Source organism: Stomoxys calcitrans, chromosome 3, assembly GCF_963082655.1.
Source record: "Stomoxys calcitrans chromosome 3, idStoCalc2.1, whole genome shotgun sequence".
Classification (NCBI taxonomy): Eukaryota; Metazoa; Arthropoda; class Insecta; order Diptera; family Muscidae; genus Stomoxys; species Stomoxys calcitrans.
In genome coordinates this window covers 17044941-17189119 of record NC_081554.1, presented here as the reverse complement: position 1 = coordinate 17189119, position 144179 = coordinate 17044941, and the positions used below count along the sequence as shown (strand labels likewise).

At 37.4% G+C, this 144179-nt stretch overlaps 4 protein-coding genes and 1 long non-coding RNA gene across 6 annotated transcripts; 3 read left to right on the top strand and 2 right to left on the bottom strand.

Moving 5' to 3' along the window:
• Positions 1 to 8277: 8277 nt before the first annotated feature.
• On the bottom strand, positions 8278 to 9238 carry LOC106087229 (cytochrome b5 domain-containing protein 1). The gene is made up of 3 exons (XM_013252203.2): positions 9029 to 9238; positions 8604 to 8969; positions 8278 to 8538 (listed from the first exon to the last, which is right to left on the bottom strand). The coding sequence occupies exons 1-3, from the start codon at positions 9152 to 9154 to the stop codon at positions 8407 to 8409; spliced, it is 624 nt and encodes a 207-aa protein (XP_013107657.2). The 5' UTR covers positions 9155 to 9238; the 3' UTR covers positions 8278 to 8406.
• Positions 9239 to 40750: 31512 nt separating this feature from the next.
• On the top strand, positions 40751 to 130080 carry LOC106087243 (TNF receptor-associated factor 4). 2 transcript variants are annotated; one of them, XM_013252212.2, is made up of 4 exons: positions 40751 to 41070; positions 44149 to 44218; positions 124731 to 124835; positions 127937 to 130080. In XM_013252212.2, exons 1-4 carry the CDS (start codon positions 40823 to 40825, stop codon positions 129026 to 129028), a joined length of 1515 nt encoding a protein of 504 aa, XP_013107666.2. In that variant the 5' UTR covers positions 40751 to 40822; the 3' UTR covers positions 129029 to 130080. The 2 variants fall into 2 exon arrangements, with proteins under 2 accessions (XP_013107666.2, XP_013107667.1); XM_013252213.2 differs by lacking the exons at positions 40751 to 41070; positions 44149 to 44218 and adding an exon at positions 105796 to 106671 and having other exon boundaries at positions 127937 to 130079.
• LOC131996253 (uncharacterized) lies at positions 111137 to 111773 on the top strand. Its single transcript, XR_009397736.1, has 2 exons — positions 111137 to 111221; positions 111300 to 111773. It is a non-coding gene; the product is annotated as an uncharacterized LOC131996253 (long non-coding RNA).
• Positions 130081 to 134840: 4760 nt separating the features above from the next.
• LOC106087240 (vacuolar protein sorting-associated protein 53 homolog) lies at positions 134841 to 140695 on the bottom strand. Its single transcript, XM_013252209.2, has 5 exons — positions 140517 to 140695; positions 139182 to 140449; positions 138948 to 139120; positions 136032 to 136287; positions 134841 to 135969 (listed from the first exon to the last, which is right to left on the bottom strand). Exons 1-5 carry the CDS (start codon positions 140616 to 140618, stop codon positions 135027 to 135029), a joined length of 2742 nt encoding a protein of 913 aa, XP_013107663.2. The 5' UTR covers positions 140619 to 140695; the 3' UTR covers positions 134841 to 135026.
• Positions 140696 to 141717: 1022 nt separating this feature from the next.
• On the top strand, positions 141718 to 142568 carry LOC106087220 (probable DNA replication complex GINS protein PSF2). The gene is made up of 2 exons (XM_013252193.2): positions 141718 to 142052; positions 142109 to 142568. The coding sequence occupies exons 1-2, from the start codon at positions 141808 to 141810 to the stop codon at positions 142455 to 142457; spliced, it is 594 nt and encodes a 197-aa protein (XP_013107647.1). The 5' UTR covers positions 141718 to 141807; the 3' UTR covers positions 142458 to 142568.
• Positions 142569 to 144179: the final 1611 nt, after the last annotated feature.

Below are 144179 nucleotides of genomic sequence, written 5' to 3'. Positions count from 1 at the left end.
CTGTATCTTTTTAATAATCGAATCTTTCCGCTTAACATTTTTCTCACATTACTACTAAAGTAATCGAAAGTTTATCAACAATCGTTCATCAAAACAGGAAATTTTTCAAAAATGTTGTGAGTTGAAAATTCTTAAAAAAATAAAATTTTCAAAAATAGAAAAATTTTCAATATTCAAGAAAGATGGCAAATTAAAAACCAAAAATTTTCCATTTATTGTAAATTTGAAATTTTATTTATTTTTCTATATTTAAACACTGTGCAATTGTTTGCTTTGTCCCATAGATAACTATTTAGCTCACAAATGCTAAATAAGCAAATTAAATTCAAGATTATTACACTTTTTTATTTATTGAGGATTCGTTTGTAGAAACAAAAAAAAAACAACAACAAAATAAAGCATTACCACTCACATTTATTTAAATTTCGTTGAATAGCAACCAAAGACCGAACTACTAACCGTGGACACATTTGTAACCATAAATGCCATTTGATGAAAGTACAAAACTTATGCAAATACATGGTTCTCTGATGGGGGGAAAACAAAAAATCCGAATCAAATCGCCCCATTAGACTGCCTGTTTTGAAATTTCCGAGAAATGTGAAATGCTTGTCGAGCATTTAAACTTCAGCACACAACCAAGCACTGGGGGTCAAATGGGAAATGGGAATTTTTGTAACAAATTTCTTAAACAAAAACAAAAGACAACTCAAAACACAGAAGCCAGATTTAATTATGAAGGTCATTCATGCCATACCCAAAACGCACTCAAAGTTCACCGAAAAGGAAGTGGGAAAACTTTTTATGGCCTTTTGCAGGCACTCAGCTAAGGTGCAGCTTGTATAACTCAAAAAGGCAACAAATGGCATACCTTAGGTTTCCGTTATGGTCATGGAATGGTGTGACGACTGGCAAACTACCTTTCTTCCAATTCCATTTCTTGGTAAGCAAAACAATGTTTATTGCCTGATTGCAGTACTGTGTGCTGCATATGATAATCAATGGCACTGAAACTAACACCCATTCTTAATTTTGATTTTTAATTTTTTTTCTCGTATTTTTTATTAAACTCAACATTTGTATTTAATATTTTTGACAGTTTTCTTGACCAGCCCTGGCCTTTTAAAGATCCGTTTGCCATATCCGGATTGCTGACCACACGAACGTGACCCATTGCCGCTAGCACTGGTTTTAATGTTTTTATGAACAAATTAAGCATTTCTTTGGCATTTATGGAGAATACAAATTACCCACAAGCTGCAGTGAAAAGAATACCAATATCTAAGGGGAAAAAATAAAAGCTTTGGGCCACCAAGCACCACCTCCAATATTATTATGTTGCAAAGTCCATGTAATCGATTGCTGGACAAACAGACGCCCAATTGTATGTGCTGGGTTTTTTAAACATTCTAGCGGAACCAAATTAGGAAGTTAATGCCAATCAACCATCTATGCTCGAAACACACCTTAAGCAAACAAAAGTGTTAAGAATGTTTTGTTGATTCATTGTTTATAGAGGAAGGCAAGAAAGGCTATCATGAAGTGCAAAAAATTTCCCAACACATAGATTATCTAGAAGGAAAAAATCAATAGTAAAAAATATATTAACCCATATTTGCAATTTGAGTGGATTTTTTTTATCCACTATTGTAGTTTCTACCATATTTTTGTTCGTGTTTATATTATTTTTTTTTTAATTTAATTTGTTTAATTATTCTCCATGTTCTTTCCAGAAGTTATACACAAAAGACTTAAGCAACGAACACATTAATAGTCTACTACCACTACTGCTATGTGATTAGGCGTTACATTTATTTAGCCATTATTTTTCTGCAGCAATATTTATTTTCGATCTCTTGAATTGTAAATATTCAATCGTTAAAAGCCACTGTAGCCATTCCAGGGCGTCAAAAAATAAGAAAATATGGTAATAACAACTTTCCAAAAATGTTGCTTTTGTCAAAAATCGGAAACTTTTAGCAAAAATCGAATTTTTGTCGAAATATATCAGAAAACGAAAGTCAAAAAACAAAAATGTGTCAATCATTGAAAATTTGGAAAAAAATTAAATATCAGTAATCGAAAATTTTTCACCAATCGAAAAATACAGAACTGCCCTACAGGCATTGTCAAAAATCTAAAATTAAAAAAAAATAATTTCGCAAAAAATCCAAATTTTATTAAAAATCTAAAATTTTTTAAAACAAAATTAATTTTTAAAAAATTAGTAACCATGGCTTCCATTGCCCATTCTTTGAGAAACGCATCAAAATTTGTCAAAATTTTAAAATTATATAAAAATTTAAATAAAATACTGACAAACTTTTTCAATAAAAAATCGATAATTTTTTTATGATTCGTTAATATGTCAAAAAATATAAAATATGCCTAATCATTAAAAAAAATTTGTCAAATGTTGATTTTTTTTCAAAAAGTGATGAAAGAATTTGTCACAAACTAAAAATTTGTTTGAAAGTCAAAAACTTTCCAATAATCAAAAGGTTTTCAATAATCGAAAATTGGTAAAATATCTAAACTACACCAATTTTTCAAAAAAAATCTAAATTTTATTACAAATTATAACATCAATAAATTGTCAATATTTGGATTTGTCTAAAATGGAATATTATCAAAATTTGCCCAATTTGCCATAAGACCAAATTTTTGCTTAAATCTAAAATTTACCAAAAATCTAAAGTCAGAATTTTTAGAAGATTCTAATGTATGTCCGATTATATGAAGATGCAATGGCAAACCTTTACATACCATTAAAAATGTTTCCAAGTTCTTTAAAAATCAAAAATTTACTAAAAATCGAAAATTTACAAAAAATCGAAAATTTACCAAAAATCGAAAATTTACCAAAAATGCAAAATTTACCAAAGATCAAAAACTTACCAAAAATCGAAGATTTACCAAAAATCGAAAATTCGAATTTTGCTAAGATTCCAAAGTATGTCCGAATATATGGAGATGCAATGGCAAACATTGACACTCCATTAAAAATGTTTCCAAGTTCTTTAAAAATCAAAAATTTACCAAAAAATCGAAAATTTACCAAAATATTGAAAATTTACCAAAAATCGAAAATTTATCAAAAATCGAAAATTTACAAAAAATCGAAAATTTACAAAAAATCAAAAATTTACCAAAAATCAAAAATTTACCAAAAATCGAAAATTTACCAAAAATCGAAAATTCAAATTTCGCGAAGATTCCAATGTATGTCCGATTATATGGGGATGCAATGGCAAACATTGACACTCCATTAAAAATGTTTCCAAGTTCTTTAAAAATCAAAAATTTACCAAAAAATCGAAAATTTACCAAAATATTGAAAATTTACCAAAAATCGAAAATTTACCAAAATATTGAAAATTTACAAAAAATCGAAAATTTACAAAAAATCGAAAATTTACCAAAAATCGAAAATTTACCAAAAATTTCGCGAAGATTCCAATGTATGTCCGATTATATGGGGATGCAATGGCAAACATTGACACTCCATTAAAAATGTTTCCAAGTTCTTTAAAAATCAAAAATTTACCAAAAAATCGAAAATTTACCAAAATATTGAAAATTTACCAAAAATCGAAAATTTATCAAAAATCGAAAATTTACAAAAAATCGAAAATTTACAAAAAATCGAAAATTTACCAAAAATCAAAAATGTACCAAAAATTGGAATTTTGAGAATATTCCAATGTATGTCCGATTATATGGGGATGCAATAGCAAACATTGACACTCCATTAAAAATGTTTCCAAGTTCATTAAAAATCAAAAATGTACCAAAAATCGAAAATTTACCAAAATATTGAAAATTTACCAAAAATCGAAAATTTACCAAAATATTGAAAATTTACCAATATATTGAAAATTTACCAAAAATCGAAAATTTACCAAAAATCGAAAATTTACCAAAAAATCGAAAATATACCAAAAATCGAAAATTTGCCGAAAATTTACCAAAAATCAAAAATTTACCAAAAATTAAAAATTTTTCCAAAAACGAAAATTTACCAAATATTACAAATTTACAAAAAAAGTGAGAAATTTACCAAAAATTATTTTTTTATAAAAAAAAAAGAATTCTAGCGAGAACACCAGAAGAAAATTTTCAGCGATGCTTATCCCCTCCCAAAGCTGGCGATATTTGTAAGGTATTGTACCGTTTGATATGGCAGTCATGTGAAAACTTCTCCATAATGAGGTGTACCACTGCGACACGCCATTCGGACTCACCTATAAAAGAAGGTCACTTTTCATTGAGCTTACACTAGAATCGGACGACATTCATTAATATACGAAAAGTTTCAACTGTTCCTTAATGGAATGATCATGAGCACATTTGCAATTTTTCAAAAATCCAAAAAATTTTCAAAAACCCAAAAAATGGCAAAAATCTAAATCTAAGTATAAATCTTAAGAACCTTAATTTTTAAGGAAATATTAAAAAAAATCGAAAATTTCCTAATTCTCGTTAATTTGTCAAAAATCTAGACTGTTGACAAATTATGAATAATATTTTACAAAAATCGAAGACGAATCAAAAATCTAAAGTATGTCTGAATTAGGGGCACAATGGCCAATCCACTCCATGAGTGCCTCAATATTCATCATATATCAATATTTTTTTTAAAAAACTTAAAATATGTAAAAAATCGAAAATTAGTTGGATATCTAATTTTTTTCAAAAACCAATAATTTGCAAAAAAAACGAAAATTTATCAATAATCGATAATATTCTCAACCTGCCATAAAAAACTCACGCAGCTGGATATCGTTCGGCTGACCTCTGGATACCCATCACATCGGGTATATATGTAAACCACCTTTCGCCATAATAATGCATAATTTATGCCCCCATAGCAACTATATCCAAATATAATCCGATTTGTACCAAATTTGACACGGACATTGAGTGGTCTAATAGGCTCAAGTCATTGTTTAATTTTGTAGAACAAAATATTGGTCTTTTTGGTAGCCATATCCAAATATAGAACGATCTGAACCATATACGACACGGATGTCGAAAAGCCCAACACAACTCAATCCCAAAATTTCGCCAAAATCGGACAATAGATGCGCATTTTATTGGCACAAAACCTTAAATTAAGAGATCGGTCTATATGGCAGCTGTATCCAAATCTGAACCGATCTGACCCAAATTGCAGAAAGTTGTCGAAGAGCCTAATACAACTCAATCCCAAATTTCGTCGAAATCGGACAATAAATGCGCCTTTTATGAGCCCAAAACTTTAAATCGAGAGATCGGTCTATATGGTAGCTATATCCAAATCTGAACCGATCTGGGCCAAATTAAAGAAAGATGTCGAAGGGCCTAACACAACACCCTCTCCCAAATTTTCAGCAAAACCGTATAATAAATGTGGCTTTTATGGGCCTAAGACACTAAATCGGCGGATCGTTCTATATGGGGGCTATATCAATATATAGTCCGATATAGGCCATCTTCGAACTTAGCCTGCTTATCTCTGCAAAGTTTCGGCTCAATATCTCTATTTTTAAAGACAGTAGCGTGATTTTAACAGACAGACGGACGGACAGACAGATGGACGGACAGACGGATAGACAAACGGACGGACAGATGGACGGACGGACCGACGTTAGCTATACCCAAATCTGAACCGATCTGGGCCAAATTGAAGAAGGATGTCGACTGACCTAACACAACTCCCTGTCCCAAATTTCAGCAAAATTTGATAATAAATGTGGTTGTTATGGGCCTAGGACACAAAATCGGCGGATCGGGCTATATGGGGGCTATATCAAGATATAGTCCGATACAGGCCATCTTCGAAATTAACCTGCTTATGGACAAAAAAAGAATCTGTGCAAAGTTTCGGCTCAATATCTCCATTATTAAAGACTGTAACGTGACTTTAACAGACAGATGGACGGACAGGAGGATGGACAGACGGATGGACAGACGGATGGACAGACGGATGGACAGACGGATGGACAGACGGACGGACAGACGTAGGTGTAGGTCGGTTGGGATTGTAAATGAGCTAAGTCGGTGTTTTGATATAGCTGCCATATAAACCTATCTGGGGTCGGCCGAAGTTCGGCCGGGCCGAATCTTATATACCCTCCACCATGGATCGCATTTGTCGAGTTCTTTTACCGGCATCTCTTCTTAAGCAAAAAAGGATATAAAAAAAGATTTGCTCTGCCATTATCTGCCATCAATATATGGTCCGGTTTGGACCACAATTAAATTATATGTTGGAGACCTGTGTAAAATGTTAGCCAATTCGAATAACAATTGCGCCCTTTGGGGGCTCAAGAAGTAAAATAGAGAGATCGATTTATATGGGAGCTGAATCGGGCTATAGACCGAATCAGACCATAATACACACGTATGTTGATGGTCATGAGAGAATCCGTCGTACAAAATTTCAGGCAAATCGGATAATAATTGCGACCTCTAGAGGCTCAAGAAGTCAAGATCCCAGATCGGTTTATATGACAGCTATATCAGGTTATGAACCGATTTGAACCATACTTAACACAGTTGTTAGAAGTGATACTAAAACACTTCGTGCAAAAATTCATTCAAATCGGATAAGAATTGCGCCCACTGGAGGCTCAAGAAGTCAAGACCCAAGATCGGTTTATATGACAGCTATATTAGGTTATAGACCAATTTGAACCATACTTAGCACAGTTGTTGGGTATCATAACAAAACACGTCGTGCAAAATTTCATTCCAATCGAATAAGAATTGCGCACTCTAGAGGCTCAAGAAGTCAAGACCCATGATCGGTTTATGTGGCAGCTATATTAGGTTATGAACCGATTTGAACCATACTTTGCATAGTTCTTGAGTATCATAACAAAACACGTCGTGCAAAATTTCATTCCAATCGGATAAGAATTGCGCACTCCAGAGGCTCAAGAAGTCAAGACCCAAGATCGGTTTATATTACTGCTATATCAGGTTATGAACCGATTTCAACCATACTCCACACAGTAGTTGGATATCATCGGAAAACACGTCGTGCAAAATTTCATTCCAATCGGATAAGAATTGCGCACTCTAGAGGCTCAAGAAGTCAAGACCCCAGATCGGTTTATATGGCAGCTACATCAAAACATGGACCGATATGGCCCATTTACAATACCAACCGACCTACACTTATAGGAAGTATTTGTGCAAAATTTCAAGCGGCTAGCTTTACTCCTTCGGAAGTTAGCGGGCTTTCGACAGACAGACGGACGGACGGACGGACATGGTTAGATCGACATAAAATGTCACGACGATCAAGAATGACGAAATTAGTATACCCCCCATCCTATGGTGGAGGGTATAAAAACAAAAATGTGCTAAAAACCTAAAATAGAACCGACAATATAGCAGCAAAAGGGCAAATCATTGTCCACTATTTCAAGGAGTGGACAATGATTTGCCCTTTTGCCCACTACTTGGGTACTAAACATCTTCTACAAGTTATCCATTTCATGAACAGGGATGTCGCAATGCTACCAAAGCCAAGAATGCGGCATACCGGGTAACCCAGCAGTCAGAACCGATGCGACAAACAAAGGAGAGGAGTTATGGAGGTTCTGCGATGTCAACTTCGCATGTTTAGTGCTTAACCAGATTCTCGGAGATATTCTCTATAACCCAGAGTTCAAAATTTCAGGGAAATCGTGTATCAAATACGACTTTCTCCCAAATCTAAACTAATTGCAATCTACCCGATACAAAAGAAAGTTCTGTTAACCACTCATGATCAAATTTAACCATTTTTACACTTATTAGCTGTAGACTACTCCAGGTTAAAAAAAAAAAACAAATTACACACATTTCTCAAAAAATTTCAAAACCCCTTCGAACCAGTTTTACAATATTTTTAATTCCTTCAATTCTTACCATCCTTGCGATACACCTGAAATAATAAAAAATGCTGCCTATTCAAGATGATCAAGAAATTCTTAACCACCACTCACTCCTTTATGCACTTCACACAATCGCTTAGTAGACAAAAGCGGGCATAATTTTCTGTGTCATCTTTATGGGCCATTCATTGCGAGCAACGCCCACTCGACTAACTCAGAAGAACAAAGGAAAATTCTAAGCTAAATATCCTGGGAACAAGAGCCATGAAAAACCAAAATTCCTTAGTTTTACCTTGACAAGGCGTTAATGAAGTAGAAAAACAAAAAAGGCTTAAGTAAATAAACTAAGCAAATAAACAGACAATTGTGAAGATTAGCATCTACAAGCAGGTAGTGATGGGAAGACATAAACATTTGAATAAAAATGTCTAATCCATTGCAGAAAAACCAACAAAACTTCAGACAATACCATCGAAATTGTGTGAAAATATTTCAAAGGTTGGAATTTTTCCATTTACAACACTAGATGTAATCCCACTCAAGCCACCGTCAAATCATCGGTATAATAAAGCCAAATTGAAGGTACAGGTAATTCAATATCAGATTCCTCGACAATTAAGCCATTGCCTGCAAGGGTTTCATGCAACACTAATTCGCCAGGGCAATGACCCTAAAGGGAGAAAATTTTTTCCAAATACAAAAATTTTCCCCAAGATAATGAATGGAAAAACTTACACCATAGGAAAATTTACGCCATAAATAACTACCCGCATGAAAATTGTAAAACTCCTTGTATTTCCTTTGAATATCGTAAATGCTGTCCTCATCACATACCTTCATGTTTACAACAGTTCCAGTCAAGGTATTTATAATCCGTATTTGGCGTTCTCTTTTGGTTACACATCCTATGTGATAACAAGGATCTTGACTCCATATTTTGTTATGGGTTTTGCAATGAGCACTATGAGCACTTTCCAAAATGGGTGGAAATAGCACACGTCTTATACCAGAAGACCCGGAAACTTCAGTTTTGGGTGTATGATTCAAATGGAAGAAGTGGGAGAGATCTTTACCACCAAAAGCCAACAAATAATCCAAATTCTAGTAAAGATACGATGAGAACAATTAAGAGATTGGTGGGAATTTTGATTGATGCCTACCTTATTCCAAGTCTCCTGACGATCCCTGAGCATGGGAGTCAAATCAAAAACATTGCCATGTATTACAACCCAAAAATCTTCCTTTTTGTTATGTAGGCAAACCTCATCGTATCGGTAATAACGCATACTCGTTTAATTTCACTTAAGCCGTATTCAGAATAAATAGTAGAAAATATATGGAAAAACAAAAAGTTATATGTGTTTTCAGCTTGGAATAATATTTTATTTGTCATTTTGTGACAGGAACTTGTTTTTGAACAAATTAAAACAAACCAGTAAGGAAAGGAAAAAGTCGGGCGGAATATATAGAGGAGCTATATATCAAAATCTAAACCGATGATGAAAACTTGCAGATATGTTAAGATCAGTAACAAAACAGTCCGTGCCAAATTTTGTGCAGATCGGTTGAAAATTGTGGCTACTACGGCCGTTTAAGTGCAAATCGGGTGATAGATATATATGGGAGCTATATCTAAATCTGAATCGATTTTGATGAAATCCTGCAAATATGTTAAGATCAGTAACAAAACAGCCCGTGCCAAATTTTGTGCCGATCGGTTGAAAATTGTAGCTACTACGGCCGTTTACGTGCAAATCGGGGATACATATATATGGGGAGCTATATCTAAATCTGAACCGATTTTGAAGAAAATTTGCAGATATGTTAAGATCAGTAACAAAACAAACTGTGCCAAATTTTGTGCCGATCCGCTGAAAATTTTAGCTACTACGGCAAGTGTATTTCGACGCTCGCTCGTCCATTACGCAACCTTTTCACTCTTGCCAACCGTGGGGGAGTCTTCCCGGCGCGTTGGAAGGTTGCGAACGTTCAGCCAATACCGAAGAAGGGTAAGGCAAACAACCCTGCGAATTATCGGCCAATTGCGATATGCTCCGCTCTCTCCAAGGTCCTGGGGAGCATGGTTAATCACCATCTTGTGAGGTATTTAGAGTCCTATGGCCTTTTTAGTGACATACAGTATGGGTTCCGCAGAAATCGCTCTACGGGCGACCTCATGGCACTTCTTTTAGAACGTTGGAGTCGCTCAATCCACCAGTTTGGTGAGAGTAAGGTTGTGGCTCTGGATATCTCCAAGGCATTTGAAAGGGTCTGGCACGGTGCACTACTATCAAAGCTGGTCGCATTTGGTGTCGATAATGGCTTCGTTCGATTTATTTCGAGCTTTCTCAGAGATCGCACTATTCGAGTCGTTATAGATGGGTTTTCATCCAATGAGCACAAATTGACCGCAGGTGTACCCCAGGGCTCTGCTCTTTCTCCTTCTTTTTTTCTAATTTTCATCAACGATCTGTTGGGTCAGACATCGAATCCGATCTACTCATTTGCGGATAATAGTAATCTCTGTCATTCGTACTCATTCGACCATAGGCCGAATCTTCGAGAGATTGAGGACAAGAGGCGGGTAATGGACGATACACTCTGCCAGGATTTGCTGGCCATTTCTGATTGGGGTCGAATGAATCGAGTAGATTTAATGCACGGAAGACTCAGTGCTGCTTGTTGTCACACAAACGATTCGCTGACCCATTACGATCATCTTTGTCTATCAACGGTGTAGAACATCAGAAGCTCTTGATGTTCTGGGCATGAAAATACAAAGTGATGTCCGTTGGTGAGGTGTCGAAAGAAGCATTCAAGTGTTTAGGCTTCCTTAAACGGTGTAAGAGTTCCTTCACTCCGTCTGATCTTCTTAACATCTACACCACTTTCATAAGGCCGAAAATGGAGTACAACTCACATGTATGGGCTGGAGCTTCAAAATCATCCCTGGAGCTACTGGACCGTATACAGAGGAGAGCGATGGCGTTGATTGCCTCCCTTCATCATCGTCGCAATGTGAGTTGTTTGGTCTCATTCCTGATGCAAGGATGTATGTCAGGGATACTAGACATTACAGGAACTCACACCTGTTTGCAATTTAATAGCCAGTGGACCGCACAATGCATTATAGAGAGAATTCTTATTTCGCCCGAACCGTTCGTATGTGGAATCGACTTCCGGCTAATGTTTTTCCCACCCACTTTGACATTCAAGGATTTAAGACAAAATTCAATAAGCACTACACCCTTTTCCCCCCTCCAATTCCTAATTTCCTCTCGCCAACGCAATTCACTGCATTAATTGGGGACATATTCTGCGTGTTGGCTGGCAGAAAAAAATCGTCTTGGAAATATTTTAGAATTTTAAGAATATTTTCGATTTTTTTTATATGTTAGAATTTTTGGGTTTCCGTTTTACCGTAAGTTGAGCATATTTTTGAATTATATAAAATGTTTGTTTTTGGACATAGTATCGATTTTTTGACATATGGTGGATTTTGAAAAATTTTAGACATGTTATGGTAAACTTTTTTGAAAAAAATGTTGAATACAGTTTTGATTTTTGCAAGCTTTTGACTGACACTTGATTTTTGATAAAATTGCGAATATTGAAAAATTTTCGCGAAGTATTGTCGATGAAAGTTTTCCGGATTCCTAATATCAGTAAAGTTGTCTTTAAAGACAAAACTTGAATAAAAATAATCACCAAAGATAACATTTCAATAAAATGTTCTCAACTTTAGCACCCCAATCCTAAACAATAACTCATCATAGTATCTATGCCATTTGTAACACTGTCCATTACTCAGTTCAATATTCTCCAAATGTCCCCAAATGAATTTATGCAAAATTTTGTAAAAAAAAACCCAAAGAACGCCCAAATGCAATTTCTGCCTAGAAATGTAATTACAATAACTTATTTTAAATGTTTGAATTTCACAATATGCCCCTAAGCCAAGTGAATGCTAAGCACTCACCATAAACACACACACCCACACACACATATACTCAGAAAAGGTGTGCAGAGCAGTGCACTGTAAGTGCAAACAAAAGACTTAGACAACAAACCTGTTTTTTGCATTAAGCAACAAAGTCACATTGCTGACAAATGCCGCACACACAACAAAAACACAACGATGATGCTTAACTACGAATTATTAAGGCTGCCTCAAATCCCTGGCTATCCAAATATACACTTGTTTTGTTTTGTTTTGTTTTTGCCAAGTTTGTCCACTTTGCCATTTGGGTGTGTCTAAAGTGATTTTCATTTTTCATTTGTCTTGTTGTTGGTTTCACAGTTCCTTGGGCAAAGCAACAACAGAAAGTAAAAAAACCAAAGCATCTTCCACATCTTGAAAGAGAAGGCCACAAATTTTCCCATAACTTAAAATGCATGCAAAGGCCATATAGCCCGGTTCTGCTAAGACCAAGATATGCGAACAGAACTGAGCATGCTTAGTTGTGTTCAAACGTGGTGACTCATGGATTGACTGGTTCCTAAAGAAAGAATAAGGAGGCTTGGGATATTTTAAACTGCCTAAACAGAATCAGTGTGTTTCTGTTTTTCTTACTCCAAAAACAGGTTGTACGTACCAAAGGGAGAAGGCCTAGATATCTTTTTTTACTGCATGGATTTTTGTTTTACTTTTGTGTTAGCCTGCTAAATAAACAATCAATTCTCAGCGGTCAACGGCTCTTTTTCATTGTGGGATCATTATTGTGGTGGCTTATTTAATGACCAGGATTTTGTTGCAAGACTCCACAAAGTAAATTCTCAGCACGTTTTGCCAAAGCATTTATTGATTTGCTTATTAAATGAGGATCAGTGGCCTTGTTTACCTGTGGCTTGTCCGTCTGCCTACTGATTTCCAGGTATTTCATCATGTCTCTTTTTATTGGGGGGATTTATTATGATTTTACTTTTTGTGAATGAAGAAATGGGGTTTGATGATATACCAACGGAATATTCAGCTCAAATCAGATGCATAGTTCCCAGGGTGTTGAAGTTGAGGGGATTGATGTTAAAACAACACTTCTCACTTAAGTTTTATAACTTTGCAGGATTTATAGTCATTGATGACATAATACTTCCAAATTTCAGAATATTCCACATAAATCATAATGATCATAAAATTGGTTTTAACGAAATTTTAAAATAAAGTGATCAGAGTTTTTGCAAACAATGTAGCTTTAAGGAGTTTAAAATATTTTTTTATAGCCTACATGCATTGTGAGCAAAGCCGAAAAAGGCAAAAGATAAATGAACCCTACAACTGATATAGGATAACTCTGTGATTTGATTTAGCCATGTTCGACTGTCTGTCAGGCTCTAGTCCAGCTACCATAATTTGTACTGGCTGTATAAAGATAGATCCATATCCGGAATAAACTTTTGATTTGGACGCAATTTGGATTATGGTTCATCTTTTGACGGGAGGATTAACTCCCAATAAAATATATAAAAAAAAAAATAGAATAAAATAAAAAGTTCGGCCGGGCCAAATATTGGGAACCCACCCCCAAGGATTCTGTTAAAAATTTATACAAAATAAATGAAGTTGTAGTGCATACCAAACATCTGTCAAACCAGCAAAAAATAAAGCTTCTAGGAGACGAACAAGTATGATCGAGAGACCGGTTTACATGGGACCTATATCAGGCTCTTGGCCGATTTGAACCGTACTTGGCACAATTGTTGGAAGTCATAACAAAACACTATATGCAAAATTTCAGCCAAATCGGACAAAAATTACGGCTTGTAAGGGCTCAAGAAGTTAAATCGGGAGATCGGTTTATATGGGAGCTATATCAGGTTATAGACCAATTTTGACCGTACTTAACACAGTCGCTGGAAGTCATAACAGAACACTACATGCAAAATTTCAGCCAAGTCGGAAGTTGCGGCTTCCAGGAGCTCAAGAAGTCAAATCGTGAGATCGGTTTATATGGAAGCCATAGACCGATTTGAACAGTATTTGGCACAGTGGTTGCAAATCATAACATGTGCAAAATGTCAGCCAAATCGGAGGAAAACTGAGGCTTCCAGGGGCTCAAGAAGTCAAATCGTGAGATCGGTTTATATGGGAGCTATATCGGTTCTTCACCGATTTGAACAGTACTTGGCACAGTGGTTGCAAGTCATAACAGAACACTACATGCAAAATTTAAGCCAAATCGGAGGAAAACTGAGGCTTCCAGGGGCTCAAGAAGTTAAATCGGGAGATCGGTTTATATGGGAGCTATATCAGGTTATAGACCAATTTAAACCGTACTTGGCGCAATGGTTGGAAGTCATGCCTGAACACTATGTGCAAAATTTCAACCAAATCGGACAAAAATTGCAGCTTCCCGGGGCTCAAGAAATCAAATCGGGTGATCGGTTTATATGGGAGCTATATCGGGTTATAGACCGATTTGAACCGTACTTGGCACAAATATTGAAAGTCATAACAAAGCACCGCATGCAAAATTTCAATCAATTTGGATGAAAATTGAGGCTTCCAGGGGCTCAAGAAGTCAAATCGAGAGATCGTTTTACATGGGAGCTATATCCAAATCTGAACCGATATGGCCCATTTGCAATTCCCAAAGACCTATATCCATATTAAGTATATGTGCTAAATTTAAAGCGGCTAGCTTTACCCGTTCGACCTCTATCGTGATTTCGACAGACGGACGGACGGTCGGATGGACAGATAGACATTGCTAGATCGACTCAGAACGTCGAGATGTTTAAAAATATATTGGGTTGCCCAAAAAGTAATTGCGGATTTTTCATGTAGTCGGCGTTGACAAATTTTTTCACAGCTTGTGACTCTGTAATTGCATTCTTTCTTCTGTCAGTTATCAGCTGTTACTTTTAGCTTGCTTTAGAAAAAAAGTGTAAAAAAAGTATATTTGATTAAAGTTCATTCTAAGTTTTATTAAAAATACATTTACTTTCTTTTAAAAAATCCGCAATTACTTTTTGGGCAACCCAATATATACTTTATGGGGTCTTAGACGAAGGCCACCATTAGAAAAAATTTTCAACGGTGGTTTTCCCCTCCTAATGCTGACAACATTTGTGAGGTACTATGCCATGTAAAACTTCTCTCGAAAGAGGTGTCGCACTACGGCACGCCGTTCAAAGGAGGCCCCTTATCATTTACCTTAAAACTTGAATCGGACTGCACTCATTGATATGCGAGAAGTTTGCCCCTGTTCCTTAGTGGAATGTCCATGGACTGGCTGATCATCGCATGACTGGCTGATCATCACCCTCCCCAAAACGCTAAAGCTAAAATCATGAAATATAGCATCAATGTTTGTCTTGGTTCATAGGCACGGGATAAGACTGGTATGGTGATGTTCGTACGTTAAGGTACTAAAAAGTACCAAATAGTACGAAATTAAGCATGTTGTTGTTGTTGTCGTTGCCACATTGTCAAGCGGAGGTGGCAATCGTCGTTAAGCTCCTGTAGGTGAGCAAGCTCGTTATAGTCCAATCGGAGCGATCGCCGCGAGAACAGGGTGGCCGTTGGTTACTTAAAGGCGCCAATAACTCGCCTTGTCATATCTCGGTAGCTCTCGCAGCTAAGCTTCTCGTGACAGCAATGAACACCACACAGATCGGACCTCAATGCTCCACATTGTGTGGTGTTCGCAGCTATCCCAAATAGGATAGCTGCATGTTTGGCCAGTACAAACAAAAGGGCTGGATTCAAATTAAAGATCGTCTCTATAAAATTAGATTTGGAACAAAAAATATCCAAAATAGTGCGTTTGGTGACGCAATTGGTATTATTTCGTACTTTTTTTGTAGATTGAATTTTGGCATTAGGGTACCCCATGGCAATCCTAATTAATGAAGCAAAAGAGATTTTCAACATTTGAACACTTTGGTACTAAATAGTTCCAAAAATGTACGAACTTTGCACAGGGCGAACGGAAATGAAATTTGGTTTAAATGATGCTGCTACGTTAAACATTGGCTGAAAAGAAACATTTTTGAAAAATAGTTCTCGCAACGGGAGAACTTAAGTTTAGTACCGAAATTGGTACAATTTGCTACATTCTTTACGGATTGAGCTTCAGCTCTTAAATTCGGCATGTATGTACAACTATGAAATACTATATGATGGGTGATACCTAAATGTTTTTTTTTTTTTTATTTCTTACATTTTGGTACCAAAAACAGTGCATCGTAGGTACCAAATCTTGGTACCAAAAACAGAGCAACATAGGTTAAAATAGCACATTACTAAATAGTACCAAAAATGTACAAAATAGGCGAACGTTACACTGCGCGAACGGAAAGAGCCAGAACTTCGAAATTTAGCTTAAATGATGCTGCTGCGTAAAAATTGGTGTGGAAAGAACAATTTTTTAAAATAGTCCCCGGAATGGGAGAAAATGTACGTTTAGTACCAAAATTGGTACCATTTGGTAATTTTTGCACCGATTGAGTTAGAGCTCTGAAATTTGGAATGTATGTAAAACTAGCTTATATATAATGGGTGTCTAAATGATTTTTTTTTTCGAAATTCATACACCTTGGTACCAAAAATAGTGCAACATAGTATAAAATAGCACATTTAGATTTACGTACGGCAACAGCTAGAAATTATGAAATTTGTGTAAAAACGATCATGATCTTGGCAACAAATTGGATGTGCAGTAACAAATCGTTCCAGAAGTGGCAAAACGTACTAAAGTACTGTTATTGGTACTATTTGGTACATTCTTTAAGAATCGAGCTAAAGCTCTAAAAATTGGGATACAGGTACACACTTAGAGAATGTATCGGGTGACTAGTAAATTTTTTTTAAATTCGTACATTTAGGTACTAAAACGTACAAAATGGTACTTTCCTTACGGATTGAGCTGCAACTTTTAAAATTGGGATATAATAATCAAAAGAAAAACCCAGATATACTGTCCTATCTGTGTGACTTGAAGATTTTTTTAATTCATACATTTAGGCCCTAAAACGTACAAATGGTACTTTCTGTGTGGATTTAGCTAGAGATATGAAATTTGGGATACAAGTACACATTCGGAGTATATACCGAGCGACTAGAAGATTTTTTTGAAATTCGTACATTTGGGCACTAAAACGTACAGAATGGTACTTTCTTCACAGATTGAGCTCCAGCTTTCAAAATTGGGATACAGGTACCTTATGAGAGTATATATCGGGAGAATAGTAATTATTTTTTGAAATTCGTACATTTAGATACTAAAACGTGCTAAATGGTACTTTCTTTACGGATTGAGCTGCAGCTTCCAAAATTGAGATGCAGTTACAAAATGGCAGTATATCAAGGGTGACTTGAATATTTTATCGAAATTCGTACATTTAGGTACTAAAACGTACAAAATTTTACTTTCTTTACAGGTTGAGCTACAGCTCCCGAAAACGGGATACAATAACACCTTGGCATTATGTCATGGGTGGCCAGAAGACAAAACGTACTAAAGTGCTGTTATTGGTACTATTTGGTACACTTTTTACAAATTGAGCTAAAGATCCTAAAATTAGAACACAGGTACACTTTTTTATCATATATCGGGCGCTGGTAGATTTTTTTTAAATTCATACATTTAGGTACTAAAATGTACAAAATGGTACTTTCTTCACAGATTGAGCTGCAGATTTCAAAATTGGGATACAGTATATCATGAGTGGCTAGAATATTTTTGAAATTCGTACATTTAGGTACTAAAATGAACAAAATTGTATTTTCTTTACAGATTGAGCAATTCCCGAAAACGGGATACAGTAACAACTTGGCATTATATCATGGTTGACTAAATGATTTTTTTTTTTTTTTGAAATTCGTAATTCTAGGTACTAAAACGTACAAAATGGTACTTTTTTTACGGATTGAGCTGCAGCTTTCAAAATTGGGATACAGTTCCACCTTGACAGCATATCATGGGTGACCTAAAGATTATTTTTGAAATTCGTACATTTAGGTACTAAAACGTACAAAATGGTACTTTCTTTACAGATTGAGCAACAGTTCCCGAAATTGGGATAGAGTATACCATGGGTAACTAGAAGACTTTTTTACAAGTCGTACATTTAAGTACTAAAACGTACAAAATGGGACTTTCTTTACAGCTCTCTAAATTGTGGTAACCTAAAGATTTTTTTTTTGAAATTCGTACATTTAGGTACTAAAACGTACAAAATGGTACTTTCTTTACAGATTGAGCAACAGTTGCCGAAATTGGGATACAGTATGCAATGGGTGACTAGAAGATTTTTTTTAAATTCGTACATTTAGGTACTAAAACGTACAAAATGGTACTTTCTTTACAGCTCTCAAAATTGTGATACAATTACATTTTGACAAATTGCGATACGGTTATACCTTGACATTGGATGTAGCATCGTAGGCAGCGAAGTGACCGAGACACTGAGGGGCCAAATCCAGGGATGTGACACAACAAATCACAGGAGCAAGTTAGACCTTCGAAATCCCGTACAGATGTTTATAATGGACCTACAACTAAATCTGCTAAAATTGGTTCATATCGGTTCAGATATAGATATAGTTCCCATATATATCATTCGTCCGATATGGACTTTTAAAGCTGTTGTAGCCTCAATTTTAGGCCGATCTTTACAAAAATTTGCGTGTTATGTTTTATTTGACGTCCCAATATGCAAAAGCTGTATATTATGTCAGTTTTCTGACGACTACAGTGGAGGATAAGTGAATAAAATTGAAAAAAAATGGAATTTCATTCTAGACTTTTATTATCCCAATAGTGTATATTTGTTACAATTTGTTCCCTTCTAGAATCCCCTCATGATCTTTAACGCTTAAGTTACTTTTGACAAGTGATCGCACCATCTAATTTGAAAATATACTCTTTATGCATTCCTCTGAAACAAAAACATTTTAGAAACATAAACCATCACTGAATTTTATAAAAAAAAACTGCAAGTCATGTGGTTTTGCTTTAGAGCGTAAATGATAACTACTAAGCAAGCCTAGGCTCCATAAGCGAATGGCAATACAGTGAACTGTGGATGTTCTGGTAGACAAGCACGAGTTTTCATTTTCCAGCAATTGCTACGGCCTCTACGAGAATCCCAACAATTTCTGAACTAAGGAAAATATGCTTATAATTGACCACAAAAGATTCATAAAAGCCATGCGGGCACAGGCCTAGATAACACGGCGACCATAACAATGATGATGATGATGATGACGATAGTCCTCATGCTCTTAATTTCATGATTTGCACACATAAATAAGCTAAAGAATAGATTTCAAATCTAAAACAGAAAAAAAACCATCTAACTAAACTATACCCCATCGCATTATGGCTTTAGAAGAATCTTTCGGAAATGCCTTAGTACCAAGTGCCAAGAAACATTTGTTCGATCGTTTGTTTTTTCCTACTCCCCATGTTGCAAATAGGGGGCTCATGGTTGGCTGGCAAAGTGTCATGGATCAGTTGGAGCAGACAATCCGGTGGGGATAAATACCATTTCTATTAAATGATAATTAACAACTTAATGATTAACTCAGTGCTGCTGTTTGCAGAAGCCTAGTCTGCTATACAAGTGGCATAATTCTGTAAAAAAAACAAAAAAACAGGCAAAATGCCTTTGGAATTATTTTTATGTGCAGCATGACATGCATAAAACCTCTGGAACAGCATATAGAGTGGAAGTAGAAAACCACAAAGATCTTGGTTATGGTGTGCCAAGACCAACGGACCCATGCCACACCATAAGATAAGCGAATGCGAATGCTAGTGCGTGTGGAAATCTTAAGCTTAAATGAATGTCATTAACATTAGCAAACAAAAGCATTTAATACTGGTCCTTTTAATTGCAAACGTTTGCCTCCATATGGCATTCATATGTGAATGGCATGGCTTACATTTCAGACAATAGGAAAAAGAATAAGAAAAAATGTCTTTAGGAAAGACTTCAAAAGAAAGATTTCCTACTTCAAGATACTTAACTTAGAGTTAGAATGCAAATAAAGGATGGCCCAGCTAAATAGATTTTGGTGGACCACCTTATACTACAAATTGACCCTTATACCTATTTAACTTCTTACTGGAATTGTTCTTGTTCCCTCCCATACATATGACTTTCCTTCCAAAGCCTAGTACTTCAACACTTTTTTTCCTATTTTTTTCTTCCACTCTAAAACTTTTACGCAAAAAATTCACACTCCATCATAAAAATGCATTCCTCCTTTAACCTTTAACAACAGAAATAAAGCATTCAACTAAAATCATATTTAGTTCCATACAAGAATGTGAGTGTGATCTATTTTTATCTGACCATCTGTCTCTTCCATGTGGATATGAACACCCAGTTAGCGCCACAACTATGCAATTTTATGCAAATTATTTTTATGCGATTTCCATATGCCCTATGCGGTTAGTTGATTTATTCACTTTGAGGTAACCACTAAGCAAAAAGATGGAGAGCAGAATAACACCTAACTTCAAGCCTTCAACATTTTGAGAGATGGAGATAACAAAAAACAGAATCACCATGCCAAAAGAATAACCATGGGGAAACAATTGTTCTAAAGTAGGGGTTTAGTGCCATAATAAGCACAGGTGTTAACATTAACAACTTCATTACACTGAGAAAAATAAGTGTAAACAAGTAAAAGCATACGAAATTCGGCCGGGCCCAATCTTGGGAACCCACCACCATGGAGTCTGCTAAAAAAATTTATACAAAAACCAGTAAGGAAGAGCAAAAGTCGGACGGTGCCGACTGTATAATACCCTACACCTACCCTATGTGGGAGCTATATCCAATTCTGAACCAATTTTAATGGACCTCGGCGGATGTTTTCAGATGGGCTATTAAGCAACCCGTATCAAATTTAGAGCAAATATGTTCAAACTGTAATAACTACGGTTAACAAATGAGCACTTTATGGCAATATTTCTCAAAATCGGATGAACATATATATGGGAGCTATATCTATATCTGAACCGATTTCGAGCAAACTTCTCAGATATTGTGGTAGTTGATAAGCAAAGCGTTGTACAAAGTTTTGGCAAGATTGGTGAATAAATGAGCTTGCAGTGGCTCTAGAAGTGAAAATCGGGCGATATACATATATGGCAGCTATATTTAAATCTGAACCGATTTCTATAAAATTCACCACTAATATTAAAAACCATAAGAAAATCCTACCTGTCAAATTTCGAGAGAATCGGTTAACAAATGACCATTTTATGGCATTATTACTGCAAATCGGACAAACATATATATGGGAGCTATATCTAAATCTGAAGCGATTTCTACCAAACTTCTTAGATACTGTGATGGTCATGAAAAATTTTAGCCAAATCGCACAAAAAATGCGGATTCCAGGTGCTCAAGAAGTCAAATCGGGAGATCGGTTTATATATATAGATTTCTACCAATCTTCTTAGATACTGTGATGGTCATCGGGGAAAGCGCTGTAGAAAATTTTGGAAGGATTGGATAATAAATGCGACTGCAGCGTCCGATTTTCACTGCTAGAGCAGCGTCCGATTTTCACTGCTAGAGCCACTGCAGTCGCATTTATTATCCAATCTTTCCAAAATTTCGTACAGCGCTTTCCCCGATGACCATCACAGTATCTAAGAAGATTGGTAGAAATCTATATATATAAACCGATCTCCCGATTTGACTTCTTGAGCACCTGGAATCCGCATTTTTTGTGCGATTTGGCTAAAATTTTTCATGAAGTGTTCTGTTAAGACCTTTAACAACAGTCCGAATCGGCCTTTAACCTAATATAGCTCCCATATAAACCGATCTCCCGATTTGACTTTTTGAGCCCTTACCAGCCGAAATTTTGTCCGATTTGGACAATTTTGCATGTAGTGTTCTGTTATGACTTCTAACAACTGTTCCTAGTGCGGTCCAAATCGATCTGTAATCTGATATAGATCCCATATAAACCGATCTCCCGATTTGACTTCTATAACCTGATATAGCTCCCATATAAACCGATCTCCCCTTACAAGCCTCAATTTTTGTCCGATTTGGCTGAAATTTAGCATGTAGTGTTCTGTTATGACTTCCAACAACTGTGTCAAATACGGTCCAAATCAGTCTATAACCTGATGTAGCTCCCATGAAAACCGGTCTTTCGATCATCCTTCTTCGGTACCTAGAAGTTTAATTTTTGCTGGTTTGACAAAAGTTTGGTATCTATGATAAAATTATGCCCTTTAACTAAATTTATTTTGTATAAATTTTTAGAAGAATGGTGATGGGTTTCCAAGATTCGGACCGGCCGAACTTAGCACGCTTTTTCTTGTTTCAAATGGCATAATTCCTCCCAAATGTCGCCAGCGTTAGGAGGGGATAACAACCGCTGAAAATTTTTTCTCATGTACACGACAGGATTCGAACCCAGGCGTTCAGCTTCATAACCGGATATGCTTACCTCTGGGCTACGGTGGTCTCCCTTTTACTTGTTTTTACCCTTACAGGAACCGAAAAACTCGAATCTGATACCCAAATTTGTCTAGATGTTAATGGGGGAACTCCCCTCCCCAAGCCCGATCGAAAGGCCATGTAGGCCTATTGGGATCATATGAGATGCAAATGATAGGTTTTTGAAAGCAGAGAAAGAATCTGGCATCAAAATTTGAGGTCGAGCAACTAGGGACCGTCCTATCCTTAAAAACCCCCCAATGCGGGCATGTGAATTATGTAAGATATTCGGAACTAGAACGGATGAGAAAGTTCTAAGACTACCCGGCACCGAGGGCGATTCAAAATAAGATGTTTAAAATTTGCTTTCTCGGCAGAGAGGATAGGAAGTCAGATACAGTAGGATTTCACTGATGGCTTCAAAATGGAGTCGGAGACAAGATTGGACGTCTACTCCGAAGCACCTGTATTGGTGTAGGGCTGGCAAAAGATCGATGGCACTATCGATATTTAATTTTTTGACTGAATATCGATTGATATTCAGTCAATGATGGTATCCATCGGAAAAGTTGAATTTTTTTCAAAATTAAACTAAAACAAGCAATGCGACACTAAATGTATCCTTAAAGATGCATTGCGTCTATAGAGGTCGCAATTTTCATCCGATTAGGCTAGCATTTTGTTCAATGATTTCTCTCATGACTTTCATCTGACTTTATGAATCATGTTTTTATTTGGTCTATGCATTGATATTGCTTCTATATAAATTCATATTCCATTTCCTTCGATAGGAAATGGGAAAATAACGATAGTGCGATACTATCGATATTTATTATTAAACTTATCGAAAATATCGAATGTTGCTATTATCGACTGTTTGCCAGCTCTATATTGATGTGCCGCTGAGACTTCTGGACAAAGTGTACCATCTTTCAAGCAGAGAGGAGACATTCCAATAGCCGCAAGTGAAATCCTATGAGTTTTCGACCTAGAAACTCAGGTTTTTGTTGGCAGTATGGCTGCGCTTGGGGCCTTTGATACGTGGACAGTAAGATCAACATACGCGGCCGAAATTATGTTGCCTGAAACACTCCTGGCTTATGATCTAGGACTTGGACTCCAGAACTCGATGGCATACCAGGAAATGAGAAAACAAACAAATATGGCAGGAAGGGCCGTCTAGGGCAAGCAAACCCGTTGCAGGTTTTAATAGTTTGCGTTTAAGATAACTTATTCCTTAAGCAATGAGCAAACACTATATGGAAATATGGAATATGGAAAAAAACCCTAAACTAATATATATTTCTCCATATACGGGAATTTGGTGATTTTTTTAATATAAAAATTTCTATAAAATAGGATATCAACACAAAAAAATACTAAAAACTCACAAATTAATTTTTTTTCTTTCAGTTTACCTATGACAGGTTCACAATAATTCCTATCTTCATCCACAACTTCCATTCATTAATCCAAAAAAATAAGAAATCACTTAAAATTGAAGCTGAATCACTGCCACATTTCGTTCCCATGGTAGAGATTTACAAAACCTTGCAATCTTGCTAAAACCTAAAGAAGCGGTCATTAAGACAACTTCCGTTTTTAATTAAATTGCAACTGGTGTCATCTGAACGACAACCATCATAAACATGTGGCAGTTGTTTCAAAATGACAGAAAAAAATCCTAAGAAATCACAGTTGACGGAGTAGAGTACAAGGAATGCTATTAAATTACCTGTTGTAGTTTCCTTTAGCAGATTTTTTTATCCTGGGCATTTTTGGCATCATCACACGGACGATATCTTCAGTTTGCTTTATTTTATGTGATATTAACTTTCCATCCTTAGCCTTGCCTTTTTGCTGGCTTTTAAGAGCACAAGCCTAACCGCAAACTCTGTCAAACGGAAGTTAAAGAAATAGTTCTGCTTTTGTAAGTGTTGGCCATTACTTTACAATGACAAAGAAAAACTGAAAGAATTTAAAAAAAATGAAAAAAAAACTAAGAAAATATTTCACAGAATCCTTAGGAATGTTGAAAAGAGAACTTGCACTACATCCGCAAAAAAAAAATCTAGAAGAAATTCAAGGGTATGACAAAATGAATTCCACTGGTGGATTTTTCTATTGGAAATGTTCATTCTATGAGGAAATTTTACTGCCTAAAATTCGAAATCTCAATTAATAAGTTTTTTTTAGTTTTTAAGCCAGGCAGATTACCCTTTGGGTTTGTTCACAAATCAAACTTCCCTATAACACAAAATTACCAACCACCAAGCAAATATTCCACTGATTATTTATTATTCATCTTTACATGCTGGTCTGTTGTGATTATTTACGAGAGTTTATGTCGCAGACGACGACAAGAACTGAGATATTGTCACTATCGTATTAATAGCTCCTTTACTGGATTTTTATTTTGTTTTTAAACAATAAAGCGCATATTAGTCTAGAGGAGGGGAAAACACAAGAACCCCACAACCACCACCAAACAGCCAGATGCAGTTCTCAGACAATGATGTTGCAAGTGCTATCACTTGCCTTTAAAGTTTACAATTTAATCTCCTCTTCCATGCCCCCACCCGCTTGGGCAGGCTGTCGGTTAAGTGAAGACTTGTCGTTACATGGAAGTGGAGACACAAGTCATAATAAAAATATCGAGCTGAAGTCCATTCGCAGTCATGCTGTTGGCTTGCCACTACTCTTCTTGAAGTGGAGACCTACTGCGCTTAGCCTGCAGCCACTGTCACTGTTTTTCAGTCACTTTTGCTGCTTCAAGTTGGCCATGCTCAATTCCTCAATTGGAATACAATATGATCAGCGAGCAGCAAGCCTGGCAACCAACAGCAGGCACTGCCGCAGACACTGAGCACTTTGGCATTAATGCAAGTTTATTATGGACTGAGGACACGTATTAGCTCACAAGAAGTGTGTGTCTGGGGTTTTGGTCTTTATTTTAGTTACTTTTTTTTTATTTTGCTGGTTTACTCTTCTGGATTTGTTAAATAATGATGAAATACTTTGAACCAGGGGTAGCCAAAGGCAAATTTGATATTTAATTCAAAAAAATTGAAAGAACGATCAAAATCGCTAAAATCGAGACAAAAATAAATAAAACGACAAAATTCGCAAACGGTAATTGAAATCTCAAAATTTATAAAATCGCAAAAAGACGATAAGAAATAATGATGAAATACTCTTAAAATTTAATAAAAAAAAACAAGCGATCGATTATCGACAATAACACAAAAGGGAGAAGGATAAGTAATAAAATCGCGTAAGTTAAAATAACAGCGGTACAATTGAGAAATAACAAAAATTTAAAAGCGATCGCATCCGCTAACGATAAACTGGCGAAAGCTATAAAATCGTGAAAGCGATAACATCGCGAAAGTGATAACATCGCGAAATCGACAACATCGCGAAAACGATAACATTGCGAAAGCGATAACATTGCGAAAGCGGTAACATCACAAACACGATATCACGAAATCGATGACATCACGAAAAAAATAATACTGCAAAAGTGATGCCATCCGCTAAACTGAAACCGCGAAAGGGAGAACATCGCAAAAGCGATATAATCACGCAAGCGATATAATCGCGAAAGCAATATAATCGCGAAAGCAATATAATCGCGAAAGCGATATAATCGCGAAAGCGATATAATCGCGAAAGCGATATAATCGCGAAAGAGATATAATCGCGAAAGCGATATAATCGCGAAAGCGATATAATCGCGAAAGCGATATAATCGCGAAAGCGATATAATCGCGAAAGCGATATAATCGCGAAAGCGATATAATCGCGAAAGCGATATAATCGCGAAAGCGATATAATCGCGAAAGCGATATAATCGCGAAAGCGATATAATCGCGAAAGCGATATAATCGCGAAAGCGATATAATCGCGAAAGCGATATAATCGCGAAAGCGATATAATCGCGAAAGCGATATAATCGCGAAAACGATATAATCGCGAAAGCGATATAATCGCGAAAGCAATATAATCGCGAAAGCGATATAATCGCGAAAGCGATATAATCGCGAAAGCGATATAATCGCGAAAGCGATATAATCGCGAAAGCGATATAATCGCGAAAGCGATATAATCGCGAAAGCGATATAATCGCGAAAGCGATATAATCGCGAAAGCGATATAATGGCGAACGCGATATAATCGCGAAAGCGATATAATCGCGAAAGCGATATAATGGCGAAAGCGATATAATCGCGAAAGCGATATAATCGCGAAAGCGATATAATCGCGAAAGCGATACAATCGCGAAAGCGATACAATCGCGAAAGCGATACAATCGCGAAAGCGATACAATCGCGAAAGCGATACAATTGCGAAAGCGATACAATCGTGAAAGCGATACAATCGTGAAAGCGATACAATCGCGAAAGCGATACAATCGCGAAAGCGATACAATCGCGAAAGCGATACAATCGCGAAAGCGATACAATCGCGAAAGCGATACAATTGCGAAAGCGATACAATCGTGAAAGCGATACAATCGTGAAAGCGATACAATCGCGATACAAAAGCGATACAAGCGATACAAAAGCGATACAAGCGATACAATCGCGAAAGCGATACAATCGCGAAAGCGATACAATCGCGAAAGCGATACAATCGCGAAAGCGATACAATCGCGAAAGCGATACAATCGCGAAAGCGATACAATCGCAAAAGCGATACAATCGCGAAAGCGATACAATCGCGAAAGCGATACAATCGCGAAAGCGATACAATCGCGAAAGCGATACAATCGCGAAAGCGATACAATCGCGAAAGCGATACAATCGCGAAAGCGATACAATCGCGAAAGCGATACAATCGCGAAAGCGATACAATCGCGAAAGCGATACAATCGCGAAAGCGATACAATCGCGAAAGCGATACAATCGCGAAAGCGATACAATCGCGAAAGCGATACAATCGCGAAAGCGATACAATCGCGAAAGCGATACAATCGCGAAAGCGATACAATCGCGAAAGCGATACAATCGTGAAAGCGATACAATCGTGAAAGCCATACAATCGTGAAAGCCATACAATCGCGAAAGCTTTTGTATCGCTTTTGCGATTTTATCGATAAATTTAAATTAGCGAAAACAATGCGATAAAATCAAAAATCCGATATCATAGCGATATAATCGCAAAAGCGATATAATCGCAAAGCGATATAATCGCGAAAGCGATATAATCGCGAAACCGATATAATCGAGAAAGCGATATAATTGCGAAAACGATATAATCGCGAAAGCGATATAACCGCGAAAGCAATATAATCGCGAAACCGATACAATCGCGAAAGCGATATAATCGTGAAAGCCATACAATCGCGAAAGCTTTTGTATCACTTTCGCGATTTTATCGATAAATTCAAATTAGCGAAAACAATGCGATAAAATCGAAAATCCGATACCATTGCGATAAATTCAAAACAGAAGGAAAATCACAAATGAATTTAAAACACACATTGATAAAATCCTGTAACGAAATCGTAAATGCGATAAAAATACGAAAGCAATAAAAACGGGAAAGGCAAAAAACGTTTCAAACGATAAAATCTCGCTAGCGTTAAAATAGTGTAAGCGATTAAACCGCGCAAGCGATGAAATCACGGAAACGACACAATTGAATACTTTGCTAACAATTTACTGCCTGGTATTCCGGCACAGGATAGCTGTGAGCTTCACACAGGCGGGAACATTGAGGTCCGATCTATGTGGTGTTCATTGCTGTCACGAGAAGCTAAGCTGCAAGCTACCGGGCACGTCCACAGGTTGCGGATAGTAGACTACTCCATACGGAGTAGCTGCAGTTGAAGTCGCGAACAATCAGCGATATCGAGCGGGGAGTCTCAGTGTGAGACCGGGCGGCACCGACTGTTGCATAAATACTGATTGCCTATGATGCTCTATATGACAAGGTGAGTTATTGGCGCCTTTAAATAACCAATGGCCATCATGTTTCCGCAGCGATCGGTCCTTTGGACCAGAATGATCTAACTCACCTACAGTAGCTTGACTGTTTTAGGTGTATGTTCATAGTGGCATGGGGCGGAGTAATATCCACACCCTCTTTTCAACCTAACCTAAATGCCTAGACCACTTTTTTTTGTCGCTCGATTCGTTTGCCGAATCAATTTCCCTTTAGAAAACCAGTGACAAAAAGAAAAAAACAAGTTAGTGGTCTAAGACGTAATATCATCTAAACCCCTAAATGTTTTTTCAAAAAAATTTGAGAACCCCTGACAATGTTTGGAAATAAATATCAACACATATCATTAATACCAAAGCTTACATCCGTAGAAGGACATATGATCGGTGGTTTTTTCTTCATTTAGTCCAGCCACATGATTACTGGCTTCGCCCCAACAACAGCAACAACCACACGAACCACCATAACATCGGATAGGCAGACACCAGTGACAACAGATCAACAACAATAACAACAGCATTGGATACATGAAAACAAAAATATGTTGCCATAATCACATGGGGAGAGGGTAAGAATAAGCATAGGAAAAAAAGTGTTTTTGTGGCCAAAGGTATCGAAACACATGAAAATGATAAACTACTCGCTCATACACAATCGAAGCGGGGAGTAAACGCTGCTTTGGCTAATACCATTGTTGTTGCTGCCGTTGATTCTTCGAAGAGTTCCCCATGATGCAGCTATAAACATGACTTTATGCAATGCTAGCCATGCCATGCCGTTCCATGACATACTCATTGCAAATACTAAATACGGATGGTAGTCAGTGAGTGAGTAAGTGAGTGTACTCGAAAACACCACACCACATCAGATCAGAGACAATAACAAACGTGGTATTTTAACGGGAGAATAGTAAGAAAAATTTGGTCAGAGTGAATGAAGCAGACAAGTGGGAACCCTACTCACAAGAATAACCACATCGTAATGACACACCTTTTCAACAGAGATATGCGTCCCAAAACTCTGCCTCAAAGGAGATAATTGATGCGAAGATGTAGTAATTCCTGGCTTAGAGGTTTATCGAGTGCCCATATAGAAATACTACACCTTTAAACCACGAAATTCCGCTTCTGTGCGTGAACAGTCTACTTTCATGATGGCTACAAACAAGATCACCAAAAATTCTACTCCTGGATTTTGTTATTCCCGGTTGGTATGCCACCATACTATGGTAAAACGACTGACTGGACCCTGTCACCGACGCCTACACGGAACATTCCTCGCAAAAGCGATATAATCGCGAAAGCGATATAATCGCGAAAGCGATATAATCGCGAAAGCGATATAATCGCGAAAGCGATATAATCGCGAAAGCGATATAATCGCGAAAGCGATATAATCGCGAAAGCGATATAATCGCGAAAGCGATATAATCGCGAAAGCGATATAATCGCGAAAGCGATATAATCGCGAAAGCGATATAATCGCGAAAGCGATATAATCGCGAAAGCGATATAATCGCGAAAGCGATATAATCGCGAAAGCGATATAATCGCGAAAGCGATATAATCGCGAAAGCGATATAATCGCGAAAGCGATATAATCGCGAAAGCGATATAATCGCGAAAGCGATATAATCGCGAAAGCGATATAATCGCGAAAGCGATATAATCGCGAAAGCGATATAATCGCGAAAGCGATATAATCGCGAAAGCGATATAATCGCGAAAGCGATATAATCGCGAAAGCGATATAATCGCGAAAGCGATATAATCGCGAAAGCGATATAATCGCGAAAGCGATATAATCGCGAAAGCGATATAATCGCGAAAGCGATATAATCGCGAAAGCGATATAATCGCGAAAGCGATATAATCGCGAAAGCGATATAATCGCGAAAGCGATATAATCGCGAAAGCGATATAATCGCGAAAGCGATATAATCGCGAAAGCGATATAATCGCGAAAGCGATATAATCGCGAAAGCGATATAATCGCGAAAGCGATATAATCGCGAAAGCGATATAATCGCGAAAGCAATATAATCGCAAAAGCGATATAACCGCGAAAGCGATATAATGCGAAAGCGATACAATCGCAAAAGCGATATAATCGCCAAAGCGATATAATCGCGAAAGCGATATAATCGCGAACATTCCTGTAGAACATTCCTGTAGAGATTGACGTTTTGTTGCAAAAACGACATAAACCAAGTTTCTAATCCTGGTTTCCATCGCAGAACCCAGCCATAGTCAATAGATCTTAGCACAGACACGAGTACCCGTATTTGGAGGTGGAAGTGCCATACCAGGTCTTCACCCCAACTTCCCAACTATTATCCAAGCTAGTTTGGAATTCGGCCCAAACTCAGAGCTGCAGCCATGATTTCCTGGTGAGAGTACCGTTCCACGTTTCTGTCGCTTCAACCCAACACATCCTAGAAACCCCAGGTGCAGTCCAGTCAAACTTCAGCTCCGACCCGAGCGTCCTTGTTTATAAGGGATCTACCGTGCCAGGTAGAGGCCACCGTAGGGCAGAGATTAACATGTCCGCCTATGACACTGAACGCCTGGGCTCGAATCCTGGCAAGAACATCATAAAAAATATTCAGCGATGGTTTTCCCCTCCTAATGATGGCGACATATGTAAGGTACTGTACCATTTGGTATGACAACCGCCTAAAAACTACTCAACAAAGAGGTGTCGCACTGCCGTACGTCGTTCGGAAATGGCTATAAAAAAAGAGGCCCCTTATGATTGAACTTAAACTTGAAACGGACAGCACTCATGGAAATGTGAGAAGTTTACCCCTGTTTCTTAATGGAATGTTTGTGGGCAAATTAGCATTTTTGCAGCCCAGTTAAGCCCCGTACCAGGACGCTCTGAATCCCGGCCCCAACTTAGATCCTATAGCTCAAAAGTGAGAGTACTGAACCAGGTCTCTATCTGCATCGCCCTGCCGCCCTCCCATAACTTGTCTTAGGTATACCAGAGCACAGTTCCAGAGCTCGGCAAAGAATTGCTACCCCCTAAGAATAGTGAAAACTGAAGATTAAATCCGTGTTTTCAATTCTAATCATTCTAGCAGAGGGCCCTTTCCCCCCTTTACTGAAATTGTCTTTCAAGACGAAAACATTAAAAATTTCACTAAAATCGAAATTTGAATAAAAAGTCAGTCAGAAGGAGTTCCACTTTAGGTTCTCGTTTCTTTGAGAACCTGTCTGATTTCGAGGATGTGAACATTCGCAAGTTGTTGGGCCTTTTAAAGCGATTTGGATGGTTCAACGGTAGGAACTAGAAAGCATCTTCCTTCTTCTGTTCCTGTGGTATCACAATGGACAAAAACGTCTAAGTGAGTCTGATGGCGGACTGCCACTTAAACCTAACCTAACCATGTTCTAAAAATTTTGCTGAAAAATTTCCCTGAAGACAAAATTTTTGATAACATTTTCCTCTAAACACGACATTTTGGTGGAATGTTCCCTAAAAGCGAATTTTGGTGAAATTTTCTCAAAAGACAACATTTCGGTGAAATTTTTTTCCAAAAAGAAATTTTAGTAAAATTTTCTGCAAAGATAAAATTTCACTGAAATTTTCTCCAAAGACAAATTTTGGCGAAATTTTCTTCGAAGACAAAACTTTTGGTGAAATCTTTTTCAAAAACAAAATTTCAGTGAAATCTCTTCAAAGACAAAATTTTAATGAAATTTTCTCTGAAGACAAAATTTTAGTGAAATCTTCTTCAAAGACAAAATTTTAAAAACATTTATATTAAAGACGGCCAAAATTTAATTTCAAACGAAACTTTGGTGAAATTTTCTCTAAAGAAAATAACGTCTTTAAGATAATATTTTGATTAAATTTTCCCTAAAAACCAAATTGTATTAAAATTTTGATGAAATTTGGTGATGATAAAGACGACATTTTGTTAAAATTTTCGCCAAAAACGAATTTTGGTGAACTTTTCTCTAAATGCGAAATCCTTGATAAAATTTTCTCCAAAGACGAATTTTTTCAGAATTTAAAAGGCGAAATTTCGGTGAAATTTTCTCCAAACATTTGGTGAAAATTTTCTTAAAGTGAAGTTTCGGTGAAATTTTGTTTAAAGAAGAAATTTTGGTGATATTTTCTTTAAAGATGTAAGTTTTGGTTAAATTTTTCGTAAAGGTGAAATTTTCTCTAAACACGAAATATTTGGTTCCATTTTTCCCAAAAACATAATTTCAATGAAATTTTCCATACAGACAAAATTTCAGAGAAATTTTCTTAAAAGACGAAATTTTGGTCACAGTTTCACAGAAGTCGAAATTTTAATCAAATTTTCTTTTAGGACGAAATTTTAATGAAATTTACTTTAAGCACGACACTATGGTGAAACTTTCTTTTAATGGTGAATTTTCGTAAATTACTCTAAAGACAAAATATTTTGTCAAATTTTCCCAAATGTCTATATTTTGGTGAAATTTTATCTAAAGGAGGAATTTTGTCGAAATTTTTTGCGAAAACAAAATTTCAATGAAATGTTTATTGGAGACGACTTTATGGTTTAAAATTTAACTGATGACGAAATTTTTGGTGAAAACAAAATTTTAGTAAAATTTTGTTCTAAAGACGACATTTTGGTGCAATTTTTCCAAAAGACGAAATTTTAGAGAAATTTTCTCCGAATTTTTCGGATTATTGGCTTAGGTGTGTGCCCATAGTTACGTGGGGGGAATTAATATCCGCACCCTCTTTTTTAACCTCGCCTAACTTAACTTAAATTCCGGTAAAATTTTCCCCAAAGACGAAATTTTGGTGAAATTTTCCACAAAGACGAAATTTTGGGGAAATTTTCCCAAAGACAAAATTTTGGTCAATTTTTCCTTAAGACACAATTTTGATGAAATTTTCTCCTAAGACGGAATTTTGATGAAATCTTCTCTTAAGACGAAATTATGGTAAAATTTTCCATGAAGACGAAATGTTTGGTAAAATTTTCGTCTAAAGAGGAAATTTTAGTGAAATTTTTCCTTAAGACAATTTTTGAAGAAATTTTATCTAAATACAAAATTTTTGGGTAATTTTTCTCCAAAGACGAAATTTTTTCTAAATTGTCCTTTCTAAAATTTTTGTGAAAATATCTTTAAAGACGAATTTTTAGTGAAATTTTTCTACAGACGAAATTTTAGTTAAATTATCTTTAAAGACATAATTTCTCTTAAGACAAGTTAGATATTCCCTAAAAATTAAATTATATTGTAATTTTGATGAAATTTTCGCTTCGTACAAATTTTGGTGAAATTTTCGCTTAAGACGAAATTTTGGCGAAATGTTTTTTAAGGCTTATTTTAATACCACTTTCTCTAAAGACGAAATTTTTGCAAAATTTTTCCCAAAGACAAAATTTCGATGAAATTTTCTCTTAAGACAAGTGCAGTGAAATTTTCTTTAAAAGCGAAATTATAGTAAAATTTTCACTGAAGACGAAATTTTAATAAAATTTTCTTTAAGGACGAAATTCTGATGAAATTGTGAGATATTTTTTGTTTGTTTCTCTTTTTGAAATATTATTAAACTCTCTGTGAGATATTATTAAACTTTGTGAAATATTATTAAACGACGAATTTTGGTAAATTTTTCTCGAAACACGAAATTTTTCTTTAAAGAAAATTTCATCAGAATTTTGTCCTTAAGGAAATTTTATTAAAATTTCGTCTTCAGTGAAAATTTGACTAAATTTTCGCTTTCAAAGAAAATTTAGTCAAATTTTCTGCAATTAAATTTTCTTTGAAAGTGAAAATTTAGTCAAATTTTCAATGAAGACGAAATTTTAATAAAATTTCCTTAGCGAAAACGCATCTATGATACAATTACCACATTACCCACGCTCGACAACCCTGCTTATTAGCTGTACTTTTCCCAATGCATGTATTTTAATAAAATTTTCCTTAAAGACAAAATTCTGATGAAATTTCTTTGACGACGAAATTATGAAATTGTGAAATATTCCTAAACGACGAATTTTGGTAAATTTTTCTCGAAAGACGAAATTTTTCTTTAAATTTTCCCTAAATTCGACATTTTGGCGAAATTTTCTCTAAAGACAAAATTTTCTATTAAGACGAAATTTTGGTGAATTTTTTAACGACGGAAATGTGGTAAAATTGGTGAAATTTTTTTATTGTGAAATTTTCTCTAAATAAGTAGTTTTGATAAAATTTCCCCCCAAGACGAAATTTCGGTGAAATTTTCTTAGAGAAAAAATTTCGGTGAAATTTTCTTAGAGAAAAAATTTCTGTGAAATTTTCTCTAAAGTAAAAATTTCTGTGAAATTTTCTCTAAAGTAAAAATTGTTCATAATTTTTTTTTAAAGTAAAATTTCGGAAAATTTTTCTACATAAATGAAATTTTATTAAGATTTCATTGCAGGATATAGTCCGGCTACAGACCATTTCATTCAAAGCTTTCTACTCAAAGAATAGCACAACAAAGAACTTTCAAAAGTATGGCAAATAAAGTAAATAAAATTTGTATAAAATATTAATTAAATCCGAAATTTAAATGAAATTTTCCCTAAATCCAATAAGAAATTATCCCAAGATTTTCCCTAAATTCAATAATTTTTTTCTCGATAAACAAAATTCTGTAAAATTTTTCCCGGTAAGATTTCTTCAATAAAAAATTTTTGGTGAAATTTCTTCCAATAACAAAATGTTGGTGTACTATGTGTCAAATAGAAAAAAGGTGTTACTGACTTCAGTATCTTTAGCAGGGTACATTGAAATCCATATGACCAAAGAAAATGCACTGAAAAAGAAGTCTTAACCAAATAAACCAACAAAAAGTCAGCCTTTAAAAGCAGAGGAGAGTAGGAGAACCAACTCACCAGTCAGTAGTACGTAGTTACCCATAGCCCAAGTCATGTGTGTTTGCTGTTAAAGAGTACTTAGTAAACATATCTGTTGTTGTCTATATCAATGTTTTGTTGTTGTTGATTCTTTCATATTCTTCTTCTTCATGTTTTGGTTTTGTTTTATGTAATACTGATGTTACTGCTCCCCAGTCATCCATCCATCCATCTATCCACCATGCAGCCATTGTTGTCGCATTGCATTGCGCCCAAGGATGGTGAAGCGTCCCTTGGGGGGGGGAGGGATGGAAAGGGGAGTTGAGGGGACATTGACTTTAGACAACAATGAAAACGACAACTAAACAAACCAAGCAGCACGATCATGATGAAGATGGAACTACCACCAGCCAGGGTTTCTGGTGAAGAAGACTCCACACCACACCACACAACATGATCAGCATGGTAAAGATGACGATGACGACGACGACCATGATGATGATGATGGTTACGCCAATAATTTTTATGAAAGCGGCTTCCTGTAGCGTATTGACGTGTAGAACTAATTGTCCACTTGCCAAGTGCTGACGTATCCCGGCGTGATTATCATCTTCATATCATTGACAATCGATCGATCGATCGTTCGTTCGATCTCTAAAAAGCGTTTTCAGATCAATTTAGAACAAGTTACCAGCATGTGTGCGCGCGCCGTGTTTTCTTTTTCTAGCGTGAAGTGAACAAAGTGCCACAACGATTTTCCCCTCACTCATTAGGAAAAGTGTTTTTGTTTTTTTAATTTTTGTTGGGAAATTTTTAAAGGCCATAGGCAATTTGGAAAATTGTCACTTACATCATAAACTTAATTAACATCAGACAAAGAAAGAGACAAGGAAAATCAGACATCAGTGTGTATAAGTGTGTGATTTTAATTGGCAAGTGTTTTTTCCATTAGGGGAAAAAAACTCATTTAAAAATAGCACAAGTGAATTAAAAAGTAAAATTCGAAACACAATGTAATAAAAAAAATATTACTTGATTATGTTTTTTCTAAGCAACATTAAGTGGAATAGATTTTATATGAAACAGTGAATTAAATAAAAGAATTTTAAGCAAAAACAAAACGGTAAAATCATCAATATACTAAAAAAGTAATTTAGTTAAATCTCGAATGTTTTTTTAATTAAAACTAAAAGAACCGTACAGATAAAGTCTATTGAAGAAACCTATTGAAAAAATCATTGGTAAAATTCTATGTTAAAAAAAATTGTGAGTAAAAACGTTCATGAACAAATTTTTAAATACCAACGGTCCATTATTACATTATCATCAATATCATTCTTTTTTTAGTAAATCTTTTGTCCAACAAATGTTAAAAAAATGTCTGGCGTAAAATAAACATAAAAATTATTGAACTTTTAAACAAGTTGTGCTTTGTTTATGGTGAACTATTTTTTAGGATAATGGTAAAAATCCTTACCATACAAGATTCTTTTCTATAAGAAAAGTTCACTGATGAACTTTTCTCGAAGAAAAGTTCACCGATGAACTTTTCTATAAGAAAGGATCACTCATAAAGTTTTCTATAAGAAAAGTTCACTGATCAACTTTTCTATAAGAGAATTTCACTGATCAACTTTTTTCTATAAGAAAAGTTCACTGATGAACTTTTCTATCAGTTCACTGATGAACTTTTCTATAAGAAAAGTTCACTGATGAACTTTTCTATAAGAAAAGTTCACTGATGAACTTTTCTATAAGAAAAGTTCACTGATGAACTTTTCTATAAGAAAAGTTCACTGATGAACTTTTCTATAAGAAAAGTTCACTGATGAACTTTTCTATAAGAAAAGTTCACTGATGAACTTTTCTCGAAGAAAAGTTCACCGATGAACTTTTCTATAAGAAAAGTTCACAGATAAACTTTTCTATAAGAAAAGTTCACTGATGAACTCTTCTATAAGAAAAGTTCACTGATGAACTTTTCTATAAGAAAAGTTCACTGATGAACTTTTCTATAAGAAAAGTTCACTGATGATCTTTTCTATAAAAAAAGTGAACTTTTCTATAAGAACTTTTTTGATGAACTTTTCTATAAGAAAAGTTCACTGATGAACTTTTCTATAAGAAAAGTTCACTGATGAACTTTTCTATAAGAAAAGTTCACTGATGAACTTTTCTATAAGAAAAGTTCACTGATAAACTTTTCTATAAGAAAAGTTAACTGATGAACTTTTCTATAAGAAAAGTTCACTGATGAACATTTTTTATAAGAAAAGTTCACTGATGAACATTTCTATAAGAAAAGTTCACTGATGAACTTTTCTATAAGAAAAGTTCACTGATGAACTTTTCTATAAGAAAAGTTCACTGATGAACTTTTCTATAAGAAAAGTTCACTGATGAACTTTTCTATAAGAAAAGTTCACTGATGAACTTTTCTATAAGAAAAGTTCACTGATGAACTTTTCTATAAGAAAAGTTCACTGACGAACTTTTCTATAAGAAAAGTTCACTGATGAACTTTTCTATAAGAAAAGTTCACTGATGAACTTTTCTATAAGAAAAGTTCACTGATGAACTTTTCTATAAGAAAAGTTCACTGATGAACTTTTCTATAAGAAAAGTTCACTGATGAACTTTTCTATAAGAAAAGTTCACTGATGAACTTTTCTATAAGAAAAGTTCACTGATGAGCTTTTCTATAAGAAAAGTTCACTGATGAACTTTTCTATAAGAAAAGTTCACTGATGAACTTTTCTATAAGAAAAATTCACTGATGAACTTTTCTATAAGAAAAGTTCACTGATGAACTTTTCTATAAGAAAAGTTCACTGATGAACTTTTCTATAAGAAAAGTTCACTGATGAACTTTTCTATAAGAAAAGTTCACTGATGAACTTTTCTATAAGAAAAGTTCACTGATGAACTTTTCTATAAGAAAAGTTCACTGATGAACTTTTCTATAAGAAAAGTTCACTGATGAACTTTTCTATAAGAAAAGTTCACTGATGAACTTTTCTATAAGAAAAGTTCACTGATGAACTTTTCTATAAGAAAAGTTCACTGATGAACTTTTCTATAAGAAAAGTTCACTGATGAACTTTTCTATAAGAAAAGTTCACTGATGAACTTTTCTATAAGAAAAGTTCACTGATGAACTTTTCTATAAGAAAAGTTCACTGATGAACTTTTCTATAAGAAAAGTTCACTGATGAACTTTTCTATAAGAAAAGTTCACTGATGAACTTTTCTATAAGAAAAGTTCACTGATGAACTTTTCTATAAGAAAAGTTCACTGATGAACTTTTCTATAAGAAAAGTTCACTGATGAACTTTTCTATAAGAAAAGTTCACTGATGAACTTTTCTATAAGAAAAGTTCACTGATGAACTTTTCTATAAGAAAAGTTCACTGATGAACTTTTCTATAAGAAAAGTTCACTTATGATCTTTTCTATAAGAAAAGTTCACTGATGAACTTTTCTATAAGAAAAGTTCACTGATGATCTTTTCTATAAGAAAAGTTCACTGATGAACTTTTCTATAAGAAAAGTTCACTGATGAACTTTTCTATAAGAAAAGTTCACTGATGAACTTTTCTATAAGAAAAGTTCACTGATGAACTTTTCTATAAGAAAAGTTCACTGATGAACTTTTCTATAAGAAAAATTCACTGATGAACTTTTCTATAAGAAAAGTTCACTGATGAACTTTTCTATAAGAAAAATTCACTGATGAACTTTTCTATAAGAAAAATTCACTGATGAACTTTTCTATAAGAAAAGTTCACTGATGAACCTTTCTATAAGAAAAGTTCACTGATGAACTTTTCTATAAGAAAAGTTCACTGATGAACTTTTCTATAAGAAAAGTTCACTGATGAACTTTTCTATAAGAAAAGTTCACTGATGAACTTTTCTATAAGAAAAGTTCACTGATGAACTTTTCTATAAGAAAAGTTCACTGATGAACTTTTCTATAAGAAAAGTTCACTGATGAACTTTTCTATAAGAAAAGTTCACTGATGAACTTTTCTATAAGAAAAGTTCACTGATGAACTTTTCTATAAGAAAAGTTCACTGATGAACTTTTCTATAAGAAAAGTTCACTGATGAACTTTTCTATAAGAAAAGTTCACTGATGAACTTTTCTATAAGAAAAGTTCACTGATGAACTTTTCTATAAGAAAAGTTCACTGATGAACTTTTCTATAAGAAAAGTTCACTGATGAACTTTTCTATAAGAAAAGTTCACTGATGAACTTTTCTATAAGAAAAGTTCACTGATGAACTTTTCTATAAGAAAAGTTCACTGATGAACTTTTCTATAAGAAAAGTTCACTGATGAACTTTTCTATAAGAAAAGTTCACTGATGAACTTTTCTATAAGAAAAGTTCACTGATGAACTTTTCTATAAGAAAAGTTCACTGATGAACTTTTCTATAAGAAAAGTTCACTGATGAACTTTTCTATAAGAAAAGTTCACTGATGAACTTTTCTATAAGAAAAGTTCACTGATGAACTTTTCTATAAGAAAAGTTCACTGATGAACTTTTCTATAAGAAAAGTTCACTGATGAACTTTTCTATAAGAAAAGTTCACTGATGAACTTTTCTATAAGAAAAGTTCACTGATGAACTTTTCTATAAAAAAAGTTCACTGATGAACGTTTCTATAAGAAAAGTTCACTGATGAACGTTTCTATAAGAAAAGTTCACTGGTGAACGTTTCTATAAGAAAAGTTGACTGATGAACTTTTCTATAAGAAAAAAAAACTGATAGAAAACTTTTCTATAAAAAAAGTTCACTAATTAACTTTTCTATAAGAAAAGTTCACTGATTAACTTCTTCAGTCCTAATAGGTCCATAATAAGATATAGCCCCCACCGGATTAAATTCATTACCCCCGTAAGAGCCTTATTACCTGAACAATTTGATTTCTTCAGTGAACATTTTCGAAAGAAACATTTAATAATTTGAACACAAAAAAAAACCTTTCAGTATCATCTTTTACTATCATTACACCTTAAATCTGCTTCCAAATATGTAATTAATTAAAATAACATAAGTAACAAAAATATTAATTGATTTCAACAAATATGGTATAACCAACATTAATGTGATTTAAATTGATTAAATGACCTCATTTCATGGATATTATGATGAACAACTAGGCTGCAGGTGCAAACTATCCAACTATGGGAGCATTAGTAATCCATAAGCTAAAAAATTAATTTTCTCATTAAGAAAAACTAAATCCTTGCCATTTATGGTGAAAATTGACAACAAATTACCAGCGAATATTAGCAAAACATAAGAAACTCGAAACTAAAACAACAACAAAAATAAATAAATAATTCATTAAGCAGCAAAACAAAAGTAGACAAACAAAACAAAAAAAACTCAAAAAATATTTAGGAACCGAAAAAATATATATTTTCCGATAAATTCGTGCGAAAATTAACAAACACAATAAGCGTGCGGGCTTTAGCCCCTCTAAGTGTTTTTGTTTTTTTTTTCAAAAAGCCCACATAAAACAACATAAATCTTCCATTGAACAAAAACTAAACAACAAAAAAACTAATTTACAAGTTTAACAAATACTAAAAACTACAATACAAACAAAGCCAAATATCACCATATTTGGCCAGTACTACGTATGAATGAGCTCCAGTCTTAGATACAAAGAAAACGATTTGAAAATCGCCAACAAACTTAAATTCTTTACTACGTCGATTTTTAACAAACAGCGAAAAAGAAAAATGTCAACATCCACCATGCCATACAATCAGAGAACAACACTGCCACCACCGCCGGTGCCCATGCGCGATGCCAACACAGCCTATCTGCCCACCAGCCACACGACCAAAATCATTCATCAGCATCAGCATCCACAGCAACAGCAACACCACCATTCCTCATCCAACACCAATCAGCTCAGTGCCAGCGATTCAAGGACACATTCATTATCGACTACAAATGTAGCGCCTACACCTTGTCAACGTTTAAGGTAATTTTTATCATTTAAAATTAGAATAGAAATAACAGATTTTTTTGTAGGAAAATTAACATTTTTTTATTTTCTAATAATTAAGCAGATTTTTTTATATTAAAAGTTTACAACTAATTGTGGATTATGAAGTGTTAATTTATGGTCTTACTTTGAGATTACAAAACAAGATTATTAAAAGTAATTACTCTGCAAAATGCTTAAGGGCTATAAACAGTATTTGCAAGTTAATAATTCAAGGCAGGTTAAAAAGACAACGTCACTAATGTCATGGCGCCATAGCGACAATAAAATGAAAATCATAAAGCATTGGTGAACTATTCCATTAGAAAAGTCCATTGAAGAACCCTGGTACAGGAAACGTTCATTGAAGAACTCTTCAATGATGAACTCTTCAATAAGGAAAAATCACTGATGAACTTATCAATAAGAAAAAATCACTAAAGAACTTTGCTGTAAGAAAAAATCAATGATGAACTTTTCAATAAGAAGAAATCAATGATGAATTTTTCTATAAGAAAAGTTCACTATGAACTTTTCAATAAGAAAAGTTCACTAATGAACTTTTCAATAAGAAAAGTTCACTAATGAACTTTTCAATAAGAAAAGTTCACTAATGAACTTTTCTATAAGAAAAGTTCACTAATGAACTTTTCTATAAGAAAAGTTCACTAATGAACTTTTCTATAAGAAAAGTTTACTAATGAACTTTTCTATAAGAAAAGTTCGCTAATGAACTTTTCTATAAGAAAAGTTCGGTAATGAACTTTTCTATAAGAAAAGTTCGCTAATGAACTTTTCTATAAGAAAAGTTCACTAATGAACTTTTCTATAAGAAAAGTTCACTAATGAACTTTTCTATAAGAAAAGTTCACTAATGAACTTTTCTATAAGAAAAGTTCACTAATGAACTTTTCTATAAGAAAAGTTCACTAATGAACTTTTCTATAAGAAAAGTTCACTAATGAACTTTTCTATAAGAAAAGTTCACTAATGAACTTTTCTATAAGAAAAGTTCACTAATGAACTTTTCTATAAGAAAAGTTCACTAATGAACTTTTCTATAAGAAAAGTTCACTAATGAACTTTTCTATAAGAAAAGTTCACTAATGAACTTTTCTATAAGAAAAGTGCACTGATGAACTTTTCTAGCATTTCTTTTTCCAGTATTCCATCAAAACGGCCATCCAGTCCCAGATTGAAGACCAACGCCACAGTAAATGTAACCTCATGGTTACATTATTCTTCTCAAGATTTATTAATACTCAGTACTCAGTTATGCAGATGGTTTTTTTATCATTCTCATCACATACACCGTTACAAAAATCCTCTCGGTCTGGAATAGTGGTTTTTATTTCTAGGCAATGCCTTGTTGTTCACTGTGATTTACCCCCTAGTCCTGAAGCATTGTGTTTATGAGTAGCTCCAATAGCTTGCCCTCCATGACCAGCAGGATCACCCTTAATTATGACCACCAGGTTTCGGCACGTATTGAAAATTTCCAAGAAGAAGAAAAAGAAGAAATATCCATCTGCTCTTATCTATTTCCTGACAATTTTAGCCGGCAATTTATCGGGACCAGCGGCTTCTCTATTTTGTAAGCTATAAGAGGCATTACTCACCATAGTCCAATTAAAGCCACATTTATTGTCCGATTTTGCTGAAAATTATGACAGTGAGTTGTGTTAGGCCCTTCGATATCCTTTGTCAATTTGGCCCAGATCAGTCCAGATTTGCATATAGCTGCCATATAGACCGATCCTCCTATTGAGGGTCTTAAGCCAATTAAAGCCACATTTATTGTCCGATTTTGCTGAAATGTATGACAGTGAGTTGTGTTAGGCCCCTCGACATCCTTCGTTAATTTGGCCCAGATCAGTCCTGATTTGGATATAGCTGCCATTTAAGGCGATCCTCCGATTTAGGGTGTTAGGCCCATAAAAGCCACATTTATTATCCAATTTCGCTGAAATTTGGTACTGTGAGTTGTGTTAGGCCTTCGACATTCTTCTTCAATTAGGCCCAGATCGGTGCAGATTTGGATATAGCTGCCATATAGACTGGTCTCTCGATTTAATGTTTTAGGCCCATAAAAGGCGCATTTTTTGTCCGATATTGCCGAAATGTGGGACAGAAAGTTAAGTTACGCCCCTTCACATATTTCTGCAATTTGGTCTAGATCGATCAAAATTTGCATATAGTTGCCATATAGACCCATATCTCGATTTAAAGTCTCTTTATAACCTCATCAGACCGATCCCCTGATTTGACTTTTTGAGCCCATAGAATCCTCAGTTTTCATCCGATTTGGCTGAAACTTGGCACAAGGACCTCTGTTCTCACTTCCACTATCATTGCCGAGAGTGATAACTGATGTGATCTATAAACTGATGTAGCCCCCATACAAACCGATTCCGGGATTTGACTTATTGAGCCCCCAAAAACCTCCGTATACATCCGATTTGGCTGAAATTTGGCATAATGACTGTTCTAACTTCCACCATTATTTCCGAGTGTAATCCTAATCGGTCAATAAACTGGTATATCCCCCATATATGACTGTTCTGACTTCCACCATTATTGCCGAGTGTAATCCTAATCGGTCAAGAAACTAGTATATCCCCCATATAAACCGATTCCCGTATAAGACTTCTTGAGACTTCAATTTTCGTCTTATTTGGCACAAAGCCTTATGTTAGGACATCCAACATCAAGCATGATCCGAATCGGTATATATACGAGATAGAGGCCCCTTAAATACCCATTCATATTGACTACTTGAGACCGTAGCAGCCACAACAAATTACAGATTTGATTGTTGTCAAATAATTCAAATCCGAACTGAGTTAATAAAGGAAAATTTCTTGAGGAACCCATGGTGGTTGGTACCTGAGATTCGGCCCAGCCGAACTCAGCACGTTTTTATTTCTTTACAATGTGGTACCCTCATTGCATCATTTTGATGCAATTTTTAACCTTTCAGTATTAATTTTTTTAGTATTTTCAATTTTCATTGGTGAACTTTTCTCTACCGGATGATTGCAATTTAATGAATTTTATTTCTTTTCTACCTTTCAGCGAAATGTTTCGACGCTCCATTGCTGGCAGTTCCATACAATCAGATTCCAGGGAAAATACCTATGAAGAGGTAAGTTATAACTCAAAATTTTCATAAATATATAAAAATGTTAAGAAACAAGCAGAAATCATTTGTAAGTAGTCTCAATTGAATATCTCATCCAAGCAGGTCACCACCCCACTTTCATTAAATTATGCCCCAAATAAAAAAATACTTTTTCCAAACATATAACAGCTGTTAAATTTTTGGGAAACATAAAAATCTCTTTAATGATTCCATTTAAGGCATTTTAATGCATTTATGTTTTGTTATCCCTTCTAGAATTTTATAAGAAAAATGAGCCTCTTTAATGGCCATTAAATCTTATCAGTCAGTGAAAGCCAATAATATTTTGATATGAAAAGTTTTCCAACTCTTTATTTCAAAAATATTTGTTTCAATCCAATGTTAAGTACTCTTCGTTTTTTCCTTGTCATTCAAATAAACTAAAAATTTGACCCAAATATGTCTAATGATTGGGAATGGTCATAAAAACTCCCATTTGGGGAAATTCAAATGGGATAGGGGAGGTTTTGGTTGCATAGCCAAATGTCAATTTTTTGACAATCACCAGACCATTAAGCAAGCAATAGCTGTGGTTTTCTTGATCTTTATGTGCATTATATCAAGTGAGGCGAAAAGGGAGGGCTGCACTTTGTTAAGGCTGTTAGAAGAGGCACATGACGATTTGTTGCATATCCTCCTTAAGGGAAATACTTTGTATAGAAATGAGATTACTGTATTTGTTTTAATATTAACAAGTAAAAAGGCGTTAAGTTCGGCCGGGCCGAACTTTGGATACCAACCAACTCGAGTATACATGTAAACCACCTTTCATCAAAATCCCGAGTAAATTGCATACCTTATGTCCCATAGCAGTTTTATCGAAATATGTTCCGAATTAAGAGGGACGTCGAAGAGCCTTACACAACTCACTGTCCCAAAATTCAGCAAAATCGGATAATAAATGTGGCTTTTATGGGCCTAAGACCCCAAATAGGAGGATCGGTCTATATGGCAGCTATATCCAAATCTGGACCGATCTGAGCCAAACAAACGATGTCGGGGGGGGGCCAACACAGCTCACTGTCCCAAAATTCAGCAAAATCGGATAATAAATGTGGCTATTATGGACCTAAGACCATAAATCGGGGGATCGGTCTATATGGCAGCTATATCCAAATCTGGACCGATCTGGGCCAAAGTAACGAAGGATGGCGGGGGCCCCAACACAGCTCACTGTCCCAAAATTCAGCAAAATCGGATAATAAATGTGGCTATTATGGACCTAAGACCATAAATCGGGGGATCGGTCTGGCGGTATGGCAGCTATATCCAAATCTGGACCGATCTGGGCCAAAGTAACGAAGGATGTCGGGAGGGCCCAACACAACTCACTGTCTCAAATTTCAGCAAAATCGGAAAAAAAGTTAGGCTTTTATGGACCTAAGACCCTAAATCGGAGAATCGGTCTATATGGCAGCTATATCCAAATCTGGTCCGATCTGGGCCAAACTAACGAAGGGTGTCGGGGGGCCTAACACAACTCACTGTCCCAAAATTCAGCAAAATCGGATAATAAATGTGGCTTTTATGGGGCTAAGACCCTAAATAGGAGAATCGGTCTATATGGCAGCTATATCCAAATCTGGACCGATCTGGGCCAAACTAACGAAGGATATCGGGGCGGTGTCCCAAATACATGGTCAAACATTTGGATATCGGACTTGTATTCTATTTACTCCCAAATACCTTTATTTGAGCCAGAAAATTGGCGCCGAAAGTGGGTATATATTTTGCGCCCTGTTATTTGACACCCAGAAGCTCTTAGTCCTAAAAATGATCAGAATCGTTAAATACTCTCAAATATCATGTATTTGAACACCACATTGCCATTGGTCTAAAAATTGGATATCAAATTGGTTTTCTAATCTCAAATACCCTTCATTTAAGAGGTATGGGTCCTTAAAACTTTCAATAGCGAGCTCCACTCTCTTTAAGACCTAAATTGTCTTGGTGAGCAAATACGTCCTACTTGGTGGTTGTTATGGTGGTGGGTCCCCTAGACAGTTGGTTCCGAATTTTGATGTCAGATTCATGGTCTACTCCCAAAATACCCTTCATTAGAGCTCCATTTTTCCACAGTCGGCAAACATTTCCTATTTGGAGAGTGTTTTGGGGGATGGGGCCGTCACTCAGTGACTTGGCTTTGAAAATATATATCAAATTCGTGTTCTACCCTAAAATACCTTTTATTTGAGCCTCATATTGCAATATCAGCAAATACTTCCTATTTGGGTGGTGTTATGAGGGTGGAGTGGCCCCACAAACACTTTTCCCGATTCGTGCTTTACTTCCAAAGACCTTTCATTTGAGTCCCATATAGCTATGGTTGTAAATTTGTGTTCTTTGGGGTATGTCCTTGGGCATGGGCGGTCCCCCAAACTCTTCGTCCCACATCTGGATATCAGATTCGTTTTCTACACTCAAATACCTTTTATTTAAGTCCCATAATGCCATGGTCAGTAAAAAAGTCCTGTTTGGGGGGTGTTTTGGGGAAGGGGTGGACCCCCAGAAACGTGGTCCTACATTTGGATATCAGATTCGTATTCCACTCGCAAATACCTTTCATTTGAGTCCCATATTGCCATGATCGGTAAATATGTCCGACTTAGGTGTGTTTTGGGGGTTGGGGTTGTCTCCCAAACACTTGGTCAGACAATTGGATATCAGATACGTTTTCTAATCTTAAATACCTTTCATTTGAGTCCCATATTGGCGTGATTGGTGTATATATATATTTGGTAGGTTTTGGGGTGGGGCATCCCCCCTAGGTACCCCATCCGAAATTTGAGTACCAAATTTTTGTTTGTAGGTTACATCCCACCACCCATCTCCGAGATCTGTCGTTTCTGAAAATTAGGATAGGGGGAGGTTCCGCTCCCCCTTCAGATATCAAAAAATGTAGTACCCTATTTTCACCACGGGATTATTATGTACCATCAGAGAAATTTCATGAAAATTGTTTCAGCCGTTTCTGAGTCTATAAGGAACACACAAATAGATTTTTATATATAAGATTCTGAAGGTTCTAAGGAAATCCTTTCTGCCAAATTTCGAGAGAATCGGTTAACAAATGAGCACTCTATTTACATATTTCTCAAAATCGAAACAACATATATATATATAAATCTGAACCGATTTCGACCGAACTTTAAATATATTGTGGAAGTCGTCGAGGAAAGCGTTGTACAAAATTTTGGGAAGATTGGTCAATACATGCGCTTGCAGTGGCTCTAGGAGTGAAAATCGGCCGATATATATATATGGGAGCTATATATAAATCTGAACCGATTTCGACCAAACTTTAGGAATATTGTGGAAGTCGTCGAGGAAAGCGTTGTACAAAATTTTGGGAAGATTGGTCAATAAATGCGCTTGCAGTGGCTGTAGGAGTGAAAATCGGACGATATATATCTGTGAAAGCTATATCTAAATCTAGACCGATTTCAATGTAATTCACCACTAATGTCAAGAGTCACAAGGAAATCCTTCCTGCCAAATTTTGAGAAAATCGGTTAACAAATGACCATTTTATTGCAGTATTACTGCAAATCCGACGAACATATATATGGGAGCTATATCCAAATCTAAACCGATTGTTTCTATTTTCAATAGGCTTTGTCTCTAGGCCGAAAAACATGCCCGTACCAAATTTGAAGACAATCGGATGAAAATTGCGTCCTGTAGTTTGTACACAAATTAACATGGACAGACGGACTGACACAGCTAAATCGAATCAGAAAGTGATTCTAAGGCGACCGGTATACTTATCAATAGGTTTATCTCTCTTCCTTTTGGGTGTTACAAACAAATGCACTAAGTTATAATACCCTGTACCACTGTAGTGGTGTAGGGTATAAAAATATTCCGTAAAAAATTACTTTTTCATTTGGTCTGTCTTTGGACCAGCTGTAAATTCTCTTAGCAGAAATTTTCTCTTTTCCCATTCATTACACCTTTAGCATTTTGTCATCTCATTTCCTGGATGGCAACAACCTGCAGACTGTTGGAATTGTTAAAATAAGGTTGATGGCTTGACAGGAATGTCGTTTGATTACTTTGCATTATAGTTATGCTGGTTGTGCAATGTGCAAAATGCCAAGCATCTGCTGCTGCACATGCGCACCACAACAGCAAGACAATAGGCCTTTGTGACAAAAGGAAAATTTGTGACATTGTAGCCTTGCCACAGCTCCTTGTAGCCGCAACACAGCATAATAAATAGCGAAATCCTGTAGGGACAAGTTACAGCACATTGAGCATCAATGTTAGACAAGCTATTTAGACTCCCCAGAGCTCAAGGTGTCAGCGAAGTCTCAAGAAACAAAAGAAAGGATATGCTATTGTTATAAATGATGGAACAAAAGGACAGCAAAGGACATTTAGTTTTCCCCAAAACTCATTTCCTTCGTATTCGTATTTGTATTTCAACAAAAAAATTCCCTAGGACTCTATTAATTCATATAATTATCGTATTGACGTATGTGGACAGCTAAGACAACATTCCATTGGCCATAGACGAAAATTCACAGAAGACCAACCTAAACAAGTTCTATGGCTGGCTTATTTCGTTTAGTTTGCCTTTGCGAAATGTCTTTCCAAGTAAATCAAATGATCAAACGACCGGTGGGGTGTCAGGGAAATAGTTTAGTTAGATCATTAAACCTTTTGCAGTAAAGCCACTTAAAAAATAATCAAGCATAGGCCAACATCGGCGCGAACCAGCCAAGCAAGCAACCGCAAAAGTAAAACTTGTCGTTACCATATTTTGCCAAATCATTGGACGTGAGCGTGCTCTCGCACAAAGCCTCCCCTTGGCTCCCCAGCAGATGGAGCAGATGGGATCAGAAGCCATTCTTTGGCGCTTTTGTTTTGCTTCTTGACAAACCGCAAATATACAGATGTATGAAACGACAGTCAGACAGACAGACAGACAGATTGTATGGTACTCCATTCTGTATTGTCTCTTTTTCCACATTGAAATTGAAACTTGGCGTTAAACATGAAGCTTTACGTTCATCTATCTACCTTTTCCAGGCACTTCATCATCGATGGACAGATTTCGATGTTCTTCCCTAGGCTTCGCCTAGCATTGATCCCCAAGTTTGTTGTTTGCAAACAGAGAATTGATACATCTAAGGAAGTGTGGACACTTTAGCGTGGACCGTTCATGGAGTGTTTGTTTTTGTTTTTATCTCATGCCACCGACAAAGGCAGCTAGCAAGAAAGCTTATGGTTAATAAAATTGCTATAAAACCAAAGAAGTCAATTGTGACATTTGTGGAATGACTTCTTTTGTGGTCGGTCATTTGGTCTTTTACAGATAGTAAAAGGCTACATGTGTCCAAAGGAAAGCAGCAGTTAAGGAGAATGTTCCTTAGGTAATGTTACTTGGACATAGTACAAAATAACCGTTGAGGGGAGCGGACGTGTTTTTCAGTTCGCTCCTCTAAGATCTCGGAAAAGGTACTACCTTTTACGCAAACATTTTAAAGACTTTCAGCTTTAGGCTCAAAGTGGACTCCAAAGATCAAACCGCTGCGGTGGTGGCATCTGAATGTAGTATATTGTCCGTCCCTCCTATAGATGTAGGTCTCGCGGCACCTGAAGTCGAGGATAATGCACTAAGGCCACAACCAGTCGTCAGTCGTCTGAGGAAGAGACAGATAAACCAAGGTGTTTCTCTTAATCTCCTTTTCTCCAGATACCACCCCTTCACCTAGTGCGTTTCTACTGACTGCAGGGTTGTTGTGTATGTTTAACTAGCCTAACCGGGCACGCTCCGCTGCGCCTTCTTTAACTCTCCAAAATCTTTTTAGGGTAGGGACACTTCGCCCCATGTGGATATCGAATTCGTGCCACTGTAGCCTATGTCCGCCTATCACGCTGGACGCCTGCATTCGAATCTTGACGAGAACGTCGGACAAAATTCAAAGCGGTGGTTCTAATATCTTTTTAGGGTGGGGACACTTCGCCCTGCATGTGGATATCGAACTCGTGCCACTATAGCCCATGTCCGCCTAGCACGCTGAACGCTTGCGTTCGAATCCTGTCGAAAACATCGGACAAAATTTAAAACGGTGATTATCCCCTCTTAATGCTGGCGACATTTGCGAGGTACCATGCCATGTATGGTCATGTGAAAAATTCTCCCCAAAGAGGTGTCGCACTGCGGGACTCCATTCGGACTCTTCTATAAAAGAAGGCCCTTATCATTGAGTTTAAAGTTGAATCGGAAAGCTTTCATTGATGTGTGAGAAATTTGCCCCTTCTCGGTTCCTGGGTAAATTTCTACTTCTCTCCTTTCTTTTGAGTCCTATATTATCGTATTGGTAAATATTTCCGGTTTACGGGGGTGAGAGTGCAAAAAACGAACGAATCGCATTACCAATCTTCGAGATCTGATGTTTTTCAAAATTAGGGTAATGACAAGTGCTTTTTAGGGTAGGAATGCTACCTCCGACATTTCGAATCGAATATGGTTCTCCACTCCCAAATTCCTTTAATTTGAGCCCCATATTGCCATGGTCGATAAATATGAACCATTTGGATGGTGTTTTGGAGATGGGGCGGCACCCGGCACTTTGCCCTGAAAATAGATATCAAATTCGTTCTTTACTCCCAAATGCCTTTAATTTGAGCTCCATACTGCCATAATCGTTAATGAAGTTCAGTTAAGGGGGTGCTTTAGAGCGTACCCCCAAACACTTGGCTCCAAAATTGGATATGAAATACGGAGGGTGTTTTGGGGCTGGAGCGGCCACCGGCACTTTGCCCTGAAAATAGATATCAAATTCGTTTTTTACTCCCAAATATCTTTGATTTGAGCTCCATATTGCCATAATCGGAAATGAAGTTCAGTTTAGGGGGTCCTTCAGGCCGTACCCCCAAACACTTGGCTCCAAAATTGGACATCAAATTCGTTCGCTCCCCTTCCGATATGAGAAAAATATATGGCCCATCATCTGTGAACATTTCAAAAAAATCGCTTCAGACCATTTAGAGTCTATACGGAATAAAAAAAATTTACAAACCCACAAACAAACACAAATTGATTTTTATTTATAAGAATATTCTTGGCATAAATATCATTTCGATATTCCCGGGAGTATCATGGGTTCCTTGGAGAGACTTTTGGTACAGATGTACGTATTTCACGGCATTTTTCATAATGAAAGCAATGGCTTGCAACCGGAATAAGGAATACTTTTTCAAGCAATATTCATAGGAATAAGTTGCGTTTACAGCTTTTCGTCATCCAGTTTCCATGCAGGTTCAGATCGTACGTTTCTAGCTACGCTTTGGGCGGTGCGAACATTCGCTTCAATTAGGTAATGGCCCAAATTGATGTTCGCATCTCGGATCGGTCGTATATCTAACATTATCGATGAATTCTGTCCATCTATCACACCATGATCAATTTGGGTTCCCATTGTTTGGCTAAAGGAAAACCATGTGAACTTATAAACATGGCGATGCTGTAATCTGGTGCTGTAAACTACCTTTTTTTGTCGCGGTGCTATCTATGATTCTAAATCGATTATTGGATATTGCCTTGGGTAGGCAAAATTCTTCTCACTGCCTTAAATGGATGTTAAAGACAGCAAATACAGGTGACAACACTGGAGGTCAGTATCCGCAGTTGAGATAAAGTCAAAAAGGGAGATCGGTTTATATGAAAGCTATATCAGGTTATAGACGGATCGGTTGTTATGAGAGCTATATCAGGATATAGACCGATTTGGACCGAACTTAGCACAAATATTGGAAGTCATAACAGAACACTATGTGCAAAATTTCAGCTATACCGGACAAAAATTGAGGCTTCCAGGGCCCAAGAAATCAATTCGGGAGATCGATTTATATAAGAGCTGTATTCAAATCAGTACCGATATGGCCCATATCGACCGGGCGGACTTGGCTAGTTCGAATCAGAATTTCGAGACGATCAAGAATAAATATACTTTATGGGGTCCTAGATCAATATTTCGAGGTGTTACAAACGGAATGACTAGATTAGTATACCCAAATCCTATGGTGGTGGGTATAAAAAGTAATTTTTTAAAAAATAATAATTGGAAAAAGATTCATGAAAATAACTTAAAATGCTTGTAGCTTCCTCATTATAAAGGGACTTAATTCCAAATAATTGGAAAAAAGTTTAAAAGTCTTCCACTTACCCACAGATTAGTTGAAGGCTCATTAACCACGCAAAAATACCGAAAAGGCTTTAGGGCCAAGTTACGACGATTCGGTAGATAGGTACTAAATATAGTAGTCATATATGAAGTATATAATAAGAATTAATCAGCTATCAGAATTTGAAGCTGATGGTTATGTCCATTAGTAATGGACATAGGAAGGAACAGGGGCTAACTTCTCACAGATCAATGAGTGCAGTCCGATTCAAGTCGAAGCTCAATGGTTAGAGGCCTTCTTTTCATAGCCGAGTCCGAACGGCGTGCCGCAGTGCGACATCTCTTTGGAGAGAAGTTTTACATGGCATAGTACATCACAAATGTTGCCAGCATTAGGAGGGGAAAACCACCGCTGAAAATTTTTTCTGATGGTCTCGCCAGGATTCTAACCCAGGCGTTCAGCGTCATTGGCAGACATGCTAACGTTCCATTCCTTTTGGAATCAATAATCTCAAAAGATGTTCCACAGCTCTACTTTTCTGAAAAGCCGTTCTTAGCTCAATTCGGATTCAGGTTGAATGGATAGACCACTATAAAGGTGAGTTCACTCGAAGACCAGTTCTGGCTCTATGTGATACCCACACTCATTATGATACTTGGCTTAAACACTCACAAATATTACCAGATGTAATGAAGGAATAATCCCTAGTAGAAATTTGATGGAAGGTTCTACCAAAAGTTAAATATAGACGTTCACGTCCACAAACGGACAGGTTCAGATCCACTATTTTAGTTCATAATTCTTCCCTGCTATATTCATAATTGGTCTGTGAATACCCCCTTAGGTGTATATATGTATTAGAGTAGAACATCTTCTTAAAATCAAGTCCTTTTTCCCCCTGGGCTATACAGATTTTAGCCACTTAAAGTTTATGTGCTCTCCTTCACAGCCTGAAGTTTTTTGCAAGTTTCCTGTTACAAGGGACCAGCTATTGTTTTTACCTTTTTTTTTTCTCAAATTCCTTACAAAAATCAGAATTCCCCGCCAAATTATTTCTTATCCTGAAGCATTGTAAAAACTCAAATAATTCTATTCTTTTCTATTGATCGAAGAAACCTGATATTCTCGGCATGTGCAACAAACCAAGACGAAATCTATTTGTGATGCCATAAATTTCTTTTTGCTTTTTCAAATTCCTTTATCATACAACACTATGTTAAGAGGCTGATGGTTAGTGTTAGGCTGTCCTAGAAATAATAATTGTGAGTGCGTGCGTTCTATTGCTGGTTTTTGTGTGTGGCAAAGATCAGAGATCTTTATGGGGGAAAAATAGGCTGCTGACAATACGAAAAAAAATACAGCTGCTGTAGAAAATTCTTAAAGACAAAATCGAAGAGAAAAAAAATTGGTTTACAAACAAAAGACCAAAGCGAAGATGAGCCAAGACACATAATTATCATAGTACATAACTTCATTGGTATTGGTATACTATAGTGAATCCTTGTGAGTACAATGATCACATTAATGTATCCTTTATGACAAAGAGAATTTCTGCCAACGCACGCAAGAGGCCTCTATATTTTACAGTCCCTTTTTCTTCATTTCTATTTTTCTCATGGGCGAATGACCTGTTTCTAAAGGAAGGCATAGGATGTAAAGCAAAAACTGTTGAGAACGAACATCTGCTCCATTTGTCTGTTTTCTTTCTTGTTGCTATTACTTTAAGGATCTTTCATGACACACGCAAGAGAAATCATTCAATCGGAGTTTATCAAAAGATTTGTTATCCTGTCCTTACACAAAGGATGCTTATCGTAATAAATTTAATATAAGAGGACATTTGTATGTATAATATAGCTAGCTATATTGACTGTCGCATCTGTCGTCGGAGATGATTTGGAAAAACTGGTTCAAATGGTTTTATGCTCATTGTGGTAGGGTTTTTATTTTTCGCATTAATGTACAGTTTTTTTGTTGAATTTAATTTGAAATTCGTTTAACATTTTTTTTAGGGGAGTCACTTAAGCCTTGAGTGTTGGAGTTATAAGAACACTGCAACAAATGCTGATTTAAAACGAAATGAAAAAAATCCTTCTAGGGTGTCAAAAAATTAAAGTTTTAAATCCAGTTATAAAGGATTCATACCAACTTGTGGCCCATGGACCTTAACAAGGAAGAACTGAAAAGTTATAAAAGTTTATTTGTAGGGGTTCCAAAAATAATGCTGATATAAATTTATACCGACTTATGGATCATGGAGCTTTGACAATAAGCACATACTGTAATAAGCCCTCACTATCTTTTCTCCTTTCTTATGTAAGGGACATAGAAGGCGGTGGTTCCAATCTTGATTATCATTTCTGACTTTTTCAGTTTTCTTTTTTCTGAGACTGTTTTCAATCTCTCTCTGTAGTGAAAAAAAAAAGTTGGACGAAGATTGGTCCTTATTCGTAGGATTTTAGCAATGAAAACGAGCCAGAGAACCAAAACTTTAAAATAAAGATGCTATCCTTCAATTAAGTTTCCTATTTACTAACGGACATGACAATCCGTTTACAATTGGATTGATGATTGATTCTTATTTTATTTCGTAGATGATTGTCCCATTTCATTTTTTAGCCTTAGCATCTTAACCTAAATGAAATAAACATTTAAAAACAATTCTATTTGTTAGTCTATTTTGCATCTTTAACTACGGTACACTGTGGTCTTGTCCCTAGGTCAATTTCCTAACTTTCAACGATATTTTGACTTGTATTTTAGATTTTTGTTAATGAATACAAGACGCAAAGGCAAGGATTTATTAAACTACCATTTAAAATAAAAAAAAAACTACGTAATATGAAGGAAAATATGGTTCAACAGAGAGAATGTTTCCTTAAAAATTGGAAAATTCATCTTTAAATTAAGTTTGCTAATCTTTGGCTCATTAATATAAGGAAAAAAGTGTTTTCAATGTGATTTGGATATTCAGCAAACTTTTTTTGTCCTCCGCTGCTCTACTCTGTTCTTTACTTTTTGCCTTAAGACCCACGTGGCATATGGATTTGGCACCATTCAGAAACCAGGTATATTTGAAGGGGCCTAACACCTGAGATACATAAACTGTCTGTACATACTTTCCGATACATAAACTGTCTATACATACTTTCTTTCTTGTACACTAGCTTACATGAACTGAATTCTAATAATGGCCCCTTTAAGGTTTGTGATCTGCATTGGATTGTTTCGCCCTCTATCCTACTCCTTAAAATGCTATTACACATCTCAAGGTCTGGAATAGGAAGGACTTAAGGCTTATATAACTAAAGACCTTCGGTACTGAAAGACGCTACTCTTATATGCTTTTTTCTTTTTATTCCTTTTTACCCTTTTCTGGATACAACCGTAGCGCAGAGGTTAGCATGTCCGCCTATGACGCTGAACGCTTGGGTTGGAATCGTGGCAAGACCATCAGAAAAAAATTTTCAGCGGTGGTTTTCTCCTCCTAACGCTGGCAACATTTGAGAAGTACTATGCCATGTAAAATTTAACTCCAAAGAGGTGCCGCACTGCGGCACGCCGTTCGGACTCGGCTATAAAAAGTAGGCCACTTATCATTGAGCTTAAACTTGAATCGGACTGCACTCATTGATATGTGAGAAGTTTGTCCTTGTTCCTTAGTGGAATGTTCACGGGCAAATTTTTTTTTGCAATTTTACTCTTTTCTGAGACATAAATTTGTTGTATATGGATGGGTCGTTGTAGGAGACTATCTTCGTAGTTAGTCATTGCGTAGATATTCCGAGTTTTCAATGGCAACATAGTTGCCTGTAGTTTTTGGACCAGTCGTCTTTCATTCCTAAATTTTTCAACTTTTACAAATGATTTTTGAAAACCTTTTTTTAAACGTTGGCGCAAATTTCTCCTCAGTTTGAATCACCAGTATAATGTTTATAGTGGTTGCCATAACATTGGGGTAAAATAGCTATCGGTGGTAAGATTCTTTGCTTTTATGTTACTCTTTCCCTTTCATTTAAGTCATGAGTCTCACGTAGCATATGAATTTTTCAATCTTTAGCGCTTGGACTAGTCTAAATTTTAGGTAGATTAGATAGGTTAAAAAGAGGGTGTGGAATATTTGTTCACTATGGACATACATCTAAGCCAGTAATCGGCTTGTTGTGCGACCGTTTAGCTATTCCCCAGTATTACATGGGCATTCGTAGTCCACTCTTGCCAAGCCTGTTCGTGACCTTACCGCCCTGGTCGTTATTGCCATATGGCCAGTTTACTGTTCTTAAAGATGTTGACACTCGACGTCCTCGCGTTAGCACCACACTACCTCATGAATGCTGGGATCGCCCGGATTTCTGCCTGCGGGATCGTGTTATGTCTAGGCAGTCGAAAACAAATCTCAGTCCCTTTTCAATGTAAACCCCCAGGCTCACTCTGTCTTCTAGTCTTGAACCATCCTATAAATGATCTTCCAGATGGCAATAATAGGGTTCTATCAATCTAAGACAGCGCCGCTGGTATCAGCGTCTCGCACTCAACCTCAAGTGTCATTTCAGGTATCCGATCGAAAATCTCTTCTTTCTTTCCAAATCCTTATATTAGGCAACTTCAATGGTTCTCGAGTTGTTGAAGGCCCTTATAATGTCTATGCATATACTGACTACATCTTGGCTTCGAAGGACACATTTACATTTTATATATTCTCAAAGAAATCGGGTTTTAATGATCGTCTTTTAACATAAGCATGGCCTTATTAGAGTTTTAACCAGTTATCTTACTCTTTGTCACGCTATGCACTGAACATTCCATGGTTTAAAATAGAATGGACTTATAAGGATAACAGCCTTCGGTAGTGGTACTGGAATACCTTCTGTCAAGACTCTAATTTATTTTTTCTTTTTATTTCTTTTTACTTTTGTGGTGGGTATAGGGCGACAAAAATTATATTCAAATTTCTCTGCAACTTCAGTTTATCCTTCTTGTTTGTTTATCTTCTCTGTGGGTATCACTCCAATGCCTCCCTGTCAATATCGTCTCTAGGTTTTATTAAGGAATGGAAAATCCATCTCCATTTCCGCTCTCGAATTTCTTGGCTCAAAAATTTTTTTGAAATTTTCCTTTAGGCCTAGTTTCTGTCCATGAGCCAGTAATAAACTTTTTATTAGCATCATTGCTCTCAAGTTGCGGTGTCTCTGTGAGTTGGAAAAGAAGATGTGAAAACCATAACATTACTGAAAAGCATACTGCTCCTTATTGCTGAAAAATATTTTGTCTGTCCTTAGAAGTTTATTTCCTGGTTTCCTAATACGAAGAAGATAAATGATCAACTTTGGCACTTGGTTTGAATCCTTGTAGGAACATCATAAAAAGTTTTCATCCTCTCATTTACGCTGGCGGCAATTGTGAGTTCTTCAGATGAGCAAAACTTCTTTTAAAAGTAAAGCTGCTGCTCATACAAAGTTCTCCACCATGTAATTTCGGTATTTTAGATCGATTTGACAATCAGATCCATGAGGTCTTTTCACTCTTGGAAATTTGACAAGTGACGCTACCTTCTATTAGTGCACTCGCAACTTGAGCTCTACTTCTGTGGTAGTTTTTTTTATATTCTCCACATTTGTTCATGCAAATAGTCGGTCTAAATATACTACCAGGGTTATTTTCAGCTTCTTTAAACTAATGTTTGCCAATATTAAATTTTTTCATTCTCAACTGCTCCTCTATCTTATATTTTTCTCAATGTAGCTTCATTCAAAATATCTTCTCCCATGACCCAGTGTTCGCAGAAGATTACCCCACCACAACACGTTTTTGACAAGAGCTTGACATTAGCAGCATTATTGACATATGTTAAATAAGCAAAAAACTATTATTTTCCATTCATAATTTTAGGTCTGGCCAAAAAAAAATAGCATACACTCTCGTTCATTCATGTTTTTTGCGGTATTTTTTTTCGTTTGGTTGACGAACAACAAGAACAGTTCGAAAGCAAATAAGTCTCTCGGCAGAGAATCAAGGTCAAAGCAAAAATAAAAATGTAAAGCAAAAATCACACGCAAAATTCTGCAAGACTGCCAAATTAACAACAGAAGAAAGACAAACCAAAAGACGGACATCTGAATGGCCGCAGGCATTCTTTGTGGCTCATAAATAACACCTTTACACATATTGTGGATGAATTTTGACGGGTCTGCTTTTTGTTTTCTCTTTTTTTTTGGAGGGTAAAACAAGAAGGGAGCAAACTACCTGTACAACATGTTTATGACTGGGCATAATGTTGTCACACAAGCTCAATGGTGTTGATGCACATTGTTTGTTAGATTAATGACCTGCATTACTCCCTGTCTCTCTCTCTCTCTCATGCACTCGCTCCCGTTAGCATTACTCGGCCCTATTGCTGGTAAGCAGTGCTGCCGCTACAAGAAATTAAACAATGGATTGCAAATCGGGGATAGCTTTTTTTGGAACTACCTTGGTGGTTACTTTTTAATGACCGTCTTTATTATGGCATGTTAATACCCAGTGTGGCCTTGCCGTCAATCAAATAATAAACGCCAGACGAACAAAGATCAAGACAATCCGAGATAAAACTTAAAAGTTTTGAAAGAACGAATCTAATATCCAAAGTAAGGGACAAGTGTCTAGAGGGCCCCGCACCCCAAATGGACAAGTAGACCGAGACTATGAGGGAATCAAATTATAGGTATTAGTAATAGTAATATTCGGGTCCAATTTTCTGTAGGCCTGCCTACTCGCAAAAGACAAAAACCCAAATAATCACATGAGCTGATTGAGGCAAAATAGGTTTCAACGTGGATGTCTTTTGGAAAGGAGTACAACTAGAGGGTCTACAGAAACCCATGCATTGATAATTTACCAAGGGAGTCCTTTCTTGTTGACAGGTGTAACGTTGTTTACCCGAAAAGAAATCTCTGGGCGGGGGTATTCCGCCTGCCGCGGGGCATTTTGTATAGACGAATGGTTCTAAAATGGGTGATTGCGCCGGGACGCGACTGATTATTTACCAGTCAAATCCCTTCTTGTTGATAGGTCTGACGTCCTTCACCCGAAAATGGATGTCTAGGTTGGAGCTACCCCACAATTCCCGTGTTCTTCTGTATACACAGATAGTTCAAAATTGAATAGGAGCACCGGGACAGGAGTCTTAATTGAATTCGTTAAAATATGGCTTCTCAACGAGTGAAGCGTCTATCAAGCTGAGGTCCCGAAAGAGCGGTGGCTCGATTTGAATATCACGCTATCAAACCTTTGGGGTTGTACAATTAGAAGGGGCAGGGCGCTTCTTTGAATCTTGGGAAAGCCTGTCAGGCTCTGTTGCGTCCCTGTCCATCAAGAGGTACGAGAAAAGCGTCCGAGGAGTTTATGGGCGCAAATAGTGCTTTGTGGTCGTTGAGCCCTTCTCTGTGCAAGTGCAAACAACGGTCGTATGGCCGAGTATTTCATATTCTATCCAACGTCAGGTTTTTTGGCCTTGCTGACCGCAGCAGTACGACGATAAGGAGGAGTTGGAGACAGTCCTTTCGCATTTCCTTTCGTTCTTCGATTCATTTCATAGACGGGCAGCATACATATCCCATACCCGCGTGCATAGGAAAAACATACAGACCCACACGTACATGATAAACATCTTCGTTTTGCTCGTTCGACTGAGTCTATTGCAAAGCTATTTCATTTAATTGGTATTTGAAACACAGTTTGGTCTAGTGGTAGAGTACACATCACTAATTCATTCTATCCTTACTTCTCCTTCCTTATTTCAATCCTTTTTCCGTACTTCTATCCATTATATACTTCCTTTTTTATTTCTACCATCCTTTTCGTTCTCCTTCATTATTTTCATTCTTTCTTCCATCCTTCCTTTCATATTTCCTATCCACCATCACTCTTCCTTCTATCCATTCATCATTGAATCCTTCCTTCTTTCCATCCTTCCTTCCATCCTTCCTTCCATCCTTCCATCCTTCCTTCCATCCTTCCTTCCATCCTTCCATCCTTCCTTCCATCCTTCCATCCTTCCATCCTTCCATCCTTCCATCCTTCCTTCCATCCTTCCTTCCATCCTTCCTTCCATCCGTACTTCCATCCTTCCTTCCATCCTTCCTTCCATCCTTCCTTCCATCCTTCCTTCCATCCTTCCTTCCATCCTTCCTTCCATCCTTCCATCCTTCCTTCCATCCTTCCTTCCATCCTTCCTTCCATCCTTCCTTCCATCCTTCCTTCCATCCTTCCTTCCATCCTTCCTTCCATCCTTCCTTCCATCCTTCCTTCCATCCTTCCTTCCTTCCTTCCATCCATCCTTCCATCCTTCCATCCTTCCATCCTTCCATCCTTCCATCCTTCCATCCTTCCATCCTTCCATCCTTCCTTCCTTCCATCCTTCCTTCCATCCTTCCTTCCATCCTTCCTTCCATCCTTCCATCCTTCCATCCTTCCATCCTTCCATCCTTCCATCCTTCCTTCCTTCCTTCCATCCTTCCTTCCTTCCTTCCTTCCTTCCTTCCTTCCATCCTTCCTTCCATCCTTCCATCCTTCCTTTCTTCCATCCTTCCTTCCATCCTTCCTTCCTTCAATCCTTCCTTTCTTCCTTCCATCCTTCCTTCCCCACTTCCTTCCATTCTTCCTTCCATTCTTCCTTCCATCCATCCTTCCTTCCATCCTTCCTTCCATCCTTCCTTCCATCCTTCCATCCTTCCATCCTTCCATCCTTCCTTCCATCCTTCCATCCTTCCATCCTTCCATCCTTCCATCCTTCCTTCCTTCCTTCCTTCCTTCCATCCTTGCATCCTTCCATCCTTCCTTCCTTCCATCCATCCTTCCTTCCTTCCATCCTTCTTTCCATCCTTCCATCCATCCTTCCTTCCTTCCATCCTTCTTTCCATCCTTCCTTCCATCCTTCCTTCCTTCCACCCTTCCTTCCATCCATCCTTCCTTCCATCCATCCTTTCTTCCATCCTTCCTTCCATCCTTCCTTCCATCCTTCCTTCCATCCTTCCTTCCATCCTTCCTTCCATCCTTCCTTCCATCCTTCCTTCCATCCTTCCTTCCATCCATTCTTTCATCCTTCCTCCAACCATCTATCCATCCAGCCAACCTTCCTTCTATTCTTTCTTCGTTCCTTCCCTCATTCTATTTTTCCTTCTTTTAATCTAAGCTTCCTTCTTTTAATCTATCCTTCTTTTTTTAATGTATCCTTCCTTCTTTTAATTTATCCTTCCTTCTGGCCCTCCGTCCTTTCTTCCATTTTTCCTTTGATCGTTCCTTCCATCCATCCTTCTCTCCATACTTCCTTCCATCCAACTTTCTTTCCATTATTCCTTCAATCCATTCTTCTATTCTATCTCCTATTCAACCTTCGTTCCATCCTTCCATCCTTCCTTCCATCCTTCCTTCCATCCTTCCTTCCATCCTTCCTTCCATCCTTCCTTCCATCCTTCCTTCCATCCTTCCTTCCATCCTTCCTTCCATCCTTCCTTCCATCCTTCCTTCCATCCTTCCATCCTTCCATCCTTCCATCCTTCCTTCCTTCCATCCTTCCTTCCATCCTTCCTTCCATCCTTCCTTCCATCCTTCCATCCTTCCATCCTTCCATCCTTCCATCCTTCCATCCTTCCTTCCTTCCTTCCTTCCATCCTTCCTTCCTTCCTTCCTTCCATCCTTCCTTCCATCCTTCCATCCTTCCTTTCTTCCATCCTTCCTTCCTTCAATCCTTCCTTTCTTCCTTCCATCCTTCCTTCCCCACTTCCTTCCATTCTTCCTTCCATCCTTCCATCCTTCCATCCTTCCATCCTTCCTTCCATCCTTCCATCCTTCCTTCCATCCTTCCTTCCATCCTTCCTTCCATCCTTCCTTCCATCCTTCCTTCCATCCTTCCTTCCATCCTTCCTTCCATCCTTCCATCCTTCCATCCTTCCATCCTTCCTTCCTTCCTTCCATCCTTGCATCCTTCCATCCATCCTTCCTTCCTTCCATCCTTCTTTCCATCCTTCCATCCATCCATCCTTCCATCCATCCTTCCTTCCTTCCATCCTTCTTTCCATCCTTCCTTCCATCCTTCCTTCCTTCCACCCTTCCTTCCATCCATCCTTCCTTCCATCCATCCTTTCTTCCATCCTTCCTTCCATCCTTCCTTCCATCCTTCCTTCCATCCTTCCTTCCATCCTTCCTTCCATCCTTCCTTCCATCCTTCCTTCCTTCCTTCCTTCCATCCTTCCTTCCATCCATTCTTTCATCCTTCCTCCAACCATCTATCCATCCAGCCAACCTTCCTTCTATTCTTTCTTCGTTCCTTCCCTCATTCTATTTTTCCTTCTTTTAATCTAAGCTTCCTTCTTTTAATCTATCCTTCTTTTTTTAATGTATCCTTCCTTCTTTTAATTTATCCTTCCTTCTGGCTCTCCGTCCTTTCTTCCATTTTTCCTTTGATCGTTCCTTCCATCCATCCTTCTCTCCATACTTCCTTCCATCCAACTTTCTTTCCATTATTCCTTCAATCCATTCTTCTATTCTATCTCCTATTCAACCTTCGTTCCATCCTTCCTTCATCTATCTATCCTTCCTTTTATTATTTCGTTTATGTTCCTTCCCTCCATCTATTCTTCCTTCGTTCCTTCCTTCTGACTCTCCATCTTTCCTTCCTTCCTTCCATGTCTTCATTCTCCTTTCCATCGTTTTCTTCGTTTCTTCCTTTAATATATTATTCATTTCATCCTTTATTCCATCCTTCCCCCCATATTCCTTCCCACCTTCTATTCTTCCTTCGTTCCTTCCTTCCATCTATCCTTCCTTCTGGCCCTCCACCCTTTCTTATTTCCATACCTTTCTTTCCTTTGATACTTCCTTAAATACGTCATTTCTTTCTTCTTTCATCTTTCCTTCTTTCCAATCTTCTTTCCAAATTTCCTTCCATCCATCCTTCCATTCTTTCCAAACTTCTTTGTATCCTTTCTTCTGTACTTTCTCCAATCCTTCCATCTTAACTCAATCTTTCATTCCAGTCTTACCTCAATCTTTCCTACCTTCCGTCCCTCCTCCTGCTTCTTTCCATCCTTCCTTACCTATTTCCTTCCATTTTCCTTCTTTCAACCTTTCCTTAAATCATCCTTTCCAATAATCCTTCTTTCAATCAATTCTACTTACATACTTGCTTCCTTCCATCCTTACTTCCCTGCATTCTTACTTCCTTATAACCTTTTTTCATCCTTGAATCAGTTCTTCCTTCCCTCCTTAATTCCTTTCACTATTGCATCCATCCTTTCTTCGATCATTTCTTCCTTCCCTCCTTCATTCCTTCCTTCCATCCGTCTTTCCATTCATTCTTTGTTTCACCCTCCCTTCAATCCTTCCTTCGATTCTTCCTTTAACTGTCTTTCTGTCCATCATTCCTTACATCCTTCCTCCAATCCTACCTTTCATCCTAGGATAATGCTTGAATACCTAATTCCGTACCTAGATTCCCTCCAGTCACTTAAGCCTCTTGTCGTTCTGCATTTCTGTAGAGGCCTAAACTGTATGAGTAATCCATAGTCTCATCCAGTGAGTTTCTTTCCGGTCCGCCTGGTTCTCTACTCTTTGGCCTGCTACCTTGCACCACGCAATGTTGTCTCTTTCTCTGTGTTGCTTCGTCCTCTTTCTCTCTTCTACCTTCTTCCGGGCGACCACTATAGACCTAAGTTCTCCGAGCTGCTAGTAACCGAGGTTGCTAGTCGCACACTCGTCTCTATAAAGCCGCCAACTCTGAGCAAAAAAGCCCTACAATGGCAACACTGTTTGCCATTATCACCACCACCGTGAGCGTTTATCTACGGCTTAGTTCTTCATTTGGTGCCATTGTTTTTGTTGTTGTTGCCAGGTAATTTAGGTGTAATAAAATTAAAGCAATTCATGTGGGTATAAGATTTCAATTTCTGACAAACCGGTAAAATCACAACAATCCCCAGTAATGCCTTTCGCATTAGGGTCATGCTTTCACAGTGACTTCCACACACACACGCATAGACACACACAAAGCCTAATGACAACATTTTGTGTCCCATAGTTACTTGGACTAGATAAACCCAGCGAACTCTGTTAACCTGTAGTGTAAATAATTGTAAATATTTACCTTTTTCCTGCTTGTTTTTTTCCAAATAAACTGAGAAGAAATTCAAAACTCAGCCCAAAAATGTTCAACCTACTACACACATATGTATGTTGTAAGAACGACCCGAAAATCACAGAGGAGCCACTGAGACCGATTACATTTAAAATACGGTTATGAGTTCATTTTACCCGCGTGTGTGTGTCTCCTGCCAAACCCTTGCCTTTTTCCCTTGCTTTTTCATGAGAAATACTTGCTGTTTAAGTTGGGTAAACAATTCCCTAGAAAAACGAAAGCAATTTTGTATAAGTTCGATGTCTTCCTTATGGCTACTCTTCTTCTTTTTCTCATGTTTGTAGAGTAGCCGCCACTGTTCTTTTAGAATTTTATCACTGCAAATGACGAAAACCTATCAGTTTACATTTAAGAAACGTCTCTCGTACTTTATTTACATTTCGCTGAAAATTCGATTTTCATAACATCAACTATCAGCTACCCTCCGTCGTCGACTCTCTGATACCGAACAAATGTTCTGTGGTCACAAATCATGCATTGATGATAGTACGTTTCTTTGTCGTCTTTCTTTGTTTTCATTTTGTGTGGAGTTGTGGTGGGGGGCTCGTTTCGTACTACAGAGTTTCTTATATACCCCTGCTTCATTCACTTGCATACATACGTACATTATTAGTCGGTAGTTGTGAGTAGCTTATTGTGTTTATTTTAATAATGCACTTCACCACAATGCTGTTGATTGATAAGGGGGGAGTATGAGAAGTTGAGGAAATTTAAAATATTGATAAATTAGACTATTGCTGGGCTAGCCACAGCAGTTATGTGAGTGAGATTGTGTACGTTCAAAAGCATTGCAAAACGTTTGTCATTCTCTCTTTAACCAATGTAAAACTCAACTTCTGGGTGGTGCAGCCCTATACTTTAAACCCCGCTCTTTAAATGCGGATTTAAGGCTCTCGTCAGCTGATTTTAAAAAGTGAAAACAAATGACCGAGCCATTAAATCCGGATTTAAAGAGCAGTGTATACGGGGTTTTATAGCAACAGCTCTTTTCCCCATTCTCATAACATAATGCACCCTAAATGTTGTGCATCCTTCACCAACTTATCACACTACTCTCGTAGTGGTATGAATGGCGAAAACGATATATGAACCCTGCGCAAAAAACAAACCGAAAAAAGGCATATAAACATCATATTTGTTAGTTTGTGTCAATGGATATTCCTCAGTTCTTGGCTGCTGCTCTTTGTTTCATATGTATGTATATTCTTTTCCTGTTTGTTTTCCGTTTGTAGCCACAACAACTCGTTCACTAGGTTGGACTTAAGAGGTACAAAATAGAGAAAAAATAACAAAAAAAATATGACCAAAAATATTCAATCGAAACAAATTTTCTGTTATAGGTACTTGTGTTGCTGTATTTGTTGTTGTAGCCTGTTTTTTACATGCAGTATTTTTTAAGAAATTCAAGTGGTCCGTCCGTTTGTCGGTAAGTTTTGTTAACCTTCAATGGGAACAATTCCGCCGGCGTCGATTATTTGTTTACCCGCTACTTGAAAAACGTCAAAAACAAACAATAATAACAAAACTATATAAACAATAAAAATTGCACTTTTAGATTACAATAAGCAACCATCCATAGTTTTGGCTTTGGTTTTAGTAAAACTTTAATTTAAATATTATTTTAGGCAAAGGGATTAAAATTACTAGGAAAGACAATATTCTAACAAAACTGGCATTTTTCGATAACAATGCGAAGATCGATAATACCATACAAGTATAGTAAAATGAGATTAATCGATCGGGCATCACGTTTTTTGCCCCCCATGTAGTTATCGGCGAGAGAGACTTAAACTGCTTTGCATAAAATTTAGTTTGGCTCTTTACATTGCTTTCCCTTTCTCTCATGGAAACATAGCGCTCTCACTCTCTTTATTAAAATATCACACACTAATAAAGCTAGCTCCCATATATTCAAAGATGAACCTAACCATTTATGTAAGCTTGGTTTTATATCTCTTTATTTAGACACCACGGCTCTCTCTGTCTCTCTTTTATATGTCATATGTTTGTGTTAGTTGCACCCACAACGCTTTTTGTTGTTGGTAAATAACATAGAAATGGGTAAAAGAATAGATTAAACTAAGACAGTTACATAAAAAATCAATTTCATTTGAATTAATCGAAAATCCTTGTTGATTTTTAATAAATTACCTTTATAATAGAAAATAAAAACTTATTCAATTATTCCATTTAAGACACATTATCATGCTGGCAACTCTATCTACTTCACATTCTTCCCCTCACAAAATATTGTCATCATATCTGCCTTTTTATCTAAAGCCGCTTGCGCCTTAAAAACCCAACTGATGAGTTGTAAGGCGCATATTAAACAGTTTTTCCCATACTTGAAAAAGAAAATTTGTAAAAAAACACAAAAAAATTATATATACAATTATTTTATTATAAACAATTCAAGTCATACAAAGTATAAATTACTTTCAAAACTAAAATTTATTTTTAAAATTTTCCCAAAACACCTTTCTAAACAAAATTGATGGTTAGTTGCCTTTTTGTTTTTTTTTTTTTCATACACATAAATTTTGAGAAAACTCCAATATGAAAATAGAAAAAATGTTTGGTAAATGTCCCCTACATGTGTGAAAGACATAAAACTGCCACCCATAAGAAAAACAGAAGAAATTTTCAGTTGGAGACAGGCACGCCGAACATAGAGATTAAAAAAGAAATGCACAGTAGGATGATTTTGAAAAAAAAAATATAAGGATAAATCTTGGAAGTCACAACAGAACATGACATACAAAATAACAACAAAATCAAGTATGAATTGAGATCTCCAGATGCTCAAGAAGTCAATTTATTGATCGATGACATCGATATATTTCAGCCAATTCGCATGCGAATGAGCCTTCTGGGAACATTGGTAATAGGATCGGTTAATTAGCTTATTAGATGTTACATGGCGCAAAAGATCAACATGGTCACCTGTGAGGCTGAACGTCGGTTTGGAATTGTGGCGAGATCATTATTTTTCTCTAACTTATGGTTATTCTCTCACTAATTCTGATGACTTTTTTAAGCCTTAGACGATGTAAAACTTTACTACAAAGAATCTTGCTTGGCGGTACGCCGCTCGGACTTGACAGTAAAAACCACCATGGATTCTGCTAAAAATGTACACCATCAATTACGCTTAGAAGAGCGTAGTTGTGCGTTACGTACCAAATTTCTGCCAAGCCAGGACAAAATTTAAGTTTCATAGAAGCCTAGTAGGTAGATCGGATTATTTGGGAGCTATATTATATTTTAGAGCTAATTGGACAATACTTTATATGGATGTTGGAAGTCTACATGCATAATTTCAGCAAATTCGTACAACAATCGCGGCTTCCAGGGACTCAAGACAACAAATCGGCAGATAGGTTTATATGGTAGCTAGTACATATGTATGTATATCAGCATATATACCGATTTGGACCATACTCGTTACGATTGTTGGAAATCGTAAGAGAATACTAGGTCCAAAATATCAGCCCAATCGGATAACAATTGCGGCTTCTATAGAGCTGGCAAACTATCGATATTCGCAACTATCGATATTTTCGAATTTCTCATAGAGTTATCGGTGCAGAATGTTGATTGATGACTGTCAGTGTAGTGCTTTAGCCAGTAGGTGTTTGATATAAGAGATTGAGCCACTCGGTTGGGCAGATTCGGTATTCGCTTGGTTTCTTTGGTACGCGGATGGGTTGGTATTGTTGCGTAATCTGGGGGTTATGGATTTGGATTGGTTGGTGTTCGGTTGTCTTCTGGCTGTGGGCTTATTCGGAGTTTAGGTTTGGCTTATGCGCGCAACGTGGGTATCACCGCTGCTTCGGTTAGAGCCTGGAAAAACAGTGTTAATCAGCGTGAGTGGAGGCCACCGTAGCGCAGAGGTTAGCATGTCCGCATATGACGCTGAACGCCGGGGTTCGAATCCTGGCGAGACCTTCAGAAAAAAAAAATTTTCAGCGGTGGCCTTCCCCTCCTAATGCTGGCAACATTTGTGAGGTACTATGCCATGTAAAACTTCTCTCCAAACAAGTGTCGCGCTGCGGCACGTCGTTCGGACTTGGCTATAAAATGGAGGCCCCTCATCATTGAGTTTAAACTTGAATCGGACTGCAATCCTTGATATGTGAGAAGTTTGCCCCTGTTTCTTAATGGAATGTTCATGGGCAAAATTTGCAATCAGCGTGAGTATGCAAACTAGCGAAATAGTAGTCTTAGTCGCGTTAGGTTGCGAACTAGCGAACTAGTTCCTTTAAGATAAGAACGAATCGGTATTAGGATGCGAACTTGTCGCCTTAGGATGCGGACGAATTAGCCTAAGGATGCGAACGAATTAGCGTTAGGGTGCGAACAGGCCTCATTAGGATGCGAACTAGAGAACTAGTCTCTTTAAGATGGCAACCGAATTAGTCTCCTAAGGATGCGAACGTATTAGCGGTAGGGTGCGAGATAGAGAACTAGTCGCTCAAAGATGCGAACGAATCAGTATTAGGATGCGAACTAGTCGCGCAAGGATGTGAACGAATCAGCGTTAGAATGCGAACTAGTCGCGTTAGAATGCGAATTAATTTGGTACCAAGGGATCCGTCAGTGAGGATGCGAACGAATCGCATTATGAATGAAATACTTAGGGCTTTGAGGCTGTAAGACTACGGTCTATGTCACACGTCTTACTATTCTGTCTGCACAACGACTCATCGCAAGGATGCGAAATAGCGAACTAGTCGCTTTCAGATGCGAACGAATCAGCTTTAAGATGCGAATGGGTCGAGTTAGGATGCGAACAAATCGGCGTTAGAATGCGAACAAGCGAACTAGTCGCGTTAGCATGCGAACGAGTCAGCGTTAGGATACGAATTAGCGAACTAGCCGCGTTAGGATGCGAAGAAATCAGTGGTAGAATGCGAACTAGCGAACAAATCGGCGTTACGATGGTAACTAGGAAACTAGTCGCGTTGAGATGCCAACATATCAGCTACAAGATGCGAACAAGTCAACCAGTCGCGTTAGAATGCGAACGAATCAGCGTAAGGATTCGATACCCTTAGGGCGTAATGATAAGATATCCCTGGGATATCTTTGTGACCCGGCACCCAGAAAAGGTGAATTTTGAACTGTTCAGCCATCTCGTTGAGAGATCTGCGACAGTCGAGGGCGGTTTTTGTGTTCAAAAAAACGTTCTCCAAGGATTTAATGGCTCTCTGAGAAGATATTTATGCCAATCGTCGTTATGACAATTTTATCTTAGCGATTCCACCACTTCCTTAATAGCAAGGATCTCCGCTTGATACACACTGCAGTGGTGGGGTGACCTCTTCGATATGACCAATTCTAGATCTTTAGAGTACACCCCAAAGCCTACCTGGCCGTTAAGTTTGGAACCATCCGTCGTTTAGTTTGGAATCATCCGAACTAGCAAAACTAGTCGCGTTAGTTATGGTACCAACGGATCCGTCAGTGAGGACGCATACGAATCGCGTTATTCGGTGATGAAATCCTTAGGGCTTCGAGGTTCTATGACTGCGGACTATGCAACTCACGTCTTACTATTCTGTCTGTTCAACGACTCATCGTAAGGATGCGAAATAGCGAACTAGTCGCTTTCAAATGCGAATGGGTCGAGTTGGGATGCGAACAAATCGGCGTTAGAATGCGAACAAGCGAACTAGTCGCGGTAGCATGCGAACGAGTCAGCGTTAGGATACGAATTAGCGAACTAGTCGCGTTAGGATGCGAACAAATCAGTGGTAGAATGCGAACTATCGAACAAATTGGCATTAGAATGCTAACTCGGGAACAAGTCACGTTGAGATGTCAACGTATCAGCTATAGGATGCGAACTAGCGAACCAGTCGCGTTAGGAAGAAAACGAATCAGCGTAAGGATTCGATATACTTAGGGCGTAAGAATACGATATCCCTGGGATATCTCTGTGGCCCGGCACCCAGAACAGATGAATTTTTAACTGTTCCGCCATCTCGTTGAGAGATCTGCGACAGTCGAGGGCGGTTTTTGTGTTCAAAAAAACGTTCTCCAGGGATTTAATGGCTGTCTGGAAAGATATCGTCGTTATGACAATTTTATCTTAGCCATTCCACCACTTCCTAAATAGCAAGGATCTTCGCTTGATACACACTGCAGTGGCGGGGTAACCTTTTCGATATGACCAGTTCTAGATCTTTAGAGTACACCCCAAAGCCTACCTGGCCGTTTAATTTGGAACCATCCGTCGTTTAGTTTGAAATCATCCGAACTAGCAAAACTAGTCGCGTTAGTTATGGTATCAACGGATCCGTCAGTGAGGATGCATACGAATCGCGTTATTCGGTGATGAAATCCTTAGGGCTTCGAGGCTCTATGACAGCGGACTATGCAACACACGTCTTACTATTCTGTCTGCTCAACTACTCATCAATTTTTGGCTCTAATTTGGTATAGTGGTATAGTGATTTCGGCTATGACTTGTAATATTCATACCATGTATGTTCCAAATGCGATCGTAACTTGGAGTTCTGCATACATTTTTGCATGTGAATTTCTTTTATGACTTCCGACGTCCCTGTCTAGTATGTTTGCAATGAGCTCACCTAGAAGAATATCGATTTCAAAAAAGGAATTTTATTACTCGCTTTGTTTTCAATTTCAACCCACTGTGGAATTGAGTTTTCTTTCTTAAATCGACATGAAGGCATGTATACCAAAGCCAATATTTGAATGTAAACAAACGTTCAAAAATTTTCCAGCTACTGTTGGGAATTTAATTTCTTATTACACAAAAAAGAAATAAATTAGAGTTTTTAAAGCAATTGAAGGGGAAAATGATAAGAACTCAGTGGCCAAGAACGATGGGATTCATGTTATGATTAAATACACCTTTTTTCTTGTTCTTCTGCTTTACTTTCTTTTAAATAAATAAAAGGGGGTAAATGCCGCCTTTGTCAAGAACCACTTGATATGAATGTGAGTTCATTTAACTCCACTTCCCAGCTTTACAATTTCTTAAGCTAGAGTCTTAAAGAAAAGTTAAATGAAATGAGACAACTTGAAAACTGTCTTAAATAACAACAAATAACATACATTTATTTTTTTTTCCAAGACATTAATGCAAATAACGTGACTTTTTATTTAACAAGAATATAAGCCAGAAAGAACAGAATATGGTATAGGCAGCCACACAAAAAACTGATTTTTTTTAAATCTCTTCAAAATATTCCATAACAGTTTTTCATCTACCATAGCGTGTTAAAACCATGGCATGATAAATACACCAAAATTTTCAAATTCACTTAACGTACAACTTGTAATTATTTCTATTTAATTACATGAAATTTTCAACAAAAAAGAAGATTTACATGTTTCCAATATCATTGAAAGGTCTTTATGTTCGTTTTTGTTTTTTTTATGATTTTTTCTTTTGTCTTTCAAAAAAAAAATTAAAACGTTTCACTAAAAAACCCCCATAAAATAAAATATCCCACGCCTTTGTCTGTCTGTCCCTCAAACTATCGGCCTCTTAACAGATAATTATGGATACAACAAAAATTGTAAGGTTTTATAAAGGAAATGATATCTTTGTCGATATAGACCAACTCCTACACTCACCTTCATCACATCATCTTTTGTTGTGTTGAGTTTGGTTATCATGGCCCCTAATAATGGACCACCACACAACAAACGGCCGCCGAACCCATTGCATTTAAATTAGCCAAACAGAAGAATGCCAGAGAGAGAGCAAAGAAAAAAATCTAACAAATCAATGAACTTTAGACCAAGCAACCCATCACCGGCAGCAGCATCATGAATGACAACAAAATTTCTATTCACACAACAGCAAAAAACATTGAAATATAAACAATTTTCTAAAAAAAAATATAGCAAAACAAACAACTACCGCTTTATGATGTTCATTGAAAGCATCATTCATTATAAAGATCTTTGCTTTCTGGAAGCCATCATCATCATTAACCGACAACCATCACCAATGAATGGCAAAAATCAAATGTTACCCAGCATAGATTTTTACAAAAACTTTAGTGCATGGCACAAGATAGAATGAGCAAATGTATAAACGGCTTTGCTGGATTCCTTCGTCCATCTGAAAACAAAAAGGGTTTTTTTCCATTTAAAACAGAAAGCAGAGTAAAAACCTTTTTAAAAAGTTAAGGCAAAAAGTGGTGTGTCGGGATTTCGAAACTGGCCAAAGTTTCATCATCAGTCCGCCAAGTAGAAGTATTTAATCTTGGGAGCTTAGCGGACTGATGATGAAACTTTGGTCAGTTTCAAAATCGCAATCTCAGTAGTCTGCCCATTGCATTTATGGCACACCACTTTTTGCCTTAACTTTTTAAAAAGGGTTTATTTAGTTTTCTATTCTAAATAGAAACAAAAACAAAACCCATTGGTTTAAGTTGGACAAGGAAACCAACAACAAGGTTAGATTAGGTTGAAAAGAGGGTGCAGATATTAATCCGCCCCATGCCACTATGGACATACACCTAAGCCAGTTATCGGCTCTAATCCTCTGAGAAGAAAACTTGAAGTTAGGAATTCCGTGCTACTTACAAAATCCTTAATTGTTTTCAATACCTTTCCCCTAAGTTGGTTCATGTCTGGTATTGTGTTTCCATCTAAGTGCTGGTATCTGCTAGACGCGAAATCCGGGCAATGACAAAGGAAATGCTCCAACGTCTCATCATCTTCACCGCTTGCCCTACACATGCTATCACTTGCCGCACCGATTTTACATAAGTGAGCTCATAGTCCTATGCGTCCCGTTATGATACCAAAAGCTACTTACTTCATTTCAGTAATAGCCTCGTCTACTCACGATCTGGATCCTCCCATAGGATTTTCGCCGTCCTACCGACTGTTTCACTGTTCCACAATGTTGCATGCGCATTCATCCCACTCCCTTAACTCGGACTGCGTCGAACCGAAAGGCTTCGGGTTAACCAAGTTTATTGCAGCAGTCAGCAGTCCTCTGGCCTTCACCGCCAAATCATCGGCCCTTTCATATGCCCTTACTCCGTTATGGCCCGGTACCCAAACGATGCGTATTTTGCCATCCCCAGAGAAGGCGTTAATCTCCTTCTTACACTGCAAAACTGTTCGTCACCTCACCGTCCGGGTTGTTATTGTCCTTATGGCAATTTTACTCTCGGTTAAGATGTTCACACTCGATGTCCTCGCGTTAGCACCACACCAATTCACGCATTCCGTGATCGCCCGTGGTGACTATTCTAAATATCCGATCCATTGACATACAGATTGTGTGTGAGGCAGCCACTGCCGCTATGAGACTTAAGGCGATGGGGGAATGGATTGAGGAAAATTTGTTTTTAAATTTTATTTTTGGAGAAAATTTAACTAAAATTTTGTCTTTTAAGAAATTTTTACTAAAATTTTGTTTTCAAAGAAATTTTTAATTACATTTTGTCTTTTGGGAAATTTTACCTAAAATGTTTCCTCAAAGAAAATTTTGTTGAAATTCAACCTAAGTGAAAATTTTACTTGTTTTTAGAAGCAATTTTACTAGAATTGTTTTCTTTAGTAACACTGAAACATTTTGTCTTACACTGCAAAACTGTTCGTGACCTCACCGTCCTGGTTGTTATTGTTCTTATGGTAATTTTACTGTCGGTTAAGATGTTCACACTCGACGCCCTCGCGTTAGCACCACACCAATTCACGCATTCCGTGATCGCCCGTGGTGACTATTCTAGATATCCAACCCATGTGTGAGGCAGCCACTGCGGCTATGAGACTTAAGGCGATGGGGGAGTGGATTGAGGAAAAATTGTTGTTACATTTTATTTCCCTTTTCTCAAAGAAAATTTTTCTTAAATTCAACCAAAGTGAAAATTTTACTTGTTTTTAGAATCAATTTTACTAGAATTTTGTCTTTAGAAACAAATTTACTAAAAATTTTGTCTCAAGAAAATTTTACTACATTTTAAGAACATTTTCCTCAATTTTGTTTTTTAAGAAATTTTTACTAAAATTTTGTCTTCAAAGAAAATTTTAATTACATTTTGTCTTTTGGGAAATTTTACTTAAAATGTTTTCTCTAAGAAAATTTTTCTTAAAATTAACCTAAGTGAAAATTTTACTTATTTTTAGAAGCAATTTTACTAGAATTTTTTTCTTTAGAAACAAATTTACTAAAATTGTGTCTTTAGGAGCCATTTCACTAAAATTTTGTTTCAAGAAAATTTTACTACATTTTAAGAACATTTTCCTCAATTTTATCTCCGGAGAAGATTTCACTGAAATTATGTTTTTAGAGGAAGCGTAAACAAAATCTTGGGTTTAGAGAAAAATTTTGTTAAAATTTTGTCTTTTAAGAAAATTGTAATAAAATTTAGTCTTAAAGAAAATTTAACTGCTCAACGGAAATTTTTCCTAAATTTTTTCCGTAAGAGAAAATGTCGCTGAAATTTTGTTTCAATGTTCAATCTTATCTAAGAGAACATTTCACCAATATTTTGGGCTTCGAAGAAAAAATGTTCCCTTAAAAATTTTATTAAAATCTTGTCTCTAGGTTAGGTTAGGTTGTGTTCTGAAGAAATTTGACTTTAATTTGGTCGAAAAATCTTACTTAAGAAAATTTTTCAAAGCATTTTTTCTGAAAAAAAAATTTGTTTCTTTTGTTTTTGCAGAAAAATTTACTTAAATTTTCTCTCCAAGGAAACTTCAACAAAAATCCTCTTGGAAGAAATTTTACTAAAATTTTGGTTTTTTAAAGAATTTTACTAAGATTTTTGCATAAAAAAATTCCTTAAATATTTTTGCCTGACAGTATTGTACACCCGATTTTACTTTTTCCTTTCCCAAATTTAAAGCCATCACTGCAAATTATTTCCTCAATTTTCTTCATGTCCCAACTATCCTCATTTCGCATGTTAAATTTTGACGATACAGATGTTATCACTGCTTTGGTACAACGGAAATCGAGCTTATTTCACGACTGATGGCTAAATTCACGCGACACAAATCTACAAAAAACAAACAACACACTCGGACAGACAGACAGACAGACATTCAAGATGAGATGCTTGGGCTCAAATCCAAAAATAAACAATCCCAAGACAAAAAGCGATATGTTGAGCTTCATTCATCTATAAGCCCCACCATCCATTCATTGTATCAAAGGAGAGTGGATGGATGGGATTCATTCAAAATTTATTGTATCGAATGATGGAAGAAGTTACGACGATTGTTTAGCCCGAATCTCGAATTTTTAACAAAAACTATCAGAAAAGCTCATAAAAAAAATCGAAAAATACTACTCACCAATTGGCTTTAATCAAAATCTCAGCGTTGTTTATCGCAACTTGGTATCTTTTGCTCTGATTTTTTTATGACTGCCGGCGAATTGCTGACGCTTTTTGGCTTTACATTGTTGTAATCGTAAACAAAACAGAGTGAATGAACGACCTCAGCAAAGTCATTTCAGGGGATTAGCTGAGTCTGAGGCTGTGTCTCGTCATGAAGTTGAAGTTCGAGGAGGTGTTGTTGTTTATGATGCTGCCATGTTTTTGTGGCAGTGTGGCTGCCTACAATGGTGAGAAACAATTTTGTCTAAATCAAACCAAACTGAAAACACAAAAACCGGCTTTAAGCTTTTACCACGAAAAAAGGGCTTAGGCGCAAGATTACTTGTGGCACTCACTTGGGTTTATGTTTTCAATGTTCTTGTTTTTTGTCGAAGGCAACAGCAATTAGCTCTTAATTTATCTGCCGTCGGGCATCTGATGGTAGGCGAAATTTAAATGACGTCGTTGTTTTTTTTTTTGTTTTCGATTCTGTTCCCATCAACACTTATTGCCGTTAGACATGTAGAAAATATGGGCGTTTTAGCCTATAAACATTGAGATAATCTGGAAAATCCCGCCAAATGGTTAGAACGGAAGGTGAAAACTGTAAGAGAGCGCCACCAGCAGGTAAACAATGGGCAAGGGGAGAAGAACAATTCATTGAATTTGAAGAGGGGAACACAATACTACTGAGCAAATACGTCATATTTGGGGACGTAGACAATTGATCCCGAATGTTGATATCAGATTCGTGGTCAACTCCCAAATACCTTTCATTGAAGCCCCATATTACCATAGTTGCCAAACATGGCCCATATTGCCATGGTCGGTCAACATGTCTGATTTAGGAGTGTTTTGGGAGTTAGGGTGGTCCCCCAAACTCTTGGTCTGAGAATTGGATATCGGATACATTTTCAAATCTTAAATACCTTTCATTTGCATCCCATATTGTCGTGATTGGTCAATATATATATTTGGTAGGTTTTGGGGGGGCCGCCCTATGTACCCCATCCGAAATTAGGATACCTAATTTTTGTTCTTAGGTTACTATAAGATAACACACAAAGTTAGGGTAAGGGGGAGTAATAAAGTACCCTGATTTCACCACGGGTCTATAATGCACCCTCTGTGACAATTTAAAGAAAATCGGTTCAGTAGTTTTTGAATCTATACGGAACATACATACAAACAAACAAACGCAAATTCATTTTTGTACCCACCACAGTAGGATAGGGGGTATATTCATGTAGTCATTCCGTTTGCTACACATCGAAATTTCCGAACCTACAAACCATATATATTTCGGATCGTGGTAAAATTCTAAGACGATTTAACGATGTACGTGTATCTGTCCGTCCGACTGTTGCAACCGCTCTACAGGCTTCCATAATTGAGATATTGAGCTGAAATTAGGCACAGAAACGTCCTTTTGATGCAAGCTGGTTGGTCTTAAAGTGGAAGTCAATCTACTCCCAAAGACCTTCATTTAAGATCCATACTGCCATGGTCGGTAAATATGTCGGATTTGAGAAGTCTTTTGGGCGTGGATATCAGATTCGTAATCTTCTCCCGAATTCCTTTCATTTGAGTCCCATATTAATATATACCTCCAATATATTTGTTTGGTGAACTTTTTGTGTTGGGGAGCCCCTGGGTTCCTTGGACTCATCTTTTAATACCAAATTCGTATTCTACTTTCCAATACCTTTCATTTGATACCCATATTGTTCCGATCGGTCAACCTTTATTTCGGGTGGTGTTTTTGGGGTAACGGGGGAGGGTCCGCCCCATTCCGCTATCAATAAATTATAAAGGCTATTCCTACTTCCTGACCGTATTTGGGTGCAATCTACTCCCGAATACCTTTTATTTGAGTCCCATATTGATATGTACCTCCAATATATTTGTTTGGGGAACTTTTTGTGTTGGGGCCCCATGGGTTCCTTGGACTCGACTTTTAATACCAAATTCGTATTCTACTCTCCAATACCTTTCATTTGATACCCATATTGTTCCGATCGGTCAACCTTGATTTCGGGTGGTGTTTTTGGGGTAACGGGGGAGGGTCCGCCCCATTCCGCTATCAATAAATTATAAAGGCTATTCCTACTTCCTGACCATATTCGCAATCTACTCCCGAATACCTTTCACTTGAGTCCCATATTGTCATGATGGACAAATAAACCTATTTTAAGGGGTTTTGGGGCTGGGGCGGCCCCGCAAGTACTTGGACCCAACTTTTATTATGAAATTCGTACTCTACTCTTGAATACCTTTCATTTGAATCCTATATTGTCCCGATCGATCCAATTTAATTTTTGGATAGTATTTTTGGGGTAAGGGGGAGGGTCCGACCCCTCCCGATATCAAAAAATTATATAGCCTATGTTTCCTTCCAGACCAACCCACACAATCTGTGAAAATTTCAAGGTAATCGGTTCAGCCGTTTTTGAGTCTATACGGAACAAACAAACAAACCGACAAACAAACACAACTTGAATTTTATGTATAAGATTTTTACTATAATCTGGTTTCAATGCAAAGTTTTACATTTAAACTTAGGATTAAGAAAATTTTACTAAAATTAAGTATTTATTGAAAACTTTAATAAAATGTTGTTTTAGAGAGAAGTTTTGAGTAAAATGTCCTTAAAATATAAAATTTCACCGAAATTTTGTCTTTAAAGAGAATTTTACTAACATTTGGACATTACAAAAAAATTTTACCAAAATTTTTGTTCTTAGAGAAAATTTTACTAAAATTTTGTTTTTAAAGAGAAAATTTTACAATTTTTTTGTTTGAGAAAAATGTACTAAAATTTTGTCTTTAAAAAAAATTTTACTAAAATTTTATCTCAAAGAAAATTTTACTAAAATTTTATACTTTTTATATACAATTTCGCAGAATTTTGGTCTTTAAATTTTTTTTTTTTTAAATTTTGTTTTTAGAGAAAATTTTAACCAAGTTTGGTGTTTATAGAAAGATTTTCCAAAATTTTCTTTTGAGAAAAATTTGCTAAAATTTTGGTTTTATTAAATTTTACTGAAATTTTCTCTTTGAAGAAAACTTGTCCTTAGAGGAAATTTTACTAAAATTAAGTATTTAGTGTAAACTTTAATAAAATGTTGCTTTTAGAGAAAATTTGAGTAAAATGTCCTTAAAATATAGAAAATTTCACTGAAAGTTTGTCTTTATAGAGAACTTTACTAAAAATTTGGTTTACTAAAAATCATTACCAAAATTTATGTTTTTACTAAAATTTTGTTTTTAGAGAAAATTTTGCAAAAATTTTTTTTAGAAATAAATTAACTAAAATTTTCTCTTTATAGAAAATTTTACTAAAATGTTATCTTTAAGAAAGTTTTACTTAAATTTTATCTTAAAAAAATTTTACTTAATTTTAGATTTTTTACAAAATTTCGCTGAACTTGGGTCTCTAAATTACGTTTCTTATACCCTCCACCATAGGATGGGGGTATGCTAATTTCGTCATTCTGATATCTGTTATAAAATGTTATCTTTAAGAAAATTTTACTTAAATTTTATCTTAAAAAAATTTTATTTAATTTTAGTTTTTATGCAATATTTCGCTGAATTTTGGTCTTTAAATTATTTTTCTTATACCCTCCACCATAGGATGGGGGTATGCTAATTTCGTCATTCTGTTTGTAACTACTCCAAATATTCGTCTGAGACACCATAAGGTATATATATTCTTGATCGTCATGACAGTTTATGTCGATTTAGCCATGTCTGTCCGTCCGTCCATCCGTCCGTCCATCCGTCCATCCATCCATCCGTCCATCCATCCATCCATCTATCCGTCTATCCATCCATCCGCCCGTCCATCCATCCGTCCGTCCGTCCGTCCATCCGTCCATCCGTCCATCCATCCATCTATCCGTATATCCATACATCCGTCCGTCCATCCGCCCGTCCGTCCATCCATCTATCCATCCGTCCGTCCGTCCGTCCGTCCATCCATCCGTCCGTCTGTCTGTCGAAAGCACGCTATCTTTTGAAGGAGTAAAGCTAGCCGCTTGAAATTTTGCACAAATACCTCTTATTAGTGTAGGTCGGTTGGGATTGTAAATGGACCATATCGGTCCATTTTTTAATATAGTTGCCATATAAACCGATCTTGGATCTTGTTTTCTTCAGCCAATAGAGGGCGCAATTCTTATCCGATTTGCATGACGTGTTTTGTTATGATTTCCAACAATTGTCCTTAGTAAGATTCAAATCGGTCCATAACCTGATACAGCCGTCATATAAACCGATCTGGGGTCTTGACTTCTTCAGCTTTTAGTGGTCGCAATTCCTATCCCATTTGTGTTTCGCTATGACTTCTACAACTGTGTTAAGTATGGTTCAAATCGCTCCATAACCTGATATAGTTGCCATATAAACCGATCTTGAATCTTGACTTCTTATCCGATTTGGCTGAAATTTCTCAAGAAATGTTTTGTCATGATTTTCAACATCTGTGCCAAATATGGTTCAAAATAGTCTATAATCTGATACAGCTGTCATATTAACCAATTTGGGAGCATGACTTCTTGAGCCTCTAGAGGTCGCAATTATTATCCGATTGGTCTGAAATGTATGAATTGTACGACGGATCCTCTCATGACTATCAACATACGTGTTTATTATGGTTTTATACAGATCTCCAACATATAACTTAAATGTGGTCCGAATCTGACCATATCTTGATATCGCTCTAATAGCAGAAGAAATCTTTTCTTTTATCTTTTTTTTTTTGCCTGAGAAAAGATGTCAGGAAAAGAACTCGAAAAATGCGATCCATGATGGAGGGTATATAAGACTCGGTCCGGCCGAACTAAGCACGGTTTTACTTGTTTTTCTAAAAATGTTGTTTTAAGAGAAAATTTTAATCAAATATGGTCTTTATAGAAAGATTTTCCAAAATTTTGTCTTTAAAGAAAATTTTTCTAAAATTTTGGTTTTATAAAATTTTCTCAAATTTTCTCTTTCAAGAAAATTTGTGTTAAAAGAAAATTTTACTACAATTTTATCATAAAAAAAAACTTACTAAATTTTGTATTTATAGAAAACTTTACTAAAATTTAATTTTTAAAGAAAATTCTTTTATTAATTTAACTTTTAGAAAATGATTTGTTAAAATTTTGGTATTCAAAGAAATAATTTCCTTTATGTGGTGTTTTTTGAGAAAAATTCCTCAATAATTTGTCTTTAGAGAAAATATCCTCAAAATTTGGACAAAATATCCTTACAAGTTTGAGGATTTTGAGTTTCGTCTCCTAATGCATCCTTCATTACGCAGTTTGTTCAAAGTTTGCAGTTTTATTTTTTAAGTATAGTATTGGGTTGCCCAAAAAGTAATTGCGGATTTTTCATATAGTCGGCGTATAGTTGCATTCTTTCTTCTGTCAGTTATCAGCTGTTACTTTTAGCTTGCTTTAGAAAAAAAGTGTAAAAAAAGTATATTTGATTAAAGTTCATTCTAAGTTTTATTAAAAATGCATTTACTTTCTTTTAAAAAATCCGCAATTACTTTTTGGGCAAGCCACTATATTCCAAAATTCTTTACAAAATCGCACCTTCGGACTCTTTGTCCAAACCGACAACCCTACCTCCCATTCTCAATGAGGTGTGGAACATATACCTCTTTTATCTCCATTATATCCCCATATATATGCAAATATACAAAATAAAAACTAACAAAGCCAGCTGGGAAATTTGCATAGACTGATCGACAGAGTGACAGTTATCAAAAACAAACAAAAAAATGCCAGTTTAAATTTAAATTTCACTGAAATTTAGGGCATAATTATTAAATGAAACACAGCAAAAACCAAACGGAATCACTTCTGTAAGAATGGCTTAGCTTACAGTTGACACCCCTCCATGTGATCATTTGCAGATTAGCACATAAAAATTAATGAACTAGGAAAAAAAAGACTCAATTTGAATAAATTACTAGCACACAGCTGCCAGTCTCAATTAATGACATTTAAATTAGAATAATTTTCTATACAAAAACATTTTCATCAACTTCCTTTTGACAAAAAAAAAAAAAAAAAAACAAATCACTCACAGAATTATTAACATGTCAAAAAAAAAAATCTGAAATACATTGGAACTGAGATTCTTAAGAGATTCCCTGCTGAAACCACTTATTTTAAAATTTGCTGAATTAAGTTTCTTTAGAAGGAATTGATTAGAACTGATTAGAAGTTATAATAAATTGTCTTTAAATTCTTAAGAAATATTTTAATTTATGTTTTGTCAATCGTGAAGAACCTATCATAAATGATACACAATGATCGATGAAGATCGATGATCAAGAAACGTATTGTTTCATTATCACAGAAACGAAGAAGACAGTTATCATGGTTACAAAAGAGAATATATGATGCAAACTTGAATCTTTCCAAAACTGAAAATCACATGGACCTGAAAAACGAATGCAAGGTTTGATTTACATTGCAAGGCTAACTGTGGTAAAGTCAAAAGCAAGACAGTTTTGAGGTAAAAGAAGTTGAATGTCAAGTACCCATTTATCTTTGGACCCACCTTAACCGACATTTAGGAGATCTCTTATTTAAGGTTTATATCACAAGAATCCTCTGCTAAAGTCCACATTGCCAACATATTTAATTATGCTAAACATTACGACGATTCTGAAGTTAGAAGTAAACTTTTGTGTACAACTGAATATCTTTGTCTGACCATTGTTAACAAATCATAATATCTTCAGTATTTGCTCATGATCATGATCCTTAGACATAACATTTTCTTTTACTCTATAGTTTGCTTAATATTTACTTTATGATTATCACGCCCTCCTTTTGCTATGTTGTCCCAAGAACATAAGAAAAATATCACTTGAAATGTCACATTAGTGTCCTTTGTAAAAGGATCTTTTTTTGATTCAAGCGGCCGCTATGTAAACAGCCGGTCAAGAAAAACCACTTCATGCGCTGCCGCCGCATAGCAGGTGCATAACAAAGTCGAAACAACCAAAACAAAGGACAATTTATAAATAAACCAATTTTACATACAGGTTTTTGGGAAAGGACATGATGAAACCTAAACAAAAATCGAACATGTGCATGGAAAATAATAATAAAAATGTTGGTGTTGTGGCTAAGGATCAATGGAAATTTAACTTTGAATGTTTAATGGAGGTGCAGTTGTAAAACTAGATCACATGATGGAGGGTCGTATGATTAGTTAAGGAATTATGGGGACAATTCTTTTATACTATGAAAAAACGAAGTATTTCTTGAGGCCAGGAAAAGGTTTCGCATCGAATAACAGTTTGGGCTGAGGCCAGTGGTATTGTTATTGGTTTGACGGAATTCTAGTAGTTCAATCTAGGCAAGTGAATCACAGCTAGTGGGCCTGGGCGTCTACATTGAAGACCCAGAGACCGAGTCTTGTTTCCGACCGTTACCAGTGCTGCCAGATGTTTTATAAGAAAAAATCATAAGACAGACAAGACAGTCCGTCTGTCCGTCTACGCAAGCACGCTAACTTTCGAAGGAGTAAAGCTAGCCGCTTGAAATTTTGCACAAATACTTCTTATTAGTGTAGATCGTTTGGGATTGTAAATGGGCCATATCGATCTATGTTTAGATATAGCTGCCATATAAACCGATCATGGATCTTGACTTCTTGAGCCACTAGAGGGAGCAAATCTTATCCGATTTGGCGGAAATTTTGCATAACGTGTTTTGTTATGATTTTTAATATCTGTCCTAAGTATGGTTAAAATCGGTTCATACCCTGATATAGCTGTCATATTAACCGATCTGGGATCTTGACTCTTGTCTGTCTTGTCTGTCTTGTCTGTCTTGTCTGTCTTGTCTGTCTTGTCTGTCTTGTCTGTCTTGTCTGTCTTGTCTGTCTTGTCTGTCTTGTCTGTCTTGTCTGTCTTGTCTGTCTTGTCTGTCTTGTCTGTCTTGTCTGTCTTGTCTGTCTTGTCTGTCTTGTCTGTCTTGTCTGTCTTGTCTGTCTTGTCTGTCTTGTCTGTCTTGTCTGTCTTGTCTGTCTTGTCTGTCTTGTCTGTCTTGTCTGTCTTGTCTGTCTTGTCTGTCTTGTCTGTCTTGTCTGTCTTGTCTGTCTTGTCTGTCTTGTCTGTCTTGTCTGTCTTGTCTGTCTTGTCTGTCTTGTCTGTCTTGTCTGTCTTGTCTGTCTTGTCTGTCTTGTCTGTCTTGTCTGTCTTGTCTGTCTTGTCTGTCTTGTCTGTCTTGTCTGTCTTGTCTGTCTTGTCTGTCTTGTCTGTCTTGTCTGTCTTGTCTGTCTTGTCTGTCTTGTCTGTCTTGTCTGTCTTGTCTGTCTTGTCTGTCTTGTCTGTCTTGTCTGTCTTGTCTGTCTTGTCTGTCTTGTCTGTCTTGTCTGTCTTGTCTGTCTTGTCTGTCTTGTCTGTCTTGTCTGTCTTGTCTGTCTTGTCTGTCTTGTCTGTCTTGTCTGTCTTGTCTGTCTTGTCTGTCTTGTCTGTCTTGTCTGTCTTGTCTGTCTTGTCTGTCTTGTCTGTCTTGTCTGTCTTGTCTGTCTTGTCTGTCTTGTCTGTCTTGTCTGTCTTGTCTGTCTTGTCTGTCTTGTCTGTCTTGTCTGTCTTGTCTGTCTTGTCTGTCTTGTCTGTCTTGTCTGTCTTGTCTGTCTTGTCTGTCTTGTCTGTCTTGTCTGTCTTGTCTGTCTTGTCTGTCTTGTCTGTCTTGTCTGTCTTGTCTGTCTTGTCTGTCTTGTCTGTCTTGTCTGTCTTGTCTGTCTTGTCTGTCTTGTCTGTCTTGTCTGTCTTGTCTGTCTTGTCTGTCTTGTCTGTCTTGTCTGTCTTGTCTGTCTTGTCTGTCTTGTCTGTCTTGTCTGTCTTGTCTGTCTTGTCTGTCTTGTCTGTCTTGTCTGTCTTGTCTGTCTTGTCTGTCTTGTCTGTCTTGTCTGTCTTGTCTGTCTTGTCTGTCTTGTCTGTCTTGTCTGTCTTGTCTGTCTTGTCTGTCTTGTCTGTCTTGTCTGTCTTGTCTGTCTTGTCTGTCTTGTCTGTCTTGTCTGTCTTGTCTGTCTTGTCTGTCTTGTCTGTCTTGTCTGTCTTGTCTGTCTTGTCTGTCTTGTCTGTCTTGTCTGTCTTGTCTGTCTTGTCTGTCTTGTCTGTCTTGTCTGTCTTGTCTGTCTTGTCTGTCTTGTCTGTCTTGTCTGTCTTGTCTGTCTTGTCTGTCTTGTCTGTCTTGTCTGTCTTGTCTGTCTTGTCTGTCTTGTCTGTCTTGTCTGTCTTGTCTGTCTTGTCTGTCTTGTCTGTCTTGTCTGTCTTGTCTGTCTTGTCTGTCTTGTCTGTCTTGTCTGTCTTGTCTGTCTTGTCTGTCTTGTCTGTCTTGTCTGTCTTGTCTGTCTTGTCTGTCTTGTCTGTCTTGTCTGTCTTGTCTGTCTTGTCTGTCTTGTCTGTCTTGTCTGTCTTGTCTGTCTTGTCTGTCTTGTCTGTCTTGTCTGTCTTGTCTGTCTTGTCTGTCTTGTCTGTCTTGTCTGTCTTGTCTGTCTTGTCTGTCTTGTCTGTCTTGTCTGTCTTGTCTGTCTTGTCTGTCTTGTCTGTCTTGTCTGTCTTGTCTGTCTTGTCTGTCTTGTCTGTCTTGTCTGTCTTGTCTGTCTTGTCTGTCTTGTGCCTGTATGTCTGTCTTGTGCCTGTATGTCTGTTTTCCGCCTGACTATCTCTCTGTCCGTCCGTCCATCCATCTGTCTGTTATTTTCAACTGGAAATAGAAAAACAATTTCTTATATATTCTTAAATCGAACAAAGGCATCCTCGCATCTAAAACTCCAAACATTTAAATACAACAAACAGTTCAACTATCTAACCAAAGAACCGCATACTCGCCACAAATCAAACAGAATACAAAACAAAAATTCTCAGCAACACCCTTAGAGAGAACAAAATAAAAAACCCAAACGGAATTCATGCAAGTTTATTGAACTAGAAATGTCATATATGGGCTGGCCACAACCAACTATTGTTTACTTTCCAAAAATAAACAAAAATATTGACAAATTCGAAAATTGATATTGAAAACATTTTTAGTTTCACTTTTACCTACATTTGAATGGACAGAGATCGAAACACAGCTTAAGCAAAAAGAAAAAAACAAAACGCAGCCACCATTATGGCAATTTATATGCAAAGATATTGAAATGACTTTGTCTAGCTATCTGTTTGTCTGTTTAGGTTTCCTTTGGGGTTTCGAATTTTATTTTTTGCTCCGTAAGTTGACCTTAAAACAGTGCAACGCCACTTTGCCAAAAAAAGCCAAAGAAATGAACACGAAACGAAGTTTTTGGAATGAGAAAAAAAACAAAATAAAATCAAATGACTCATGTAAGTCAATATTGGAGGTTGAAGCCTAAGAGTAATGAACAACTTGTTACAGTATAAGGCAGGCTTATAGTGAAACCCAGGAATGGAGCAGTGTTGACAATGAGTTATTGCTACTTAAATTGAACTATTGTAGAACACTTTGATTTGGAGATTTTCCAAAAAATTGGGGTTTTTTATTAATTATCTGGAATTTTGAAAAAAAAACAAGTTCAACTGTGCCGATTCTTTTACAAACTCCACCCAGGGAGGATAATAGGAGATCTTGGCAAACAATCCTTGTGAATTTTTGTTCCACATATATATTTGAAGCCATTGTACAAAATTTCATCCAAATCGGGTAAAAATTGCACCCTCCCGAAGGTCAAAAAGTAAAATGGGCAGATCAGGAGTTATGAAATGATTCGAACCATACTTGGTATAGCTCTTGTCCTAGAGGAAACTGTGGGGAAAATCTGGTCCTAAATCGAATAAGAATTACGCCCTCTAGCCGGCCACAAAATCAAATCGGGACATGGGTTTATATGGGAGCTATATAAGGCTATAGGCCCATTTACAATTCCAACCAACCTACATCAACATATACACATCAAACAGACACGCAGACAGAGAGACCGACAAATGGACAAAAATGCAGACGGCCGCACGGACAACAACACCTTCTAACGCACAGACGGAAATACAGACTATCAGACAAGGTAGACAGACAGGGTAACTGACAGGGCGACTGACCGAAAGACAGACGTACGGACAGGCGGACGGACGGGAAGACAGACGCCCGGACGGACGGACAGACAGACAGACTGAGAACAGACGCATTGACGGATAGGCGCAATGACGGACGAAAATACATGCAATCGGACCGACGGATGGAAATACAAAGGCAGAGGCAGAAGGACAGACATAAAAAGGATGCACGACGGAAATGCAAACTAACGGATCGACGGACGCACGGAGGGTAATACAGACAAACAGACAGACGGACGGACATGTTTAACTGACTTAAAGTGTCATGACGATGGAATTCAAAAGGCTCAAACAGAATGAGCGCGTTGAGCACTGGCGGACACACGCATTGACGGACAGACGCACTAACGGACAGACGCACTGATGGACAGACGGACGCACCGACGGAAATAAAAGCAAACGGACATAAATACAGACTACTGGACGTACGGACAGAGAAACGGACTTACGGACAGAGAGGCAGACCAGAAGTACGACGGAAATACAAACTTACGGATGGACTGACTCATGGACGGTAATAGAAACAACGGACAAACAGACAGCATTGACGGACAGACGCACTGACGGACAGGCGCACTGACGGACAGGCGCACTGACAGACAGCCGCATTGACGGACAGACGGGCGTACGGACGGAAATAAAAGCAAACGGACCGACTGAAGAAAGTACAGACAAATAGACGGACAGAATGGCTGACGGACAAACGGAAATCAGATGCACGATGGAAATACAGATTACCGGATCAAGAAATGCGCAAACGGAAATACAAACTAACAAAAATATGGACAGAGAAACAGACGGACAGACAAACAAAAAAGCAGACGGACGAAAAATCGGAGGCACGACGGGAATACAGACTAACGGTTCGAAGAACGCACGGGACAGACGGACGGATATGTTAGATCGACTTAAAATTCTTTGACGATGGAAATCTAGAGGTCCAAACATAATGATTGCGTTGAGCACTGATGGACAGCCACACTGACGGACGGAAATAAAAGCAAACGGACCGAGGAAGGAAATACAGACTAATTGACATATGGACAGACAAACGGATAGAGAGGCAGGTGGATGGACGAACGGATGCACGATGGAAATAAAGAATGCACGGACGGAAATACAGACTAACACATATACGGACAGACAGAGATGCAGACGGGCGGACTGAAAAACGGAGGCCCGACGGAAAAACAGACTAACGAATCGAAGGACACACGGACACGGACACGGACAGGAAACGGACAAACAGACAGACGGACGGACGGACATGTTAAATTGTGATCTTAAAATGTCATGACCATGGAATTTTAAAGCCCTTAACAGAATGAGGGCGTTGAGGAATGACGGACTTACAGACAGGCGCACTGATGGACAGGAGCATTGGCGGACAGGCGCACTGATGGACGAATATACAGACTAATGGACATATGGACAGAGAGGCAGGTGGAAGGACGAAAAAACGTATGCACGATGGAAATGCAGACTAACGTACCAAAGAATGAACGGACGGAAGTACAGATAGTGAAACAGATGGACAGACAGTCATAGAGGCAGACGGACGGATGGAAAAACGGATATATAGACTAACGGATCGACGGTAGAACGGACGGTAATACAGACAAAAGGACATACCAACGGACGAACGGGCACGTTTGATCGACTTTAAATGTCACGACGATGGCATTCCAAAGGCCGTAACAAAATTACGGTCAAAACACAATGAGCGCGTTGAGCTTTGGTTTTGATCGCCGCGTTGCAAAAATGCAACTCTGCACATAAATTCCACAAAAGCAACCTCCAAAAGTTAAAAAGTTTTCAACTTTGACGCTTGAAACCGAGTGTCATTCGGTGTTGCCACACTTGAAGTAGAGTTTTTGGTAGACAAAGTTAAACATTTTTTAAATTTTGCGAGTTGCTTTTTTAATACTTGTTGCATTTTTCAACGCGACACTCCTCAACGCTTACATTGTGTTTTTGCCATTAAAGCGTTGAGCTTGGGTTTTGATCGCCGCGTTGCAAAAATGCAACTCTGCACATAAATTCCACAAAAGCAACCTCCAAAATTAAAAAGTTTTCAACTTTGACACTTGAAACCGAGCGTCATTCGGTGTTGGCACACTTGAAGTAGAGTTTTTGGTCGACAAAGCTAAACATTTTTTAAATTTTGCGAGTTGCTTTTTTAATATTTGTTGCATTTTTCAAATTGATGCTCCTCAACGCGACACTTTCTGTTTTAGCCTTTAGAGCGTTGAGCTTTGTTTTTGAGCGTCGCGTTGCAAAAATGCAACACTGCACACAAATTCCACAAAAGCAACGCGTAAAAGTTAAAAAATGTTCAACTTTGACGCATGAAAACGAGCGTTATTCTCTGCTGCCATGCGTGAAGTAGTTGCAGCTTTAAAGTAGGTTTATTTGACAGTTCTTAAAAGGAAATTTTGTCAAATATTCCTGGTTTAAAGCTCCAATAAGGTTTGTGAATATGGGCATTAGTCTTCAAAGTTAAAATTTGTTTAAATATTGCGAATTGCTTTTTGACATGTGTTTGCAGAGTTGCATTTTCCAATGCGTTGAGGAACTCATTCTGTATATACCTTAAGTGTTTCGAACGGGGTGAAGAGGAATACTGGTGGGTAAATAAATACCAAATTTTATGGAAAAGCACAACAATGAAAACAAGGACAGACGGACGCACGGACATACGGACGGAAATACAGACTACGGACATACAGCCAGACAAACGGACGGACAAACAGACAGCCGCACGCAAATACGGACTAACAGCAGACGACCTGACTGACATGATTATATGGCCATACACTCCGATGGAATTCGAAGTGTAACAAAACGGAATGACTTGAAATACTTGTGGGTATAAACATACCAAATTTTATAGAAAAGCTCAGCAATGACAACACTATTGATTGGATTAGTCATTTCAATGGAATGTAAAACTCAGGCAACTTGTCTTACGTTGCCTATGAATTGCCAGTTTACGTTTTTTTTTTTTTTTTTTGGATAACAAAAATTAACCACAAAAACTAGCATGCAAGGTGCTAATGATCTTTATTTTCCACTCACTCGAAATCTCCAAGACTCAAAAATTTCCTCTATGGCAATTGATCAAAATGTTACAACTATCAGTGGCATTTGTTATATTTTTACATACATTTTTATCTAATTCAATTTCATGATGCATTTGCGCCTTTTTCTCACGCAATTTAAGCTTCAAGTGTCTCACAAAAAAAACCCACAACAACAGCTGCTCTACAAGTCATTGGAATGGCGCAAAGTTCAATGGTGGATCATGAAGGAATCACAACCATAACAATGGCCATTCCGCTATGAAACGTAAAAACAGAGTGCAATCTCTGTTGCACTCACTGCTCGTGTCCGACAATCAATCAAAAGTCGAAGGCGCACAAACCATTTTCACATCCATCACTGAGTTGATGCGGAGCGGGAATACAAATGAAGTAGTGGCTCTAGAGAGTCAATGGAAAGAAAGCATTAGAAGAAAAAGATGGAGTTTGGCAAATGTTGAGCTATGATGGAATAAAAGGGGTGTAGGAATGGTAGTGATTGAAATCACATTAAAGGCTCTTAATAAAGACTAGAGAGTCTAACCTCATAAACAAGTTTCATTAGATTCAGCATTACCGGTAATATATATAGCATTACTCTTTTCATGACATGGCGCTAAGAAATAATGAATAATTCTTAACTGTATTATCGGTAATAGCTATGACATTGTGTCCAAATTTCTAATGATAAACACTAAAAACTTCCCCACTAAACAGGTCAATATTGCTTAGCTCTGCATTGATCGTCCCTTACATATAAGCTTCCGATTAAGCTTGCGGGTAATTACTTAGACCGATGCACGCTTACATATTAACTTCTTGGTAAATATTGCTTAGCCCTGCATTGATCGTCCCTTACATATAAACTTCCGAGTAAGCATGCGGGTAATTACTTACTCTTACTTAGACCGATGCACGCTTACAAATGAACTTCTTGGTAAATGTGAGTGTAATTGCTTGGATGGCACCACGCTTACATATGAACTTCCCAGTATGCAATTATTATTAGAATTTTTGCACGCTTACATACCAACTTCCGGGTAAGTGGGCAGGTAATTACTCGTTTTGGATCACATGTTTATGTCACTTACAAGGGAAACTGGGTTTCCTTACTGGAAAGTGGGTATTTCACCTCACCGTAGCTTTAACCCACACCCCGCGGTAAACCTTTATCTCCTTTAACACCTAGGCCTAATGAACAAATTCCATCACCCCAACGGTAGCAAATAACCTTGCCAATTGTTATTGCCAACTAATGCAATAAGAAAATTGCACTGCACTAAACAATTATACAATTTTCTTTGGTGGGAAAATGTTGAAGCAGAAATTTTTTCAATCCACACCAAACACGGAACAACAATGTCAATTTCTTTGAAAACAACTTTTCTTCAAGAAAGCCTAAGACAATCCGTTGGACTATGGCGCAAATACCGCTAGCAGCTTAAATCATTCATTCCCCCATTCCATAGATCGCTCATTCAATTCGTAACAAATGCTTCGAGCAAGAAAACAAAGAATTTATTGAAAATTAAATCATTTCTGAGATAAGCGCGTAATTAAAACAAAGTCAGCAAAGTCAGGCTATACAAACACACTTAATAACATCATTACTACTATCACAACTCTACTTTCGACATTGGCGAGACAGCGCGAAAATGTTTGATAACTTTCACTCATTCTGAGCAATGGTCGATGTCATTTCATCAACTTGTGTTTTGTGGTGCTTGAGCATAAAGGCGGCTTTGGCTTTAAGTCTTCATTGGAATCCAAAGCGAGCAAAAACTACAGCGAAATATAGACAGCAACAAGACAATGCCGCTCTATAAACAGCAGATACAAAACCATGAAAACCTTCTTTGTTTTCCGGCACAAACGTCGAGACATTATAAAAACGGAATGCAAATTTTAAGATAAGCATAAATCAAATAATTTTGGAATGGCATTTTAATAATACGAACTAATCGAATGGTAATACTTTTCTACAGGGTGGCTGATGAAAGCCGCTACCAAAAAAAAATGTAATAACTTTTTTTCTATTTAATAATAATAATTTAATAATTAATTTAATTAATTAATTAATTAATTTAATTAATAATAATTTAATAATTAATTTAATAATTTAATTTAACATGAATAAAAGAAAAATGTATTCCATACACCGAAAAAAAAATGTAGCAATATTCATCATTGTAGCAATATTCATCAGCCACCCTGTATGCCTATATCCGGATGGTAAGTGTTTCTCCTAAGCTATGCAGAGATAAGGTACAGTGAAAAAATTAACATAAAAATAAAGACACATTTTCTAAGGGACTCATAGTTTTCAAATGGCAACAGGTCTCCTTAGGGAAACAGGGTTTCCTTAGGGAAACAGGGTGTCCTTAGGGAAACAGGGTTTCCTTAGGGAAACAGGGTTTCCTTAGTGAAACAGGGTTTCCTTAGGGAAACAGGGTTTCCTTAGGGAAACAGGGTTTCCTTAGAGAAACAGGGTTTCCTTAGGGAAACAGGGTTTCCTTAGTGAAACAGGGTTTCCTTAGGGAAACAGGGTTTCCTTAGGGAAACAGGGTTTCCTTAGAGAAACAGGGTTTCCTTAGGGAAACAGGGATTCCTTAGGGAAACAGGATTTCCTTAGGGAAACAGGGTTTCCTTAGGGAAATAGGGTTTCCTTGGGGAAACAGGGTTTCCTTAGGGAAACAGGGTTTCCTTAGGGAAACAGGGTTTCCTTAGAGAAACAGGGTTTCCTTAGAGAAACAGGGTTTCCTTAGGGAAACAAGGTTTCCTTAGGGAAACAGGGTTTCCTTAGGGAAACAGGGTTTCCTTAGGGAAACAGGGTTTCCTTAGGGAAACAGGGTTTCTTTAGGGAAACAGGGTTTCCTTAGGGAAACAGGGTTTCCTTAGGGAAACAGGGTTTCCTTAGGGAAACAGGGTTTCCTTAGGGAAACAGGGTTTCCTTAGGGAAACAGGGTCTCCTTAGGGAAACAGGGTTACCTTAGGGAAACAGGGTTTCCTTAGGGAAACAAGGTTTCCTTAGGGACACACGGTTTCCTTAGCGAAACAGGGTTTCCTTAGCGAAACAGGGTTTCCTTAGGGAAACAGGGTTTCCTTAGGGAAACAGGGTTTCCTTAGGGAAACAGGGTTTCTTTAGGGAAACAGGGTTTCCTCAGGGAAACAGGGTTTCCTCAGGGAAATAGGGTTTCCTCAGGGAAATAGGGTTTCCTTAGGGAAACAGGATTTCCTTAGGGCAACAGGGTTTCCTTAGGGAAACAGGGTTTTCTTAGGGAAACAGGGTTTCCTTAGGGACACACGGTTTCCTTAGGGAAACAGGGTTTCCTCAGGGAAACAGGGTTTCCTTAGGGAAACAGGGTTTCCTTAGGGAAACAGGGTTTCCTTAGGAAAACAGGGTTTCCTTAGGGAAACAGGGTTTCCTTAGGGAAACAGGGTTTCCTTTGGGAAACAGGGTTTCCTTAGGGAAACAGGGTTTCCTTAGGGAAACAGGGTTTCCTTAGGGAAACAGGGTTTCCTTAGGGAAAAAGGGTTTCCCAATGGAAACTGGGTTTCCCAAGGGAAACTGGGTTTCCTTAGGGAAACAGGGTTTCCTCATGGAAACAGGGTTTCCCAAGGGAAACTGGGTTTCCCAAGGGAAACTGGGTTTCCCAAGGGAAACTGGGTTTCCCAAGGGGAACTGGGTTTCCCAAGGGAAACTGGGTTTCCCAAGGGAAACTGGGTTTCCAAGGGAAACTGGGTTTCCCAAGGGAAACTGGGTTTCCCAAGGGAAACTGGGTTTCCCAAGGGAAACTGGGTTTCCCAAGGGAAACTGGGTTTCCCAAGGGAAACTGGGTTTCCCAAGGGAAACTGGGTTTCCCAAGGGAAACTGTGTTTCCCAAGGGAAACTGGGTTTCCCAAGGGAAACTGGGTTTCCCAAGGGAAACTGGGTTTCCCAAGGGAAACTGGGTTTCCCAAGGGAAACTGGGTTTCCCAAGGGAAACTGGGTTTCCCAAGGGAAACTGGGTTTCCCAAGGGAAACTGGGTTTCCCAAGGGAAACTGGGTTTCCCAAGGGAAACTGGGTTTCCCAAGGGAAACTGGGTTTCCCAAGGGAAACTGGGTTTCCCAAGGGAAACTGGGTTTCCCAAGGGAAACTGGGTTTCCCAAGGGAAACTGGGTTTCCAAGGGAAACTGGGTTTCCCAAGGGAAACTGGGTTTCCCGAGGGAAACTGGGTTTCCCAAGGGAAACTGGGTTTCCCAAGGGAAACTGGGTTTCCCAAGGGAAACTGGGTTTCCCAAGGGAAACTGGGTTTCCCAAGGGTAACTTGGTTTACCAAGGGGAACTGGGTTTCCCAAGGGAAACTGGGTTTCCCAAGGGAAACTGGGTTTCCCAAGGGAAACTGGGTTTCCCAAGGGAAACTGGGTTTCCCAAGGGAAACTGGGTTTCCCAAGGGAAACTGGGTTTCCCAAGGGAAACTGGGTTTCCCAAGGGAAACTGGGTTTCCCAAGGGAAACTGGGTTTCCCAAGGGAAACTGGGTTTCCCAAGGGAAACTGGGTTTCCCAAGGGAAACTGGGTTTCCCAAGGGAAACTGGGTTTCCCAAGGGAAACTGGGTTTCCCAAGGGAAACTGGGTTTCCCAAGGGAAACTGGGTTTCCCAAGGGAAACTGGGTTTCCCAAGGGAAACTGGGTTTCCCAAGGGAAACTGGGTTTCCCAAGGGAAACTGGGCGAACTATACTTAGTGATATGAGAGTAATATTCCCTGTTTTCTAGTGGAATGTTCATGGAAAATTTAGATTAGTTAGTCCAATTTCTGTCGGTGATCCGTGAGTCCATGAGGAAACGGCCGATATGGGTAGGCTGAGAAACATGGAATTAAAGCTTCCCACTCCTCGATGTAAGATACTAAAATAAAGACTGCCTTGTCTGAATGGTATCATTCTGCAATTCGATAAGGAGCCGAAACACCTGAGCTCAGTTCTCGTTTCGAATTTTTTCTGCAATAGGAATTTAGAGAAAAGGATCCAGAGGCACTGCCTATCTTGTATTCATGCCAAAGGATATTTGGTAGGAAGTGTTTCCACTTTCTACCGAGCATCTAAAGTGAGATCAATCTTAAACTGGAGCTAGAAAATTCGATATGATCCAAAGATTGGGCTGCGCGAAAGCCTTGTATTCAATCGGTGTTGAATGAAACGGGGTCCGGGTTCTCCTTAATAGCCAGACGAGTAAAAGGTCTTTCAGGTACGAATCTATGCCATTACGTTAGCCGCAACTACAAACCATCGAATTTGAAGGCAATGTGGTAAATCTTAGATTTTCTTGGTGATTTTTAGCTTTCCTTAGGGATCTTTGATTTGCTTTGTAAATTGAGATTTTCTAGATAAAAAAGTTTTCCATAGGGAACTTTACTTTCTCAAGGGAGTTTAGGTTCCCTTAAGGGAACTTAGATTTTATGAGGGAAACTAGGTTTCGCTAGGAAATTTAGATTGACTTAGGAAACTTAGTTTTTCTAACGATACTTAGGATTTCTTAGGACATTAGGTTTCCTTTGGATACATAGGCTTCCTTTGGGATTTCAGGTTTCTTTGGCAAACTTTTCCGGGAAGTTTTTCAAATTTCTTCTTTGTTTTCCAAGCACTGTGTCTTTCTTCTGCCTAGACGCAATTATTCATCGACTTAACACCAGTTTATTAAGCTGCTGAAAATCTTCTGCGATAACTACAAGAACCAGAAGTTCCACTACCATCGCCAGACTCATGTCGCAGCAGCTGCCAAACACATTTATGATTTTGCATTTCCAATCATAAAGAAGTCACATTTATCCGCTCCAAACTCATCTATGCATGTGGTCGTCATTGGTCTTTGGCGACCTCATTTCGATGCATGACAAAAACGACATCGTTATTATCAGCCCACTTGGTGCTTTGCTTTTGTTGTTGGTGATATCCAACAGCATGATGATGCTGACGATGGTGGAGGAGGAGGAGGAGGAGGACGGGTGTGGGTCTCTAAACGTTTTGATTATGGCTAGTGGCGGCGTGTATTTCACTTTCATTCTGGCTGATATTAACTGCCATACGATAATAAAATGCCGCAAAACAAGCTTCGTTTTGTGAATCTGGTTTTTGCTTTCATTTCTAGCTTTTGTTAGAGCTGCTGCTGCAGGCCAGGCTTGCTATTGCTGATCAGATCTGCTTTAAATGCTGGGGAGAAAATTCTATTAATCTCGTGGCGGCAATGAGGCAAATATTTATGGCTAATGATGACTATCGCAGACATTTTGCATTTCCTGTTGTAGGAAAATGGGAAATGATTTTTCTTGCATTCGACAATGGTGAGCTAAATTGCATTCAAGATATTTTGCGGGAATTGGACTCAAAATGTTTTAGCTTACATTTTGTTTGATTTTTATTCTTGAATATTTATCGCTTGAATATAAAGATCTGCTCTGTCTTCAAATCTTCTTCCGTTATCTTGGACAAACAGAGGTTCCTTCTAAATCCAATTAAACCATGTGATAAACCAAGTAACCATTTGATTCTGTTGTCATTTGCCTTCAAACTTAACATGTCTGGGTTTTATCGCTCATATGCCAACGGGGGGATCATTAGCGCTGGTTGTCAGCACAAATCAGAACAAACTTTTTCTTTGTCCAAAGAAAGTTTGTTTGGTGATATGGATCCCCCTCCCTCCCAACCACAACAACACCAGCTCAGCACCACATAGGAAAAAGTGTGGAAAACTTTAGAAAGAAAGTGAATGCCCCACCTTCACTACCAGCAGAAATCTTATCTCCTTTTGGCTAATGAAAACTGCTTTGGAAGCCATGAGACCGTTAGCAAAGATACTTTTATCATCTTTTGAAGGTAAAGGCAAAGGCTTCCGAAGAATTTGTTGATATCTTCGATTCTTAGAATGTTTGGACAAGATTAATGATAAGGCGCCCACACTACTACCTTTCGAGGGGTGGTGACCCATGCTTATGAGCATACCACAACATAATTATGCCATGAAGCAAAGCCGGAATAGATTTTTTGGAAAAATACCAAAAAATGTTAATTTGTTTCATGGTATTGATCTATAATTCATCACTGGTCTACGGGAAGGGCACTTTGTAGCCCAGCCAACTAAAAACAGCGGCATTTGAATGAAGCTTGGCTTTTGAAAATTAATTTTTGTTTTTTTTCTTCTCATTTTTGGGAAATATGCCTTTAATTAATGATGATACTCTTGAACTCACAGCAAATTATGAAGACAATCGATTGGAATTAAGAAAAAAAAAAATAAAACGATTTAATGTCTGTTATTTTACAAAATTTTTAAAATATATTGAAAGGGCCAAAGATGTAGAAGAAGTTTTGGGCTTTTCTTTCAATTTGATTAAAGAAAACCATTCAACAAAGGGCTTGGAGCGGCATATTTCAAAGCCATTCCGGAAAAAGAAAGGAAATGATTGATAATTGTCATCTGTTCTTTGGAGGGAACATTTCAAGAATCTGTCATTTTTTTTTCTTTAGCTTATGGGCTAACTGCAGCATCTGCGGTTTCTCAAATTCTTGTTACAAGCGAAATGCAATGACACCCTGGTCACGGATAATTCATACAAGAATTCTTTTTATTTGTCTAAGGGTAAGAAACATTTGCTTAGGTAGCAAAAATGGAGAATCGCATAAAATGGAGAATCCTAAGAGAAACTTGGTTTCCTAAGAGAAACTAGGATTCCTGAGGAAAACTAGGTTTCCTAAGGGAAACTAAGTTTCCTAAGAGAAACTAGGTTTCCTAAGGGAAACTAGGTTTCTTAAGGGAAACTAGGTTTCCTAAAGGAAACTAGGTTTCCTAAAGGAAACTAGGTTTCCTAAAGGAAACTAGGTTTCCTAAAGGAAACTAGGTTTCCTACAGGAAACTAGGTTTCCTAAAGGAAACTAGGTTTCCTAAAGGAAACTAGGTTTCCTAAAGGAAACTAGGAGAAACCAGGTTTCCTTAGGGAAACTAGGTTTCCTTAGGGAAACTAGGTTTCCTTAGGGAAACTAGGTTTCCTTAGGGAAACTAGGTTTCCTAAGGGAAACTATGTTTCCTAAGGGAAACTAGGTTTCCTAAGGGAAACTAGATTTCCTAAGGGAAACTAGGTTTCCTAAGGGAAACTAGGTTTCCTAAGGAAAACTAGGTTTCTTCAGAGAAACCAGGTTTCCTTAGGGAAACTAGGTTTCCTTAGGGAAACTAGGTTTCCTTAGGGAAACTAGGTTTCCTTAGGGAAACTAGGTTTCCTAAGGGAAACTAAGTTTCCTAAGGGAAACTAGGTTTCCTAAGGGAAACTAGGTTTCCTAAGGGAAACTAGGTTTCCTAAGGAAACCTAGTTTCCCTAAGGAAACCTAGTTTCCCCAAGGAAACCTAGTTTCCCCAAGGATACCTAGTTTCCCCAAGGAAACCTAGTTCCTAGGGAAAACTAGGTTTCTTAAGAGAAATCAGGTTGCCTTAGGGAAACTAGGTTTCCTAAGGGAAACTAGGTTTCCTAGGTTTCCTAAGGGAAACCTAGTTTCCCTTAGGAAACCTAGTTTCCCTTAGGAAACCTAGTTTCCCTTAGGAAACCTAGTTTCCCTTAGGAAACCTAGTTTCCCTAAGGCAACCTGATTTCTCTTAAGAAACCTAGTTTTCCCTAGGAACTAGGTTTCCTTGGGGAAACTAGGTATCCTTGGGGAAACTAGGTTTCCTTGGGGAAACTAGGTTTCCTTGGGGAAACTAGGTTTCCTTAGGAAACCTAGTTTCCCTTAGGAAACCTAGTTTCCCTTAGGAAACCTAGTTTCCCTTAGGAAACTTAGTTTCCCTTAGGAAACCTAGTTTCCCTAAGGAAACCTAGTTTCCCTAAGGAAACCTAGTTTCCCTAAGGAAACCTAGTTTCCCTAAGGAAACCTAGTTTCCCTAAGGAAACCTGGTTTCTCTGAAGAAACCTAGTTTTCCTTAGGAAACCTAGTTTCCCTTAGGAAACCTAGTTTCCCTTAGGAAACCTAGTTTCCCTTAGGAAACCTAGTTTCCCTTAGGAAACCTAGTTTCCCTTAGGAAACCTAGTTTCCCTAAGGAAACCTAGTTTCCCTAAGGAAACCTAGTTTCCCTAAGGAAACCTGGTTTCTCTTAAGAAACCTAGTTTCCTAGGAAAACCAGTTTCCCTTAGGAAACCTAGTTTCCTAGTTTCCTAGGTTTCCCAAGGGAAACTAGGTTTCCCAAGGGAAACTAGGTTTCCCAAGGGAAACTAGGTTTCCCAAGGGAAACTAGGTTTCCCAAGGGAAACTAGGTTTCCTTAGGGAAACTAGGTTTCCTTAGGGAAACTAGGTTTCCCAAGGGAAACTAGGTTTCCCAAGGGAAACTAGGTTTCCCAAGGGAAACTAGGTTTCCCAATGGAAACTAGGTTTCCCAATGGAAACTAGGTTTCCCAATGGAAACTAGGTTTCCTAGGGAAAACTAGGTTTCTTAAGAGAAATCAGGTTTCCTTAGGGAAACTAGGTTTCCTCAGGGAAACTAGGTTTCCTCAGGGAAACTAGATTTCCTTAGGGAAACTAGGTTTCCTAAGGGAAACTAGGTTTCCTAAGGGAAACTAGGTTTCCTAAGGGAAACTAAGTTTCCTAAGGGAAACTAGGTTTCATAAGGGAAACTAGGTTTCATAAGGGAAACTAGGTTTCCTAAGGGAAAATGGATTTCCTAAAGGAAACTAGGTTTCCTAAGGGAAACTAAGTTTCTTAAGAGAAACCAGGTTTCCTTAGTTTTCCTTTTCCTTGTTTTCCTAGGTTTCCTTTGGGAAACTTGGTTTCCTAAGGGAAACTAGGTTTCCTAAGGGAAACTAGGTTTCCTAAGGGAAACTAGGTTTCCTAAGGGAAACTAGGTTTCCTAAGGGAAACTAGGTTTCCTAAGGGAAACTAGGTTTCCTAAGGAAAACTAGTTTCCCTAAGGAAACCTAGTTTCCCTAAGGCAACCTGATTTCTCTTAAGAAACCTAGTTTTCCCTAGGAACTAGGTTTCCTTGGGGAAACTAGGTTTCCTTAGGGAAACTAGGTTTCCTTAGGGAAACTAGGTTTCCTTGGGGAAACTAGGTTTCCTTGGGGAAACTAGTGGGGAAACTAGGTTTCATAAGGGAAACTAGGTTTTCTTAGGAAAACTAGGTTTCCTTAAGAAAACTAGGTTTCCTTAGGAAAACTAGGTTTCCTTAACTAACTTAATTTCTTATCTTTGCCCGCGTATTTCTTCCTACATTTACGAATCTTAAGGAAGTTATATGGATAGGCCCCAGAAAGACGGGACTGGTACTATTCACCAGGAAGAAGAAACTGGGAGTTATCAGTCTTGGATGGTGTGGAGCTGCCGCTCTCTCCGAAGGCCAAGTACTTGGACGTTATTCTTTACCAGAATCTTGTTAATGTCTGGTGTGACATAAGGCTGTGGACCGCAACACCCTACAGGGTGTGTTGGCAGTGCTGATCTCTAGAACAAGGAAAGTCTCCCGAGAGGGTCGCTGAATACCATTCTTGATATGAGGCTTTTGAACCTGTATGTAGGGTATGTAGCAACGAAAAGCGCCAAAAGGTAGAGGAAATCAGGTACATGGCGCTCCTCAAACTTAGGACATTCTAAATAGAATGGGGCACCGAAAAAGAAGATTTTATTGTTCTGCCCTGGAATAAGGGAATCCTTTGGGCTTCTGGACGGTGCATCGTATTTCAGGCGGAGGTCTTCGTGGTTCTGAAAGTACTGTCGGGCCGGGAGCGTTTACCCGACTAGACTATCACAGTCAGGTCCATAGTGGCATGGGGCGGATTAATATCTGCACCCTCGTTTCAACCTAATCTAGGTTAAGTTAAGTTTAAGTGGTAGTCTATCAATCAGACTTACTTAGACGTGTTCGCTCATTGTGTGAACAGGAGAAAGAATATACCTTCTAGTTACTAACGTTGAACCCTCCAGATCGCTTTTAATCCAGTCAGGCGACGCTAAAGTTTCTGAGCTTCTTCGAACCGTCAGGCTATGCTGGGTTCCAGGCCATTATCGGTTGGCGGCCGATGGGCTATCCTTGAAAGGATCGTTGATTGCCGCAGATCTTGCTGCGGAATCAGTGAGAGACTCTTGATAGGGTGATCCCCGTCCACAATGACCGCGCAAATAAGGCATGAGCCGGTGCTTTATGTTGCAGGGTGGCAAGAGCTCTGTGGCTGGGTATTTTGCGGAACAGGATGTCGCTTGACCTAGGGCTGAGAAAGCGTGGCTTAGGATTGCGGATAGGTGTCCTGACTGGTCATTGCAACATCAGGTCTTTGATGTCGCGCTGGATACAGAGAGAGACAGACTTCGGCAAGATGTGAGATGACGAGAATGATTATAGACGGTCGAGCACTTTTTGTTTCAATGCCCCGCTATTGTCCCGTAGCTCAGAGGAGGCTACCGTAGCTCAGAGGTTAGCATGTCCGCTTAGGACGCTGAACGTCTGTGTTCGAAACCTGACAAGAACATCATAAAAAATTTAAAGTGGTGGTTATCCCCTATTTGTGAGGTACTATGCCATGTAAAAACTTCTCCCCAAAGTGGTGTCGCACTGCGGCTCGGCTATTAATTATATCTTATCATTGAGCTAAAACTTCAATCGGACTTAGCACTTAGTCCCCTTGTTATTTAGGATTATCACCCTTGCAATCCCATGACAGCCGGTTGTACGTACCAGATTGGCCCAATGAATATCTTCATCGGCAAGGGCTGCCGCCTCAGTGTACTACACACTGCTACAACAACAACCACAACATTACCCTTGCCGGTGATAATTTCTTCTTCTTGTCTTGTGCTTTGGTTTCATTTTTCTGTCATTTTTGCGGTCCTGTACCGTGTTTCGAAGAAGTTTTTCTCAAGAAACCAGAGTCTAAAAACAAAATCGAGCTTTCATCGAAAATTTAGAGTTCAATGAAAATTTCGCCAAAATTGAATATACACAAAATATTTCGCCCAAAATTTAATTTTCTTACAAAAATTCCCCAAAATTTGATGATCACTGAAAATTTTATTGAAATTTTAGTTTCACTTATAATGCCATTAAATTTTCGTTTTCATAGAATAGTTACCAAAGTTCTCTTATTTTTCAACTTTGTTTTAAATCACTCGATAAATATGAATCTTATAAACATAATGCATGACAATTATTCGCAATGACAATACAAATCTTTTTGTTTTGGTGACTCAGGGAAAAAAGAGATCAATAATGGAATTTAAGCCATACGTACAGCTCTAAAAATTACTTCAACTACCTCACAAAACGAACGACATATGAAGTTTCTCGATCAAATGTTAAATTCTTCTCCTCCCGGCCCATTCATGATCTATGGCAAGCCACCATCGTGGTGGTAATATTGACAACAACAACAAAATCAGCTGGTCAAATGATGTTGTCTGTCGTTCTGTCATTTGCTCATTGTTTTCAATGCTCATTTTACACACATCAGTTAAGAATGGAATGACGAAGACATAATTCTCTACAGACAAATGCATGGACGGACATATTAAATAGCCCTAAGTAATAAACACAATGTTAAGACGCTGCTTGGCCATGTTGTTATTGGATTGCTTTCGCTCGCTCGCTTACTTGCTTGCTCACCAACAAAACGACTTTTTCTTAACACAGTCATAATGTTTGTTTTAAGCTGTGTCAGAGTTTCTTTTTTCACCACGCGTGCCTCACCACCACTCTCTTTGGCCAAAACACATATATGTACAAACACACCGCATAGCACTGGCGAGTCTTAAAAATGGAGAGCAAATGAGTGTTGGTAGTCGATGTGCTGCGGCAAGCCAACCTTCACAAGGCCGTTGTGAGCCGGATTTTAGTTTCGTTTAAGCCAAAAAAAAGGCAGATGCTTTTTTAGCCCACCTAAAAAAAAGTGGCAAAACAACAAAGATGTTAGTTTTGTTGCTTGTTGTTGTTATTTTTGGCCCGATGATGGTATCGTAAGCTTTAAATAAAACTCCACTGTGTTGTAGGATGTTGAATTTTCTTGTTTGGCATTGCAGAAAAAGTAGGCTGTTTGGAATGTGGTTTAATGTTGCGATCTGTTAATTGTTGGACGTTGCCCGGACAAACTGCATTTTTTAGCGACATTCAGCTCTAAAGACCCCTTCAAAAACTTCAAGCAAAAAAAAAAACAAACAAACATAGGGCAAAAGAAATGATAGATGATCATTTTAGGAAAGACTAATAACTAACACCATTTTGAATAATAAAACTGAACTCTAATTTGTACATCGAATCATCATTGGAGCAATAGAACACATTTAGGTGCATAATTTAAACGATAATGATGCACCAGTCAACCTTTGTTAGGATAATTAAGGACGACTTGTCTGTCTCTCAGTCAGTCAAATGTCAGAATACTTGAAATTACTTGAATGTTGCTTTGCGGTGCATTCGCTTAAAGGCCATACAACAGCTGTTATATTTTTTTTTTAAATTTAATTTGGGCCATTTTTTCCATGTGCCAAAGAAAACAAAAGATGCGCACACATACAAAGAAGAGAAAGGGCAGAACAAAAACCTTGTGTTGGGAGTTAGAGAACTGTCATTTGACTCTCATTCTTGATCTCTCTGACTACCTTTCGCTGACTTTTACAAATACCTCTCATTATGAGTGTTGCCAACATATACATTTATATGTAAAACACAACAGAAGAGATAAAATGTAGCGTTTTCATTAAAAAAAGTTTCATATTTTTTCTTTGGAATACAACTACCTTGAGCGAAACCAGGCGTTCTGAGACAAACCAATTTCAGAGATAAAGGGATCTCTTGGGGAGTTTCTTAGGGAAAGGAGTTACCTTAGGCAAACCAAGTTTCCTTGGGTAAACCAAGTATCCTTAGGTATACCAAGTTTTCTCAGTGAAACCAAGTTTTTTATGGATACCAAATTTCCTTAGGGAACCATGTTTCCTAAGGGAAACCAAGTTTCTTAAGGGAAACCATGTTTCCTGAGGTAAACCAAGTTTGTATCATATTTTTTCTTTGGGAAACAACTACCTTGAGGGAAACCAAGCTTTATGAGGGAAAGGAGTTACCTTAGGCAAACCAAGTGGTGCCTAAGTTTCTTAGGGAAAGAAGTTACCTTGGGGAAACCAAGTTTCCTTGGGTAAACCAAGTATCCTTAGGTATACCAAGCTTTCTCAGTGAAACCAAGTTTTTTTATGGATACCCAATTTCCTTAGGGAACCATGTTTCCTAAGGGAAACCAAGTTTCTTAAGGGAAATCAAGTTTCTTAAGGGAAACCAAGTTTCTTTAGGGAAACCATGTTTCCTGAGGTAAACCAAGTTTGTATCATATTTTTTCTTTGGAAAATAACTACCTTGAGGGAAACCAAGCTTAATGAGGGAAATGAGTAACCTTAGGCAAACCAAGTGGATTACTTGGGGAGTTTCTTAGGGAAAGGAGTTACCTTAGGCAAACCAAGTTTCCTTGGATAAACCAAGTATCCTTAGGTATACCAAGTTTTCTCAGTTAAACCAAGTTTTTTTTATGGATACCCAATTTCCTTAGGGAACCATGTTTCCTAAGGGAAACCAAGTTTCTTAAGGGAAACCAAGTTTCTTTAGGGAAACCATGTTTCCTGAGGTAAACCAAGTTTGTATCATATTTTTTATTTTGAAAACAACTACCTTGAGGGAAACCAAACTTTATGAGGGAAAGGAGTTACCTTAGGCAAACCAAGTTTCCTTAGGTATACCAAGTTTTCTTAGTGACACCAAGTTTTTTTATGGACACCAAATTTCCTTAGGGAAACAAGTTTCCTAATGGAAACCAAGTTTTCTAAGGGAAACAAAGTTTTCCATGTTAAACTAAGCTTCACAAGGGAAACCAAGTTTTCCAACTGAAACTAGGTTTCCTAAGGGAATCCAAGTTTCCTAAGGGAAATCAAGTTTCCTAACTAAGCTCACTGAAGTTGAGCCAACGTTGCCAACGGTTCATGCCGTTGAACATAGCTGAACATGGCTGAAGAATTCACAAATTTGATAAACATTATCCCAGTTGAGAAAATTTTCTGATGTTCTTGTCAGGGTTCGCAGAAGTTCAGCACCATAAGCGATCTTGCTTTCCTATGGGTCAAGAAATACCTTTTGTTGGAGTCCTACACTGTTCTAATGTCCCCTCAGCAGAGTTACGGGGATGGAGCGATGCCAAAGACACTCTATCCAAATGTTTATATCAGATTCGTCTAATGTAATGATCAGTCTATCGGTCTACTAGGAGAATTTTCGATAAGCTGTCGCCTAGACACTTCATCTAATGGAGAATTCCAGATTCGTACTTTACTTTCAAATATCGTTCAGCTAAGACGCTATTAGTCTAGATGTTCTCTAGGAAAGCTTTGGGGGCGAGGCGGCCCATAGGCACTGTACTTAAAATTGGATTAACACATTTACTCGGAAGTCTTTCGAAGGCCCCACACAACTCTCCAAAAAAATTCCATTTGGCTAAACCGCCACATTCCAAACCCAATTTTCAATTGACATCACTGTTTCGGAGTATCTCTCTCTCCCATATGGGCTTTGGCAAAAACCAAAACAAACATCTTTCGTCTCTCTTCAAAATGCATTTTTTGCTATTTACTTCTCTTTCTAACACATGATCACAAACAGAAATGATAACATATGTTGTTACGCCGTCGCTTCATTCTGGTCGCTTCAAACGCAGTATTGGCAAAATGTGGTGGTTCTGGTTTTGTTTTTGTTTTATTTAGTGGTGGATGAAGTTGTACAGTGAGAGTGGGGATTTTCAAATATCTTTTGCAACAGCATTAACACAACACCAAAAAAGAACCAAGGCAGTTGGGCAAAGTTTTAGCTCTCTTTCTCTCTCCGCTGCGTATCCACAAAACACACCACTCCACCACACTCTCTGTGTGGCGTCAACGAAAAGCAACAAAAAAAAACCATTAAGACCTACTCAATGCATAGAAGTCTGGAGTTTCACAATTTCATAAAATTCAATTGCTTATGAACAAGCGGCACGAACGGAACGTTTTGGAATTGTTAACGGTTGTATCGCGCTATTTCGGTATTGATATTAAACAAAATATTTAACATGCGAATTTGTGAAATGACAAACAACAACAAAGTGTATAACATATTACAAATTGCAAAATAAAATAGTTTTGTTACTATAATAAGAAATATAAAAATATGCTTATTTAAGTGAAACTAAACCAAAAAAATTTTAAACAAAACAGCCTTACAAATTGGTTTATTTGAAATAAAAACCTTAAAAAAAGTGTCAACACATTTCCTTTGAAACATTTATTGGATTACTTTAGTGTTTTTGTTTTTGGGAAATTTTTTTAACAAAACTTTTTGCAAAACGGAATTTAAAATGGTACGCAGTTTAGCCCAGTGGACGAAGACGTTAAGTTTTCCCTCACGTCTTTCGCCCAATCGGAACTCTAAGGACTGCTCGACTTTGAATACAACTAGTCCAGTGCCACCACCCACACCGCCCAGGAATAAGAACTCCAATTGTGCTACCTCCAGATCAACATCCTCTTCATCATCGGCCTCAGCCGCTTCCACACATTCTTCCACGCACAATAACAACAACAATATGCCCATAACGGAATTGGAACAAATTGTAAGTTTTAGGCCTTAGTCTTCTGTTTTTTTTTTTTGTAATTTAATTAAATTATTTTTTTTTTTTTGTTTTAATAAGGCCCATTAACTGTTTCCACCACTTTTTCACAACCCAACAAACTTTTTTCACACTAATTAACATGCATTCACATGTTCCTATAGTTGCTGCTGGTGAAGTCAGATTTCTGGGCAGTAATGATTTTCTAGCACCTACCTACCTACTCCTCCTTCTCTCTTGGCAGTGTTGATCTGGCCATAATGATAAAGAAAAAAGTGCAGACTAATTAAAAAATAGCTATCTTTTGAAGCATTCAAAGCTCTGCTCTGTTACGCTCTATGGCTTGCATTTAATTTGAGATTTTTTTTTTAAATTTGTTTTGTGACGAGGGCAGGCTTTGTTTAGTGCAACCAACTTTTACTTTAATTGAAAAAATCACTGAAGCGCAGCTAAATAGATTTTCTCTATATGAAGCTAGTGAGTATAGGGGAAGAACACAAACATTTTGTTCAGAGAAGATTAAACCGAGTTGGCAGATAAGTAAAATTTTAGAACCTTCTTTAGCAAGGGGATGCAATGCAAAAAACTTAAAATTTAAAGAAAAAATTTCCGCATATGATGCTAAACGCTCGTGTTCGAATCCCGGCGAGAACATCAGAACATTTTTGTTTGGCCGTGGTTATCCCATCCTAATGCTGGCGAGATTTGTGCGGTCCTATGCCATTTTAAAAAATCTTCCCAAAGAGGTGTCGCACTGTGGCACGATGTTCGGACTCGGCTATCATTGAACTTAAACTTGAATAGGGCAGCACTCATTGATGAAACATTTACACGTGTTCCTTAAAGAAATGTTTAATGAGCAAATTTGAATTTGCATTAGTCCACCCTCCGGGTGGAGTTGCATAGCCTATACTCCCACGTGCGTACGTGCGTGCGTGCTTGTGATTAAACGTCGCTATATGCGACCTTTGGGTTGAGTTACATACCATGCGCAGTTTGCGCTATACGAATTTTTAAAAATTCGCTTATTTATAGGTATTTTATCCAATATTCATTTTAATAAAAAAATTTTAAATAATGTTTTGCAAAGAAATTGTTAATAATGAGTTTAAAAAGAAAATTTCTCAATTTTTAAAGGGTAAACAATTCAAATTCACAAGTTTTGCACTCTGAACGCATTTAAATTTTCCAAATTGGTTAACTAAAGGCGCTATTATACGACATGTAGATGTCTTATGACATGTCACTTTTTTTTATTTACATGTAGAAAATGTTTGTCAAAATTGTCAATTTACATACGATTCATCCTTTTTGCTATCACACCCTGTATGTTATTTTCGTATGACATAACCTAAAAATTTGAGCAAAATTTGATTTTTTATGCACAAAGTTAAAGTTGTAAGAAAGCTGGTTGAATCATAAATTTGTGAAACAATTTAATTTGGGGTTGCTTCCATTCGTCTTGTTTAAGTTCGACCCAGTGTGGGAGAACATAAAAAAGTATTGGGTTGCCCAAAAAGTAATTGCGGATTTTTTAAAAGCATTTTTAATAAAACTTAGAATGAACTTTAATCAAATATTCTTTTTTTACACTTTTTTTCTAAAGCAATCTTAAACTAACAGCTGATAACTGAAAGAAGAAAGAATGCAATTACAGTCACAAGCAGTGAACAAATTTGTCAACGCCGACTATATGAATAATCCGCAATTACTTTTTGGGCAACCCACAAAAAAAAACACAAAACTGGCTTAATTTAATGTTTCTTCTTTTGGCTGACAGACTGCTTGTACTATTTTATAATGAACAGGTAACTGTTTCTACATTCACCATCGGATGACAATTCCTCACAACTGTGCTGTTCCCCTTTGATATGATGTTGCATATTAGTTTGTAGATGGCGCTTGCAGGTTTGTTTTGCTGTTGAAGAGCACTCGATGTTGCTTCAACATACTCCCCAACTTGCAAGATTTAAATGTCATCATTTGATATACTAATGTGTACATACATATACATATACGTGTGACAATTGTTGACCAGTGAAATGATTTTTCCTTTCGCCGCTTGCTAGTGAAGTTATGTTTTACTTGATAAAACACTGTTTGGCGTCAAAAAACCAGATAATGTTGTCACGTAGTAATATTTAAATCTTAATTTTTGGTCTTTTTTTCACCTGATGAAACTATATACACATCGTATTTATATAATATATATAATATATTCTTTCAAAGGATCATCATTCACTTTTTTTCGCATTAGCGCCCTATCCGGCCTTGCACTAGTGAGTCAGAGGCGGGCGTCCGTTAGATGTGTAACTCACACAATACAAACCTACCCAACTTAATTGTTGTTGACTACCGAGCAAACTGGGGCGATAAAAAGCTATATATTTAACTCCACTTTAACAATCTTAAGGCCCCCTCACACGTGCAGTGAAAACTGCACAATAGTAGCTGTACAAGTCATCTTGGTCTACTAGCTTGATGTGAGGGTCTTTTGGAATGCGAGACATGCTTTGAATTTTACATTGGGCTTGCAAGCATGTCCTGGCCTGCAAGTTTTTTTCCTTGCAAGGTTTTGGTTAACAACATGTCATCCCTCTCCAACTTTTTAATGCCGTTACGATGGCAGTAAAACATCTATAAAAAGCTATCACTAAGAACAGATTTCTTAGCAAAATACTATTTCTCGTTAATGTTGTTGTTGTAGAAACTGTCAGGTAAGAACTACCTACTGCTCTTGTAATAAGACTGAATCTTACAAAAACAAGTGCATAAGATACCTATGACCAATTGTTAAGCAAGTAAGGTCAACAAAATTTGTCACCTTCATAAAGAACACTTATTATAGCGGAGAGTCCTTAGTACTTGCTCTCCCACACATTTCATTTTTATTTCTCAAGCACTCACTTTATTCTGCTCTTGCAATAAGACTTTGCATTCGCTCATTCAACCACATAATACATATAAATACATACTACATAACATATTCCCCATAGCCAAAGCACCTCAATAAAAAACTACCCATAGAACAGGAATTTTTAGCACCCTCTATCTCTCATAATAGAACTGTTATCTCTGAAGCCCTCACTATCTAGAGATCTTGCATTGCATTCACTCCCTCGCATATTGCATTAATAAATGCAAATGCTGCAGAACTCGCCCCCTTCAGCCAGTAGGGGTTAACATATCTCTCACTTACATAGAACAGTCCACTACAACAGAGATTAAATAGCATACTCCATCTCTTGTACATTAAACCGTTATCTGTCAAATACTCATTATCTAGTGTTGTTGTAATAAAACGTTGCATTCTCATCTGTGAAAAAATATCTTCAGATTGATGTACAATAAATTTTATTAAAATTTAATCGGCGCTTTGACCCTAATGTTACATACATATAAACATATGTTATAGGTATACTATATTTCCAAATATTGCCAAATTTTTCGTTCCCCTCTACTATAATATATTTTTTCAACAGCTGAGCAAATAAAAGTCCCAAAGAATTTGGGGCAAAAATAATAAACGAACACACAGCACTAGACTGCATAAAGATAAGTTCAATCGAAAAGAAATCAAATTGACTTTCGCCTTTTACACCATGCTAATAATGATGTAAACGTTATCATATGAAATGCGCTATTAAGCCATTTCCCAATATTAGGAAATATGAAAATTATCTAACAAATAATTGATGTAGGGCAGTTTGTATAGAGGGTGGTACGAAGTGAATGTACACTGAGAGAAAAAAGACGTTGCAAAATCATGCAACGTTGGTGTCATAATCATTATTGTTAATATTGTCAACATGGGGAATGATTTTGAGTGTTGTTGATTTCATGCACCGACCGTTGTAAACATCACTACTTACAAAATGGATATGTATAAAAACCTTAAGTTTAAATGGCTCTTAACTTTGTACGTATGTACAAAGCGCTGGGGTGTCATGAGGTAGGGCATTGGAATTTAGTAATAGATGGAACCCAGGTACAATACTCAGCAGCACACAATTTTTTTTTTGCAATTTTAAAAAGCTGTGCATTCGACGTTGTCAGAGCGTGAACGGCTGTGGGCAGGAACATTCGTGGTTGATCCGATAACATCTGTACGTTGATTCACTTTTATAAACTATTTTCGAAAATTTATTTTTCAATTTTATTTTATTCAAAAATTCATCGAAATCGAATTTCTTGCCCCTTAATCTTTGATTCCAAGAACTTTGATCTATTACCTCTATTTCAAAAATAATTGAAAACCTTTGTACCTTATTTGTATGCCAAACCACAATTAAAAACTCCCCAGTCAATTTGCATATAATCTTTAAATGGGGGGGCTATATAAAATAATTATTCTAATTATTATGACCTTCTATTTAGAACAATTACAATTGTCACAAATTTAAGCATTTAATCTAGCAGCGGAAAAAATAAACTTGGCAATTTTTTCCACTTTTTCCTCGCATGAGAAGTAGATAAAAATACAGACAACTATTGGAATTTCAACTTTGGAATTGAGCAGCCAACTTGCTGTAGATATTATGGCAGACCTCTAAGTAAGATACAAAAAACAAAAATAAAAGCTAACAATCCGGTTGTCTGTTGGTTTCATGTTTTTTTTTTTTTGTCTTTAGGCCATTATTACACATGGAGGACACATGTTGCAAGTGATACGGGTTGTTCATCTGGAATTTTTTCTGCTCCGGTTTTTTTTTTTGTCTAACACTGTGGGAAAATGTGAAGAGGATACACAAAATGCAACAGCCAGACTTCCGTTGTGTTGGGTTAATGCGGCATATAACTAAAAGCAGCCAACAGGATGTTGCAATGAAACAAAAAAAATAAAAACCCAAACAAAAATCTTAAACTCAACAACAACAAAAAGAAACAAAAACCAGACCTTGTTCATCTCCTGAGGGATGCAGCTAGGAAACATGGGAAACATGTGTTCAACATTGAAAAACTTTCGAAAAAAACGATAAAAATAAAAAATTGAGAGAGGCATAGTTTCAAAGAGGAAAAACGCAAGATTTAATGAATGACAAACGATATTTTACAATTTTTTTGCTCATTCTTATAACTTGCTATGTTTTTGCCATCTAACAACATTTTTGAGGATTTTTATTTATTTCGTCTTGTTTGGCTTAAAATGCCAAAGATGAGTTGGAGAGGCTTTTTTACTGCCCCTTTGCTGTCTCAAAAAGTTATGCAATTTTCCATTTATGCTTTGAGACTCTTTAAAAAACTCTAGGTTTTTTTTTTCACAGCAACCTAAAACGAAGAGATTGGAGTTATGGTGCATTTTTAGAGCTAAGAAGCAAAAAAAATCAGGTTTTTTTCGTAGCCAAGCAAAAACTTAAACAGACATTCTTTAATGCCAACCAAGCTAATGCCAGCAACAGCTACACAACTATCTAAGCCACTGCCAGCAGCACATACCATAATGTAAGGCAAACAATCAGACAATCAAACCTCTTGTCCCCCCACCTATCGCCTGTTAAATCATTGAATTTAGATGTGTGCATGTGAAAAAATGAAGCCAGCCTAAATATAAACTAAGCATAATTATAGACAAGTCTTGCAAAGTCAGGTTAATTTAGGCCCCAAGACAACTAATGTGGGTCATTGGCCTGATAGACTAATTCTAATTTAAAAACAATTTTCTCAAAAATATGTATTCTATAAAGCGATAGAAAGAAGAAACTTCTCTAATACGGAAGCCGGATTCACTAACTGAACGTAGTGTCACTTCCAACAATAGTGGAAAGCCCCCCTAAATATTAAGAATGACAAAATGCGCCAAGATAAGCAGGGTATTCTGTTTTTAGTTGTGAACAACTTTAACGAAATATTTTAACTAACTTAAACATCAGGATTCACTAACAAAACATAAAGTCGATAGGCCCCATGAACATCATAAGGATGTCAAATCTGCCGATTGAAAATGTCTTCTAATTGGAGAAATCATAAACAAAAAATTAATTTTGTTTATGATTTCTCGGTGTTTAGTTGTGAAAAACTGTAACAAAATATTTTAACTTACTTAAACATCAGGATTCAATAACAAAATATAAAGTGGATAGGCCCCATGAACATCATTAAGGATGTCAAATCTGCCGATTGAAAATGCCTTCTAATTGGAGAAATCATAAAGAAATAATGAATGTAATTTTTTTAATTTTCAATTTTTTATATGGAGTTTGAAAAGTACCAACCCACATACGCAAACAGGATTCACTAATAGAAGGTTAGGTCACATGCGAAATTATATAGTGGATAGATCCCATGAACTTCATTAAGGTTGCCAAATCTGCCGATTAAAAAAGGTCACAAAATAGGAGAAAACGTAAAAAGAGAACAAGTTGACATCCTCAATGCCAAGAAATGCCAAAAATTAAAAAAATGTATGTCGGCTGATCCCTCGGCTTAACCTTTTTCAGTGAATCCTGATACAAATTTGCCCATAAACATTCCATAGGGGAACAGGGAAAACTTCTCTTCACAAATCAATGAGGGCTGTCCGATTCAGGTTTAAGATTAATGATAAGGGGCCTCCTTTTTATAGCCGAGTCGGCTGATTCCTTTCGGAAGAGTGCTAATTGATTTAATTTCCACCGGAGTACTGCAGAGCTACATCTCCTTCAGAGAAAGAAAGTCTTACAAAACTTGCAGGCATCAGTATAACCTTAGCTTAACCTAAATTTTATTCCAGGCGTCTTGTTCCCTATTTGTTTCGTATGATTAATTTTGAGCCTTGTCTCATTCCTAAGTATTTTATCGATATCCTTGTGAGGATGATAATGCCATCTATGCGCATTTCTATCTCCAAGAGAACATGTCATCTCACCAGCAGTGACAGCACTGTTTTGTGCATAGCCATTTGTATGAAGCATTTTGTGCGGATCATAGTTTGGCGCAGTTGGTGTTGGGCCTCTTCTTGGTGGCATTGCAAAATCTATATTTTCTTCATATCCTCAATTACCTTCATCTAACTAAAGAATGTATTTCAAATAACTTTAAGACATTTACCACATGAACGGCGCCTACTTTTCCAGTTGCTTGCCTTCTAAGTATAAATTTCGTAACTAGTTCTTAAGCTAAAATTCCTCAACAGCTGACTGCGGCTTTGCTGCAGAGTTGTTTACATTATTAATGAGTTGCCAAACAGGATTTTCTTTAGTGTGAACGTAGCCTAAACATAGCTGTGTAGTATGTATTACAAGAACCCAACAGTGTGTGTGAGAGAGAGAGAGAAAGAGAAATAAAAGAACCGTTTATTGTTTTTGCGTTTTTAATGAGGGCTGCATGTTGGAAATTAATGAAAGTCGGAAATGACATTAGTTAAGGCAGGCACATACACACACATACGCACAGACAGCTTAAAAAATTGACAAATTGGAAAGAAAAAAAGGAGAAAATAAAACCCAAGCCAAACTTTATTACCTACTCAAAAACAGTCAGCGAATGAATGTGTGGACAATAAAACAAATAAAAAACATACATACATATTTCTTTATCGGAGAATTGTGAAAAAACTCCAAGCACTTGGCTGGCTGTCGTCAGTCAGTCACTCAGTCACAGTTCGTAAACTCGACATTCTCATTAACCATTGTTTTCCGTTTTTTGTTTTGTTGACTTGTCTATCTGGTCAACTGAGTGATGGCAACCGTTTTCTCTCTATATTCATTCATGCTGCTTTTTAGTACCTATCTCTCCTACTCAGTTTTCCACTAGATTTTGTTGTTGTTTACGATTAAGAATTAAAATTTTGTTATAATGTAAACACATACATACATACACCATATGCATACATAATGATTTTTCCCGATGAGTTTTACAAATGAATGGCGGCATTGCTGGTGTTCTTCATTCTAAACATTTACTGAACTGGGAAAATCAAACAAAACTATCAACACCACCACTACTGCTGCTGCTGTTGTTGTTCGATGTTCAACACGAGCAACGAACAACAATAACAATTGAGTTCTCATTATGTATGTACAACATGGTCATGATAATGATGAGGATCACCATTAACATTATCCATTATATGTTAGACAGTGTTGCCATTAAATTCCGTTTACAAGGAAAATTTTTTGAATTTACAGTATAGAATTGCACGCAACAAAGGCAATGTTGCCCACCAAAAAGGCAACCCTGTCACTAAACCAAATTTACCGAAGTAAACTAGTCAATGTTGCTATGTACAGCGGTCAAAAAAAGTATTCATCATTAGCAAAATTGATAATAAATTCACTTATTTTGGGTAATTGAAGAAAATTTAAAGTAAACAAATAATGCAGTTTTATGCAATAGTTTATTTTTCGTAATATGTTTTAAAATAAATTCAAAAAATAAATTTAATTAGCGCAAAAAATGCAATTTTATATAATAACACCAAAAACAGAACAAAAAAAGTATTCATCATTGATGTGCTATCATCAAAGTCAAATTCAAATATTATTTGGGAATCCCCCTTTTCTGTTTTATTTAGTAAAGGAGGCTTTGCCCTTGACAGCAAATATTTAATTTCATTGAAAATATAGTTTTTGTCAAAATGGGTCGTAAGCAAAACGAGGTTTCTGATGAGGTAAAAGTTTTGATAATAAAACACCACAGGAATGGTTTAACTCAAAAAACTATCAGTGAAATATTAAATAGACCACGATCTACTATACAATCCATCATCAGAAAGTGGACAGAAACGAAAACTGTTGACAATAAACCAAGATCTGGTCGACCAAAAGCACTTTCAGTTGGAGATGTGCGTTGGCTAGTGCGGCAAGTTCAGAAAACTCCGAAGACAAATGCGACCATTCTTCGTAAAAACACTATGGAATATTTAGGGAAGGAAGTTACTACACAAACAATTCGAAATACACTCAAAGGCATAGTTACAGAGGAAGAACTGCACGTAAGAAGCCCTTTATAAATAAAATAAACCGAGTGAAAAGGCTAAACTTCGCAAAAATGTATGTAAAACAGCCCGAATCATTTTGGAAAACAGTCATTTTTGCAGACGAGAGCAAGTTTAATCTTTTTGGGTGCGATGGAAAGGTCATAGTGTACAGAAAACCAAATACAGAGCTTGAAGAACGAAACACAGTTGCTACTGTAAAACATGGTGGAGGTGGTTTAATGGTTTGGGGGTGTATGGCGGCTTCAGGAGCGGGAAATCTTGAAATTATTAATGGAGTAATGGATCATAAGTATTACATTGACATTTTAAAGAGGAATTTAAAAGATAGTGCTGTAAAACTTGGGCTTGGTAATAACTTTCAATATTATCAAGATAATGACCCCAAACATTCTGCTTTAAATACCAAGATGTGGATGCTGTATAACTGCCCCAAAGTCATTAAAACTCCTCCTCAAAGTCCCGACTTGAACCCAATTGAACATCTTTGGGAACATCTCGAACGCAAATTGAGAACGCGCAATTTTTCGAGCAAGAGTCAAATGCAACAGGTGATAATGGAGGAATGGACTAATATAGACCAAAATATAACCGCTAAATTAGTCCAATCGATGTCAAACCGTTTAAAAGAAGTTATAAGACGCGGTGGTCGAATAACAAAGTATTAATTTTTTTAAATTATGTTATTTATTTTTTTGTTTTTTTGCAATGATGAATACTTTTTTTGTTTAATTTTTTGTGTTCAGCTGTAAAATGGCCCTTTTTGTTTCAATAAATACTATTTTTTTTCTTTAAAAACAATGAAATTGTGTACATATATATCACACAAGCACTACTGCATCATTAGTTTAATATGTTTTTATTCCAATTGTCTTTTGTAGACTTATTAAAAAAAAAAACATTGAATGATGAATACTTTTTTTGACCGCTGTATATTGAATTCCGTTATTGTCTGACCAAAATTGCCACCTACGCTGCCAGGTGGATTTCTTTCGCAAGAAATCGTCAAAATTAATAGAGAAAATCAATTGTCCAAAATTTTTCGAAAAAATTGTCACTTTCTTAAATGGAATTGTGCGATTATCGAAGAGTGGACGGCCATTAAATAATGTGTATTATTATTTAATGGCCGTCTTCAAAAATATTGAAGTTTGCTTAATTTCAATAAAAACAAAAATTTATATATATATTTTTTATATATAATAATAAACGATAACAAAAATATGGAATTCAAACTTTAATATGATTGAAGGGCTAATACTCGTAACATTTCATATTACCATTTGAAATTCCATTTGCGATTTACGGCAAAAAAATGCAACTACAAAAGACTATGTTTTTATCAAACCGGCAAACCTGTGCGAAAATTTGTACGCGGTGAAGCCCTATTACAATCGAATATATTCTTGCATCATGTTCAAATGACTCTCCCTCATAATGGCAATTCTGCAGTTAGCCAAAATTAACGCAATTTTAAATATCAATTATTTTCTCTTGCAACATTTTCCAAATTTTTTTGTTTTATTTATTTTTTTAAGATATTTCAATATCTTCATTTGACAGTTTTTGAGGCTGTGTTTATTTTACGGTACCTGGGATTGGGGATGTCAACTTGTTCCATTCGTTGTCGTGTACTCCTATTTGTGATATTTTTAAAATCCTCACTTTCCACTTTATATTTCGGCAAGTGGCATAAGCTTCTAGTATTAGGCCCTGCTCTCTGGTAAACTCAATGTGGATATTTCCTTGTTTTCCCCAAAACCAAATATTCCCACAATAACGGCAACCCTACTAGCTTACTATTGTACAAAATGTGGGGATGATAGTTCATTAAAGCTAGTGTGAGACTTATATAACCCCAACATTTTTTCGTCCTCAACTTGGTTTTGGCCAAAGACCAACAGACGATGTTGTTGATGCATTGCTGCAGCAAAACAGACGACAAACATAATCATCGAAGGCAGAAGAAACGTACGTGTGTACGTTTGTTCATCGTTGTTGTCTCCTTACATTTTATGGCAAGTGCAAGTCATTTTCCTAGTATGTCTGGAATTTACACTTTTTTCCATAGAGCAAAAGATTCCAACACATGTTTCTCATGGGGCAACCAGAGTGCCAAGCAAGCAACTATTCGAGCAGTTTTCCAAACTACATTGGCACAGCTACATACATGTGGCTCTTTGCATGTATGGGGATGATTTCTTTCTTTCCCGCCTGCCCACACCTTAATATGCTGCATGCTTGCATGGCTGATTAGGGGAAAAGCCATGGCAAGGAATTTTAGATTCCATTACATTGGCATCCACTATAGATAGCCACAGTCAAGTAGTAACGATAATTGATTTTCGGACATTGATTTCTACGAAAATAGAATTCCACAATACCATTGCATTAGGCAAGGCAAGCCAAACTAAACGTAGCTAATTTTCAAGTTCTATGGTAGTGTGTTCTTCATGCTTCAAATGTGGTGTTTTTGATTTTCCATCTGTTATAAGGTTAAATGAGTTTTCTTTTGTTTTACATTGCATTAAAAAATGTTATGGTTTTTGAGTTATTTATTGTTTGAAGTTGTGAAATGGAAAGTTGACTGACTATAAAACCTTGATACAACCCTGCATGTAAATTACATTTCATAAAAACTGCACAACACTCACCTCAGCATGGAAATAGGAATGTAGATCAGCTGATCGTATTTTACCTAATATCTACCGAACATTTTTTAACATGTTAAAAGAGGCAGTGAAGGAGACCACACACGTAGTCGATATTTGGATTAGTCACCTTTCTTTTAACATTTACCAATATTCCATGACCCTTGAATGAATTCCTTTTTATGGCAACGTATGAGGATATTTGGGGATTTGTTGAGATAAATATTTATAAAGTGGGTGTTTCAAGCCTGCAGATTCCCTATGTAGGTATATGGCTTTGTTTCCCTATTGGTATAAGAAAACCCCCAGGAAACTTGTTTTTCCATTTCATATTTCCCTTGCCAGCTGACATAAATAACCTTTCGAAATTGATAATTAACAACTAAACTTCATAACAAAACACATTTAGGGAAACGTATGGCCCAATTGGAGGGGACCAAACAGAGCAAACAAGTTGACGGCCTTAATATCTCTCAACAAAAGCAGAATTAACCCACGAACTTACTAACTAACGAGACAAGCGCAACCCGCATTTCTTGGCATTATTCTTTGCTGTTGGTAATTGCGGGGCTTTGTTTGCTCCTCCTTACCTTAATAGCCATAAGTGAACATGACTCTCTCTCGCTGTATCTACCATTAAATGAGAAGAGCGGTTGCTCTAACTGTGAATGCATTTTTTGAGCAAATTGCAGCTGTCAGTTAAATGTTTCAGTGTCTGCTGTTTTTTTTTGTGCAGTGTGGCCCAAAACACAAAATCACCTGCTTTTCACAGAAAAAAAGAACAAAAAGCAAGCGGCAAATATAAAAACCAACGAACACTGCCAACAACAATGAAGACATAGACGACAAAGGCAACAAATTGTTGTTGGTCTCTCTGATGGTTGGCTGATCGGTTTAAACCGATCTACAAAAACCCGGGAAACCTTACCAGAATACTAAATGTAAAGAATTTCTTATTGTCTAGATTACTTGAGTAGGACGAAGTTAAATAGATATCTTGTTATGTATGGCTGTGCATAGGTATATTGTACATGACTACAAAAAACCATGCTTAAACATGTTTAAAACATTCGTTACCTGTAATCATGAGAAAATCCCTGATTTTCTCTACTTGTTGTCAATCATGAAAATTTAAAACAAAAGATCTTCTCATCACATTGTATTTTAACACATCTGCTGCTTGGTTATTGTTATTTTGTATTCATTGTTGTTGTTTTGTTTTTATGTTTGTCAATTTTCTTGTTGCTGAAAAATTTTATCTTATTTTGCACAGCGTTGGTGTTTTTTAATTTATATTTTTCATCCAACCTCTTTGCCCCCTTTGGTGCATTACTTGTCTCTTCGAAATATGTGCATTGTATGTACCTTTAATTTGAGATCAGCTGCTTTTTGAAGCCAACAACAATCATACGGTAACTTGTTTTTATTGTACTCTTTTGGCTATCTGATGAGAGGGCATTATCAGCATGCACTTTCTGCTGTGGGGCTTAAAAACTTGTTCGACAAGTATTCGGATGTGTGTGTAAATTTAGTTATAAGAGGGGCTCAGGTAGCTATTTAAGTATGGTCAATTCAGCGTTTTCGTTTGGTTATAGATGCAATTGGAAATTTAATTTCTTTATGATGAGAGGCATGTATAGTAAGATTTTTAATCCGAAATTTTATTAAAAAAGGGGTTGTGCGAAATTATGACATTTACTTGGTGAGATGTAAAAATGAACTGGTAGATATTTTTTCCGCTGGTGAGAAAAAGTTTACATTTTGCTATGGCAAACGGTATCTTTTCACATGCAAATTTTGGCAAAAATAAGCAAAGCTGCATATTTTAAATCGTCAAAATCTATTAAAAAATCACCAGTCGCGTACTTAAAAAACAATTTTTTAGTAAACTTGCAAATAGAATAACAATATATTTTCAATTATCAAGAAATAACATAAAAGATGAATCAATGTCCAAAAAATATTCCAGGCATCGGCTAAAAACGTCTCTACTACAAACAAACTCTTTGCTAATTTCTTTCAACGGTGAAAAATTTCAGCACTTGTTTTTAATTCACAATGCTTCAATGTTATGTTATTAACAATACACTCAAGTTGTTAGTAATAACAGCAGAAATGTTAGCTTAATAGCAGAAATGTTAGCTTAATAGACATAAAAAATATTTTCTGCTGTTTTCGAATGGTCAAAAGTTGAAAGTAGTCTAAAATTTCAAACTCCTCATAAATGTTCTATAAATAAAAGTTCTTTCGGTTTCAAGTTTTAATTCTGTTCTTAAATAATGCGACTTTCCCTTTTTTTCATCCAAAAAAAAATCCAAAATAAAAACGCGTTTTTCGTAATTTTGTATGTGTTGTTTTTCTTAACCACACAGTTGGCAACACAGTTTAGTTCTATTCATGAACCTGTTTAAATACAAAGATCAGCTGTTTTATGTTGGGGCGCATGATGATGATGATATCCATCGTCTCAACGCCGGATGTTGTGAATCAAAAGGTATACACACAACAACATGAATGATCATGTTTTTATGATGTTACAATTAAGCAAAAAAACGAAGAATGAAGCTAAGAAACAGCCCCAATGAGCTTAGCTTAAAAAAATAAACACTTAGCACACTCACACACGCGCATAACTGACACCAACAGATGGAATGTGAGGTAAGAGTAGAAAGAAAAACAAAATTAACAAACAAAAAACGGTAATAAAAACCCCAAAAATCATGATTAACGTGGGAACACATTGAGGACTTTTTGGTGCTTTTTCTCTGGAACATGTTAATAACTTGAGCCAGCTATTAAATTGGTAATACATGTGCATTTCATTAAATGGCTTCTAATGTTAGGTGTTATAAAAACTACTTTTAAATGCTTTCTTTATAGGAAATTTAGAATTTCATTATTTTCCATTTATCGGTTTATTATCACTTGGTCCCAGCAAAGTGGAGATAAACGAAATTCTTAAATTAAATAAATAAATATTTAGTTTTTTTTTCAAATCACCGCAACACAAAGAGCAGGCATTGTAAGGCCAAAAACTTCCATTTCCCCCCATCCAAAAAAAAAAATTGCGGCCACATAACACGTGCACTTTTTGTTAAGTGGAGGCCCGTGTCTCGTCTGCCCCCTAGGCCTAAATAAGGCACGAGGTGCTGGTGGTCGGACCTCACTTTAGCTTTCAATGTTCAATAGAACATTGCAGCAGCAACGAGTATCACCACTTATCACCCAAACAGACCCATGCTAAGCTTTTTGTTTTCGTAGAAATAGAGAGAAGACAAAGAAGGGCCTACAATTAAACAATATTTATTTTTTAATTTACACAAATATAAATAAACAAACATAATGTTGTAAAAATAGACAATACAAACAAAAATTTTAAATTGTGGCATGCACCACAGCAACGGAAATGCCCAAAAAAAAAAACAAAACAACACAGGGCATTTTAACCTTTATGTCGTCTGCTCTTGGAAATATGGTAGTATTTTTGAAAAACTATTCCCATAAACATTAGTTGACTAATTGGGGGGAGATTTTGTTGCTAGAGACCCATGCCAAGTTTCCTCATGTATGTGTTATACAAAACAATAAAAACTACCTCATATTTATGGCTTCATTTTTTTTACCAAATTTGATTTGATAATTACTTTTTTCTGGTGTGTTGCCACCACTTGGGAACCATCAATAGCAAAAAAAACAGACTTTGATTTCCTGATAATCTCGTTATTTAATGGTTGCTTGGCCAATTCGATCTATATCAAATGGGAGCTCAGTTACCTCTCATGTACGCCTCAAAAATTTGAATTTGCCAACAAAAATGTTGGCAAACTCATCATACTCTTCGCTTAAGTTTTCGATGTGTGGGTTGTTTTTGGCACGTTCAGGTCGGTAAACTCAATTACGCTGCCATAATAACTGAAAACAATTTTAATAAAGTTGTTAATAGAAGAGAGGGAATAAAATCCCAGTCAAGTTTCCCATGACTCACAAAACCACAACAAAATTTTGGCAATGTTCTATTCAGCATACACAAAAATTTAGAAATCAAATCCTGCTAATTTTTAGGCTTATACCCTGTTCATAATGAGATCATAAATTCCATAACGGCAGCACCAAACAAGTGAGTGTAGGGGAATGTTGTTGTTTTTGTAGCCACATTTTCATGTGAAGGTGTCGATCCTGGTCAAGCTCATGTAGGTGAGCAAGCTCGTTCCGGTCCGATCGCCGCGGGAACAGGTTGGCCATTGGTTATTTAAAGGCGCCAATAATTCGCCTTGCCATATCGAGCAACATAGGCACTCAGTATTTGTGCAAGAGCCGGTACCGCCCGACCTCACACTGAGACTCTCCGCTCGATACCGCTGATTGTCCGCGACTGCCGTTGGAGCTACTTAGTATGGAACATTCCACTATCCACAACCTGTGGACGCGCAGCTAAGCTTCTCGTGACAGTAAGGAACACCACACACATCGGACCTCAATGTTCTGGCCTGTGTGGTGCTTACAGCTGTGCCGTGCCGGGAGCGTAAAGGAATATTTGTCGAAAGTCAGGCATCTCTTCTAGCTCTAAGATATTAAGAACTCATGTAGGCTGTGAAAAAGAAATAGCTAAGCTAGATGGTCTCCCAAGAATAGTTCCACTGCGATCCCAGATCATGCAGTAGTCCATTCCATGCACCAATGTTTTGCCTTTTTTTTCATTTAAATGGCCTTTTTTGGCTGTTTCAAACTAAAAATTGCCTTTGGAAGGTTGGGGCTGGTAGGTAGCCCTTTGCTAAGGTCGACCTACAAAAAATTTTCAGACGCAGGCAATAAAGACGGATATTTGGATACGTAAAGACTATAGACTGGATTTTGAGAGATTGTACTATTCTTACATGCACTTCTTCTCAAGACAGAGTAAAGCCACCTTATGGTTAGCCGCCTATAGGTACAAACCAACCTAACTAACATAATAACTAAATTCTTTGATGAAATTCGGATTTCGAAAGACATTTTCTCACAACTTTAGTTAAGTCAAATAATTAAAACAAAAAAATATATATGTAAGCTGCCCCTTTTAAAAATTAAGCTTGCGATTGTCTAAGCGTTGATTAAATAAATGGCCTTTTAAGGGGGTGTTTCTTTTTTCCCCAAAAATTTTAAATAATTAATCCCAACAGCAGGCAATTAATTGCATTTATTTGCAAAAGAGATAAGCCTCAAAAGATTCCCCATGACAAAAACATGGCTTCGTTCAACATAACGATAAACATTAATGACCGATAACATGTCCCCTTTTTGTCAGCTTTATAAGCCAGCCTTGTCTTATATTTTTGTTGCTTTCTTAATGCCAAAAGATGTGTTAAACTCAGTTGGTGTTGAAGGGCTCCATAATGACAGACTGGATGGCTGAATGCCTAGCTGGTTGGCTGTCCATTGTTATAATCACCAGAAAGCATGGCATTTATTGCGTTGTAATTCGCTTGACTTTAATCAAACCGGATGTTGGAGACCAACAGCAGCAGCAACAGATATTTCAATGCACCAAGGGTTTAAATTCTATGGCACACATGTTTGCTTGTTCTTATGCAGATTGCCTTATGGGTCAGGCGGGACAAAGATAAACAATTATTGAGTTGGGGACAAAAAAAATCGCACATCAAAACTAAGGGGGGAAAGATATGTTTCTTCGTTTTATCACTTTTAATGGCAATTCTCAAGGGTTCATCTTTTTCTTGGAATTTCTTTTTATCACTTAACCGTTCAAAAATTTAATTATCAATTCTATTTCCGCTTTGTGTGTATACTTAGGCCAATGCATGAAGCGTGAAGCCAGAGGCAGATAATGTACAGAAATACCGTTTGATGGCTTAGCCACCACCTATAGGGAATACCCCTTCAGTGTATAAAAATTGATAGAGAGGAAGTTGCACCCAGCTCTTAGAGGGCTAGTACAAAAAGAAGTTCTACAAACATGTTCTGTTCTATAGTTGGAATGGAGGGCTATAGAAGAATGTAAAGGGAAATGCGTTTTCAAGTACATAGTAAATACAAACATTCATACATACACATGTATATACATACCAACATTCACAGTACCTAACAATTGGTAGGCTGAAGACCAACAGTCCTTTGGTTTCTTATCTATCTTTGCCATAGTCAGTGTGTAGGGTTTTGTTTGTTTCTTTGGTACACATTTGAAAAAACATTGAAAATCGTTGAACTGCCTGCATGCCGCTTGATTGAGGAGAGTGAGATGCATTCATCATTTTCCTTTTCTTAAGAAGTTTTGGTTTAATTATAAAAACTTCTATGCTGCTAGGGTTATGATGTCATTCACACCATAACCTTTGCAACGTTAAACACCATCAGCCAAATGAATCAGTTTTTTGATTTAATTGCCAACAGTAGTCGGAAATTTAAGGTTGGCCAGTCATAAACATCATTCCTTTTGTTTCTATATAAAAAAAATAAAAAAATATTAATTAAATTATTTATTTCTTTATTTGTATTTACAGATTTACCCTGGTCCAGATCCCAAACAAGCCATTATGGGTTCCTTGGTCTTTTGCATACACCACAAGCAGGGCTGCACCTGGTCCGATGAGTTAAGGAAGCTAAAGGTAAGTAAAAAGAAAGACAAAAAATAAATAAAATTATCAAAACAAAAATAATTTGGGGAAATTTTCCTAGAAAAACTTAAATTTCATACCTCGAAAATTCTCTACCAAAAAACAATCGTTTTGCCAAAACCAGTTTTCAATTCTCCATAGAAATTAAAAAAAGTGTGTCAAAAAACTATATCTCTACTACTGCAAAGTCAATTACAATAATGGAACCGTCCAAATTCCTTCTTAAAAAAATTGTTCTTCCCAGTAGATAATATAAGGTTTCCCCTGCTCATAGTACTGGAATGAAATTGAGGACCGACTAATAAATTCAAATAAAAACCATATAACCCCGTTTACACTGTTCTTTAAATCCGGATTAAACGGCTCGATCATCTGTTTCCCCCTTATAAAATCAGCTGACGAGAGCCTTAAATCCGGTTTTAATGAGTAGTGTAAATGGGGTTTAAGTACTTTTTCTACTGCCGCAAAGTACACTGAGAATGGTTAGGTGTTAGCGAGATCGTGTGAAAAATTTCAAAGCCCTAGGTTGCCCTTTTGGCAGGCCCCTAAAGTTGGTCATCTCGATACTTTGAAAAATTGTTGGGCTGCCAAATCTTCGTTTGTGATCCGATTTCCAAAATTGCTGGATAGTGCTCAAGAATCCCCACAAAAAAGTCCGCTTGAGGTACACAAATCGACAAACTCTAAGAAAGTTGGCCCAAGAAACCGTGGGTATTAAATTAAAATCGAGCTTCAGGTTTTTGGCCCACCCTAAAGTTCACAGACTCGCAACAGGAAATTTCCAAAAGTGCTAAGATTGGCCTGCGTCGGAATTGCGGGAGCATTAAGGTTCACACCGCACGCTGGCTTATTAGCAAGGCTGGCTATCCTACTTATCGAGGTCTATATTCCGCATTTGGCGCAAGGTTGCCCTAAGACTGAGGGAACTTGTTATGCTGAACGGGAGAGGATACGGTGGCGGACTGAGAAGGGTCGCAGACTACCTTGACTCGAAACCGATTAGAGAAAGGATCTTCGGGATCCCCTTTCCCGGGAGGCAGGAGTGTAAGACAAATTCTGTGTTTGAGGACAGTGAGACCTCGGTCAAATATTAATTCAGGGACTGGATTGGTGGCATAATTCGAGACACTATCAATGACATACATATCGATGTTAATATGTTGGTTGTTGTTGTTGTTGTAGCAGTTTTTTGTGTTCTATCTTTCGTCTGCTTGCGTTCACAGGGATCTTGGTCTGAGTCGAGTGGGTCTGGTTGGGCAGTTAAACAGGTGACGTGTATCGTGTGGTCCCTGGTTACAATCAGGACATTCATTTTGCACATCGTCATCTATCCTAGTTCTGTATGAGTTGAGTCGGCAGCAGCGCCTAACAGCCTTTTTACGGTTCGAAGAAGCTTCTTGCATCTGCTAACTGTTTTTGTGTTGTAGTAGCAGTGTGTTGTATACTGAGACGGCAGCCCTTACCGTTATAGTACTTCATCGCGGTTGTCGGATCGCCTGACTGTCCTCGTATATTGAGACAGTGCCAATGCATTCAGCACAGCGAAGACCTCTGCCTGAAATAGGCTACACCCGTCCAGAAGCCTATACAATTTCCAGATTTCAAGAAACTCAATAAAGACTTCTTCTTCGGTGCACATAACAAACTAAGTACCCTCCGTGTATATAAAAGGTTCTGCGAAAGCCAGGGTATCTGCAGCCCAGAAATCCCTTCCCGGAAGGAAGACGATCCGCTCGTCAAGAAAAAAGGGCTCCTTGGATAAAAAACCCTTCGAGCCGCATTAAGCATGCTGCCATGCCGCATCACCGACCTCCAGTCCAAAGTTTAAATAGCGCCAGGTTCATGACTCCCTCAGCCTAAGGTGCAAAGGCCTCGAGCTTGGAATCGCCTATCTCGGCAAACTCCTCCTTGCCTCAAAGATCAGCACCGCCGCGGTACCCTGTACATTCTCGATCATTCTGCGGTGGGCATAGTGTCAAGAGCCCACAAGGCAAGCCTCTGACAGCAATAGGACACATAGCTAGGACACATACAATATGTCACTGATAAAGAATTGTGTAGCCCAGTCTAATTTTTACAAGTAAAACCGTGCTAGGGATCGCTTTATATGGTGTTAAAAATTATAATAGAAGTCCTTGTGCCGAGTATCAGCCAAATCGGATGAAAATTGAGGCTTCAAGGGGCTCAAGAATTCAAAACCGGGATGGGTTTATATGGGGACCATATACGTTTGTGGACCAATTCGGGGTATACTCGGCACAGATGTTTAAAGTCATAACAGAAGTCCTTGTTTCGAGTTTCAGCCAAATCGGAGAAAAATTGAGGCTTCGAGGAGCTCAAGAAATCAAAACTGGGGATGGGTTTATATAAGGGCTATAAAAAGATCTGAACCAATATGGCCCCAATAACCTACGTCAATAAGAAGTATCTGTACAAAATGTTGGGAACCTAGTTTTACGCATTCGAGCTCTATCGCCATTTCGACAGACCTACGGACATGGCTAGATTGACTCAGAATGTCAAGAAGACGATCAAGAATATATGGATTTTATGGAATCGCAGATCAATATTTCTGCGTCATGATATGTCACTGACTGATTGGAAAACAGGCTGGGTTTTGAATGAAATTTACAATTTCCTCTTTTCTCTTCGATGAAAAAATTTTCCTCAAATCCAATAGGGAAAATCATTTTTTCAAATGTGCTTAACCATTTTCGGACTTTGTTGTCCGCCAATAATTCTCATATTCATATTGGTTTTCATTCTTTTTGTTAATAACAGTTACCAAACGCTTAACGTTGGCATCTTGAAGCCACTTAATTGCCTCTTAGCTAGATTTTATGACTTAAGTTTTATGGCCATAAAGCAGTCAAAGACTTCTTTTTTTAAGAAAAATGCCTAGACATATTTCAGGTGTTTTTCTATGGAATCCGCATCCATTAAGTCGTTAAGTGATGGGAACAAAAGAATGAATGAATGAAATTGGGCGCGAAGACACAAACATACACTCAAATAAACATCTTAATAAATTTTCATTTACATTTTCATTTAACTAAAAATAATTGTTTTTTTCTCCATCTCTCTTCTTGCAGGGCCATTTGAATGTTTGCAAACACGATGCCACCCAGTGTCCCAATAAATGTGGTGCCCAGATTCCTCGTATTATGATGACCGATCATTTGCAATATACCTGTACAATGCGCCGCACCAAATGTGAATTTTGTCAAAGTGAATTTTCCGGTGCTGGTCTGGAGGAACATGCCGGCACCTGTGGCCAAGAGCCCATATACTGTGAGGCCAAATGTGGACAACGAGTGTTGAGGGGTCGCATGACTTTACACAAATCCAAAGATTGTACCAAACGTTTGAGACGTTGCTTGCATTGTAATCGGGAATTCTCGGCCGATACCTTGGCCCTACATGTCAATCAATGTCCCCGTGCACCCACTGTATGCCCACAGCGTTGTGAAATTGGACCCATAGCCCGTGCCGATTTGGAATCCCATTTACGTGATGAATGCAAGGCCTTGGCCATTGCATGTTCGTTTAAAGAGGCCGGTTGCAGATTCAAAGGACCCCGGCACATGTTGGAGGCCCACTTGGAGGCAAATGCCGCCTCACATTTGTCATTGATGGTGGCTCTGTCGGCACGCCAGGGACAACAAATTCAAATGCTTAAATCGGCCGTCTCCAAGCTTTCCATCAATTTCACCGGCACTTTGCTGTGGAAAATCACCGATTGGTCTGCCAAAATGGCCGAAGCCAAGGGCAAAGATGGTTTGGAGCTTGTATCACCACCCTTCTATACCTCTCAATATGGCTATAAGCTGCAGGCCTCCATGTTCTTGAATGGCAATGGTCCCGGCGAGAATACCCATGTTTCGGTTTACATAAAAGTTTTGCCCGGCGAATATGATGCTTTGCTGAAATGGCCCTTCTCACACTCCATTACCTTTACTCTCTTCGAACAAGGTTCCCAATCGGGCCAGGGTGGAGTAGCCGAGTCTTTTGTACCCGACCCCACTTGGGAGAATTTTCAGCGCCCCTCTAATGAACCCGATCAGTTAGGCTTTGGCTTCCCCAGATTTATATCACATGAATTGCTCTACAAACGTCCCTTCATCAAAGATGACACGGTATTCTTGAGAGTCAAAGTGGATCCCAGCAAAATAGTTGCAGTCTAATATGAGAAACCCAAAATATAGTTTTAAGTTCATATTTTCTATGAATACTGTGTATTTAAGTTAGCACTTTAAACAGAAAAACTGTAAATATATATGAATAAGAGAAAAAAGCAAATTAAATAGCCATCTTTTAAGCAAAACGCCAAAAAATTCAATAAAAAAAATGTTTAAGCTTCGCTTAAGTAATCCCCAGAGGTTACTTCTTTAAGCGAAAGCCCTGGAACAAAAAATCATTTAAAACACACACACACACACAAAAAGATTAGTCATCTAAAAAATTATATAGCTTAAGTAAGCATAAGGAATAGGCACAACCTTAGTGGTCCTTAATTTTTTTTAATGGAAATTTTTTACATCACCACTTAAAGCTAATTTTTGTGGAAAACGAAAAAATAAGAATCAGCGTTAACATGATGCGAAAAAGTTGGAAATTGAAAAACAAGTGCTGGAATTAAACCAAAGTCATCAAAAAAAAACAACAACAACATGTAACATTATTTGTTATTATTCATCAAATGCACAAAGTTCGTTTTGAGCACTCGAAGTTTGTGTCTTAAGTCTTTCGTTTTTTCTCAACCAGAGAAAAAATTCCTTCAAAAGATTTTCTGTCTCAAAAATGATAAAAAAAAATAACCAAACACACACATACGTACACACAACAAAATGACAACTCTGGTAGTTTGTATTTTAGGTTTAGAAAAAAAAGAATATTATTACCCATCTCTTCATCACCATTTACTTACTAAATGCATATTTTGTTCAATGAGAGTTTGAGAGAGAGAGAGAGAGAGGAGTAGAGAGTGACTATCTTTCATGTTAGTTGCTCAGCAGCAGTTAATAACAACAAATGTCATAGTCATAGTTATGTAATGAAAACATTAAACATACATACAAATATTTTCCTGCAAAAAATCGATAAAAAAAATACAGGAAAATTATTTAAATGTATTTTTTTTTTAATTTCAATATTCATCGAATCGAATGAAATGATATGATACTAATTTAAGATAACAAATTTTTTGTTAACCCAAAAACACAACTGTATTTTAAAATATCTAAAGGAAAATGAAGATTTTTGTAAAAACAAAAAAACCGTGACTTTTATTTAAAGGGAAAAAGGAGTAAGAGGTGGGAGGGATAAAGTTTTCAAAAAGGAAATTTAAAACGAATTTGCTTTACAAAACAAAACTTTGAGGGATTTATAATTCCGCAACAATTTGTGAATAGGGGTGTCTACATCTGCCCGTTGTGCCAAATCAAATCTGGTTTATCGTTAGATTTTAACGCTATGAGAGACGGACAATCTTCAAGAACGGGCTTTCACTCTGTAGCTGTTTAATTCATTTGATCTCGCATTCTCAATCTCTCTTTCGTGAGCAAGGTCGTTCCAGTGCATATATCCGATCATTGGTTGAGCGATCTTCTCCACTGTATCATTGCTTTCCGATGGTATACACGTGTAAACAGACTCCCTCATTTCATAGGGTAGCATTTCACTCTACTTCAGTTCGCCCTGACAATTTTTTAACTCCAATCGTCTTATATGCAGTCACGGCGCTTGGGTGGATGCGGGAACCACCAGTATGAATTGGTTTGATACGATGGTGAGGGCCGGATTATTCACTCTGTAGCTGTTTAATTCTTCTTATGCCGCATTCTCAATCCCTCTTTCGTGAGCAAGGTCGTTCCAGTGCATATATCCGATCATTGGTTGAGCGATCTTCTCCACTGTATCATTGCTTTCCGATGGTATACACGGATAAACAGACTCCCTCATTTCATAGGGTAGCATTTCAGTCTACTTCAGTCCGCCCTGACATTTTTTTTAACTCCAATCGTCTTATATGCAGTCACTTCGCTTCGGTGGATGCGGGAACCACCAGGATGAATTGGGTTGATACGATTGTGAGGACCGGATTTTCAACGTATCACTAACAGAGGGCCCTATTAGGAAGATTAGAGACTAGAGGAACTACGCAATATTGGATTTTATGCGCTTTTTTGCGGCTTCTAAGGTTTTACGAAAAGTAGAGAGTTAGGCTCGTTACATAGGCGGATGACTTAATCATCATGGTGGTTGGGCGGTTCCACTATCACGAACCTTATTCAAAGGGCATTGAGAAAGTGTTCTGAATGGGCAAGGGCCAACGATCTTGGCATAAACTCCAAAGAGCCTGAAGTGGTGCTTTTCACCAGGTGATGGCTGGGCATGACTATGAGCACCACACAGGTTGGAATTCTCATTTCCAACTTGTGCGGTGTTCATCGCATAACGAGAAGCTGAGATGGGAGCCTATTTCATATGGTAGCATTTTGACAGGGTTAGATTTTAGTATACTGCAGTTCCCCCTGACATTTTTTTACTCCAATCGTCTTATATGCAGTCACGGCGCTTGGGTGGATGAGGGAACCACCAGGATTAATTGGGTTAATACGATTCTGAGGGCCGGATTTTCAACGTATCACTAACAGAGGGCCCTATTAGGAAGATTGTGACTAGAGGAACTACGCAATATTGGATAAGCAAGGGCCAACGATCTTGGCATAAACTCCAAAGAGCCCGAAGTGGGGCTTTTCACCAGGTGATGGCTCGGCAGGACTATGAGCACCACACCGGTTGGAATTCTCAGTTCCAACTTGTGTGGTGTCGTCGTCATTAGGAGAAGCTCAACTGGGAGCTACCGGGCGCGTCCACAGATTGTGGATAGTTGGATGCTTCATATACGGAGCATGCATGCATTCGCAATCAGTGGTATCGAGTGGAGAGTCTCAGTGAGAGGCCGGCCGGTGAGTTGTTGGCGCCTTTAAAAAACCCATGGCTATAACGTTCTCGCGGAGATCGGTTCAATGGACCGGAACGAGCTTGTACATGGAGCTTGACAAGGATCGCCACCTCCTCATACAAGTGTGGTTACAACAACAACAACCAGGAAGCGGAAGCAGGGTGTTTTTAGGGGACCACCTGTCGAGAGAGAAACTAAGCTAGGGGAAGGGACCTCTAGGAATGAATGCTCTGAATGCTACTGAATGCTCAACCCGATACTAATGAGTTGGTGTCTTAGGTCATTGGGCACGCAGGATTTGGCAGCATGGTGTGCGCGACTGATTATTTATCAGTGGAGTCTTTCCTTGCCGATGATTTGTCGTTTTTCTGAAAAAGGATCTCTGAGCTGAGGGTACTCCGGCTTCGGTTTCGAAGGCCCTGTGGCCGAGTATTACACAAAACAGGACATCGCTTATCCTGGGGATGAGGAAGCAAGACTTCGGTCTGGCGATAGGTGTCTCGATTGATCACTACAATGATCACCTGACGTCGCGATGAACAAAGGGAGAGGCAAATATCTGTAGGGTGTGCGATCTTTTTTCTATACTACCTTCTTATAGGGCAAACACAATGAACTTGAGATCTCTGAGTGGTGCTAACCCTACTCCTTACAAGTGCTAAACCTACTCCTTACAATAATTTTCAATTCCTACAGATGGCTGGAGCGTTTTGGCGAAATTTGGTATCCAAATTTATGGCGTCCGCTCCATTCCCAAAATATTTGCCAAACAGGACTTAAATAAGGTGGGGCTTACTATTCAATATGGGGCTCAAATAACATGTACTTGAGAATAAAATACGAGTCTAATATCGTTTTGAGGGCCAAGTATGCAATGAAAGATATTTGGGAGTAGAGCACAAATTTGGTATCCACATTCGGGGTGAAATGATACCATGGCGTAATTTATGGCTGTGTATCTTAGGCAAGCTGTGGTCATATGTAAAGTCACTCTCGAACCCCGGTAGAAGGGATGACAGGAGCTCAGTCCCTTTTGGCGACGTAACTGTTACTGACCCGAAGAGTTGCAACAGGTTGTTGAGCCGTTAATTAATTGAGCATCCCAAGAGTCTAGAAGGGGAGCCATTCGTCGTATCCCTGGTCTCCGAGCCAATGAACAGCCGTGACAATTTATCGTGGCACCAAGTCAACCAAGACGGAATCTCTACACTGATGCCGTAGAATCTGGATTTACCTGGTACGCGATACCTTACAATTTTCCTCAAACTATTTTTGAATACTCTTACATTGACCGATGTCTGGAGGATTAGCAGAGTGATCCCGCATCTAAAGCCTGGGAAGAACCCGAGTAAGGGGAAGTCGTACAGACAGACCCCCTTCTCTCACCAGTAGCCAAGACGCTGACGGGACTACTGCTCCCGAGCCTCGTTCTAGAGTTTCCATTCAACGAGCATCAGCAAGGACTTCGAAGACTGCATAGCACAACAACTGCTTTGCTTCAATCAGCTCAGGCCATGTGATGGGACGGTCCCTGTGGCTGTGGACGTATGCAAAGCGTTCGCAACGGTCAGCCATTCCAAATTATTTGACACATCGCCAAAACGTCCCTCTAACGGTGGGTCACGAAATATCTCTGTGAAATCAAATAAAATGTTGACGGAATTTTCTAAAAAAATCGAATTTCGATGAAATTTTCTAGAAACTCAAATTTCGACGAAATTTTCTATAAAAATTAAAATTTCGACAAAATTTTCCATAAATATCAAATTTTGGCGAAATTTTCTATGAAAATCAAATTTCGACAAAATATTCTATGAAGAGGAAAATCTAGGAAAATCAAGTTCTGACTATGAAAACCCAAATTTAGAAAAAACTTGGTTTTAAAATATAATTTCAATGCCATTTTCTATGGAATTGAATTTTGTGTACATTTTTTTTTTTGGAATCAAATTTCGAAGAAATTTTCTATAACAATAAAATTTCTATGCAATTTTCCCTAAAAATCAAAGTCAGACGTAATTGTCAATAAATATCTAATTAAGACGGAATTTTCTGGGAAAATCAAATTCCGAAAAATTTTCTATGAAAATCAAATATTGACGAAATTTTCTATGGAGATCAAATTTGGATGTAATTTTCTATGAAAATCAAATTTTTTCTATTTAAATTAAAAAAAAAACAAATTTCGACAAAATTTTCTGTAAAAATCAAAAAGCACTTGCAGTGACATTCAAAGAAAGTTCAAGTGCACAGCAAAAAACTTTGGCATTGTTGATGTATCGTTTGGCAACTGTATCGGAATAGTGGAAAGTAAGGCTTTCTTCATTCTTACTGCGCTAAGAAGAGTAAGAGAACTTATTGAGCCCTGTTACGAAACATAAGCGTGCTCTACACCGTACCGAATAGTCTTTGGGTATGTAGGACAAAGGTGTTGATGATCAAATTTCGACGAAATTTTCAAGCAAAAACAAATTTCAACGAAATTTTGTATGAAAATCAATGGGTCGATTATGGATGGCAATCCAACTACTGTTGCGTTGCCAACGGCCAAATTCGATACAGAAATTTTTATTTTTGTATTGAGTTATGTACTTTTTTACAGATTTCTAAGTAGCTGTACTTTAAAAATATTGATATTGAATGAAATTGACAAAACATTTCCAACTTTATACTAATTTTTACTTCGTGGTTTTGTCACCTGGCAACTCAACTGTAGTCGAGTTGCAACCCATAATAGACCCACAAGTTTCAATGAAATTTTTTTTAAAAAATCAAATTTTGGGGAAATTTTCTTAAAAATCAAGAATCACGAAATTTTCTATGATAATAACTATCAAAATCAAATTTGGACGAAATTTTTTATGAAAATCAAGTTTCTGCTATGAAAACTTAATTTCGACGAAATTTTCTATTAAAGTCAGATTCTAACAAAATTTTTTTAAAAATCAAATTTCGAAAAAAATTTTTGTGACAACTTTCTAAGACACTGTAACATTTTAATAAGTTTTTGACTTAAAGAAATCCATAAATCACAATCGATAAATAAATATTTTTATTCGCATTGCACAATTGAAATAAAATTTTAAAATTGTATAACTTAATTAAGATATTATAATACAAATCAATAATAATAATTATAATGGAATGTTTTAAAAAAGGGCACATATTAATAAGGGAACACTTTTTCCGAATCGATGAAATAATCATGCAAAACTCTATGGCAATCTCTTCTTTAAAAGATTTTCCAATTTTCGTATGCGACCTCTATCTCCTCCCGCTGGGGTTGAACCATCTGCGGATTTATCGGCACTACTGCCACCACCGGTAAAACTGCCAACACTAAATATGAAGGCACGTTTAGGTGTTGAAGTAGAGCCTATGGCGGAAGAAGATGGTGCAGAGACAGCAACTTGCGTCACATTTTCTGTAGAGGTTGCATCAGCTATTAAATTACTATCCGTATTCAATTCACCACCAGCTGCCGCATTCGAATCCAAGTTTATCTCCGTTGTTTCAGTACTTTCCGAAGCAAACGCCGCTGTGGAGGCAGTTCGTTTAAATATGTCTATCAACTGCAATTGATCGACACGTTTAACAGCTTTCATATCTAAAATCTTTTGATATTCCGCTATTGTTATGTCGGGTAATAGTTTTAGCACCTGTTGCGTGAAATGAGCTGGTGGTTGTACCGGTGTCATGACCACTTTTATAATCATTTCAGCACGTGTCATGTCTTTGACCACCACCTTGGTAAAGGATGTGGGAGCCTTGCGATTCACACTTGAACCAATGGATGGCAAATCAAGAAGAGCGGTCTTCAGACTGTGGGTATCAAGCAGCAATTGTTCACAGCCCAAGACATTATTCGAGCCATCGGATAAAGTCAACTTGCATTTGTATAAAACATTGATGAATTTCGGTATGAAAACATTGACAAATTTGTGACAGAACTGGGTGAAATATTTACGCGAAGTGGCCAAGTTATCACGAAGTATGGGTACAGTTTGCTTAAAATTGGCACACATGCTCGATATAAAGGGACTTTGATCACCCACATTGTTTATGTTTTGCCATTGAACCTTAGCCATGGCCTGTAAACTGGGCTCACAGCCTGCTTCCAGATCTTGTACTAATAATTGTATGCAACTTGAAATAATCCTGGAAATAGAGAGAATACGAGATAGAGAGAAAGATTTCATTTAAGATAATATCCAATCTACCGATGGAAGACATCTTTCTCCTCTGACATATCCACTTTGTTGACATATGCGGGAGCAACTTTTTCCTTAAGTTTCTCTTCCAATTGTTGTACCGTTTCCAGGCAATATTCAGCTGTGGTCAATACACAACATATGCGTATTAGATCATCTCTGGAGAAGCGTTGGGCATCACCCTCTTTCAAGAAGTTATGTATCACTTGTCCAGCAGCCGTTGAGAGATTTTGCATATCCCGTGTGAGAAGCGACATGCTTTTGCCTGAGATTTTTTTTTATTTTGAAAAAGTTGGGTTTCAAGTTATTGAAAATTGTTAAAAGTGTTAACTTATCTTTATTTACAAGTATATAGAGTGGTTAAAGATGATGATATGGTTTATTTAACATCAGAAAACAAAATTAAATGTAGAAAAATGCAACAACACAATGATATGTAACTTTGTATGACACCAAATCAGCCCGAAAACGTGCAACACAAATTAATTATTCTCATTATTAACAACATTTTTACACAATTTGAAGAACTTAAAAGCAGTTACATATGGTCAGTGATGTGTTTAATGTAAAAATATTACAAATAAGGAACACATTTAAAAAAATATAAAGTTTGAATATCCGTTTCCGGTAGCGGTTTGCCAAAACTATTTTCTCTACTAATTCTAAAAAACAAGCTTTCTTACCTCCCCCCAAAATATTAAGGGAAACAAAGACTATCCTTGGAACTTTCTCTTAGGTGACTGTGTAATGTAATTACTATTCTCGATCAGACTTGTTTCCAGTCCATCGATACCCTTGTAATAATTCAATAAACGACACCTACATGAGTAAGTCGATCAAGCTATCAACTCAGCATATTTTTATACCCTCCAACATAAAATGGGGGGTTTACTAATTTCGTCATTCCGTTTGTAACTCCTCGAAATATTGATCTTAGACCCAACAAATTCTGTATCGTCTTGTTATTCTAAGTTGATTTAGCCCTTTCCGTCCGTCTCTCGAAAGCACGTAAAGGTTAGACGCTCGAAATTTTTGTGTAGGTCGGTTGGGATTGTAAATGGACAATAAGGGTCCATGTTTTGATATAGCTGCCATATAAACCGATCCTTAATCTTGACTTCTTGAGCCTCTAGAGGGCGTAATTCTTATCCGATTTGGCTGAAATTTGCATGAAGTGTTTTGTTTTTACTTCCATCAACTTTGCCAATGCAAATTGCAAATTTTGCCCATGAATATTCCACTAAGGGACAGGAGCAAATTTCTCACATATAAATGAGTGTAGTCCGATTCAAGTTTAAGGTCAATGATAAGGGACCTCCTTTTTATAGTACAGTCCATAGTATAGTACCTCACAAATGTTGCCAGCAATAGGAGAGGAATTCCACTGTTGAAAATTTTTTCTGATGGTATCGCCAGGATTCGAACCCAGGCGTTCAGCGTCATAGGCAGAGATGCTAACCTCTGCGCTTCCGTGACCTCCTTTACTTTGCCAAGTATGGTCCAAATCAGTCCATAAACTGATATAGCTCCCATATAAACTAATCTGGTATCTTTAGTTCTTAAGCATCTAGAGGGCGCAATTCTTATTCGATTTGCCTGAAAATATGAATGAAATTATATTCCAACAACTGTTCCAAGAATGGTGCAAATCGGTCCATAAACTAAAGCTTCCATTTAAATCGATCTCGCATCTTGACTTCTTGAGCCGCAAGAGGGTGCAATTATTATCCGATTTGTCTGAAATTTTGCATGAGATATTTTGTTATGACTTCCAACAACTGTGAAGAGTATGTTCGAAATCAGTTCATCACCTGTTATAGCCCCCATATAAACTGTTCTCCTGATTATACTTTTTTTCTACTCTGTTCTCCACTTATTCGTATGATTCATCACTTCTTCAGTAGATCCAAACTTAAAGCCCTTATTTCAGTTTAATGTGTAGTTACGTCATTGTGGTCTCATGGTTGTCTATGCAAGCAGAGCCAGGCCCATATTAATCAGGACAAAGTCAACCGAACCTACACCACCAACTTAATGACGAGGAGAGTGAGAGCGTTTCCCAAGACTTTCCAAGTTTTAATAGGACGGAGGCAGTTGCAGCGTTAGCCCAGAATCCATCTCCAGTAGATTTCACTCCTCATTACAAAGGCTCCAGAATACTACATCCATATGGCCAGGATCTCGATCCTAATGCCATAATAATGCAGGTTATAAGTTACATATATCGCTCCCATCCCACCTCAGACACAGATCAGCAAGCCTCCCACTCTGTGTCAAACACTGCTGAATTTTTTGGCAGGATACCATCTCCTGCCAAAACAAGGGCTGTGGTGGTCGTTAAGCCCGTTCTCTGTTCTACAATATCCTTGCGGGATGGGTCGGATACATATAGAATAGTCTCTAATGCCCTTATGAGTGTTTTTCCCATTGCTCCGCTCTTGCCAAGATAACATGTTCTCTGAATGTACACTGAACCGTTTGCATTATCGTTATGTTGCACTGTTTCTCCATCGTAGTCCACCAAACTACTAAGGGCTGTATACTGAGGCGACAGCCCTTGTTATCGGGTTAATCCTTACAACCGGATGCCATGGGTTTCCCCATTTGGTCCTTCTGTATAGCCGATTACGACTCCTTCATACAGGTTCAAAACACTCAAAAAGTAATTAAAAAAATGTCAAATTATTGCAAATTTTGTAAATAAATGAAATTTAAATAAGGATAAAAATTAGAAAACATAAAAAAGTTATATATAAGCAACCAAAAACCATCTGTGTCGACAACCAACTGTTCTGATAAAAATAAATTTAAATCCCCAAACAATATTGCTATACATAACTACTAGAAAACAAAAAATAATTCAACACGAGTATAAACCTAACAAAGACAAGCCAAAAACGAAAAATGCATGCAAAGTCTACTTACCAATCGAAGTGGATGTAGTTAACAATTTCGGTATGCTAAACTCCAAAACTTTGCTGGCATATTCTCGTAAATATTTCTTGAAAACCATTGCCAATTCATACATGGGCTGTTCATTACTAAGTTGATTACATTGCACCATGCATTTTTTGTAGAAAACAAAAAGATCTGCAGAGCTAAATGATAAAAAACAAAGACGGTTATTTTACCAAATTAGTATCATAAAACTATACACACCTAGGATACACTGTAGTTTTGGCCTCGGCAACTTTAAGAGGTTCCTTAGCTTGTTCCACAAATTTCTCTATAAGTTCGGTCAAATTTCGATCTATACTCTTGATGTAGATATCCAGATGAGCCTTGAAACAACTTCCTATTTGATCATGAAACACCACCAAAGCCGGATTTATGACCCCACTGCCATCACCTTGTGATGACTCCGCTAATGCTGGTGTGGTAAGCTTATCTGCGGTGTTATTACTATGACCCAAAGTGACACCAGTAAATCTCTTCGATAGCAATTGTTCAAAGGCCTGTGTCTTATTGATGGCGAATAACAAGAGCCTTACATCAATTTCATTTGTCCTCTTGGCCATGATTTGAGACAACTGTTCGCGTGTCAGGCGACAAAATTCTACAGTTATGCGTTCGGATACTTCCCAGTCCAAAGGAAAAACGGCTCCAAATTTGTCTTCGAAGTCAAGTAAATGTCGTTTTAGCCAAGCATAGCGTTTATCAATTTTATCTAGCCATGCTATGTCTTGATTTTCATGGAAGAGATGCAGATATTCCTCTAATTGCTGCGCTATGAACCACTTCAGTAGCTCCTTTTTAACTTTGGGATCTAAAACTGATACCACTTTGCATGCATCTGCCAATTGATTCAAACCCAAACGCTGATGTCCCGCATTCGGTTTGGCTAAAAAGGCCTCTTTGAAATCTTCTGTTATTTGTTGGGCCAGCGTGACCTGTATACGGTCGACACTTTGCGATAGATTCTTAATTTCTTCAATATCTGAATATTGTTGAAAGTGTTGGTTGACTTCGGTTATGGCTTGCAAGGGGTTTAGAATCTCCCCATATAATCGTTTTTCAATTAACTTTTCCAAACTTTCGATACCACCTACTAGCATATGCAAATGATTCAAAGTAGTAATGGCCGAGGTCAGATTACGTTTGGCACAATCCAATTGTTTGATGTCTCGTGTGATTTCTTTGACCATTTCTTCGGTTTTCTCAGCTCTTGTTTTCACATCAATGATGTGATCATAAAGAGTTGAAATAACTTTTTGTGCCTCATATAAGGCCATCTGGCCATCTTGTCCGGTATTGGTCTGACCACGTACCACCGAACGTATGTTGTCATCAATGAGTGAGACTTCACATTGCATTCTTTGAATGGTCTCATCTATAGTGGCTAGGGATTGCTCATTGGGAAATAATTGATTTATATAGTCAACGCAATTGAAATCAGGTGCATCCATAGGATCATCGGACTTTAAAACCTAGGAAATATGAACAAATATAGGAAACTCACTGCAAAACTCTTTTCGTATGGAGGCAAATACGAACCTTATCAATGACTTGCTTCACCTCCTTGGTAAAGTGTATTTTACTGCCATTCTCTTGAGAAGCCTTGGAAACGGGTTCCAAAGGCGCCTCAGGAGCACTCATTATTGCACGAGATTGTCTTCCTTAATTTTTTGTAGTATTTTTCTAATATATAATAAGAATATATATTATGTTATTTACATCCGACCCTTAATGAATGATGTTAAGCTTTGCGTCTGTCAAAACGCTCACAATGGTGCCATTCAAAATATATTCGTTTACACGTAGTGGCAGTTGCCCAACAACAAAATATTGAGTTCACTATCTGTCAAAATCAGTGATTAGTGCAGTTCTGGTTTTGAGTATACTATTGGGTTGCCCAAAAAGTAATTGCGGATTTTTTAAAAGAAAGTAGATGCATTTTTTATAAAACTTGGAATGAACTTTAATCAAATATACTTTTTTTACACTTTTTTTCTAAAGCAAGCTAAAAGTTACAGCTGATAACTGACAGAAGAAAGAATGCAATTACAGAGTCACAAGCTGTGAAAAAATTTGTAAACGCCGACTATATGAAAAATCCGCAATTACTTTTTGGGCAACCCAATAGTTCGCGGCAACCAAAACTCGTTGGCAGATAGTGCACTCCGCGAGAAAAAATTATACTCACCTGTAACGGTACACTAGCTGGTAATTATGCCGTGGCGTCACTCAAGGACCATGGCCAAGGCGGATTTAAAAAGGTGGTCTCACGCGAACAGTTGTTAGCAGCCGGCAACACACACAAATTTCTTTGAGAGTGTTGCCAAAACGTCGATCAGCTTGATGGCGGATTGCACCGTATGATTTGTGGCTATTGTAAAAATGAGACCACCTTTAATTGTTTCGCCATGCTTAACATCAAGCTGATTGACGTTTTGCCAGCCACCTTTTTAAATCCGCCTTGGATGACAAGATGGTGATTTTACCATATGGTTTTTATGTCGTTGTACAAAAGAGATAACCGTTACATAATTCAGCCATGGAGTGTTGCAAACGAAATGTAATATAAATTAAATGAAAATCGCACGAAAACCGTTTTATCATCCCAAACTTTCGTGAAAATCGGAACAGCTCGGGTTGTCTCTAAATAGAAACACCCCATTGGAATTTTTAGTACCCTGGACGTTGCGAAATGCAGCCCTGAATGTTCAAACACAATCAAAACAGCTGTTATCTTTTCGGCGGGCTAAAGTATATTTTTGTTTGCCTATGCAATTGGAGCATTAACAACCAATTAAAATAGTTAATAGCTAATTAAAAAACCGATACAATGGAACCTTGTGTTATAGAATTTATTGGGGAGAAATCAATCATAGGGGTAATACCAAACTTTTCCTTTGATCCTTTGCACTTGATATCAGGCAGTGTGGGACCGTTCCGAGCCGGTATGCCTGTCCATGTACCCCTCTGGTTGGGGATACATTTGCGTAAGCAACAGAAATGCCGCATAGTGCCTCCCGAATGGATGGATATGGATCTGTTGGAGGAAATTAAAGAAGAGGAAAAACGTTCCAAGTAAGAATAAGACGTTTCAATTCTATTACATACTTTAATGTCATCTTGTGTTATAGATTCTTTACGAAAATGCCCAGTGAGCATTACATGGTTGAGGCTCAACTTATAATGAGCACAGCTCCTGATGATGTGCCACGTTGTGAAGAAATCCGTACAATTATAAAGGATATATTCGATATACGTGAATCAAAACTACGAACATCTATAGATGCTTTCATCAAGGGCGAAGGCACTTATGCCAAATTGGATAATTTGACTTTATTAGAAATGCACAGTGTTCGTCCAATTTTACCGCACTCCTTGGATCATATAGCTCGTTATCAGCGTACAGCAGTAGCGACTCACACTTCCATGTCAGGCATAAATTCAAGTACTTTGAATTCCAGCTCGTTTTCAACACAGTAAAATATTAGGATTACAAATTCAGTCGTAAGTAATTGTTTTTTTTAGTAGTAAGTTATCAGCAAAATTATATGAATCCTAGTAAAGCAGCTATTGGATGTGTGGAAAACTGAATTATTATTAGATATATGTTTTAAGGGAACATTAGTTAAAGCGACTTATGTAGGAAATAACAGCTTTGCGAATCCCACAAAATTTGATATGTATGCATTAAAGCCACAAATAATCAATGATAAATTAATGCATTTTTAAAGATGAATGGATATGTTTTTCTGTGATAACTATGCATTATGAATAGATCTCCCTGTTCAAATAAATGCGCTTTTTAAGTCATTTACATCTTAAAAAGCTGAAATACCGGTAGGTTCGTCCAAGTTTTAGGTTAGGTTAGGTCATGGTTTAGAGATATTTGCGTCACAGTTTTAGATCTACCTTTATTTCTCTATTTTACATCCCCTCAGTCGCAATCGAGATCTTATCATATGCGGGCGATTGAAGGATTATGACTTCGTCTACTTCACCAATCTTGGCGTATATTACTCTGCAAAAAAATTAATGACATTCGCCACCAAATCTTTAATTAAATTGTTAACTACACGAACGACGAACGTCGTGAGCTGAATTGTAAAACCATTGGCAAAACAATCCGAACGCACAACTATCCCAAAATGCTTTGTCACATTTGACTGCCTTAACAAGTTTGAATTGAAATTTGTGACAAAGTCATAAGTAGTTGTTGTTATATATGTTGAATATTGTGACTGTTAATCGGCCACTTGTGGCTTATAATTGCATAATAAACAAATAAATAAATAAAGTTGCAACAAGGTCCTCACGTCACTTACCAGCAGCACTGTGGTGCTCCCGGTACGGCATAACAATGCACCAAACAGGCAGAAACTTTGAGCTCCGATCTTTGAGGTGTTCATCGTTGCACGAGAAGTTTAGCTGCAAGCTACCGGGGGCGGCCACAGGTTACAGACAATGGAATGCTCCATACGGAGTAGCTGAAACTTCCCTCGCATATATTGAGTGTCAATGACGCTCGATACGACAAGGTGAGATTGAAAAGAGGGCGCGAATATTAATACGCCCCGTGCCGCTATGGGCATACACTTAAGCCAGTAATCGACTTGTGCGCGCTAAATACTAAAAAGTCGAAAAAGAAATCTAAGTCTGGAACACCGTGCTACTTACTTGTTTTCCATACCACACCCTTATGTCCTCACCTAGAGCAGGTGCCCGTTAGCCGCGAAAGCCGGCCAATGATATAGGAAATCATCCACCGTTTCATCATCTTTACAGCTTGCTCTTCAGATGCAATCACTAGCCGCACCGATTTTGTATAAGTGAGCTCGTTGTCCTATGTGTCCCGTTATGATACCGAAGGCTATACTGACCCCTTTCTTACTTCTTCTTCGACTTTTCACGATCCGGATCTCCCCATAGGATTTTCGTCCTATCGACCATTCCGCCTTTCCACAGTGTTACATGAGCGTTCGTCGCCCGCGCACTTAACTCAGACTGCGTCGCCCAAAAAGGCTTAGAGTTAACCAAGTTTATTGACGGCAGTCCTCTGGCCTTTACTACCAAATCGTCTGCTCTTTCATTCCCTCTTACGTCGTCATGGTCCGGCACCCAAACCATGCGGATGGTGCCATCCTCAGGGAATGCGTTAATCTCTTTCTTACACTCCAAGACTGTTCGTGAACTTACCTTATCCTC

What these genes read in the sequence shown, in the direction of transcription:
- LOC106087243 (XM_013252212.2), top strand. Translation starts at nt 40,823, where the DNA reads ATGTCAACATCCACCATGCCATACAATCAGAGAACAACACTGCCACCA. An exon ending in ACACCTTGTCAACGTTTAAG is followed by an intron (nt 41,071 to 44,148) that starts GTAATTTTTATC and finishes TCTACCTTTCAG; the next exon opens with CGAAATGTTTCGACGCTCCA. An exon ending in ATGAGTTAAGGAAGCTAAAG is followed by an intron (nt 124,836 to 127,936) that starts GTAAGTAAAAAG and finishes CTCTTCTTGCAG; the next exon opens with GGCCATTTGAATGTTTGCAA.
- LOC106087240 (XM_013252209.2), bottom strand. Translation starts at nt 140,618, where the DNA reads ATGAGTGCTCCTGAGGCGCCTTTGGAACCCGTTTCCAAGGCTTCTCAA. An exon ending in AAAACTACAGTGTATCCTAG is followed by an intron (nt 139,121 to 139,181) that starts GTGTGTATAGTT and finishes TTTATCATTTAG; the next exon opens with CTCTGCAGATCTTTTTGTTT. An exon ending in AACTACATCCACTTCGATTG is followed by an intron (nt 136,288 to 138,947) that starts GTAAGTAGACTT and finishes AAAAAATCTCAG; the next exon opens with GCAAAAGCATGTCGCTTCTC.
- LOC106087220 (XM_013252193.2), top strand. Translation starts at nt 141,808, where the DNA reads ATGGAACCTTGTGTTATAGAATTTATTGGGGAGAAATCAATCATAGGG. An exon ending in GAAGAGGAAAAACGTTCCAA is followed by an intron (nt 142,053 to 142,108) that starts GTAAGAATAAGA and finishes CTTGTGTTATAG; the next exon opens with ATTCTTTACGAAAATGCCCA.
- LOC106087229 (XM_013252203.2), bottom strand. Translation starts at nt 9,154, where the DNA reads ATGCGTTATTACCGATACGATGAGGTTTGCCTACATAACAAAAAGGAA. An exon ending in GTCAGGAGACTTGGAATAAG is followed by an intron (nt 8,970 to 9,028) that starts GTAGGCATCAAT and finishes TATCTTTACTAG; the next exon opens with AATTTGGATTATTTGTTGGC. An exon ending in GGCGTAAATTTTCCTATGGT is followed by an intron (nt 8,539 to 8,603) that starts GTAAGTTTTTCC and finishes TTCTCCCTTTAG; the next exon opens with GGTCATTGCCCTGGCGAATT.